This window comes from Passer domesticus, chromosome 4 (assembly GCF_036417665.1).
Source record: "Passer domesticus isolate bPasDom1 chromosome 4, bPasDom1.hap1, whole genome shotgun sequence".
Lineage (NCBI taxonomy): Eukaryota > Metazoa > Chordata > Aves > Passeriformes > Passeridae > Passer > Passer domesticus.
This window is the reverse complement of record NC_087477.1, coordinates 21,722,776-21,866,954: the sequence shown is the minus strand read 5'-3', so window position 1 is coordinate 21,866,954 and position 144,179 is coordinate 21,722,776. Positions and strand designations below refer to the sequence as shown.

The 144,179-nt window shown below is 35.4% G+C and overlaps 3 long non-coding RNA genes across 7 annotated transcripts; 1 reads left to right on the top strand and 2 right to left on the bottom strand.

Moving 5' to 3' along the window:
* Positions 1-15,682: 15,682 nt before the first annotated feature.
* Positions 15,683-39,421, bottom strand: LOC135298686 (uncharacterized). Of its 2 annotated transcripts, XR_010360734.1 has the most exons (5): positions 32,061-39,421; positions 29,929-30,018; positions 25,433-25,493; positions 18,070-18,189; positions 15,683-17,693 (listed from the first exon to the last, which is right to left on the bottom strand). It is a non-coding gene; the product is annotated as an uncharacterized LOC135298686 (long non-coding RNA). The 2 variants fall into 2 exon arrangements; XR_010360733.1 differs by having other exon boundaries at positions 15,683-18,189.
* LOC135298688 (uncharacterized) lies at positions 24,675-29,752 on the top strand. Its single transcript, XR_010360737.1, has 4 exons — positions 24,675-24,731; positions 27,267-27,369; positions 29,099-29,129; positions 29,546-29,752. It is a non-coding gene; the product is annotated as an uncharacterized LOC135298688 (long non-coding RNA).
* A 19,002-nt stretch (positions 39,422-58,423) lies between the features above and the next one.
* LOC135298685 (uncharacterized) lies at positions 58,424-125,896 on the bottom strand. Of its 4 annotated transcripts, none has more exons than XR_010360730.1 (6): positions 125,609-125,896; positions 105,948-106,001; positions 77,156-77,232; positions 60,680-60,740; positions 59,112-59,263; positions 58,424-58,541 (listed from the first exon to the last, which is right to left on the bottom strand). It is a non-coding gene; the product is annotated as an uncharacterized LOC135298685 (long non-coding RNA). The 4 variants fall into 4 exon arrangements; XR_010360732.1 differs by having other exon boundaries at positions 77,156-77,187; XR_010360729.1 differs by lacking the exon at positions 77,156-77,232.
* Positions 125,897-144,179: the final 18,283 nt, after the last annotated feature.

Below are 144,179 nucleotides of genomic sequence, written 5' to 3'. Positions count from 1 at the left end.
AAATTTTTCTCCATGCTGACTGTGATTAGTGCCCTCACTGGAAGTCATTCCCTCAGCTATAGCTCCTAAATGTGCACTAGCCAGCATCTGTGTGTGGAAATGTTGTGCTAATGTTGGCTGTCATGTTTCTACCTTTTGCACCTTTTCCAATACTCTCACCTTTTCTGATTACTTTCTGCTGTCTCCACAGCCTGTTTGGATTTTTTCTGGGCTACCTTTTACCCTGCTACTGCCTCTCAGACCTGCCTGTGCTCTGCTCACATATCACTTTATTGTCTCACTATTAGCATCATTTGGAAACTCCAATGCGGTCTAAAGTTATAGTCTTCACTGGCCAATCTATCAGGATGAGGGATAAAGATTGCTTGGCAAAAGCTGTGACCTTGATAATGATAAAGATGTTGTCTTATTCATCACAATAAATATAAAGCATTGTCCTCGTAGGACAATGCATGCTCTATGAAGAGTGCTCTTATTCTGTGTCTGCCATTTCTATGTGAGCAGGGCCTTTATTTAAGAATTAACTATGAATAAACACAAGAAGAATAAGACAGATTAATGCAATTTAAGACATGCAATTAAAATGCCACAGACAGGAAATTTATTTCTATTAAAATAATTTTAGAAAGCGTTTTTCTATACTAAAGAGATAATTTATGTTTTTATGGTTTGATTAATACACTGTGATGAAATTCTAAAGCTGCAGAGCATTAATTGTCATAGAACTAAGACTAAAGCCTAATATTTTAATTCTAATGGGTTTAGAGCATTTTAATGGTGTTCAGTTCTGCATATTTCTGTGTGTTTTAAGCAGCAAAAAAATTGATAATAAGGAAGATAAATTGTTTTAAATTTAATCTGATTTAGTGAATAGGGCACTGGACTGTGACTTAGAATATCTGGAGTCCAATTCTGGTACATTTTCACTATTCTCTAATATGACCTACACCAATTTATAATACTCATTTTTTTGAGTCTTTTCTGTAGTTTCAGTGGGCTCTACAGTTGCTGTCCTTTCAACCTCTTTATAAGATTTCAACCAGCTTGGGGTCCAGATCTTGGCATTCTTATAGAAATATGAGGGGAAAAAAAGTAAAAATGTGAACTTGTATATAAATACAATACTGATATCACTTCGTTATGTACTCACGATACTTCTCTTTTCATTAGCCCCAAATTTTATGTCCTTGTAATTTACACTATGCTGTTAAATATTTTGCAGACATCACATGAAAGACGGAAATATCCTGCAGATGAAATTTTAGTTTTTGAAAGTGCAATTTAAACTTTCTCTAAGATTCATAAACAAACAATGAAACACCGAACAATAAACATATTTCCTGGCAGTTGAATACGTACCACAACGTACTTTTTTTCATGACCAAAAATGGCAATTTCATGTTGTGCAAAACCAGTCACCCCAACATTCCTACTACTTTGTACTTTGAAATTAACCCAATGATCAATTAGTGTTTTTTTCCGGGATCTACCCACTAAAGATAGAGGTGCTTCATAGTAAGGAAACCAGAATTCATGTGTACGATGAAGGAATTGTGGGCTGAAATCTAATCACGAATGTTTTATTGGAGGATAGACTAGTTTGTAACATAATTTTATTCTGATTTCAAAAACTGAGTAACCAAGCTGATTATATCTTCTTTTGTGCTCAATGAAATATCACTTTATGATCCCTTGCTTTTGAGATGAAGTATTAAAAGGTTTCCAGTGCACTTAAAATACAGGAAAATTTAAGAGCAGGAATTTTTTGGTTTCTTTTTTCTGCAGTATATATGCAATGCAAAGTTATCAGCTTCCAGGTGGAATGATTGGAATTCATTCTCCTTTTGTGTGGTTTCAACCCAAATTTGTCAAGTGGAGCCTTTGTGGTGTTATGAAATAGTGTAATGGTGTTTTCTTTTTCCTTCATAAGTTTTATCTTCCTGCCTCAACCATCCCACCTGCAGCAAAATTATCAGGGGAAAAGATATACTTTTTTTCAATGTTATTTTTCCTCTTAGTAAAAGTGGGATGTGTTAGGATTTGCGGGTGGTTTTGCAGGTTTTTTTTAGAAAAGGAAAATAGCATTTTAAATAGGCTACATGTCCCTGAGATGCTTTTATTAGTAGTAGTTTACTCTAAATTTGTAAACAGGAGGCTGCAGCAGCACCCATTTGTCCTTTTCTTTTAATACATCAGGCTTTCCAAGCTTTGTTTTTACTGCTTAAAAGTGTGGAAGTATTTAATGTTCACTTAAAACTTGCTTCAGGCAGTGTCTGTGAGTTTATCTGTTCATGTAAAGAACAACAGAGTATTTCAAACAAGCAGTGTTGCTGTAGTGTTTGATACAGAAATGTTTCAGCTACGTGTATCTCTATCTATATATCTTCAGTTCCCCCTGGACTTTGCATCAGATAAGTAATTTTTGGGATAAATTTAGATGGAAAAATAATTTAAAAAAATTAAAAATTACAGTTTATGTTTTTGATCAAACCCAGTTATATTTGATCATTAAACGTTAAATTTACTCTGATTTTCCTTGAAATTATAAACAAATTGTGGTAAGATTTTCCCAACAGCTACTTGATGACATAAGTTTGTTCTTTGGCATTATTTGGAAATATTTTATAAGTTAATTACTCCGAAATATTTTTCCTTCTCTTATACCTCAAAATTTTACCAGAAAAAGAACATTCAGGTTAATGAAAAATATTTCAATTGGTTACCACTCTCTTCTTAACACAGATGTATTCAAATTATGAAAATGGTTTACTAAGAGGTTTTATCTGGAACTGCTATCAGTTTGATGAACAGAATACAGCTGCAGGCATAAACACTCAATTACTTGAGCAGCCTTTTCCAACATTATTTTCAATTTGAGCTAGAAACCCTGTCCCTGATAACTCATAACCCATCACCCAGTCTCTTTAGTTATACAGACCTAAGGGTAGAAATCAAATCTCTATTGAGAGGTTGAAGAAAATACAAAAATATTCTTTTTGACTAGTATGTAGTCCAGGAAAATTTTCTTACTCTGCTGGGACTTCATTGCTATGAACCTTTTGACCAAATTTATCAGGCTGATGGAGATTTGGTAAAGCTTTAGAGAGTACCATTAAATTCCATATCCATTGAAATTAAAATTACTTTCTCTTCTTGCACAGAAAGTGAATGCAAAGTTGATAATAAAAGTGCCTTCTATTAAAGAAGATTGCTTATGTCAAAAATGTGCACTTTAATCTGCCTGCCTTTGAGCTCATTAGGTTTTATCAAACTTGAATATATTGGGAGCTGAGGAAAAAATGAATTTTAAAATGAAGCCTAACACTGAGATAATGTGCAAAAAATGGTAACCAAGATGAATCTGTATAAAAGTTGTGTGTTCCAGAACCAAATAAAAAATGGCTTAAGGTTAGAAAATGATTTGAAGGAGAATGATTAAATGTTAAAGATGGTGAGATTTGAAATTAACTTCAGTGATTTCACATGATTGAAATCTGCTACCTCTGTTGTGCTTCCTCATAGGTAGAGGGACAGAACTGGAAGCAAAGTTATCCAATCAGGAATAACTTCTCAGTGTGGTTGGGTTCACTTGTTCTGGCTCATATCATGTACAAAGCCCCATCCAACCTGGCCTTGAACATTTCCAGGGATGAGGCAACTGCAACTTCTCTTGGCAACCTGTCCCAGTGCCTCACCAACCTCACAGGAAATAATTTATTCATAATATCTAATCTAAACCTACTGTCTTTGAACACATTCCTTCTTGTCCTGTCACTACAAGTCCCTATAAAAAGCTCCTTTCTCTCTGTCTTTCTTCGTTCCTGTTTCTCAGATAAAGGAAAGAAGTAATGGATATTTTCCTTGCTGTTCTAACATTTTTTGTGGGTTTTTTTTTGTTAAAAATGCCCTCGTTGACTATTGCTGCTAAATCCCACTTCCCCCCAAAAGAGGTTGTGAAGAAAAATTATATTGTTTAAACTTGTCTTTACCTAGGAACTAAACAATGACAGGAACAAATATAAACAACCAGAATTCTTTGCCCATTATGCCATGAAGAATATAAAGTTTCATCCATTAAAATTGAAATAATATATGATTATTGTCCCCTTCTCTCTCCAAGGCAGAAAGTATTGATATCTGTGTATGTACACACAATATACATTCTAAAACAAAACAAAAACCCTTTTTCCTTCTCCAGAGTCTTCTTATAAAATAAAAGAGTAAAACAAGGATGAATTCAGACTTATCATGAGGTTTATTTTCCTTCATCACTTGGAAAATACTTTTTGCATAGGTTGAGCAAATAGACACAAAATAAGAAGTAGGTTTTTTTATGAAACTTTTGATTGCTCAAGCAAAGACTGTGAACAGGAGACTTAAAGCCATCTTCTATTTGCTGGTGGAATTCTCTTATGTTTTAGAATACTGTGACTTGTGTTAAAAATCAATGCTTTGCATGTTCAGTATTGTAGAAGATGGGAAATTCCTCTTAATTTCAGAGCATCATTTGCTGAGTTTAGGTTTGTGTTGGATGCCACTGTTCTTGGAAACTGTTTTTCACATTGCACTCATATTCAGCTTATGGGTGGCTTAGTTTTTAGCCCAGATGTTTTAATAACATTTATTTAAATGAGCAATCATCTAAGTGTGCTTCAGGAGACTTTGTGAAACAGACTTTTAAAATTTCATTTAAAAAACCCATAAGATATGTAAAGTCCCATAATTCTGTCATCTACTCACGGTGGAGTATATACGTTAATTCACCTGTGAGAGCTGAAATGTAGCCATGACATGAAGTGGAAAATGTCTGTGGATTGGCAGAGTGGGAAGGAGGAAATCCATGGGATAGTAAGACTCTGAAGGGGTTTTTGACAGAGAGAGGCATGTGACAATTAATAAGCATACAGTTAATGTTTCAAAAAGGCTTGTATGTCATCTGTAAAATGCTTCATATTTCTCTGAGAAACCACTTCATTCTATGTTTTGTTTATTTATGGATATGGTAATTAATATTTATACACACCATGGGTAAAACAAACAATCTTTTTTGATTCTTCTGATATGGGATTTATTTCCCCCTAAAATAGAATTGAGGCAATAAAGAGAAAATCTTATATTTCTCACAGGTCTGCTAAATCCTCAGAATGCTGTAGATGTGTATGATCTGGATAAAAATAGCAAGTGTATATATAGTTTTTATCACTTAAGTCCTTTGAGCATCTCCCAGAGATAAGAAACATTTGTCACATTTTTGAAGGGTTTTTCATTGACAAAGGCTTCAATCATGCAGAAAGCTGTTTTCAGATTTCCATAAAACAAAGAGGATGCCATTTACATGATAAATTGCTTCTAGACAACAATCTTAGCTGACTACCCAAGTGCTACCCTGTGATGCTCTTATCACTGATTTGTCCTTCAGTTTTCAGCAGAATGAAAATGAAGGACTTGCAACTAATTGTGCCATGAAAACAGAGCTAATTTGTTCATACTGGAAAAGAAAAAAAAAAAAGAAACAAAAAGAAGATTCTAAGCCATTAGAGTGTAAATCGTATCATATACAATAACAAAGCATATATTAATGGCTGTACTATTCTACAAAGAGTATGAGTGATATTTTGTAGTAAAATTACTTCTTGAAAGGTCTAATGCATTTTTTAAAAGCATGAAGCCATGTATTTCTAAATGTCACTGAAAATTATGTGTTTTCCAACAAAAGCTATGGATCTCTGTTATTCTTTATCAGTGCTGATCAAGAGGAGGAAATAAATTTTATATATATAAATATATCCTGGACTCCTATTATTACCAAATTTTATTCCTATGAAGATATCTAGTTTCTGGGTTTTTTTTCTTTTTTTCTTTTTTTTTTTTTTTTGGTTGGTTGGTTTTTTGTTTGTTTTTTGTGGTGGGTTTTTTGTGTTTGTTTGTGTTTTGGTTTTTTTTAGTTTCAATCTATCAAAATGCAAAGAAGAAGGTAATGGATACTTTAACTATTGTCACACTGAACTACTAGTCTGCTCTGAGTACTCTGTTTTAGCTATTCCCACCCAGACTGACAGTTCAGAATATAACATTTCTTACCAAAGGACAAAACCTGACCTCAACAGAGAGTTCAAGAATTCTCTTCTTTAAGATGCCACTTTTTTTTTTTTTTTTCCCAAAACCCTTTTGAAATGAGATTAAAGGAGGTGTGACACCAATGTAGATACTTTCAGCTATTTTGGTCTCTGTGGAATATATTTCCTGTAAGCAAGTATCATCCCTAATGTTATCTGTACTTTTTGTTCTATCATTATCTGCTCTTACACTTTCATCTTCCACATTTTTATTTTTCAGGAGACCACTGATTATTGTTGTGATTATTATTTTTTAAAAAAGCAAGCCATTTCCTGCATTCCTAATTACCATCTTGTTTGTCTTTTGCAGTTTCTGTTATTGTAACGTTAGGACAATAGGTTTGAAGATGAGGAAATACTGCTTTTCAGTTTGAGGTGATCAGTATCATTTTGGTCTGTATAGTGTTGGTTTAAAATTAGATTCGTATTTGATTGCTGACCAAAAGATTTTGAAAGAGATTGATGTTGTAGACTTGTCTGAAAAAAAACCAAAACAAAACAAAAAAACAACCCAAAAATAAAACAAGGTAGAAAATAAATATAATGGAAATGGGAGAACTAAAATAACAAAGAAAAAATGTAATGTCATAACTTTGTGTTTCAAATAACTGGTTCCAAGTCATCTGCTTATATTCCAGTCTATCTCACTGTGCAGCTACTACAGCTTAACTGTCCTCAGGAATATAGACCTTGAAAAGTAGTACTTGTAAGAGAAGCAGGATAGAGCCATAATTGGTATTTTATCAGTTTTCTATATTGAAGATTATTTTGTGAATTTTTTTCTATCAAATTTGCAAACTCTAAGAGGAAAAACTCTTAAGAGCCTTTTTTTGGACTTTTAGATGAAACAAACACAAATTCAAAGAGAAATATATGAAGGTTAGAGATTCAGGATTGGTTATGTATTCATGTCAGCACTTCTGGAGAGATATGAACATGGACCTTGAATTGCATTCAATAGTAGCAAAACTGCCCTGTTCATTTGCTGAAATTATTCCATCACTGTATTGTTAGATTATGGGATTAGGAAAGGTGTATTCCCTGACTCTCTGACTGTTTAATTTTTTATTTTTTTTTCGGTAGGGGGGCGGTTTTTCTTGGTTTGGTTTGAGTTTTTTGAGGGGGAGAGGGGGACAAAGACATAGAAACAAGATCCTACTTCATTCTGTCTTACCATTATGAAAATTTCATAGGAGATGAAACATTTCAGAAGTCAGGAGAAATTCTCACTATATGACCATTAGGACAGCAGTTTGATTGTGTGCTTGACCAGGGCTGTGAGATGCATGAAGAGAGTTGAACATTTCCAGAATCTGGAATTTCTTTTTATTCTTTGGTGTGTTTTTTTTTTCCTTTCTCTTTTCCTTATAGGAGTTAGGGGACTGGAAAAAATTCTGCTCTGATGTTTCCAAATTTATGGACATGATTTTTGAATAGGCTCTTTTACTTAATTTTCTTTCTTATTTTGATTTGGTGACACCACACTACAAATGCTTTTATATTATTTAAAAGGTCATGATCCATTTTCTTTGTCTATCACTCCTTATGCTGTTGTCCTACATACTAACATGATGATGAGGTCCTCAGATTTGTTCTACATTAATAAGCACAAGGAACTAGAAAACGGAAATTCTTGATTATAGTTCTGCCCTATGTGTGTGAAAATTTCTGGCATGCTTTACTGAGATCTATTTGGAAATGGACACCTAGTATTGAAAGTAAGAATATGCTGCAGTATAGATGTAAAACAAGGAGGTTTAGGGGTTAAAACCCAAATTAAAAGAATTATGAGAAATCAGAGACTTCTAGGGAAATGGAACATTCATATTGTATGGATTTTTCATTTGCCAGTAATCTGCCTTGACTTCTCAGAATGTCCTCTGTAGAGCACTTCTGTGGAGTCTGAGGAGTTACTTTTCTCAAAATTGTACAGTAGTGATGAAAAATTGAAATACAGGGTCAACCCACTCTGCAAGGAAATTTGATTTGAGTCTGCTTCAAAGAGTATTGCCACTGTTCCCTTATATTTTGCTGGTTTATGGACATAAAATGAAGTTCACCTCTGGTTCTTTAATATTTTTTTGCTTTAGGACAGCAGAGTTTAGTATGCTATTGGTATTAAAAATTGGAAGGGAAAGACAACATAAAGCAAGCTAAATAGCAAAATTGTCTGGGATCATATAATTTACCTTTCTAAATAATATGTACATGATACAATCAGATGAGTAGGAATATTAGTAAATTAAATAATCTGGGGCATAGATAACAAAAAAGACATAATTTCTCCTCATAACAATGAGAAAAAGAAGTTCAGTTCTCATGTTATTCTCCATAATATTGTGGTGACAGCATTTCTCATGTAACTGCAGGATGTTGCTTTGCAAAATATCCATATATTTGTGCATATAAATTGCTGGATAGCAGCTGCTATATAGCAAAGAGAGAGAGGAAGTCTCCTTGACTATAAAAAGATATTTCCTTTCTATGCAAATAAAACATCAGCTGATATGCATCGTAGAAGTCAAATAGGATTATGATCTTAGTGCAAAGACAGTTTCCTTTCAGGTGAATTAAATCTGATGGTAAGGCACTCAATTATAGAAAAGAATTAATTGTATTGCAGCCTAGGATACACAGGATACCAAAAGGGAAAAAAACATTATGACAATGGAAGATGATAAGAAAGCTCCTTAACAGAAACTTTGAAAATATTTATTTTGTGGAAAAGAAATTAGATGACTAGAGGGGAAATGATTAAATACTGAAAGAATGAATGCAGCAGCCATAACTATCAAATGTTTCAGTCAATCCATTTTTCAGGTGGGATAAATTTCATTCTGTATGTTAGGCTAGAAAGTTTTCTTAGCAAGCTTATCCATGTATATTACATATTTTTTGAATTGTGTCATCTTAATTGCACATTTACTTGCTTTCTCTTTTGTTTCTACATTGTTCTTCCATACCAATACTCATATTGGAAAAGAATGCTTAACATTTTTTATTTACTTTGAAATTAGAGAAAAATTCCTCTCTTTAATTTTCACAATATGCGTAAAATTTACATTGGTTCTGGAAAATGTGGTGAGACAACACCTATTTCTGTTTCCTTGTAACATAGAATCAAGAGATGGCACTGTTTAGATTAAAACAAGCTAGTGAAAAAAATCAAAAATCTGAAACCTTAAGGGCAGTTTATTTCAGTTGCTGAGAATGTGGCCACCCAACCTCACTGCCAGTAGCGGCAGTTCCAGTAATGGAAGTAACATTTGCTCTAACCTATTTTCAAGTATTCCCCACTCCTACATCTCAGCAGCCTCTCAGTAAGGTTTTTAGAAACTAATTCTCTAGTCTTCAGTAAAATAAATCTTTTTCTTAAGTCTATATGTTTTTCAGAGCAGTATTTTTTCCTCAAATAGCCTAATTTGTCATTACTTTCCCTTCATTAACAACTACTCACTTTGCAATTGGAGCAGGTTTTCATCTCATGTACATGTAGCAAATGCTTCTGTCCTTCCATCCATTCCTTGTTTAATTGAGAAATTGTTGTAGCTGTTTTTTACTGATGTTGTGGTTTAACCACAACAGCAACTACGCCCCACACAGTCATTTGCTCCCTCATCCCTGGTGGAAGGGTAGGATAGAAAGGATAGGATAGGACAGGAACAGGACAAGATAGGATAGGAAGGATAAAATTAAGAAAATTTATGGGTTGAGATAAGGACAGCTTAATAACTGTAATAATATAATAATACATTTTAATGAAAAAGAAAATTTTAAAAAAGAGAGAGAAACAAAAGCAAAGCAAGTGATTTAAAGGCAATCACTACCACTGGTAGCAAACTGTTGCTGAAGCAATTTCCAAGCAAAAGTTGGCTAACTGTCCTAACACCCCTATCTTCTCTTCTGTTGCCAAGCATAATTTCACAGAGATTTTTCCATGGGCCTTTTTTTTCACTTTTGGTACCTCCATGCACCCACATATACACATCTGTATCTCTTTTACATGCAATGCTGTAAGATAGGTACAGCTTCACATACATGTTTGTAACATCCACAATTCCTTTAAAATGGACTGGATACTCTGTCCTTCTATGTGATTTGTTTTGCCTCTCTCATAAGCAGTGTGAAAGAAAACTTGTCAGTTTTCTCTGGCACATAAGCAGAACACACCTATCATTCAAGTACAATTTAAAATAAAAAACCTGAAAACTCATTCTTCTAAACTTTTCCAGTATTAGAAAAGTAGAAGCAGAAAAGAATTTGAAGCAAAGGAAATAAGGAAAGGACAAAAGACATAAGGCCTTGTCTGAGCTAAATTATGAGTTTCAGCTATGGTCTGGAGGTGATTTTCTTCACTTATTACCACTCTAACCAGCTGCACAGATGGCCTCTGAAATCTACATAAAGGAAAGAGTTCAAAGGTTATGAAATAATGAAAAGATGATGCCTACAGTCAAGTAAAATTATAGCTTCTCCTTACTGAGGGAAATGCATACAATCAGAAATACAGAAATTACAGGATGTTTAAATAACTGTTTTAAGTAACACTAAAGGGCAGAAAATTAGAGAAGATCACATGAAGGTTATAGAAAATTATGTCTATTAGCATCACTTGTGGCTACGGCACTAAGTAAACTGTTCTTATTAACAGTTTGTTCTAAAAGTCCTTCTTCTGTGAAATCAAATGCAATGTTTCCCTTCATCTCCTTACTCCTTGCATCCCATCTCTCCTCTGCAAATAGGGAATGCAGCTGGTCACACTTCAAATCTCCCTTTCTTTCTTCTACCTGGGTGATAGCGGTAGCCCTCTGGGATTTTTTGAAATGTGGCTGGTGAGAAAGATATTTTGCTGTTTACAATGACTAGCAATGCTTGCAAGCACACAGAGAGCTTAATTAGTTTTTCTTTATCTCTGTTTTGGTGTGTCCCAAAGTCTCTCAGTGCTGAAATTTATACTCTCTCTCACACACACTGAGGAGAGAAAAGCACATTGAGAACGAGCTCATTTTGAGCATCACCTTATGGTTTTAGCAGCTCTGTTGGCTCTGCTTGGAGCAGTGAGAAATGTTTGGCAGCTCTGTTGCACGATTTTCTATGTGCTCATCAGTTTGATCCAAATGGGTGAACAGCTGGGATCTCACCATCTTGAAGACAATTGCTGCTGGAGTTCATTTCTCTGGCAGACATTCTGCTGCAATCTTGCTGAAAGGTGCTTTGCTATTTCCCTTTCTCTCCCTTTTGCCTAATAAAAATAATATTGAAGTGTAACCAGAGGGTCTTTATTATCTCTGGTTAAATCATATTACAGTGAAGAGCATACTATTTTATTTCCAAAATTTCAGAGAAGGCATGGCAAATGAGTTTTTCTGGACATATTATAATGTGGCTTTTTTCTACTGAAAATATAAAGAAATCGTTTTTCTTATTTGAAAAAATACCCAAACCATATCAGTAAACTTCAGTGATTTTATGCAGAAGGCCTACATATGGTCCCATTGAGATAATACCTATTTGTAATAAGAAAGGATGACAGAAATCTTGATTTTCCCAAAAGGAAGAAAGTTAAGGTAATAGGGAAAAGATTCTTGAAGTATTCCTGGTTGGTTGTTTGTGCGTTTGTGGAAGTTTTGTGGTTTTTTTCCTTTGGTTGGTTGCTTGATTTTGTTTTTTAAGGTCATAAAGTGCTTTAAAGAAGTAAGGTTCCTCCCTGCTTCCCCACCAAAACACGAAGTGATAGTGTTGTTGATTAAAGGACATACATCTCCCTGCCACCAAGTAGATCCAAAGATTTAAATGAAATTTCATATTTCAGCTTTTTTTTTTCCATATGTTTGATTGCAGGCATCAAATTATTTTAATATTTTTAAACTTTTTTTCCCCCCAGGGAATGTATACTAAGACTTTCTCTTCTGTAACAGAACACTTAATGTATTAAAGTCACTGAAACTACATACCACTTAAGGAGGAGGAGCCTTAACTGTTTAGGTAGCCCAGTTCTTCACAGAAGTAAATTGTCTTTTTCTTAGTTTTCGTGGCACAGAAGACTGAGGTAAAGCAGGTAAAGTGAATCATCTGTGTTCATATAGTTAGAAAATACTTGACCCAATTTTACTTTTAGAAGTAATAGACAGATGTTAATTTTCTGGATGACTGCTGGTTATTCGCAGTCAGCTGATCTGATTAACCTTAATATTTCACATTATAACCTCTCTGTCTAGTTATCTCTAGAGGAAAAGGAACTCTTTGTCTACATCTAATGACAAATTAGAATAAGGAGCACAAAGGATTCTTGGTCTAATTTGCTTTGCTTGATGTAAGACTTAATTCCTGTTGTGACAAAACATCATTTTTACTGTGTGCCTCTTTGGACAAGAGTTATATGTTCTGAATATGTTCTGAATAAGGATTTAATTATGTCTGCAACCTCTGTTGTATTCCCCTGAGTAATGGAGGTAAAGAGCACAAAGTCTGTCATGCATCTTAAGCCTCCTCAGGGCTGTGGTGGAGCCACTGTGCTTTTCAAGACACAACTGCCCTTGATTTTGGAGAAGTTTGTGGCTTATGATTTTGCAATCAGCAGAAAACTGAGGACTTTCTTCCTCTCCTCCTACTAATTGTTATGTCTCTGACATTAACATAGATCCAAAATCACTCCATCTGAATGAAAGCAATATCTAAGGTGCCTTAGTAGTAGAAGAGAGAGGCCATGTGTCAAGGGTGAGCAGGGATAAGTCAATAAATTGGTAGTAGAGATCTACCTGGACATCTTGGGTGATGCATAAGAAGGGCAAATCAACATGGGAAAGAAATATCCCCGAAAAAATAATTTAATTGGAGACAAATGGTCACTTCACAAGCTGCTGCTGAAATAAGCTGTATGCATACTAATGATTTTGTGATTATTTTTCAAAGTTTTTGTTTTTTCCCTTTGTTTTCATGATAAACTTGTTAGTTCCATGAGAAAAATTGTTCAATTTGGAGCAAGGAATATTAAGTCTCTTCTTTCCCCAAAAACTTTGATCACTTTTGGGAGAAGTGACTAAATAGTTGAACCTAGTCTTTCTTTGCTGCAGGAAAAAAAGCTGGCAGAGGGATTGTGTGTGCATTCTCAGTCCATCTAGGAATAACCTTTTCAATTAATAATTTTCTTCTCACAGCCTCTTCTCTGTTAGTCCAATCCAGAATGTAATTCTCTGGAAATGATAGCTTTCCAAGAGAAACAAACAATAAATCTCTACAAGCTGCTTGGAGCAAATAATTATTCCTATACAGGAGAATGATAAGTATACAAAATTTCTACTTCCAGATGCTTCTATTTCTCTTATCTTTCCTTTAAATAAATAAAATAAAAATTTTGTTCTTCTTCTTATGTTATTTTTTTTTAAATGTAAAATATAGCTATATTTTTGGTGGTGAGAAAAGAGATGGTTTTTTGGTGATGTGGGGTTTTTTGGTTTTTTTTGATAAGTTGGATTTTTTTTTTTTAAGAAAAGCTCTAAAGCCTTAAATTAATAAGAGCTGATTAACAGTATTTCATGTTCCAAATGTTATTGTGGTCCTATTAGATACCTAGTGGAACTATGGGTGCCTTTAATTGCAAAATCGAAATATCCCAGTGATAAAAGGTACAATATTTTTTTTGGCTTTGAGCAGAAATCCTCTTCAGGTGTAGCTCTTTAGGTAGAACAGGTCACACTTTCCTATCAATGGAATGGATCATATGCCAAATTAACTTTTCTAACTTCTCCTAAAGAACATTACATAGAAATCTCCTGAACCCATTTTTGACAGCCCTATAAGACTGATAGTCATAAATGTAAACCACTTTGAATAAACTAAATAGAAATATTGCAAAAATTGACAAACCATATGGATGGTTATTTGAATGAAAATCTAGTCTTAGCAAGGCAATGTGACAGTATTTTTGGGCAAGTTCAAAAGACAAACTTAGAGAAGTTAGAGAAGTTTCTTTCCCTCTTTAGAGTAAGAAGCCTGCAAGCTCATTCTTTTTTTTTAGACATGTAACAACCCTCAAACAAATATATGTTTAAAATAATGTACCTGTTAGAAGTGGTGGGATTTGTCCTCTAGATATTTGACCTAAATGACCAGACATTGAAAAAACTGAAATGGGATGGAAAAAGCTTGATTTTGCTTGTTTTACAAGGGGACTTTCCTATCCAGTGAGGATAGGACCCAATCTCAGGTCTTCTACAACTTCCACCACAAATTCCTCTAAATTAATGCCCAATATTGTTTGTCCCCATATTACTTACTTTTCACTGGTTTCGGTAAGAACAATAATTCTGTCTTCATTTAGGATTGTTTAGAATTACTCCTTTTTTATCTACCCCTAGTACAAAACTAAATCCTAAAACCATTCTAAGAATTTAGGAAATGTTCTAAGAAATAACATAAGATGGATGAAAGTGAGAAAAAGGACAAGCTTGAATCCTTTCTTAGGAAAAGTCTGTGTTGAAATGCCATTGTAGTAGTGGCAGCTCCTGTGTTACAAGGTGACAAGATGCCATCCATGACTGTGAAGAAACATTTGGAGCTGCTTCAGATTTTACAGTTTGTCACATTTCTGGCAACCATAATGTTCTGCTGTCAAGTATTTCTAGGTTTTTTTTTGGTCTACGAGTAAAAATGTATACATGTAACTTTCAATTCTCTAACTTAAATAAAGCATGAGAGGTAAAAGAAGTCCTACTTCACCAATATATGATGAGTTTTTATTGTACAGCCTTTTATTTTAATGTAAAATGATGGGAGGTAGAGGGACTTTTCCAATGCAAGAGATTTGAAAATACATTTCATACAAGTGAATATATTTTTAATGAAAACTAGAAATATTGTTTGAAGGTTACAAGCAGGAAAAAAAACCCTGAAGATTAAACTGGCAGAGCTGTAATATTTGTGGTTGTATCTGCATATGAAATGTGATGAAATGATGTCCAGTCAAGAGAACTTGATGATGTCTGCAGGTTTGGATGAATAAATTGTGTCTATAGCATGATTATTCTGTTGTGAAATTATATTCAAAATTTGACTGTGTTCCATATGTTGTATTAAGTCAGCCAAATATTTGGCTTTAACTTCTATCCTGAGAAACCAGCCCAAAGTAGTTAGACAAGGAATTTTAGTTGAGCCAGGACCTTGGAAGAGACAGTGTGCTATAAGAAAAAACACTTGTTTTCAAATAGTTAAACCAAAATCAGGATTCAATTGAATCCTAATTTTCTGAATTTATTAATGGCTAGTAGTCAACTGGCAATTGGTGAACTATAAGTTCAGGATCCATAGCAGCAATAGAGAAAGTAAGAGTTGTAAAATATTAATAGTTTAATCATTTACTAATATTTTTACTCATCTGATTGTATCATGTACATATTGTTTAGAAAGGTAAATTATATGATCCCAGACAATTTTGCCATTTAGTTTGCCTTATTTTGTCTTTCCCTTCCAATTTTTAATACCAATAGCATACTATAAACTATAAACTATAAACTATAAACTCTGCTGTTCCCAAAACAAAAAAAAATATTAAAGAACAGGAGGTGAACTTCATTTTATGTCCATAAACCAGCAAAATATAAGGGAACAGTGGCAATACTCTTTGAAGCAGACTCAAATCAAATTTCCTTGCAGAGTGGGTTGACCCTGTATTTCAATTTTTCATCACTACTGTACAATTTTGAGAAAAATAACTCCTCAGACTCCACAGAAGTGGAGTGCTCTACAGCTCTACAGAGCACTACTGAGAATGTGCTCTACAGAGGACATTCTGAGAATCACCAACACAGATTACTGGCAAATGAAAATTGCCAAATATGCCATCCATAAAATATGAATGTTCTATTTCCTAGTTATTGTATTTATAATAATATTTCCAGTTTTTTTGATTTATGAAGCACTGCAGGTGTGGTATGGACATTGTGTGTTCTGTGCTTGGACACACACAAACATGATATCTTTGTGGAAGCCAATAGTTAAAAAACTTGACTGTTGCAATGTCAAGTCAGCTTGCTACAAAAGAGTTTGGAATCATTTGCTTCAACCTGCAGGAGACTAATTCCTTGAAAACAATTTACAGTACATCAACAGACTGCATATATGACATTTTTCAGAAATACAGGTGACAAGAAGTGGCAGCTGATCTCCACATGATTATAAGCTGTTCTCAAAGGTCTGAATGTTCAAGACTGTTCCTGCTGTGCAAATATCTTCTGTGAGACTCAGAGAATCAGAGTCTCTTTATAGCAAGGAAGTTGGGTATAATTTTGCCTGAGGTTGATTTGCCCAGCTCATTTGGAGTTGAGTTTTTCCCCATCCAGATGTACAAGTAAGGCAATGGATAACTACTGTAATAAAATTAATTACAGGTTGAGCTAATGCTTGTCCCAACTCATATATGCATAGTTTTCACTAAAGGCTTTATAACAAGATGTGTTTCTGTATTGTCATTGGGCTGACACTGAAGTTGTGGCTGTTCTTGGGGTAGTTGATTTCTATCTCAGATATCTGTTTGTCCATTTATTTCCCTTACTCTGCTTGCCATATATCCATTAAATTTGTGCCATTTCACTTAATTTACATGGTTTTTCCTGGTAACTTCCTACTATCAGGCTGGCTTCAATACCTGTTTCATTATTTCTAGCCGCTTTTTAGCCATTTACTTTATCCTATTTGAATCAGCTTAATTTAATCCAGTAGTGCTCCCTCTCACTCCTTGTTTCTGCCTCATTCAATGCTTTTACTAGCTGACAGTTTTTGTAAACTTACTTTAGCTAGAGAAGAAAACTTGGATTGTTCAGTCACATTAATTACTACTGGCTGCCATTAGTTTTCCATATATTCTAGATGACTTAATATGTTCTGGATGGTTTCTTAAAGAGCCAGGATATCCATTTTTTGATATAAGTTCTCTGACTTCCTAACAGCCAAACGTTATCACTATGTTGTAGAACAGCAGTGCTGGAGCAAAAATGAACAGCTTTGCTGAAGCAAAAATGCCATGCTGACTCTGATTTCCATGCTGGTATCTTTGAGATAAAGTGAATCCCATGAGATGATTCCAGGTACTGATGGACATTTGTAGGAATGAAGGGGAATGTGTGCAGCTAAACCTGCTGTAAAGAAATGTGAGAAGTTAATGGTGGAAAGGAAACATGCATAATTTTTAAGAGATCTTGCATTTCATGCCCTGTATCCCTCAGAAAACTGAAGAAATTGTGTAGGCTCAGTGTAGAGCAGCTGCTGTGCACAGTGCCTCAGCACTTCTGTGAATGCTTTGTGTAGAACCTGAAGCTCATAAAAACACAAGATATTTTCCTTATTTTCTAGCAGCAGCAACTTCTTCACCATCTTTAAAGATAATTCCTCTTTTGAGTTTTTATTGATCACTCATTTTCAAGAAAGTGATAACTTTCAGTCAACCTCTAGGGGTCAAAGAGTTCTCATTTCCTGTATTAAAGCATTTCTTCTCTTAAGCCTTTTTAATTAAGTCATTCTTACAGAGGGTCCTAGGAGTTAATCCCTTCTTGAAGACTAGGTAGCTTTGATTGTCCAGAATAGCTGAAAGAAATGATTGCTCAACAGTATTAAAAGATTCCTTATCAAATTCTGAAAGATAACTAATTAATCACAGAAATAAAACTAAGATCTCCAAGTTCAATCTGTTCTCTTAACTGACTTAGTGTTTTGAAGTGTGTCAAGTGGCCTTACTGTAATCATCTATAAAATCCTTTACTTTTATAAAGTAGAGGAGTATTGAACTCATCTCTGGTCAAAAGACATTAGATCCTGCAGAACCTTTGAAGGGAATATATATTAATCATGTATATTAATCTTTGTATTGAAAAATGAATGTGAAGAACCAATAGTTTCCATGCACATATAAACACATTTATGTGTAATGTACATTAATGTATAGATTACATTTATGCTCTACCTTTAGACTTGGAAAAACTGTTGTTTATTGTTAACTTATCTTTTTCCAAAGAAATGGGAGGCAGTCTGCTTGTATGACTTCACAGTTCTGATAAGATCATAAGCACCACTGACTCTGAAACTGGGAAAATGGATTAAATTGGAATATAGATTAAATGGCTGACTGCAATTTTATTTCAGCTGCATTTAAACCCTGTACCAGTCAAATAGGTCAAATAGAAGCCTGAATAAGCTTTTGCTGCGATCTAAGTTGTGTGTCACATAACACTTGCCTTGGAGCTTGGCAAATATCTTTCTTCATCTAGTCTGAGGAAACAATTTGACATTCTGCTTCAGAATTCAGCACTTACTGTCTTCTACATGTCTTTTTTTCTTCTTTTTTTTTCTATTTTTACATATCTTATCTTGTCTCAGAGGCAACTAAAGGCTTTCCAGTGTAGGTAAAACTAAATTTTTGTCACTCTGTGTATGAAGGGCTCAAATTTGTCTTTTACTTCTATAGTAGGAGGAGCAGAAGTTTGACTCAGTCATTCTTAATGCTGTCATTTTTTTTTCCTGTCCATCCAGCATCAGCACCAGTTTCTGGAAGGAGTTTGCACCATTATAACTGTGGAACAGGAAGTCATGTAAAAGTAATGTACACAGAATTATCTTGAAATGTGATATTGTTTTATGCATAATAGAAAATACATCCTCAATTTAAAGCATCATTCATTCTAATAAAAAAGAATTCAATAGTTAGGGAGTCGAATAAATCTGCAAATATTTTTTTCTGAAGATTGTTCTGCTAATTCTGAGTTAAATGAGTTAGCTGTGGAAGTAAAAGTTAAGTGTCATCTGAATCTGAAAAAAGTATGCTGATGCTTCTTTGATCACAACACTTGAAAATATACAGATGTGTTTTCAGGCCTGAAAATGTACTGCAATTGTAGCTGTCATAGGTCCACTCAAATGAAACCTGTACAGGTCAATTAATTTAATGTTTTTCTAGTATATGAGGAAAAGCAGTGCATAGATGCTTCCTGAAAATGAAGAATTTCAAATCTAGGTTTTGCATGAGTAATCAAGGATGTCTAGCTGTGACACATAAGGCAGGTTAAATAAAACAAAACAAAATTGTAAAGCATACTGCTCCAGCTATGCACATTGTTATTATAAAAGACTGTATTTTAAATGGAATTTAGTCTTATGTATAATACCTTTGTTGCCATATTCATTCATTTGAAGCCATATTTTGCTCCAATTAGGAAGGTAGAATCTATTCTGAAATGCAAATTGATGTGGCAAGGAATAGCTGTGAGTGGCTTCCAGCAATCACCCAGTCCATCCATCTGCCTCTGGAGAGAATCAGATGCAGACAAAATCTGCTTTATGTAACAGGTTGTTCATAACACCTGCTTGTGAAGAACTCTTCAACCATCTCCTAGATAACTTTTAGCATTTCGCATCCTTTTCTCCTCATGTTTTACTTGTATTTCCCGCCCTTCTATTTAAAAAGCATGTCTTCACCTGAACATGGAGACCTATATTTCCTAATCTCTATGTAAAAAAGAAAGGGTTTGGAGGAAAATAGAAGAATATATTACTTAATCAAATAAATAAAAGCAGGCACTAAACAGATGTGTAAAATGTATATATTATGAAACAGGAAAGCAAGTCCAAATAAATAAAAGGTGTTTCTTATTAAAAAGTTTGCACAGCTCTGTATGGGTTTACACAAATATATTAATTATCTACTATTTTACTTTATGATAGTGCAGAAATTATATGTAGTTATTGCAGTTGAGGTTTGAATCGCATTGTAATATTACCCTGAAGGTGTGTTTAGAAGTTTTGTTGTGTTTGGGTTTTGGGGATTTTTTTGTGGATTTTTGTTGGTTTTTCTTTTGGTTTGGTTTGGGTTTTTGGTTTTGTTTTTGTGGGGTGGGGTGTGTGGGGGTGTTGGTTTATTTTCCTTTTTCTTTTTTTTTTTTTTTTTTTGGTGTTTTGTTGAGGGGTTTTTGGTTAGTTGGTTGGTTGACTTTTGGGTTTTGTTTAGTGTTTTTGGTGTTGGTGGTGTTTTTTTAGTTTTTGGAGTTTTTTGGTGGGTTTGGTTGTTTAGGGGTGTAGGTCTTGGTTTCTATTTTTATCTTTTCTTTTTTTCCCCTTTAAATCTTGTGTGATAGTACTGTCATTTTGAAAAATCTATGGCACCTTTGAGTTTTAGGATGCACAAAAAGAACCCACAGATTTTTAACATGTGATTGGTGATTATCAACGAAAAGTTTAAGTCTTTATCCACAGTTGGGTCACACTGGAAACAAATAGCAATATATACTTTCCATTTTAACATATAGACAAAGATAGATAAAGTAGATATTTTATCTGTATGCAAATTACATTTTACTTTATGAATATAGTTCCTGTTATAACATATTATTATCTGAATTGTGCCATTAAGCATGCAGCGTTTTTCAACATCAATTTAAACAGAACTAAATGTGTCCTCTTGAATACAGTAATTGCATCCTAGCATCCCTTTTTATTTAAAATAATTCATTTTACAGACAATAATATAGTTTATCTTCTAATATAAATTCCTTGGGGCACAGATAATGCATTATTCTCTATTTGGAAGACAGGCACATCATGGGAACTACAAGAAATGAAGGATAGTAATTACATTCCTTAAGGGGAGAGAGAAAAGCTTAGTTTAAATTTTAGGGGAGATATAAATGAACATTCTGCATAGAATGAATTTCAAGCCAGATGAGCAAAACCTTTGTCTATATATTTAAAAAGAAAAGAAGCATTAAAAAGAATTAATGTTTCAGGCTGTTTTTGAAAAAAAAAATGCCTTGAAAATATGCTGAATGTTGGGTTTGAATGTATTTTCTGTCAGATAAAATGAATTGTTATTATTTCATACTATTCTGGAATTAAAAGTAGCTGATCTTTTGTCTTAAAAGAAAAATGCAGTAAAAACCTATTTTCTTCATCAGCTAACCATAAAAATCAGTCAAGGAAACAAAAAAAACCATCGTTCTAACATTTAGGGCCTAATGAATACATTTTCATAACCTTTCAGGAAGCCTTTCTAATGAGGACAAACAAAATTAAGCAGGTCTGTCTGTCCAAGCTGACTGTAAGCTGTATTGCACAGTGATTATCCTATGCCACTGAAGTCTGTCCTTGTTCATGGATGTATAATCAGTGTGTCAAACTCTGTGATAATTGGAAAATGCAGCACTGAACAAAGAATCAGAAAAATGAAAGGAAAAGTAATGCCTGTTTTATTTCTAACCTCCGCATGTTATAGGAATGCAAATGATACTCTCTGGAATGAATGAACTTTAAAATCAGAGGTTGTTGACCAAATTTTCTTTGTAAATTCATTAATATAAAACTACAAAGCAAATAATGGATTTTATTAATTTGTTGTCATTATTCTGGTGTCCTAGGAACTCCTTAGCATTCTTATAGGAGCAGTAAATTATTTCCTAAGAGTCCACATTCACGGTGCATTTTTCCATGCTTGGCATAAAGTCTTTTACCCAGATTTTTTCATTAACAATTGTTCTCTATGATTAAAATAAACCTAAAAATAAGGTTATTTGCATATTCTGAAAATTACTTCATTCTTAAATTATAGTTACACACTTTGTGTACCTATAAGGTACCTCATAATCAGCATGTCCATTAGCCACTGTGGATAACAGCTCCACCTTCCATGGCCTTTTTCAGCCTGAGGGCCCAGTGTGCTCTGTGTATTTCTGTTCACAGGGGATGCATTCATTACTCTGTGTGTAAGGAGAAATGGCTCCTTGGAAAGGAACTTGCCTTGGCTGTTTAAAGAAACAAGGTCGTAGATATCTGAGGAGTGCAAACCATTATTGAGTAGGGATGTGGCTGTGTACAGTTCCCCAGTGAGACAATGCAAGAGCTCTTTGGCTGCCTGGGTCATAAGAGCAAAGAAAAAGATCAGAATTATTGTTTGTCTTCAGATTAAAAGCATCTGCTTATTCTTGAAATGAAATGGAAGTCCATGTTCATGAACTAGATCAATGATGGGTGACCACTTCCTGGGTTCCAAAGCAGGGGATAATTTTTTGCATTGGTATTGAATTATTTGAATGAGTCAGACTATTAATGCAGACATTTGCAAGATAGAATTCCCTTTTTTATTTTTTTTTTTTTTAACCCTGCTATTTTGCAGTATTACAAAGAACATAAACACCACTTTAATTTTTTTATTGGACTTTTTAAACAGTCTGGTAATGTAAGTTGTAAATAGGTCTTCCTTTAAAAAAATATAACTTTTGTTTTCAGTAAAGATATTAATACTTTGTTATTTTCTATTTGTTTGTAGAGAACAAATGTTATTTAACTAATACATATAATAAAGGCAGAAAATTGGTCAGATGGGTAAAGTTGAGCCTAAATGTTATTGTCAAACAATCCCAACGTAAATGTTGGTTCTTACTTGTGAAAGAGAATTAAATAGTTAACATAAAATATAAATTCTTGCTTTCAATGCAAGTATTTTAGAGACCCTTTTGAATTTTAATGCAAGAGCTATTCTCTAATTCATTTAAATGTAATCACTATTCTTAAGGTTGTATTTTATGACAAGTTTGACAATCAGTCACTGTAGGAAAAGTTTTCAAACCATAAGGCCTTGAATATATTAAAAAACAAAGGTAGTTTTATTATCAGAGAAACTGATAATTCTGAGAGCAAGCCAAGGCATGTGAGGGAAAAAAAAAAGGTAGGAAAAAATTCTTTCAAGGCTTCAACCTTTAGAGATCAGTTCATCTGAAAGATTTCTGTCCTGCTTGTGTTTTAAAGGCTGCACACACAGGGATACACAGGCACACACAGAAATTCAGTGGTGCCCTCAGGGTGCCTCCGTTTGTATTACAGGGCAGCTCATTCCCAGCTCACCCAGGATAGAACTGCTCAGCTTCTCTTTGTGCTCTCAAAGCCACCTATAATAATACAAATAGAAGTACCCTCAGGGCACCACACACAATGTGTCTAGAAATGCCACAGATCCTTTGGGGTAAGGAGAAAATAGATTAAAAAAAAAAAAAGAATAACAGGAAAGGATTTGTTTTCCTCCATGGTAAATAAACACTAACTATTTGGTGATTTATGTTTCTGAAGTAGAGCTTGTCATTTTCTAAAAAGTTGAGGTTTTGTAGTATCTTTTAATTTCAAGAGGCAAATAATTGGTCACATCCTGAGGGATGTAGGTTGTTCCCTGGGAGATTTGCCTGTTCCTGAACACAGAGAACACTTTTAAAGCAATTTACATTTTCTTTAATAAGAAACCAGAAGCTTCAAAATAAAAGGCTAAGCAGAATCAAGAGTTGTGGCTGAAATTCTTCATGATGGAGACTCCGTTTACAAAATAAGATTGAATAATATTAATGTGCTTGGGGTTTTTCACAGAAAATAATATACTACTTTTTACAAAACTGAAAAAGGCACTTCAAAGCTTTGCATTTTATGAGTTATTCCTTATCTTGCCTAGCACATTAAAAAACACAAACCACTGAAAAACCCCAGGAAGCTTTATCCAGTCACACTACATCCTTTTATCTTAGGATATATTAACATTAATATCTTTGATATAATGTAATAAAGTTTTCATTATAATTAGACAGAATTGTATTGAAAACAATTTTACTCTTTTATTTTACAAAAAATTTGTAGAAGAGGGTGCTTTTGTCCTCATTTCTGGAACATTGAATATTTTCTTACGTTTCCTTCTGAAATGCAGGGGGCACGCTTTGTGCTTGTTAAGACTGCAAGAGAGTCTCAGCCACAGTTTGAATCAATGCCCTTTTGTGGACACTTACCTCATGGTTTGGATTTTTACTACCATTCTAAAAGGCTGATTATGAGCAAAGGTTATCAATGAGCTTGACAGCTATTTCCAGTGATCTGAAATAATTTAAGATGTCCTGCAAATGTTACTAAGTAGATTCTCTTGTTGCAGTGAAGGGTTTCATTTCCACCAAAACCAAGGGTACTCTTAGGCTTGCTCAAGAGTGTGGTTCTACAATTTTACCCTTTAGTTACTGAATATTTCATAAAGTAGTTTATCTTTCATGGTGTATTTTGCTTTTACATTTATACATTTCCACTTTACCACCAGCAGATTATATGTTTGACTTTTGTAGTTTCCTTAATGTATAAATTTTAATATATTTATTTACTAGGATATTTTTTCCATTTTACCTCAAGTACAGTTGTAATTCTGAAAAGTGTCTTTCTAGTTATAGTTTCCTAGCAGACCATGAAATCATAGATTCATTTAGGTTGTAAAGCACCACTAAGATCATTGATCCAGCCACTAGCCTAACACTGCCAGGTTCACCACTGAATGTCCCTAATGCCACAACTACTTGTGTGCCTGAAGTCTGGCATTTTTAGCTATGTTATTTTTTGGGTAGAGATAAATATCCCCCTCATTTCCTGAGCAAAGTATGGTGCAGACCTGGAGACTGATGAGACCTTTTCAGGTTTTTTATTTGGCATCGTAGCATAAAGCTGCTGGCCCTTGTGACACCATGGCCAGCCACATGGAACAGCAGGGTTGATGCTGGAGCCATGGAGGTCCCAAAATGTTATAAGACCAGCAGAATTACTGCTCCCACCTTCTCACTTCCTCTTGAGGTCAGAACAGTGGAGTCAGGCCAATGAAATGCCCAGTTTGCTGGGCCATGGGATACTACTGTGGGCTGTAATGTCAGCTTTTCCTATGGTGCTCATCAGGGCAGGTCACCATATACAATGCTGTCTGTCAGCTAGCCACAAGCCAGAAGAAAACTGGAACTGTAAGGAAAGAAAACTAATTCAATCTAATTTTGGAGAAGATTGGAAAGCTGACAGCAAGAGGAAAACAACTTGAAGAAAGACAAGTATTTGCTGTCAAGCGTTGTTATCTTTTAAAGGGCTGCTCCCAGGTTCTCACAGTTTCTTGACAACTACATAAAATTAGAAAGCCAAAATAAATTTTTGGCAAGGCAGGGATTTTGTTGTTGTTGTTGTTTGATATCACCTCTAGACTCGAGAAACAGTGTGATGTATGTTTTCTTGGTTCCAATCACTAACATGTCTGAAATTGGTAAGAAAAGCCAGAAGAAACTTCTTTTTCTCTAGCTTAAGCACGCTTTTCAAAGTATAAAATTTCTATTTGCTCTTAGTTTTGCTTCAGGCTGAGAAAGAAAGGAAACAGTGTTGTTAGAAAACTTGAACTCACTGCGCAGAAGAGGTACAGCACCCCTTGATTAAATTCTGCTAGAGTAATTAAGTCATTACTATATTGACTGAATGTTGTGATTTTTCCTTCAAACACTGATAAATCGAACTCTTACCTGCGAGCACAGAGCCAAATATGAAGATAGTTTTTGAATATTTCAGGGTTTTCCCTATGCTCTGTAAAAGATGCAAAAATGTGTTTTCAAACAGGTATTACCAGTTACCCTTTGCCAAAATGAATTTTCTTTCCTACTGTAACTGATTTTTTGGACTTGCCATGATTTCAAATGCATCAAGATGCAGGACTAGATTTCTTTTGCTGTCCCTTGTTTCCATTTTATTCCATATTCTGTTGCAAGGTCTTTATTTTCATTTTCATGCTATGTGAACCACTACACGCGTCATTTTTTGGATGACAAAAAATGGATAATGAAGTGCAAACACATTACTGACCTGGTCTGAATTGTATATATATGTGTGGTGATCATTAGATGATGAGCTTGAGGAGTGATAAGGGACTGAGGAAAAACAAAGTTTACTTCATATAAAATACACTTTGGTACCCCTCATAAGCCACACTGTCTGAAGTAAATGAACCTATTGTTGTGGGTCAAACAAATTTCTTGCGGCTGAAAGGCAAGTAATGAGCTGATGGTATGAAGTTAAAAGTAGTACAGTTATTAAAAAAAAAATTCTACAAGTATTGCCTCTGTGTGTTGAGGCACCTTTAATAAATGGGATTAACCTTTTTTTGATATTGTTCAGGAGTTTTGAATTTGATGTAACCTGTGAAACTTTTTAAATGTTAAAGCATGATTTGGCCTTCACTACAAATTACAAAATAATGATGACATTAGCTGGAACACAACACAGAAACTTAATCTGTCTGTGTTTCTTACAAGTGTTTACAGAAACTCAGTATCACTATGCTGTCATCCAAACTATTTCCAGTTTTGAATTTTGGTCCTTGGAGAAATGCTTATATGCACCTAGGTCAAGTCAACAGCTTTATGATTTACTCCCTTTCATGGCAGTAAAACTGTATTTATAAACTCCACAGTGCATCTGGCTTCTAACTTATCATTCTTCAGGTACATAAACACAGTGCTTTAACCTAGCAAAAATATTGTTTTGCCTCAGGGAAAAGTCTTGAACCCAGTCCCTGAAGAAATTCCTATGTTTTTGCCTCTGTGATTAAATAGTAAATAGAGAGACTTGGTTGCTTTGGAATTTCTCCAGTGTTTGTTTATTCACTCCTGGATTTTGTCTGAAATTAGAGGGTGGGGCTGATGGAGTGGAGTGGAAGTTGCTGTACAAACACTGAAAGATTTATCTACTGATACTAATGAGATCTAAGATTCTTATGCTTGGTAGGGATCTGTACCCTAGAAAGAAGAAAATACAATCCCAAAAATGCAGTCAGAAAATCTTTGATCTATGAAAAGAATTTTTTTTCCAGTTACTTTATAAATATATATATATATATATATACACACATATGTATAAATTACCATACATATAGCATTATTCCACTTATGGTAAGGGATAAATTATTATTCTTCTTAGCTGCTAAAGGTTTGGGTTTTTTTGTGAAACATAATTCATTTTGCAGACAATTTCAACCTCAAAAAAACAATATATACCTCACATTTCTGAAGGTGTTTCTTTTGTGGGAATAATCCTCCATGAGTCATTGACTCGGACAGTCACTGTGAGTTGTCATCCTCTTGGATGTTCAACATTAATTAATGCATGGTTGGGCTGGCTAATTAGGGTCTTTGTCTTCCACATTTTCCACAACACTAAGCTATGGCCAGAATCAGTTGGCTTGTTTTGATTTGGGGTTTTGGGGATTATTTGTTGTTTTGACTGATTTTTTACTTGTTTTGTTTTTTTTTTTTAATTTGTTTCCCTTTTTTATTTCTGTTCCAAATTTGCAAATATACATAGGTTGACTTTGCTAGGGATAGAAGATTGAGCTGTGTTAAGAGAGAGAAACTTTGCCACGTCAGCCTTGATTTCATTGGAGACAATGTTGATATGAATCCAGAATGTAAGTATATTTTACAGAAATAATGTTTTATATGAGTATATGCTGATTTCTTTTTGTTTCTTTCTTCCCAATTCAAGGCAAAGTTTCTGACAGAAAGGCAAACCTCTTGCTCTGAGTGTTAGATTATTTTAAGCGACCAACTTATGACGAATTTTAAAACTGGTTTACTAGCAGTACTTCCAAAGTTATTACAAAGGAATGACCCAAGGTGTCTGAGACTTTGAATTTCCTGTCTCTGCATCTTATAGGAATTATACTCCCTTTTTTTTCCTGCTCATTCATCACCAGCTAGACCTGCTTTACTTACAGTGCCTGTAATTTGGTCACATTGGAGGGCTAGAGAAACACAATGGACCAAAAACTGGAGTAAAATATTTCTGGTATAAATAGCTTGAAGATCTTTTACCCCTCTTCTCACTATTCCTGCTTGGCCTGACATTCTGAAGGCTTTCTATTTTTGTTGGATTTCACCAGGACAGAATATTTCTGCTGGAAAGCCTCTATTTTGTATACTTTTTCTCTTTTCTGAGGTTACAGGTTACAACAATTTTCAGTCCAAATCTCTGAAAGGAAAATCCACTATATGGCTTAAAATTGGAGGACTATCTACTACAGGAACCTAATGGAAAAGCACTCATTTTGCTGAAAAGGCCAAGGCTTTATGCTAGGCTTGTGCCAAATTTTCAGCTGTTCTTTTCTGTATGTTTGTCATATTGTCCTTCCAAGGTCTTCAAGCAATTAGTTTTTATTTGCATGCATCATTTCACTTCTTTGCTCCCAGGATACAGTCCTTGCTTTCTGACTGTCCTATGAATTTTTCCTTTCAACATTCCATTTGGGCTTTTCACTCATTTTGTTCAGGCTTCTATTTGAATTCCATATCCTCAGGGCTTTTTATTTTTTTTTTTACTTCCCTGTTTTCTCCCCCTCCTCCTCATTTCTAGATATTTAGTTACTGACAGGTTGTGCTGCTTATCTGAACAATGACACCAGTAACTTATGTGTCCTTCCCTCAATGAACGTTGCTTCTTTATATTGCCTTTTATATTTATTATTCATTGACTGTTTTGAGTCTGGTTTTTCATTCTCAAAAATTCTCTATAAAGGAAGAAGTAGCAAAAGACACTACCTGGTTACAAATACTGATTGTTTTTTAATTTTTTCAGGACTGATGGTGGCATTTTGTAATTAGACATTAAGTTCTTTAGAAATTGATATGACTGGGGAATCATGGTATATTCACAGGCAAATTTCAGGAAAGGATAATTGGAAAGCTCTAAATATAATAAAGGAGTTGTTTTTAAAAATGAGTCGGCTCCTTTCAATATCTATATTTTGTTAGCATTTATGTAGTCTTTCACATGAATGTATTTCATAGATTCAAACTATTTTCTACAAATAGTAATCTAAATCAAATTATGTCCTATGCATTTATTGTGTACTTTCAAGTATTTTAATTAATTTTTTTAAATAAAATGTGATATCTATTGTACTGTCTTTATATTTAAGCAAATATTTCTAAACTTAATAAAATTGTATTTATTTAATTGTATTATATTTTATAATAAGTATTTTACAAATAATACGGGAAATATTAGTGATTAGGTTAGTTTTCCCCTGTTTTGAAGTAATTCCCTATATGTAGTATAGAGAGTAGTTATTCCCTTTAGATGTTAATGCATAAAAATAATTGCAATATAAAATTTCTGGCTTGCATTTTTCCACTTAGGGGATTTGCTGTAGGATTTATTTGGCCTCAGGTGAGCAGCTCTCTTCTCTCTTTGGGGTTGTCCTGTCCTTATCATTGCATACATATGTTAATGTTTGCAGAATTAGAAGGGTTTTTTTAATTGCAAACTTTTAAATTCACTCCTGTCTTACTCAAATTAAAATTTCTGAGAACTGTCCTACAATAAGAAATGAAGGAAAAAAGATGATCAAGTATGTATAAAAACCTAAAGGTTTTTAAAATTGTTCCCAGTAGTGAATAAATTTACTGGTACTATATTAGTGACAATTAGTACAATCCATGACTATGTACTGTTGAGGAAGTAAGGGATTACAGAAAATACAAAATATAAAAAATGGTTTAGTTTTTTTTTTTTTTTTCCCCTCCATATATACTCTATTCTTTAAGCATTCAGTTATTTAATTTCAAGCTTTTATTTAACTTCAGAAGGTTCACGTCCTTTGACCTATAGAGTCCTCTCAACACCAGCTGGAACTAGGAAATGTATTTGCAGGACAAATAGGCATGAAAGGAACAAAGAACTGGATGCAAGGTGAGAACAGGACATTCTGGTGCTATACTTGGACTGCAGAATATCTTTTGAAATTAGAAACCTGATGTTCAAATACAGCAAATTTTTTAGTGGTGAAGCTTCCTGATACCTGAATTTATTTTTTTATTCCTTGGGAAACTAACTCATGACATTAAATGGTACTTGAAGTATTTTTGGGTTGAAGAAGAACGCAATATATTAATTAGAATATACTTTTCCAATTATTTCTTCCGAAGATCTTTTTAATGAGTATCAGGATCTAGACTATTGATCTTACCTTTGTGCTCTGCTGGATCTTCTTTTCCCATCAATATTATACACAAGTAATTACATTTTTCCTGTTGCTGTTGCTCATGAACTGTAGCACCTGGCAGGATAAAGGGATCAATGTCATTAAATTTACAATTGAGAAGATAAGAGTTATTGGTGTGAATTAAATGGTCATTACCTGCCTCAACTATGTTTGTGGCAAATTCCCTATTTTTCTCATTTAAACTTCTGCAATTATTGAAAACAGAAGCACTCAGATGTGAAGTCATGTACAAGTTAAAAGTGACATTGGAACACCTCAAATGCAGACTAATTAGTGTTAGAGATGGTATATGAAGGGGACAATACTTCCTTCCATTGTATTGATAACTATTAAATTGATATTCAATTTTGACTTTTGGCAACAGTCTGTTTAAAAAAACAAAACAAAACACACCTTATTTTGAAAATAAGAATTATTCTTTAATTTTACATTAGAATTGTTTTCTAAGAGAGATTATTAGTGAGGCTTTTGATAATTTCTCTTTATTTATTTTAAATTGTTTCTTTTCAGGCTATTTAAACATTTTTATGTGCCAAAATATGGTCAACTTCTGATTTTTCAATTTTGAAAGGTGCTGGTGATATTGTTATTTGTATTAAGTCTTTGAACTGCAGTGTGTTTACTGGCATTCTGTGTACTTACACTGCCTTACACTGTGTGTGCATCTGTTGGCTAAAATGGGCTTAAGTTGGGGTGCTGAGGCTGTGTCTGCCCACACAATAAAAACACTTTGGCTTTCCTTTACTTATACATTGACTGGTAAATTAATCTGCATCCACTTTTCAAGAAAGTTAGGAATAACCTCTCATATCTTTCGTAGCAAATTCACTAAAAAAACCCCCATTTTAGACTTATATTTGTCATGCTGACCACCACTTTTTATTATTTCCTTGTCTGCTAAGGTACCAGATAACATAAACAAAATGATCCTAGTGTCACAGTGCGACCACAGTTGTGTGGTCAGCAACTTCAGAAAATTCATCTTCATATGGATAAGAGCAAGCTTGCCTGTAACTTAAAAAATAAGTTAGAGTTAAATACAAAAAAAGTTTAAAAGAATGTACAAACCTGTTAAAATAACTAGACACAGTAGTATGAGTTAAAGCTTCGTCAGGATAATTCAGTTTGTCCTTTGATGGGTGTATTCATGGGTAGAGCTAAAAAGCTTATAGCTTTTATATTACGTTAAATTGCTAAATGCCCCCAGACATGCTAAGCCAGAAAACACTGAAGATTTGTAAATGCTGTGCATTTATCTCATCCAAGATCACAATTTTTGTCTTTTTTCTTCTCTCCTACATTTTCCTTGGGCAAAAAATTGTTTGAATTCTGACAGAAGTTAAAAATAAAATGGAGCATATTAACATGTTAATGTATATTACAGAAAGGCTTTTTTAGTAAAGTGCTGATAACAGATGTGTTTTTAGATACTAGTCTGCTGAATTGATGTACAGCAGCAGCCTTTGTGTTTGGCAGCTTGGGAACCATAGGAATTACAAATGGTATGTAGGTGTTTCTCTGCATATCCCTTAAAGCATCGGTTTAAATGGATTTATTGTCTCTTTAGTGTATTTGTAAAATGGCATATCTTATTGTAATATCTACATTTTTTATTATTACAGAAAAGAGAAAAATTAATACACTACATTAATTCCTCTGCAATTATTTCAGATGTCTGTTGTGCTTGACAAATATTTCTGTGTGAGAAATTTTAGCACATTAATTAGAAAGGATTTTAGGAGCTGTGCAAGGTTAGACACCACATACTCCTCCTTTTGTCAGTGAATCCTACATAGTTTCACCTCTGTGGTTTAATATCTCCCCCTGTCTCACACAGGAATCAAATAATGTAAACCACAGTTACCCATTTAGAATATTAAATACAATATCACATTATTTCAATCTGGCATTCCAAACATTTAGGATTCAGTGAAGGAGAAAAAATGTCTCTTAGCCAACATGTTTCAGTCCTGGTGTTCACCCACAGTAATCTTATGGGGCAGCTAATGAGAGACTACTTCAGATTTACTGGTTTTGTGGGTATGACACAAATTTTCTGATGGTCACTCCTGTGAATGTTTTGGTCCTTACTTAACCTGTATCCTTCCCTGGAGATGTCTTCCATCTGTATTTTGAGAGTTAGTGTCTTGTCATCTTTTAGCAAAAGCTCAGGGAACAAAGACTGAGATTCTGCTTGCTTGTCTTCCTCCTTTCTTCCCACCTTCTGCTGGGTGAATTTTTTTGATGTTACTGTTACATCTGCAAAGAACAACTTTCAGAAATACATTTGAATCTATTACATTTTTTTCTTAATCCATCAGGAAAAAAATGTGTGAAATAGACATATTTTTATAAATTCAGATTTGATCTTTCTATGTTTTCTTGCTTGTTGAAAGTTCTCTGAATTGTACTGTGTAGATTTGCGTTTCCCTGGGGTTATTTTGGGGCTTTGTTTGTTTTGTTTTTAAATAATACACCACAAGTCAAACAATTAAAAACAAACAAACAAAAAGCTTTTCCAGACTTAAATTAGGTAATGGTATTGGAACTAGGGCTTTTTAAAAAACATAGGAAAAAATATTTTATTTCTTCTTAATTAAAAAAAAAAAAAAAACCACTAAAAGGAACTGGTTGAATATTCTAATAATTTTAATGGCTAATAAGGAGGTGTTTTTCCTACCAAGAAAAATGAGAATATCTGGTGGAGAATTTGTTGAAACAGAAAAATATTTATTCTGAAAGAAAAATGTAAGAGTAGGTTGACAATCTCTCCTGCTCTGTACTGGTAAAGAAGAAACAAACAGACCTCTTATTCGGAAAAAAAGGAAATGGGCTGTTGAGTATTGACGGTAACCCCATGCTGCTCTCATAATTATAATGAACATAGTTTGACAAATTATCAAAAAAAGGAGGGTGTTGAAATACCCAGGTGGAAAGTTCTCAGGCCATTGCACATATTCCAGTACAGGCTAAGATCATAAGTCAAACTCCAGAATTAAGGTTCACTTCATGCAGACCAATGAACACTTACTATTGTTGTTTGACCATTAATTCATAATGTGATACTTACAGACATATCAAACCTGCTCTTTAACTACTTTGATTAAATTGTGATGGAAATAAATGATCCGAATAAAATGAGTAGATTTGAGGACTGCTGGATCATGCTGTGTGATGGGTTTTACATAATTCAATCCTTAATGTGTATCCAATATGCTTAAATCGTATTTCTAATTTTTCTTTAAATAGTTTGCATTACTAATTTGCTTCTAAGAGATTTCTGCCAATCAAGTTAAATACTTTCTGCAAACTGCTTACATTCTTGTCAAAGTGTACTTGTTATACTAAACACCCACATTCTGTTCTAGTTCCATTTTTGTTACTTTATTATTATTTTTTTAATCTTTCCTCCCACAGAGTGTTAGCAACTTCGTATTGATGGGCATCCAGGAAGCTGAATGCAATATTTATTTTTAAAGTATGTTCATTGAATCAGTGCAGATCTAGATGGTACCTAAAAAGGCAAATTCCAGGTTTTGAAAGCTGTGTGTGGGTGCACCAGCAGTTGTGCCAGTTTTGCAGCAAGGAATAGTTCACACCAAAACTAACAGCAGTGCTAAGTTCCTCTTGAATTACACTTCGCAAATATTCCCTTCCAATGTTTTGTTTTCCAGGTATCAAAAAGTGTCCAGTAAAGAGCTGAGTGTGAACAATTCATAAGCTCACAAGAGAATAAATGGTCTTTGGAAGTGTACTTGCATTGGAGATGTAGTGTGAGGAATATTCTTTTTTTCTTAACAGATACATATATATCCTTATTTGTATGTGTATTATGTTAGTGTATGGTAATTCATTATCCTGTGTAAACAGTATATTGGGATAATAAGAACATTGTGAATGCTTAAAAAACACTCTTTACATCTCATTCACGGAAACATTAAGGGATTTTAGCTTTGACAAGCAGCGTTTTCCCCTTGGGAACAACAGTTTTGAAAGACTCAGCTTGTTTGTCCACTACAGTAATTTAAGGCTAACATAATATATTAATTCAAAATAGCAGCAGTAAGTGAATTTATAATTTTCAGGCAGGCCTTCATTCTGTTCAGAGTTCACAATGTGTGTTTAGAATGCAAAATTTGCAAAGGAAGGCGGGATGTGTTTTTTTTGGCAAAGAGAAGAGAAGGTGTTAAACTGCTATTCATTTCTTATTTAAATTCTCTCAAATCAAGCAAAATTGCCTTTTGAAATTCATCACTTGACTTCCATTGAACTTTTAATAAAAGAACTTCTGTATTTGTTCACAATGCAGAATTCTTCTTTTTTCTTTCCTCACACTTTCTAAAAGGACCTTTATTTGTATTATATCACAATATTAAATACGTATTATCAGTCATGTTTACTGCAATTCCCCAACAGCAGCTTTCACCATGTAATTTCCTATTCATCTTTTCAGCTGATAAAGAAGCTTTTAGGGACTTAAATGTGTATTGTGGCAATTTTAGAAAATTTCAGGTGCCAACTTTTATTCCAAGACTCATCCTCAGTAACAGTTTCCCTGATTCTGCATATCTTAAATATCAGTGGTAGGAGTTAGTCTGTAATGTAAATTAGAACTTATTTTGTCGTCTGTATTTTAGACTTTGCTTCCAGTGACTTAAAGGGGAGTTGCATCACAGTAAATGGGAACAGAATTTTACCACAGAGGACCCAAATTCTCTCCTATCTGCTTGGATCATGTATATCGGAGACATCTTGTTCAGACAGAATTATTTGAATTATCTTTTCTCATTTGATCTTTGCCTTCTTATTTCAGATAGGTGTGGTGTTCCCTTTTTCTTCTGGTGAGATTTTGTTAGATTGTTTTCTTTATTTTATTTTGGGTTAGTGATTTTTTGTTTCTTTGGGTTTTTTTAACCCTAGCTCCTAGAGTCCTTGACTTTCATGGACCTTTATTCAAACAGGAGAAAAGCCTTTCCTTATATTTTTGACAATACTCACTTTAAAATAAAACTCAGATACATGAGGTTAAATTATTTAAATTTCTTTCTCTGTGAGCTTTATCAGGTAATTTGTCAGAGGTCTGCATCATTCCTTGTTTGAATTCTCTTCCTTTCAGTTGCATTTCTACCCACAACTGTTACCAGCCAGCTCTTATGCATGGATTTATACTGCAGATCTATATAATATAAAGCTAATGGTTTAATGGAAGTTATTTTAGCATGCACTAGTCATAAATAACCTGCACTTACTTTGCAGAATCCAGGAATTATTATGTTCTTTAGTGCTGGGTGTTCAGAAGGCACATTTAATAGGCGAGCCACCTAGGTCCATTGTATCAAATACAGAAAATAAATGAATGAACAGGGGGCAGTTAGGATTATGACCTGTTCACCAGAAAGACAGGAGTGCTAGAACTTCTGCTGAGTATGTACTCAGAAGGTCTGATGAAAAATCTGTTGGAATCTTGGTGACACAATCATTCCTGGTGTCCCCAGGAATATGCATCAGCCTCTTAAGTGTGATTTGCTTGTTTGTTTTGAGTGTCTTTGCAGATGTTGTTTCGTTGGGGGTTTTAGGGTGATATGTAGTTATTTTGTTAGTTTGTTTGCTGCTTGCACTCTTCAAGTGGTTTGTTGTTGGGTTGTTTTCGTTCTTGTGTCCAACTTTGTATAAGAAAATCATCATTTGAAGAGTTCTTGTTCTCTAGACCAACTATCAAAACACCTTCAGACAATTATATGTGAAACATAATAGAGAACTATTTCAAGAAATCAATTAGCTGCAGCTGGTTTGTTCTCCAGCAAGTCTTGGTTATGAAGCTTATTTTCTATCTTAATTTTCTATTTCTGTTTTCTATTTTCTATCTCATATTTGCCTTCTATGTTGCTTCCTGTCTTACTGTTTGGGAAATACCAGCCCCTGGGACAAACAAATTAAACTATTGATCTTACAGGAGAACATGTTCCTAGATTTTCAAAAGTGATAGTTTTTACTCCATTTGCTTAATCTATTCTTTAAGTCACAATGCCTAATCCTCACACCAAGAGAGCCAAGCCCTTACTCTGAAAAACAGCAAAGGCTATGAGAGATTTATTCATATGGGCTCCATAGCCATGCAAAATTTATGGCTTTGGAAGTCCTAGTAAGGGCTTGATACATTCAGTTGTCTTGGTATCCAGAACATCTTTGGAGAGCTATTTAGTGTGTTTTGTTTTCCTCAAAGTGAATAACAAGGTCATCACTCTGATGTGCTTTTGCTTTTGAGGAATATAATCATTGGTATGTGTGGTTTTAAATTGCAATGCATGTAACTTAGAGTGCAATTTAAATCAAATTCTGATACCTTACAGTAGTTATTTCCATAGCCTGCTGTCTAGCTTGTTTGTATCTTTGGATGTATTTAGGCAGCTGTAGACTTTCTCAAGCACAAATGTAACAAGAAGTTTACCAAGCCCAAGAAATTCACAGAAGGAAATTATTTTTGTTTGTAAACAATAAAATCCCACATATGCAACACTTTTAATCTAATTGCATGTGAAAGGGCATGGGCTTAGATCTTCAATTTGTGCCTGTTAGCTTCTAAAGTTTTCCATTTATTGGAAAAGTGGTTTTGAAACCTGAAGTGAATAACTTCAGTCAGGCTCTTTACTTTGTGTTCTCAGAGGAGTATATTGAAACTTCCACAGAAGGAATATGACTACTGGTTATTTAAATTTTGAATCTTCTTTTTGAGTCCCAGTCACAACAGTTTGACAAAATTTCTTAGCAAAACCTTGAATCATTTTTTGTACCTTTAGATATAGCAGAACCATTATTCAATTTGTTTAATAGAAAATGCTAGTAGTGACAATGTTATGTGTTCCACATGCTTTCCTGAAAAAAAAAGGTTTGAAGATATCTAAAATACTATAGAAACAGACAGGTTTAACAAAATAATTCAAGCTTTTCTATTAGAGCATTTTATAAAAAAATCTGGATTTTCAAGGTCCTGACTTTAGAGTTTCTAAAGCAACAGACAGGGATACTCTCTTAAACAGCAATCAACCACATTTTGCATTTAAAGACTTCAAGTAGAAACTTTGTGCACACATTTAATTGTTAATTATTGTTATTAATATTAATCCCTAACATAAAGAAATTATTAATTTAGCTTATTTGCTCAAGGGATGCATTTCTTTTTGAATAGGATAGAAGATATCAGCAAGTTAATATCTTCCCACTGTGGTAGAAAGTGAGTGAAAATTAATGAAGATAATAGGCTTTACTTAGATAATTTCATTATTGTCATAGCTTTACCTGCCCTGTTTTATTACTGCCTTTTTGTCTGTAGTGAAATTATTAACTTAGCTCTGCCAGAATTACTTTACAAAACAGTTAAAAGGGATCAAATTACACAAGTATTTTTGCACCTTGTTGCTTTCATTAATTGTTTATGCATGTTGAGGGTTTGTTGAGGTTTATTTGTTTGTTTGGATTTTTTTATGTGGCTCCCCTGATGCCGGCAGAAGTAGGGGAGAGATATTTTTGTTTTTAAGTGCAGGCTGAATGCCTACATTCCGATAGAAGTTTCTAGTTGTGGACTCTGCTAATTTCTCATTTTTCAATGGACCATGTGACTGTAGAGAGAACTGAAGATTCCAAAACAGGAATTGATTTTTTTTTCCTTTCTTAGATGGTTGACTCCTCAGGGACACACCTCTGAAGTATACCAAGTTTATCTTTATTCACTAGGACAGGGGAGTAAATACGGTGACAACATCTCCCTAAATATTTGTTCACAGGAATACTGAGGAACTCTACCAAAAATACTAGACAGTTTCAAATTATGACCTTAAGAGAATTCATAGTTTATAGTGTTACTTTTAAATACCTCAGATAACACTGCTTTCATAAAATGTTATCTTCAGACAAGATTAACCAAAAGGAGAAAAAAACCCCTGAATTGGTCCACCCATGAAAGCCACTCACTCACCCTCACCTACTACAGCTGGGCAAAGGAGAAAAAAATATATTGAAGGGTTCATGAGTTTAGATAACGACTGGGAGAAAACACTCCTAGGGCAAAACAGGCTCAACTTAGAGATACAAAGAGTTTATTACTAACAGCATCAGAGGAGGGTAATGAGAAGTAAAATAAGCCCTTAAAACCATGTTTTCTTCCCTCACCCACTCCTTCCTTCCCACCAATAGCACCGGGAGACAGGGTGTGGGGGGTTTTATCAGTTAATCACCCGAAGTTTTCTTCTGCTGCTCCAGGAGAGGAGTCCTTCCCCTGTCAGACCGGGGGTCCCTCCCACAGGCGACAGTTCTCCACAAACTTTTCCAGCATGATTCCAACGTCATGAGCAGCAATCCTCCCAAAATTGCTGAAACATGAGCCCCTCCTGTGGGCAGCCAGTCCTCCCAAAGCCGCTGTGATGTGGGTCTCTTCCCACCAGGTGCAGCGCTCCAAGGCCAGGCTGCTCCAGCCTGGAAGCAGGGCCCTCTCTCTCCACCAGGTCTCCCACTGGACCAGAGCCTCCTCCAGGCTCTCCCACCCTGCTGAGGGCACCTCCCCCACGGCTGCGGGTGGATCTCTGCATTCCCTGTGGATCCCCATGGGCTGCAGGGGCACGGCTGCTTCACCATGGGCTGACCCGGACTGCAGGGGAATCTCAGCTCCGGTGCCTGGAGCACCTCCTGCCCTTCCTCTCCACTGACCCTGGTGTCTCCGTGTTGTTTCCCTCTCATGTTCTCACCTCCTCCTCTTCTCTGACTAGGAGTAGAAACCTTGTGACTTTGTTTTGATTTTCTTCTTAAATATGTTAACACACCTGCATTACCAACCCCTCTAGTTGGCCCAGACTTGGCCAGCAGCACGTCCGTCTTTAGAGCCTCAAGGACTGGCTCTGCTAGAGGCTTCTTGCAACTTCTCACAGAAGCCACCTCTGAACACCCCCATCTTCCACTACCAAAAACCAGGCTGGGCGAAACCAACACAATTTTCCACAATTGAGTAGATAATGGGAACATTTAGACAAAAAAATTAAAAATGCATATGAAAAATGTTTTTATGGAAAATTCATTGTAGGAATTGAAAAAGCTCTTTGAGCAGAAAATTCTCTGCTAACTCTCTAGGGCAGGTTGTTAAACCTTTCTTGGTTTTGCTGTTGTATTAGTTCAATAAAAACCAGTAATGTCAACACATCTACCACATTTTTCTGTGTGACATAAAATGCTCCCTTAACACTTGAATCAAGTAGCATTGCTGCTGCTGGGATTAGCCAGGCCTGCCAGAAAGCCCATGTTTTTCTATTTAGCTTGCTAGACATATTTGGTTTTCCTTCAGCTCTTCTTTTTTGTGTGACATGCCAGTATTTCTTCGTTCCATCACATCCTTATGCTCGCTTTCAGTATTCATTTTTTTCTGGTGCCAGATTTTTTGCCAAATGTTTGGTTGCTTCTGTGGATGTGTTTGCAGCAGGCTCCCTCTGTGTCTGTGTTTCATATTTGAACAGCTCATCAGCAGGCATATCAATTCTCTTGCTGGGAATTTGTTTTCTTCCTCAAAGAGGTCTTTGCAGCTTGATGTTGACAGCTTTTGTCTTCCCCTGAGGCAATTTTATTTAGGGTCTCTGGGTAGTCTGTCATCTGCTTTTGTAGAAATAAAAAGGCAAACAACTATGCTAATTACTTCAAATATGGCTCGTGTATAAATTGCTACTAGTGGCCAAAACCTTGATTTGACCCCTTTTTTCTGGACATAGTCATTCAGACTGTGTATGCGTCCTTATACCTTGAAAGAATCTATGTTTCTTTCAAAAAAAATTTAAATGGTTAAAATTGTAATATATACTATCTTTTGAACACTTTATAAATCTCACAACATCTGTTGCTTTGAAATACTCCTTTAACTAGGCTGAATATGGAAATATTTCCGCTTATCCCTTTTCTTCTTCACCACCTACCAGATAAGTGACAAACACAGGCATGGGAGGGAGGGAGGGAGCGAGGGAGGATCCCGAGCACACTGAGAGCCCTGGCTCACTCTCTGTTCACAGATCAGTGGAGAAGGCTCCGTGACAGAGCGCGGGTGGGACCGGGGGAAGCGCGAGCAGTTTGACTTCCTGGCGACATTGGAGGAGGTGTGATGTGGCAGGTGGCAATGTAGCAGTCTTGCGGAGACCAGTCAGGAGTAATGGGCTGGAAAATCCAAGGTCACCGGTGCAGTATCATCCTGGTGCTTACTATTGGTGCCGCATAAAGCACGGGTTCAGATTATTTAAAGCACAATTGGAGCAGGGGAAGAAAAAGGTGGAGGGGAGGAGGTGATGCAGCACAGTGTTCTTTTTTGCAGAGACTCTGTTTTTTTTGGTGGCATTTATTTTATTTTTATTTTAAAGGCAGATGCTCATTTGGTCTTTCATTTGACAGCTGGGCACTCTTAGGCATGGCAACTGTCACCTTTTCCTGAAGTCCCGCAGGCTTTGGTGCTGGGTAATGTGGAATCCAGCCCAGCTTCTGTTAACTATTTAGAGCAGTTTTTAAATATTTTCCTCCCAACTTAAATTCAGAAGCAAATGCCCTTTTTTTTTCAAGTGAGACTGGAGAGGATAACCAAGTATTAGGAGCAAGAAGTACCCCCAGTGAGTTTGTGGACACCCAGCACTAGGTGGCCCTTCTTGAGCAGGGGATTTGGACCAGATGACATCCAGATGTCCCATCTAACCTCTATCATTCTATGAATTTCAAAATCCCAGAGGATTTAAGGAATTTTTTTTAGTGACTTAATATTTTTTTTTTTGTTTGAGCACAGTGAACTGCTTACTCTTAACTTGCTCCCACACTCTTGGGTAGGCTCAAATGTCACTGCAGCATGATATGTTAGTGTGTTTCTGGAGACTGATGTAGGATGTCAGACTAAAAAGAGAGAAGTGATCTTTGCTGCAGAGCAGTATTTTTCCTTTTTCAATTCAAGAGCTAATCATACAATATTTTCCAAATTTTACCTAACTATAATGGGAGATATTTGCAAGTTCTAGCAGTAGATTATCTAAACCATCATCCTATCTGTTCGAGTAACTCAGAATATAGTTTTGTTTGGGTGGGATTTTTTGGGCTTTCTTTTATTTATTTATTTTTTACAGCCTGATCAGTTTTATCGTCTTATAGGAAGACTTAAAAAGGAAAAGAAGGATCAGTTTTGCAGTAGAGCTGTCAAAATAATTGTTTCTAGTTTGCACATGTGTGGATTTTGAGGGCCAAGGAGTACCGGTTTCAGACTAAATCTGAGAAATCACACATCTCAATTCTCTGGCAAACAAGAACTTTCTTTTCCTTTAGATTTTTAGTTGAAACTGATGTTCTTGTCAGCATCCCAGATGATACCAGTAATGAAACTGCCAACATTGTCAACTCCATTGGGCTAGCTGCCTGTTTCTCTCAAGGACTCGAGATGCAGGACAGCCCTGCTAGCAGACTCCCTGGGGCTATTGCTCTGCAGCTTCAGGAGTCCCTGGTTCTGAGGGAGACTTAATTATGTCTGACTTAAAGTAAAAGGTGCAGTTGTCTCTGGCCCTTGGGGCAGGTACATCAGGAATTCAGGTAAAAGATTAAACAAAGCTGGTGATGCCCAGTTTGCTTAAAGCATTATGTTTAGGGATCAGCTTTTCTTTGAAGAAACTTCATACAAATATCCCTGACTAGTTCCACCTTTCAAACCAGATCAGACATCTCCGGTAGGGATTGTGCAGCACAAGATGTGTGATAGCTGTGTGTAGCAAAAGAGGAGAAAAGGTGCCAAGCCTATCAAACAGGTGCATTTTTACCTTTCAAATCATATCAATTCAGCGTGGTAGATATTTGAAGCACAGAGACCCTGTCTATATTTTGAAGCTTATGCAATTGAAACATATTTTTCCCATATTTGAGCGATCTTTTGGTCTTGACTTTCATCATCTTCTACTATGACTCAGGGAGGGCACCATGAGCTCACTACATCATTCGGCCTTTTATGTTTGCCTCAGAGGTTTTCGTTATTCTTACCTGAATCTATGCACTGAGAAGTTGGGACAAAGTTTTTTCCACAAGCCATCTCTTTGGATCAAAGGACACATTTTTTAAAACAACTTTATCCTCCCCCTTTATTATGCAGCCTACCAGCCTCACCACTTCCTCTTTTTGAGTGTAGTCCGTTCACATCTTTTGCCCCCCATATTCATCCTGTAGCCTTCATCATCTCTCTTATCTCATCTTTTAAGCATTCTCTTTCTTATAGCCTGTAAATTTCCAGAAACAAGTTACTACCAGCTACATTTTCCTGTTCTCCTATCTCCAATACCTGAAAACAGATGATTTTAAGAGACATTCTTTAAAGAAATTGAGAATAATAACTGCTCTGGAAGTTAGCACAGTTTTCTTGAGGAGATTCAATTGCTATTGAATTCTGAGACACAGCATGCAGTTCACCTGTGCTCTCTGTGAGTTGTCTTGACTGAATGTGCCATTCAACATAATCATGTATATTTAAGATTAAAAAGTAAGAATTTTATTTCTTTAGCAGAAAATTAGAGGAACTGAGACAGCTCATTTGGCATGACAGCATTCCATTGAGCCAAAAGGTAATTTTCAGAGACTGCATCTTTGGTAAGTATTCCTGCAGCAGTGGGGTAGTGATTTTAATGCACAGTGCTGCATTTTAATAGCCAATTGAGATGGCTATTAAGATATAGCATTGTACATTAACATCACCACTGCTCAGCCAGCGGCTGGTGGTTGCTTCTCAGCTGACAGCTCCCTGCATTCTGCTTCATAGCAGTGGTTTCTTTAGTAGCTCCTCTGATCTCCAGAAAGAGAAGTAAAAATCATTATCTAGTTAATATTTCACGCTGCGTTGGGCATACAGATCCCAGGGGGAGAAGCAGGAGAGTAGCGATGCTGAGCGCGGGGACTGCGAGGCAGAGGAGGAAAGAGCGAGAGAGGAAATCCCTCTGTGGAAGGATCATTCCTTGCTTTTCATCTCATAGACTCACTTTGGCTCGGGGAAAACATGGTTCATGAACCCTGAGACTTGGGATACAGTACTTAGAGGAGGACTGTGTAGCAGAAGTGGCTTCTGTAGCTAAGAGGTAGTAAAATACTGAAATTCATGAGACCCTGAGAAACTCCCAGGCAAAAAGGTATTGCTGAAAAACCACATACACTTAAAAACTTTTCAGAATCTTTTAAGATAATCATTCAACTTTTACTCTTTGCACTTTGCAACAATTACTATTTGTTTAGGCATTTCCTTGGGTATAGTTTTTTGTTCTGATATGAAAAAAGTTTTGCTTGCTGTCAGATTGCACCTAAACAACCTCCCTTGTAAAAATGCAGAAATTAAAGAAAAGTGTCTGTGACATTGCGGGCTTACATCTCTCTGACAGTAGTTGTGAGCTGGCTTTCAGAACTAGGAAAAAAAAAGAATCATTGCAATATCCTTCTCTGCCCTAACTCTCTGTTCACAGTATGTGTGGATTAAGTCTGCAGATAGTCTAGGATAAAGAAGGAGTCTGCTTCAAAATGTTGTATAACAGAGGGAAAGATGTATTCAGAAGCTCCCTTGAATGGCCTTACTGTATCCTTTGATCTCTGCATTTTCCTTGGGAATGAGCTACAGCAATTATCTATCTTAAGACTTAGTTTCTGAAAATTTGCTTGAAGCAGAGCTGTGGAGGCCACTGACTGAGATCAGTAGCTTTTCCTTTCAAATTCTGTTAAATAGAAATGTTTATGAGTGTATTTCCAGTTAGAAAACTTTTAAGAACATGATATGAAAACTTTCCAGGAAGTTGTGAGTTACTGCTTAAAAAGAAATTAGTATCTATGAATGCTCACAGCATTCTTTCCAAAAATACGTGGAACTTCAGGTTGGAGTTACAGCCTAAAACTTCAGCCTGTAAGTGTTGATAGTTTTGCTAAAGATTTGTGAAGACAAAATCAAGAGGCAATGTAGAAATAAGAATATCAATTTGATTTATGCAAAAATTTCAAATAGATTTAAGAGAAGGCACACAGAAAGGTACCTGTTTAACATTTAACCTGCTAAAGAATGTAGTAGTCTTTAATTTTCTGCGTGTCTATTCTTTGTAGTATAGTAGTAAATCCCATCACCTATGTTTAAGCCTTCTTAAAATTCTCTGGGTTATCAGAAGTCATGTGTAAGAATAAGGTCAAATTAGTTTGATAATTTTTTTTTCTTGTAAGGAATTGATTTATCAAGTACTGTCTTTTAAAATTATATTTCACAAATGCAATGATTAAAGTATTTTTTAATATGAAGGAATAATTCAGGCTGAAAAACATCTACTGTGTAAGCACCTTCTCTATGAAAATCAGATGTATTTACTTGTTCAGTATCCACAGGATTCCCAAAGAATTAGGGACTCGCAGTACTTGCAGGCCAAAGCCTAGCAGCGTACAGTGATCAAATGACTGGAGGAGAGAAAATAGTGGTAAATGGTAAAAATGTTGAATATTTTTAAAAAAATATCATCGGGTTGGCCTCAGGAATTTTTTCTTTCTTACCAAGCAAAATGTGATGAACCATTTACATTTGCTGTGTACTGTATTCTGTTCCTTGCTTGGAATATCCAGTTTGAATGTGTGTTTATTTTTCTATCACGCTGTGTTTAAAACTCTGAAGAAACAGAGCAGCAGTTCGTCATTTTCATGCTGTTATGCACCACTAGAGGCCATCATATACCTCCTTAAATATTAGATAGTTATGCAAATTATTCTAGAGATGATGTGAGTAGCTGATGAATGTAAGAGTTTATATAAAGAGCATGGGGAAACTTATTTGAGGGAAAGCTTTAACATAACTGATTATTGTGAACACCATGTGTTTTAAGGCTAATTCTAATTGATTCAGAGCACCTCTGTCCTCTGGTGTATTCCTAGGTAAACTTTGAATAGGTCATGGAGAGTATGTGGCAAGTGAACTCTGGAGATGGCAGCTGTTCTTTGCACATGATCTACGTCAGTAAATACAGTCAAGCTTAGAACATAAAGCTGTAATCTTTTAAATTGATTTTTGTATGCTTGGATTAGAAATGAAATTATTTTTTCGCCCTTTATCTTGCCATCTAGACAATGGGATATCGTTCTCAATCCCATACAGACTATACATTGAGTCATTAAGGAGCTAACATATAGTTACTACTTTAAGTAACTGCCTAATACATAAAATAGACTTTGTGTTACACAGTTGTACTCCTTTGAATTGTGGAAACAAATGACTGAAATTATAGAGGAATTACAGGTAGCATGATTTTAACTGTGAAAAAAATCAAATGAACATTAATCTTACACAATCAGGAGGTGCTACCAAGAGTAGAAACATAAGAGGGTGGTAAAAAGATGAATTGGTTTTACAGTGGGTTTGGCTGACTTTCTGCAAGGACTATGGTGTGACATGGACCTTATGCAGGAGAGTTTTTCTACTGCCTTGATTTTTAGTTTCACCCCTTCTAGCAAGCTAACCATTCAAGGAAATATTTTACTTTATTTTTGAAGACTTGCTGATTTTTTTTCAGTGTTACAGATTATTAATATGTGAAAACCTTGCATGTGTTTTAGGGAAGTAAATAATTAGAGGAGAAGTATTGATTTATCTGAATCAGGTTGGTGTGCAGTATTCTCTCATCTAAACATTGAAAGATATCAAGATAGATAACAAATGTCAAGTACTATGGTAGCACATCCAAACTACTTTTCTAAAAATACAAACAAGCAATCTGCATGTTCTACACTATATTCAAGTATTTTTGAAAATAAGAATAGTATATTATGTCATATGTACAAAAAAACCAACAAAATAAAAAAAGAGTATAGCAAAAGTTATGCTATATAGAGGCATTTGTAACAAGTAGTCCATGCTGATTTCGGGGGTAATTTTTTTTTGTTTTATTTTGTTGGTTTTTTTGGAGGAAGGGAAGGATAAGAATTTATTTCATAGCTCTTATCCATTTTATGAAAATGACCTTGTGCTTCAAAATTATAATGTAGGACTTCAGTAAATTATTGCAAAAATCTCAAGATATCCTGAGGTTATCAGCAAAAAAAAGTCATGCCCAAGAAAGTATTATGGAGTTTTCTTTTCCCCTACTAGATTTGGAAAAACATATGTAAATATGCAAATCAAGCTCAAGAGCATTGATTTCCCAATGAAAGAAATGCAACTTAATATGCTGTTAATCAGATGAAAGAAGAAAGGATAAGAGACCAACACAACATAATAATAACTCAGTATGCAGTAGCCCCTCAATAGATGAATAATATTGAGTGTTATTAATTCAATGTGTAAGTGCAAGTTTTAAGTGAGAGGGCTGTCACTTACAAATAAAGTATAATATCACTTCAAAAAAGACAGAAATTTCTCATTTTTTGTGTAATAAATAAGGTCATTTCAGAAACACATTTTTCCTCAGAAGAAATAAAATTCTATGCAATTGTCTTACTCTTTACCATATAATTTTTGAAACATGTAAGATTTTCTTGGTTTTAAACAGGTTATAGATATTAGCAAACTGAGGCACAATATTATTTGGTTTCTCTTTCAGATCTTTACTGTTATGAAAATAGGGATTTTCTGCTCATGCTTTGGAGTCCAGATCAACAGGGTTGCTGAGAAGGCAAGTCTGTAAAAAAGGTCTGTTTCTCTCTTTGGATAAGCAGCACCACAAGGACCAGTAAGTGGCCTTTAAAGAAATCTACTTGACTGGGTCTTGAAAAACTTATATTTCTTCATTACCTGCATTTCATGGGCACCTGTTTAGTGCATTCAGGCCACCCAGACCAAATGGAAAACAGAATGTGGTGTACACAACTGCCTTGATCACACTGTAAGGACCCTAATGCAAGGCCTGCTCTCAGGGGTTGTTTGGGCCAAAATGCTGAATGTCTTGTCTGTAGGGCTTCTGCACACAAACTGGCACATCACTGTGTCTTTCTACCATGTCAATTTATCAGTTTAATGTTTGCTAACTCCAAAAGGACTGAAACACGCTTCACTGTATGGTGTAAACATGTGATTTTGAGCGTGTTGCTTTCCATCTTTGTGACTCAATTTCCCACCTGGGAGATGGTGATAACAATGCTAATGTGTCTCATTATTGTCTTGCCTATTTAAACTGTAAGCTCTTCAGGGCAAGGGCTGTCTCATACCATATGTCTTCACAGAGACAGGCAGAATGAGGCACTGATTGCATTTGGGGTCTCCTGGTGCCACAATAATTAAAAGAGAGACAATAATATTAGAAAGGAAGAAAAGGGAGAAGGTAGGTCTGGTATCAAGAGGCTTTCAGATTTCCTGGTAGCAACGCAAGAGCAAGAGAAGAGTTTATCTCTGAGGAGAATCCTTGCTTTTTCAAATTTCTCAGCTCTAAATGTCATATTGGTTTTCAGAGAAGTACAGTAGGAAACCTCTGCAAACAGAGTAATCCAGAAGCTAATGGAAATCCAAACCAGAAGAGAAGGATCAGTAGTTTGAGTTACTGCAAGTAGATGGGTTGGAGAACAGATCAGCTTTTTGACAGGAGAGTATCTAGAAAATTAGAGTGTTTCCTCCTTCCTCATTAGAGAATGAGCAGATGTGTCTGGGCATGGATGAGATATTTGCAGTCATGAGAGGAGAAAGGCAAACTGAAGGATACTCATCCACATTCTGCTGGAGTACATCAGTTGCTGACAGAGTTATATTCTGTCCCAGGTAATGGGAAGAATCTTTCACCAGCCATTTTTTTTTCAGTAAGATAGAAGACTAATGAAAGTGGTTACTAGAGATGGCTGCTGAGATATTGCCAAGTATGCCAATCTGCTTTGAGATTGCTAAATCTGGGCTTTATTTGGAAATGTTTATAAGATTTGGGTCGAGTACCCTTTTTGCATGTCAGCTGAGGTCTGCTCTGCAGAATTAGATGTGCCTTCATTCAGGTCTCAATGAAATTCAACATATGCAGCAAATCCTATTTACTCTTCATCCTTCTTGTGTAAGTGTTCAGATTGTTTCATCATGGTCTGTTTTATCTCTGGTAGATGTTTCTGTAGCTGATTGGATGGATTCTGTACAGTAGGCAACAAACTGGGATTTGCTCTAAAGGCTTTTAGGAATTTCTGTCTACATCCTGGGTTTGAATTCTGGCACAAAAAAAGATCAAAGATATATCATTAATACTTAAACAGTCCATAAAGTTCACATTTTAAGCTCTTGTTTAATACCAAGATATGCCAACAATACCCCCACAATGTTTGAAGGAAGTTTTAGGACGGTAGTTATAAAGATATGCTGTGCTGAAATAGCACAGATTACAAAAGTTAAAGTTTCTCATCATTATGTTCCTTTTACTACTTGTAAATTCCATATGCACAGATCAGAAGCTTCCAGTTTGAAATGTAAAGTAGGCTGCTGGCTTTGAATTTAGTTTTTTCAAAATAGGTTTACGGGGTTAGTAGAGTAATGAGTAAATTCATATTTTTTCCCCTCCCCCCTATTTACACAGAATTAAGGAACTCTAATACAATGCAGACCTCAAGATATGGACAGGAAGACCCTTTACCAAAGGGAGATGCCTTATGCATCTGAGATGCAAATTGGAGCAGTCTGTGATATAGCAAGCTTTCCCAAAGTAAAATTTATTAAAGTATATTTGGGGATATGTCCCTTCCTTTTCTTTGTATATTGAAGCTTATAGGTTGGAGAAAGTATTTGTTCTTTCTCATCACCTTTATATGGTATTGATATTCACTTTATCTTAACATCTTCATCTGAGTTTGCATCCTTATCTTTTCACTGAAGTGAGAATTTTTATTACAGGCTATTAGAAATATCCAGAGCAAGGTTAAATAACTGAATGTACCTTTTTTTCCCCTCTGATTTAGATAGAAAATTATTGATTGTAGAAACCCTTATTGAAGAAATTATGCTTAACAGAGAGAGCTGTAGAAGTGTTTCTGTTGCCTACCAGGGGTGTGATTTCTTAAAGCAGTGAAGTTTCGTAATGGCTCTGGTCTTTCCTTCCCACTCCCAGTGATGCCTGGGCAGGCAGCATGTACTTCTGCATCCTGCAGTACTTTGCAGCATAGCTTTTAGCTTTAAGGGTGCTGGTATGTGGCTGGTTTCACACCCCTCTCTGCCCACAGTTTGTCTTTTTCTGGAAATGCTGCTTGTAGCTGGCTGCAGCAATGACTCCATGATTTGTGTTAACTTCTTTAACAAATACCTCCATGTCTCTGGGAATTTTTAACTGTCTCTATGACTTTTTCTTTCTTTTTCTTTCTTTTTTTTTTTTTTTTTTAAATAGTGTGGTCTTGCATTGGTAAGACTCAAATACTAGAGTTGCAAATTATAAGCGAGTTAGGTTTCTCCATAAAAGGTTCTGTTATAATGTTTGGTACTTACTCAAGAAGCAAAATATTTATTTCCCTACTATTTCTAAATGAGAGCTGCTTCTATTCAACAACCATTTGGCTCCAAACAAAACATCTACTGATTAGCAGTAGAAGCTCTCCTCAAGTCTTCCATGTTCGACCATTTCCTCCTTATTTTAAAGAAATTTTCTTCTTAGGGAAAATACTTATTTTAGTAGAATGCTGTAACTGAAAAATAAAAGAAAAACATATGTTGAGTGGGAAGGGAATGGATACAGTATAGATGAGTTGTGCCTTTTTTTGTCCCCACATTTACAAAAAAGGATGACAAGCCTTAGCAAGTGGAGTGGATGTAGGCTGGGAAGCAAATCTTTAGTCATATCCATGTTCTGTTCATTTATCTATATGTTTTGCTTTGAGTATTTAATCACTATTATTTGGCAATTTTATTAATACTTCTTTAATCAGTAATAATATTTAATTTTTTTAATGACTGTAAAAAGATAATTCTTTGTGTCAAGTTACATGGGACTGTAAGTGAAGGGTATATAGATCTGGCAAAGCACAGGAAGAGCATCCCTGGCTCCACTAGCCATGACTAAGACATTGCTGTGGATTTCCCTTTTCATGAAGGGCACTAACTGGTTTAGATCTGATTGGTTAACCTGCAGCTGCAGCATAAAATACCAGTTATTTGCTGAGTCCTTTCTTTTCTAATTTATCTCCTTCTCTAGATCATTATGGCTTGTTAATTTTCAAAATAGGTTCCAAGTAAAAAATATTGTCCAACTTGTTCACAGATTCTAAACTCATTAAGTTAATACTGTACTTTTATGGGAATTTCTATTAATTTTAAGAGAACTTATTATGCCCAAAGGTGAGTGTTTTCTGGGTCAGGGGCTGGCTAGTATAACGTAATTCTTAGGAAAAGGACCACATTTATTATGTTCTCTCTATTTAATAAAGCTTAGTTAATATTTATCTATGAAGTTTAGATTAGCAGGAGGATTCAAATTTCCCCAGCAATTGGGATTCAAAAGTTTTGTTGGCAAGCATCTGTGAAATTAATCTCAATTTTTAAAAAGCATCTATTATCATGTATATATATTTATCATAAAAAAGATCCTCTTGAAACCTGTAAGAGCTTAATGTCATAATTGCTTTTAATGTCTTGGCCAAATGTGGGTTTAACAAAACCCATTGGAAAATGTGATTATCTGCATTCTGAATTGCAGGGTGACCCCTCTTTGTGAATTTCAAATCACCTCATTATATTCAAGTCCTATACAGATATTACCACTGGGTAGGGTATTATGGATCTCCTATAATAACAATAATAATTAATAATAATTAATAAAGAAGATTGACTGGGTAGCTTGGCATGTAGCCAAGGCACTTCTGTTGGATTAACATTTGAGGGTTTTTTTAATTTTTATCATAATATATCTTCTTTGCTTAATTGCTATATTTTATTTTACCACATGATAATGGTAGGTAGACTTTGACAGCACATCCATCTTGTGTGAGAGAAGTTCCCGCTAAATCCATAGAATGAAAAAGTAGGGCATGAAGGACATAGGAAGGCATAAATATCTGGCTTTCTTTACTCCATTTGATCAAATTTCTTTCTCTAATGAATCCTTGATTATCCCAATAAGCTTTCACTGATTGACTGGGAAGCCAGGATATAAACCTACATGGGTCAAGACCAAGAATTTATGAAACTCAGTTTTTTGAAGCACAGTCATAGGTTTTGTTCTGCTCCTATCCAAACATTTATTCCAAAGCTGTGCTAGATTTTTACCAAAAAGTACTGTTTCTTATACACTTTTATTGGTTTTCATCCAGCACACCATTAGAATTTTAGAACAATTTTTAGGGATCAATATGCTAAGAGTGTCATTAAATACTTGGCAACCTGATAACTTGTTCATAACTGGAGCACGTCATAGTTGTCCCTTGTCCTCCTAGTCTGTATGAGCTTTCTGCTCTTGAAAACTCAGGTTTATCAGAGAGCCAGAGGGAGATTTGGTAATGCTGGTAATCTTCTTTGCTCTAAAACAAAAATTCATTCATGATATAGGAAGGATAAATGCCTATGACTGGGTGCTCATGTTCTTTCAGTTGTACACAGACAGCGGTGACCTTCAGGGAAAATTACTGGGTTTTGTGTGTTATAGTTAGCAGCTAAATGCCACACTAACTAATTAATTTTTAAAAGAATCATCAGGAAGAGCAAGTGACTGTTAGGGTGGGGAGCTGCAATAAGCAAGGGTAACATTAATGTGTTTAACTATGAAAATTACCAAAGCAATTTACCCAGAAACTGTAGCCATTATCAGAATTCTTAACACTCCGATTTCTCATTCTCTTTTGTAAGCATTAATCATATTTTATTTTTAACCAGAAACCTCAAAGCGGTATTAAATTAAGTGAAACTTTAATAATGAAATTGCATGCAGTACTATTCAGAAGTTATGCAGAGAAGCTTTAATATACTCCATTAGGCAGAGAAAAATGTTGAAAGGACATGGTTAATGTTCATCTGTATTCAGTTTCTCTTTTTATTACAAGAATTTTGCTATTGACTTCAATGGGCGGAAAACCAGCCTCTGCTGCGGTGGTGTGATCGTGTGGGTTAGTCTTCTAAATCACTGGAAAAGCATTACAAAATAAAGCCACATTGAAGGATGGTGCCTCATATCACACAGGAAAGAAGATATTTATTAAAAAGGGCAGATGGATGGTAGTAGGGGCTGGAATGGGGCCAGCATTTGTGTGGTGGGTCTCAGCAGAGAGAGCAGACAATGGGGATGGGCACTCAAAATCTTGTGTTAGCTCTGCAAGCCCCAAAGAGGGTGTAGTGAGGGCACTGCTCCCCCTAAATAACAGGTAAAAATAAAGGTGGTGGAGAGGCTGGGTTTTGTCTCTCTTAAGCATTCTGCACAAAGTTCCATGGAAAGGGAATCAGAATGAATCAGGGTAAAAAATAAAGAAACACAGAATGAGTTTCCTTACTTTTCTGAGGATTCATTAAAGCTTTGGGCTTGGTAAAGTCTTGCTGTTATCGGAAGCACAGAGATAAGTGGGGAAAGTGAGAAGCTCCAAGAAGAACTGTGTCTGGGGAAAAACCGTATGCTCACCTGTATTTACCTGACTTGTTTGTTTATGTGTTTATCTTGTTATTGCTGAATCTCTCCTAGAGAATCTTTCTAACAGAAAGGGTACAGAAAGAAAGCACAGGGAAATGTTACACACAGGCCACCCTTCCAGTAGGGCGGCCTTGGAAGTCTGCCTTTTGGGCTGAGACAGTGATAGAGCTGCTCTTCAAGGTAAATAAAGATGCTGTCTCCTGTCCTCTGATTTCTCATTGCAAAGCAGAGATAAGACAGGGCAAAGACAACTTTTAAAGAGCATGAAAGGAAATAAATTGGCAAGATTTTGAAAGATTACATTTTGCAAGAGAAAGAAGGCTCTTCACTACTGCTGTGTGAAAATCTAGGGAAGAAATTAGCAGGGTTTGCAACCACAGAACACTGGAAGGACTGGGAGAACATTTCCCAGCATTACTGCTGCACAGCAAGAAGTGCATGCCTTAATGGGGGACAGATGACACTTTCTCACTGTTACTGTCAGAACTCCTTGCTCTCCTACTTTTTAATATAAGAAGAGTTCAGCTGAGACCAGTGAAACCTCAGAAGTTAACAGGGAAAATGTGATCTAAGCAAATAATCTGGGCAAGGCTAACCTACAGTTGTACTGGCAAGACAGTAAAACAGGAAAATCTGAGTGTGTGCAAGGGGTTCTTCAAACTTCAAAGATTTGATTAAAGCCATTAAAAATATGTGTGTTTCCCTCTCTCTCTGTCTCAAAAAAAATCTGTAGAAATAGCAAAAATTTTGCAAGGCAGATCAGTCCTCATCACATAGATGAATAAAATTGGTGTTCTGTGTTCAGAATGGCACAACTCTAATCACTTTCTTTCTCTGTTATATTTCTGGTTTCCTCAGCAGCTGGTTTCTCCTCCTTTCACTCTCAGTGTGATATAAGGAAAAAAATTGAGGTGTTTAGTGACAACTAAAGAATTAACAAAGCCCCTAAGAAGTAGAATTCACAAGTCAGCCTGAAATGAACAGGAAAATCTGAGTTTCTCAGTAACATATAAGTCTGTTTTCCTCCAAATTAATTGGAATCAGTGTGAAGTAAAAGCAACTGCCTTGGAACATGTAGGCAAGAAGGCTTAATTTTATATTAAATATTGGTACTGTCAATGACCCAAGCAGTGATCAAAAGAGGATGTTGGAACTGGCAAGAAGACCAAAAAGGGCTAGAACAACATTTATGTGGGAAATGAGGTAAATACATAACAGAAAGTAGGCTATAACACAGTGATGCAAGGGCAAAATAAAAAAAAAAAATTGTTGATATTCCTGTTAGACAAATTGGTAATGTCACTATAGTAGTTACAGTACCATACTTTATATTGTTATTGGACTTACTAATAACTCCCTACAACATCTCTCACTAAGTTATGTTTTTAAATGGTACTTTAGGCAGTATGTGTATAAATTCTGTACCCCCTGAGAACCATTTCTTTTATTAAGTTAAAATGAAACATCATATTCTCATAACAAAAACAGGTTGACTTAAAGCATTCCTTTTTGTTCAAATGAGATAAATTGCTTAAATAACACCCTTGAACTATTACACTGCAAAGGTTTTCTTTGAAACTATACAGTGGAAGAAAAAGCACCATCTTTCCATCTCTCTCTAAAGTTTTAAATACTTATTTTCACATTCAAAGACTTTAAGATTCCTTGTTGGCTAACCTTGTCATATTTCAAATATGTAATTTATAGAAAAACTTTTTTTTCTGATGGTTTATGGCTGTGAGTTTCCAGATGCAGCTGTGATTTAACACATCAGCTGTTACACAGATGTCTCATGAAAGGTAAGTGTCATTGCTCGGGTTGAAGGTTAAATGTCTTTGAAGTCCCAAACAGCAGTGGTAGTGGTCAAATAATACATGCCCTGTGAGACCTGATTCTTTTTTCTATATAGCTTGATAAAAATTTGGACTATTATACAAATAGTGCTGCAATATGAAAGTATCAAGAAGTCATCTTAGAAAAAGTTCTACATTTCTATTCTGAAGTCTCCACATTTATGATAGCCTGCAGCTGGTCTCCCTTAATATGGCATTGACAGATATGACTACTTTATTTGGGACCAGAATTTCTTAGAAATATTTCAAGAGTACAATTAAACTATATAATGTAAACTGAGTCATTTACTCAGGTAAATACCAGGTATTCCACAGGACATGGGAGGAGGCTATTAAAGTAAATGAACCTTTGGAGTTGAATAAATCTAGAGGGCAGTATTTGGCATGAAAATTTAAGTAGATTTAACACTGGTGGAAATTGAATTCCTACAACAAAATTATTAATGTGCAGATTTTGCTGAAATCATTGCCCATGTTGAAGAAATTTTTCACTGAGACTGTTCCATTGAATTGGACTTTTTGTTTTGGCTTTATATGGCGGGTTGAGTTTTTTCTCTCCTGAAAATTGATGAGAAAAAGCATTTTTTCTTTTGCCAGGTTGTAAAATATGAGGACAGCTAGGCATCTGTTAAAATTGTCATTGCTCCAGAGAATTCTTTGGAGCTGCAATGGTGTCTGGGTTTGTCACATTGCTCCTTTCTACCAGTAGTTAGGGGTTTCTGTAATGATCAATTAGTGTGCATGCAATATGTGTGATTTGGCATGTGCCCCATATGGAATTATGCCTGACTTATCCTGTAGATTGCCCTAGAGTTGTCTTCTGAACTCTGAAGCTCATTTTTTGGCAGTCAGAATTGTAGGTTTCTGATGTTACAAATAAATGTAAAGTTCTAAGCACCAGCACTGCACTTTTCTGTGTTTGGGTGGGATTTTTTTTTTGTTTGTTTGTTTTTTTGTTTTTTCTGTTTTTTTTTTTGTTGTCGTGGTTTTTGGGGTTTTTTTTTTGTGTGTGTGTGTTTTGGTTTTTTTCTTTCTTTTTTTTTTTTTAACAGTGAGTTTAAAGAGTAACTCCTTTTAATTGTCCATCTGGAAAACATAGATTTGCATCACTGAGAATAAATTTTTTTCTAACAACAGGCTCAATTTTGTATATGATCAAAAAGCAAAGGCAGTTAAAATGATGTTCAATAAGATGAAAGTCTTGAAATACCTAGAAAAAATAATAGGAGAAATTCCTTCAGTCACTTGTGTAAGGGAGGGAAGCATATTCACAGAGGTACACACAGAGGTTGCAGTTACAAGGTTATCTCTATTGGTCACCTCTAGTGTATTAAGAGCTTTTTAATTACATTAGTTTCAATTACATTAATTTTGTTACATGTCTGTATTTCTCTACTGAAATTTACAGTAGGACTTTGTATCACTGACATAAATTTCTTATTTTTTTTATTTATTCACATTCTTCTTTGACTCTCTTGTGTTTTTTTTTTCAAGAGCAAATGTGATATTTTTACTTTTGATGATTTTTACATTAATAATTTGAAATATACAAAAAATATCATAAGGACTTTAAAATCTTTCTTGCTTCCTTTAGAAAGAAAAACACACTTATATGCATACTTGCTTACTGTTTAAACATCACTATGTTTGAGAACAATTAGGAATACTATGGAAGGTCGAAGTTTTGGGAGCAAATTAAAGTTACCCTTTAATTATTGTCCTTTTAAGGTTAGTACTTTCTACTGGCACTCCATTAAAAGTCTCATTTCTGTGCCTGGTTTCCCAGAGTAGGGACCACACTGAGATGTTTGAAGAAGCTGCCATGCCCTGATCTTTGTCATGCTACACCTGCTACCACTTGCAACTGTGTTTATCTTAAAAATGTTTTCTGGTATTTAATGTGTCCTTGCAAATATACATACATGGATTCAAGATAAGGGCACTGTAATAGTGGTTTTCACCATACCCCAACAAATCAAGCTAGAACTGTGTTCTTGGCACGTGTGCCTTTTCTCTGCCTTAGTTTTGGCACCTGAGATTTTCACGCGTCTTTCAAAAAATTTCATGGTTTTTTTTGTTGTCTTTGTGCTCATAAATCTCTATATGAACGTGTCTGTAGTCAGAACAGTCATCTTAAGTGATTTACTGAACAGGAAAGCTTTACAGCTGCATAACTTTGCAGTTTTTCTTTGAATATCTTTCAGAGTCACTGCAGGATAAGTTTGTCCCACTATGGATTTTCCATCAGCAAACTCTACCCTCAAAGAGATGTTGCTCTGGCATAGGAGGACTGTGAGCTCAGTTGCCATCTGCTCTCCTCCTGTCCAAGCAGCTTCATCTCTGGCACTTCTTCCATCAGAAGTTTGTGCAGTCTTAGACAGAAAACATCCAGAAACTATGTTCTTTATCCAGAAGTCCTTCCTTGAGTTATCCCCTGGAGAAGATGATAAGTCATTCTTCTGTATCACAGGAGGCAAAAACTCTGTGAAAAGCTTGGAACACACTGTGGATGGGACATAATGTGTGTTACCAGGATGAAGAAGATTTAGGGAAAGTATGAAAAACTTGCTTTGAGGTTCCAAAGGCTACCGTGTATAATACGAGCTCCCCACACTGGTTGAGGAAACATTTGCTCCTTCAGAACCTCTACATGTTGTTAAATGAACTGTGCATTTTGTGAGTGGTGAGGAATTTTTCCAAGTGATTCGAGGTCATCTGGTCATTGCAGTGGGAGGACAGGGGAACATTTCACAGTCCTGCTGGAAGTCATTCCTGCGTCAAGGATAAAGTGAGCTTCTGCAAAAGAGAGTGAGTTGCCCAACAGGAGACTGATCTCACTCGGGGTAAGGAGGAAGTTTGAAACCAAAAGATGGGAGTAAAAGGATCTTCAGTTATTTGGTTCAATTATTATGTTTGTGTGTTTGATGTGAAGCTTTAGCTTATTGCAATTTTTTAATCTCTGTAAACCAACTGTTAAATCCTGCATAACTATACTAAATGCAATACTTAGATTTTTTTCCTTTATTTTTTACCATGTTAAAAAAAAAAATCAGTCTTTCATTACCATTGGCTCTGCTGAAAATATGTGACAAAAAAGTACAAAAAATATATACAAAAAAATACCCCAAGGAAGCAATCCTCAAAATAAGTTAATGGCAAACTAGTGCCCAGAAAACTATTAAACCAATCTTAAAATGCAGTTATCTAAGAAAGGTCTTGAATGACTTCTACATTTAAAAATGGAACAGTGCAATACTTAGGTGTCCCATGTGCTACATTTGGTTTTAGGTACACAGGAATTTTGACAGAGCCTACTAAAGGCATGAAAATATAAATGGCTTTTTAAGTATACTTAAAAAAAATGTGATAAAACTGGAAAGGTTCTGTCAAAATGAAAAAAAGAGGGAAATAAATAAGAGAATTATTCTACTCCTCTAACTTGTAAAAAGAAGCTAAATTGTAGTTAATAAGTTCCATTTGCCTCACAAACAGACATTCATTTTTTTTCAGATTTTAGTTCCTTAGTTTACAAGAAGAAGTGCTTTATATATATGTATCGCTGACAGCAGTAAGAAATTTGGGGGTATTTTTATGCTGTTGAGATGCAATCTGACTGGATTTTGAGGTCCTCCTTTTCTTATTTTCTTATGATTGAAATGTAGTGTAGAAATAATTTAAGGGTTACCACCTATCCAGATATGCTAATGAACACTTTAATAGTAAATCAGTGAAGAAGCACTTGAAAAAAAAAATGAAACTACAAGAGAGGCGTAAGGGTATAAAGAGAAATAATATTTTGAAAAAAATAACCTGGAATTCAATATGATTATATGTAGAAAATCTCTTAGAAACTGCAGCATTTGAGAGTCAGTTTCCTGGATGTTGGGAGAAACAGCTCTACAGTTCTATCCAGCTGTAGGGCTGATTTAGCAGAGACTACAAAATTCACTTTACTTATCCACAGTTCCATGTCCCTGCCAGCTTTCTCAAGGAAAATATAGAGTCTGAGAATTGACATTAAAGTAGGTTTTACCTTTAGGAAGTACCAGATCTAGACATAAGAGAACTTTCATCTAATGATGGATAGCTCCCCCTCTCATTAGCTCACAGCATTACCTTTTAAGCTCTGACAGACTTTTACCAGCCCCTGCGACCAGTGGCTCAGACTGGTTCTTAATTCTTCCTTCTGAAAAAAACCCAAAAAAACCCAAAAAAACCCAAAAGTCAAAAAACCAGAAAAATATTAAAAAAATCCCACAGGTTTATTATATATCACATCTCTAGATGGTGAAATGGCTACAAGTAATACAGCTAGATCTGAACTGTGTTCAAACCAGAAGACTGGGTTCTAATTCAGATTTTGAAAAAGACTGCCTTAAAAAGAAGCCATTTCCCCAAAACTAAATGCTTCAAAAATAGTAATTTGCCTTCCAAAGCAGTATAGCACATATGAGGTCATTAATGACTTCACCCCACCATCTCCTAGACCTTAACAAATCCAGTGCAAAACAAAGACTCCTTTTATTTTTTTCCCCAATTCAAACCTAGTGAAGAGTAGCACTAGGAGGCAGAATGATTGGCTTTACAACATATTTCCTCCTTAGAAACACAGAAATCAGGAAGGGCTCTGGGACTACTGAATTCACAGGTATCCATTATCAGAAAATACCTCTCATAACCTATTTCTAATCCATCATATAAGTAAAATGAAGATATTTCTTTTTTCTCATACCAGTGATCATACTGAATGCCACACCTCTGATAGAGCATAGCACTCCCTCCAGTGAAGACTTCTGCTGTCACATCTCTGGTGGGCTACAAATTTGTGCCTTCAGATCCCCAGGACGGTCAGAGAGATGGAGCACCTCTTGCATAAGGAAAAGCTGAGAAAAACTGGGTTTATTCAGGCTGGAAAAGAGAAGGATTTGGGGTGACCTAACTGTGGCCTTCCAGTACCTGAAGAAAGCTACAAGGAAGATGGAAGGGAATTTTCACAAGGGCATGTAGAGACAGGACAAGGGGGAATGACTTTGAACGAAAACATAGCAGGTGTAGATCAGATACTAGGAAGAAATTCTTTACTGTTGAAAGTTGTGAGGCCATGGCACAGGTTGTCCAGAGAAGCTGTGGATGCTTCACTCCTGGAAGTGTTCAAGGCCAGGTTAGATGGAGCTTTGAGCAACCTGGTCTGTAATGGTGTCCCTGCCCATGGCAGAGGGTTTCGTATTAGAGGATCTTTAAGGCCCCTTTTGACCCAAACCATTCTGTTATTCTGTGATATTTTTTAGGTCTGGAAATTCTGTTGTACATCCTTAAGAAATCCCTTCCAAACTACCACAACGACAGTAAGAAAAGAAACCAAGGCCCCAAACCTTTCTAACAGTGGTATGCTTTTTATGAACACAAGTAGGATAATTCTTTGAGAAATATTTAAATCAAAAAAGTGGGACAGTTTGTGGAGAAAATATAGTGCTTCATACATTAATATTTTAATATTTGTAGTTCCAGGCCAAAGGAAATAGAACAGAGAGCACATCGATGGTTTTGGTGATTAAAACCCATAAAGCCAGCAGACTTATTCCCAAGGTTAAAATTCAGGTCCAGATTTATGTGCTCTCAAGTTTACAGGTACTCGACTGAATAAAGGGCGCTTATTTCAACCTGGAAGTTGAAAATGGAAAAGGCTTGATGACCTTGAACTGACCAGGAAAAGCTTCCATTGAAATCTAAGTAAAAAAAATTATTGATTTTCTTTTTTATAATTCTGATATAATCTACTGTAAAAAAAAAAAACACCCAAAACATTTATAAATCCTGTTTTTTCACTTTTCATAATGCAAGAATTGAAAATACAATGAGAACAACTGATGCAGTGCTCAAACAATGTTTCATTTTCTAAGTGGATAAAGCACTGAGAGCATTACCTCTTTATTTTCCTACATGTCACACAAAAATTAATCATATTTTTATAAGATAGTCTGTATTTTCTTTTGTTTCAATGTTCCAAATTCAAATGTAGACTCAAATACAGAGTAGCATTATTCCAAAGCTAGCATGAAAGGAAAGTGATTGTTAAATATCTTCTCTGTTTCCAAAAGCTTGCAAGATATAGATTTTCTCTTTAGGACACCACAGTTTTAGAAAGCAGGAAGAAGCTGGAAAACAGCCATACACATGACATAATTCCCTCAAAGACTGGAGTGTGTCCAGATAGGAACATCAAGAGGCTTTTAGTGTTGTTAAATTAGAATTAGTTTCCCTTCTGGGAGGGGGCTAATTTGCAATCAGAAAAGAAAAACAAGCTGCAGTAGACATTATACTTACCAGGTATGGCATAGTTGATTACTGAATTTTTCCTTTTCCAACCCTTCTCCAGATATCACAGCTATGAAATAAAAATAAACAAACCCTTAATTAAACAAGTCCATTAAAATGCACTTTTTTCATTTATTTCTTGTCCTAGAAGTTAACTTAGACAATATAATAAAATTGCAATAATTATAATAAGCTTTCTTCAATTATATTCAGTTAATTATTTCATATTTTAGAATCAAGGAGAAGGATGTTTCAAGAAAGACTTTTAGTGGAATCAAAAGATAGTATGTATTTTCATTGCAAAGTACGAAGGTTGAAAGGTTTCCTTCCATACCTGAAGGGTGGGATGGCATCCAGAGGGACCTAGACAAGCTCAGAAGGTGGTCCATGGAAATTTCATGGGGTTTAAATCTCATGAAGACCAGGTGCTGGTGTTGTACCTGGGTCATGGCAACCCCTGATATCAATCCAGGCTTGGGGATGAGCAGCCCTGCCCAGGAGGACTTGGAGGTGCTGCTGGAGGAGAGGCTGGACATGCCCTGGCCATGGCACTCACAGCCCAGACAGCCAAACATGCCCTGGGATGCTCCAGCGCCCCATGGGCAGCAGGGGAGGGAGCGGATTCTGTCCCTCTGGTGAGAGCCCAGCTGCAGTGCGGCATCCAGCTCTGGGCTCCCAGCACAGGAAGGACATGGAACTGTTGAAGTGAGTCCAGAGGAGGTCACAGGGATGATTAGAGGGAGAAAGCACCTCCGCTATGAGGAAATGCCGAGAGAATTGTACAGCCTGGAAAAGGGAAGGCTTTGGGGTGACCTATTTGTGGCCTTCCAGAACCCTGAGGGAAGCTACAAGAAACATGGAGTGGGACTATTTGCAAGTGTATGTAGTGACAGGTCAAGAGGAAATGGCTTCAGACTGAAAGAGCCTAGATTTAGATTAAATATTAGGAAAAAATTTATTTCTTGTGAGGATGGTGAAGCACAGGACCAGGTTTTCCCATAGAAGGTGGGAAACTTCCATCCCTGGAAGTTTTCCAGCCAGGTTGGATGGAGCTTTGAGCAATCTGGTCTAGTGGACTGTGTCCCTGCCCACGGCAGGGGGTTGAATCAGTGTGGTCTTTGAGGTGCATTCCAACCCACACCACTCTATGAAAATTATGTGATTCATTGAAAATGCTGGCAAATTAGCCATGAGAGTCTCAGTTTTTGTGCCTGTTAGCTAAAGCCTAACCAGAGTGCCAAAGTTAAGATACACTGGTGTGAAGATTTGGATCTGGAGGTCCTTTGTGTCCTTTCTGCCTGAAGCTTGCTGAGCAGATACACTCATATGGTGAGTACCTAAAAGTGCATGTTGAACCATGCAAAGGCTGTCAATGGAGCAAACCAGATAGCTGCAATCAAAGGGTTTCCAGGACCTTATGGTCTGTATCAAATTCTTCTCCCGTCCCCAAATCTCTAATGTCTTTCAAAAGTGTAAGAATGAAACACAAAAATAAGACTCTTAATTATATTGATTTCTCTTGTTTTTATTCTAATAAATTACTTAACTGAAGATGAAGGTGAATATGTTGAGCATGTTTTGTACAGCTTTGTATGGTTTCAGTTACCATCCACTGTCACCTTAATTCCTTGATATAATTCACTTAAGGTGCAAAACCAGATGTTGACCTGTCCAACATGTGACCACATACTGCCCCAAAATTCAATCTGACTCTGGTTTCTCACGTCACCATCTTCAACGTTACTAACACAGAGTATGGATATTTAACGATGTGTGTTTGTTTTAAAAACTCTTCTTTAAATTTATGCTTTTATCCACTCATGCAAATCTGACTGCTGCCAGCATAATTTTATGGGTAAAAACAAAAGTTTAAATAGGAGATGACGTGATTTTGTAATGTGGATTACCTGTGGATGCAGGGCAATATAGCATTCTTTATTTGACAGGTGTGAATGATGAGTAAAATGATATCTAGCCAGTAAAGAGCAGAAAGTCTGATACTTTATAAAATTTACTTCTGTTACTATTGACTTGATTACTTGTGCTATTTAGATTCAGGAATTGAGTAACTTACTACCCAGTGAAAGAACCAGATGCTTAGACAGGTAGGATAGTTTCATGTTTTGATTGTAAAATATGGCAGCACTGTCATATCTGTGTTTTAAAGGCTGTCTGAAGGTGAGAGGAGAAATAAGAAAACCCAAAATTAAAAATCAATGGGGAAAAAAAAAAGTATATCCTTGCTCTCACCAGCATCTAATAAGGAACTCAATTTTACTTTCTTCATTTACAAACAGTCAGAATGTCATATGTGTAAAAACAAGCCAAAGAGCCCCAGCCCTCAATCTCTACATAAAATTAGTCTGTGTTGAGATAAAAAAGAGAGGGTTTCTACATCAAAAAGCCACTGCCCATCCTATCTGATGCATTACAAAAATAAGTTCCCTAATTATAAAGTGTAAAGTTAAGTTTTCAAAGATTCTTTCTTTTTTTTCCTTTCAGTCAAAACTAAAAGGATGGGAAGATGACCTGGCAGCCTTCAAGAAGGGCTTCTAAGTAGAACAAGACTTGCATTTGTGTAAATAGGATCTGTCCTTCAAAATTCACTTTTCAAAACCAGGTAGATATTGAAATGAGCAGGTTGACAATATGCAGTCTATCAAGAAGTGTGTGATATTTTGCTGTAGTGGTAATGGCTGGGAAATCTGTCTCTATTACTGAACTTATCCTCAGGAAAGCCAAAATTATCTGAGACAGGATACATAATGTTTAATGCTAGAAATTAACTCCATTCATTTGGAAAATACCTATCAGCTCTGTATTTTGTTGCATACTGTAATTACAAAGTTAATTTTGCAAATCTCATAAGCTGAGCACTTTGAAGATTCATTTGAATTCTTTAAATGCTGGGCCTAATAATGTTGCAGATATTTTGAATAACTTTATTAAACTGAAGAAAATTATTCTACAGACCTTAGAGACAGGAAAAAAAACCCATTTCAAAACTATTTCTACTTTTCTGTCACTAAAAATAATAGATCTAGGCATAAAAATAATAAAATTTAGAAGGAAATGAATTCTATCTAAAATTGATAATACATTAATGGATCTTATAATTCCTGTTGTCTACCTCTTCTTTTATGTAATAAAAAATATTATAAAATCTATGTTGTTTTCCTTCTAAACCCTCAACAGAACTGAGAAATGTTACTGAAAGATCTTGGAAGCAAGAAAGGTGATTTACCTTCCGTCCTTGGATAGGAAAGGATGCACAACCATAAGTCATGCAGCCAGAGATTAGGATGTCAGGTTTAGCATTGGCCACCTGGGTTCTGATACCAAAGCCATAGAAAGGAGTGCAATAACTGAAAATGGGTGACACTATCTTTGGACAAAACTTGCATCTATGCACAAGAAGATGAAAAGCTGTTTTCTATAGCTGCTGTTCAGAAAGTCTTCTGGATTTAGGACATATATGTGGGCACAGACATATTCAGTTTAAGAAATAAATAAACCTGAACATAATTTTTATGTCTATGCTAAAAATATCTTTTTTAATTGACAGAGATTCTCAAGTACTGGTTGAGAAATCAATATTTTTGTTAGTATCACCCATAATATTAATATATGAGCAGAATTTAAAATGAACTTTTAAAAGTTGTCTATTTTAAGTGACATGAAATTATTCCTAAATTGAAATAACTATTTGAATCTAGTATGTCTGCATGCATTTTCACTGGAATGCCACAACTAAGAGCTGTAACATTTTCTGATTTATTATGTCTTGTGGTATATAAGATGGAATTTTAGATCTTTGGAGAAGCTTAGTATCTCAAGTGTATTAATATCAGAAGCCAAATTTATGAGGATACTTGAAAAGCCATACAAAGGGTGTTAGAGAGGAGCTTTGAAGGCTTCCTCCAGCCTTACTCATGCAAGAGTGGCCCAAAAAAACTGGCTATTGAAGCGCCACAAAGCTGAACAGGAATCAAAGCTGAGGATTTAATCTTCAGATAAAATTATCTGAATTTTATCTGAAGATCACAGATATTCCATGAACACATAATTAAGAAAATGCTGATTTCTTGTTGGTTTTCACTAACCATCAGAAAACTTGACAAGGATGATATGAATGTGAAGGAGGAGCTGTTGAAAGCAGCACTTGCAAAGAGATTGAGTTCTTAACTCAAGAGCAAGAGCCCAGCACAGCTGGTAACTGGGTTTTGCATTACTCATACAGATCAGAAAGCCCAAGGCTATAGGTCCACTTTTTTTTTTCTGTTTCAGTGGCTCTTTCTTTATGAAACTGGATCCCATTAAGAGGCATGAGAGCCAGAAAATGGCTGTGCAGTGTCTGTATAGGCTGGGAGAATAATACCTGAATTAAATGAGAAACCCAGACAAATGTTATGACTTCTGGGAAGGAAGGAATCTTTTTCAGAGGGAGTTTTAGGAAAAATTTTTATTTTTCCTTCTAATAAATGGTGACACCAAATTTCACAGTGTTTGCTGTTGCCATTTGAGCAGCATGATTTTTTTGTTTTTTAACCCTTTTAAAACAGGTTCTGATCTTTCAGCACATTGGACCATTATGGCAGTTCAGCCTACATCATGAGTTATGCTTTACATCCTAATACTCCTCTGTTCATCCCTTTCCTAGAGGAGAGTTCACAGCCTGTGGGATTTATATGCTATGTAGGAATTAAGAATGAAAGAAACACAAGTAGTTTGAGATTGTTTGATGGTACCAATCTTCATGTGGTTATAGATCAAGGAGGCCTAGCCATCCTTAAATAATGATTTCTGAGGTCGTAATTTCTTCTGTAACTTTATATATATCTATACATATACAAATATATATGGTACATAAAATTTCAAGTCCTTTATGGTTTGTGCAGACTTCTCTCAGAGATGGGACATGCAGAGGTTTTCATGTTCTGTCTGCTGTGGTCATGTAGATGTGAAGGAAATATGGCATGAGCAAAAAAACACAGCCGCTTGCAGCCAAGCTTGAGAGAATCTCTAAACCTTAGAGGCGCACTTAGAGCGGCAGAGATAAATCAAACAGAGCAATGTGGGAATTGTTATCCACTTATAACCTGATGATTTTGTCTTGATGCTGGGGAAAGGACACTGCTAAATTTTTTGGCTAAAGGTATATAGATGCACAGCTATAGAAGAACTGTGTGTTAAAGACACAGGGTTTTACTAAACAGGTATTTTAAAAGATACTACAAATATTCTTACTTATGCAATACTCTTACTTATGTATGCTTATAGAGCAGCTTTTTACCACTTCCTCTCAATTTTTTGTTCTTCTACTTTTTTTTCCTCCAAATCCTGTCTTCTTGCCTTTCTTTCCTGAATGGGGCTGAAGTTCTGGACAAATTTTGAAGTACACCTTTTTTTCCTGAATTTTAAATTTGGTTGACAAAGGGATAAAAATCTCCTTAAAATAAGAAAAAAAAATCTCCTTTGCTAGATCAATTCTAATTTAAAGGTACCAAATCATGTTGCACTTCAAACTTCAAAGGAAGTTAATTTTTAAATATGTTCAGCTCAGCAATCACCTCTCTCTAAGAATTCAATTACAGATATTGTCAGGCCAAAACATTCTTTCCTGACAAAACCTTGTTTTAGTGTAAACCTAATTTTCATTCTCACAATGAAGGGAGGCAGCACTGTATGTTGTCCCAAATGGAGATGAATGTGTGACAAGCTGGGAAATAAGTGGAAATAAAATCAATTTTTCCCTATTAGTGTCAAATTAAGAGTAAAGTAAGCTGTAGGATTTGCAGTAGCAGAAGTGACAAATGAAACAATTGTCCTGAACAAACAAACAAGACCTATTTTAATTCTGTTAGGTAAAGGGACCTTTGTTGGTGTTGATCTTAAAATTCAAAATTCCAAACTAGCAACCAAAGATCTGAAGCTAAAAATATAAAAATAGTGAAAATTAAAGGAAACTTATTTTAACAGAATTTCAACTGTTAATACAGACCTATATAAATGTCACTAATATTTGCATTTGAGGCTTTCACTAAAAATATTGCTCTCTTTTTTGCTTTTATTTGAGCTCTCTTTTCACAAATGCAAGGTATTTACATGAAAAAAAATAGCATAGAAATCTGATTTCTCTCTCATTCTTTCTCCTTTCACTTTCCCCAAGTTATTTTCCCTTCTTGTGTGTCTCTTAATTCTCTCTATGTGCCTTGAGGGCTTTAAACATATTTTTTAACCTCCCTTTCCAATTTTCTCTGGGTCTTTTCCTGTCTGTGGTGCCTGATGCTCTCCCTCCCTACATTAATTTCTCTTAGTTGACTGCTTTCTGCACTGTGGCTCTTGATTCTGGCTGATGCCTTTGGTCTTTCACTGAACAATAACAAAAGTTAATTTCCTGGCTTTACTGAATACTTACACAATTTAATGTAGAATATATTCACAATGTATTCTTTCAAAACTGTAGAAAAGGTTGGACCAGTGGTACTACAGTTTTAATCTACTTCTCTCCCTCCCATTACACATAAAACAGAAAAAAAGCAACACATGCAATGCAAAATGTTAAAAGATAGGGAAATTTTTAAAATGCTGTTGATGACTGGAGAAACTTTTTCACTATAAATGTCGTTGTTGCGTAATTAACATAAACTGACATAGGCAACATTTTGTAATTAGATTCTTTATTAATAAATTCTAATTGTAAAAACACATGGATTTAATTGACATTTAACATGTTAGCTATTGCAAGCTTGATATCAATTAACACACTTATCAAATGTCAATTACCAGTTTTTCAGTTTTAATTGCTGTGAAATTGACTTGCCATGGGCTACCTTTTTAAATGTTAATGTATTAACAGCGTTCACAGATTTGATGTAATAAATACAACATCTAATGTAGACTTATTGCTTATGCAATTTGACTACAGTATATGAAAAGTTAAGTGTATTTTCTTCATACTTATTAAACAACAGTAAGAAGCCTTTTACTCATTAATTTACCATACAGTTAAATTTATGCCACTTAGAAATAATTATCCCACAATATTCAGCATAGTTAGCCAGATAGGCAGGTCACCATTTAAAACCAGTATTAGATTAGAACTGTTATTAAAACTATTTTTGAACAGTCTATTGTGCTGTCAGATTGCTTTTTAATAGAGAATTCTCCATACACCTCCTGTATTTCCTTGTGTTACCTGTATAAATTAAGACTGGGTTATACTCTGTGTTCTTTTGAAAAAAGAGAAAAAAGAAGCCTGGTAGTCCAGCTAGCGATGATGATCCTGTCAAGTGAGCTGAATAAATGTGTCCCTTCCCTTACTTATGGCCCTGCTGATGGCACTGGGCCATAGTGCTGATATAAGATTTTGGCTGCCAGGAGCAGTTTTTGGCTTGACAGCTTTGTCATTGGCATCGTCTTAAAGGATGAAATTTCCATGGTGTATAGAATCATTGTACTAAGCTCATCCATAGCATTTCATTTTAATCTGTAGAACTGACATGCTTTATGAAGCTAGGCACTATCCTCATTTTAATGGAGAGGAAAGTGAGATGCAGCAAGGTCAAGTGGTTTGCCTAAAGTCCTGAAACTTGGCAGTAGCAGAAGCAGGGAAAATAAGTTCTGGTTCCAGATACATTTTTTGGAGCAGCAAGCGGATCAGGCTTTCCCAAAGGCAGTGTATAGTGGTGATGGATGAAAGGAGCGTTAATCACAGGCCTCCTGGAAAGGAGGGCTGCTTATTTAGCAGAATAGAATGAATATTTAAAAAGGCCTTTCAGAGTATTGTAGAATAAATGCATATATCTGTAAGTTATTATGGCTTAAGGGCTAGCTATTAAGTGAAAGGATCAATGCATCAAATAGTCAATGCAGAACTTTTTGGGACTAGAGCTATGTGAATCATGATCTCCTAGTCTGCTAAGGAGGCACACAAAGTCAGGGATCAAACTTTGCATCAGACTAAGCTGGAGGATTGGAGATCTCTTTCTCCCTTCTCCCCCCAAAATGAGAATGACCTGCACTGCTGGAAAAGTTATGTTTAATTATTAATGCGAGCTAACTCCCTCCTCAGCCAGCTCCAGCAGGAGCTGGAGCCTCAGCATGCCCTGAAAACCATGATCAAAATGTGATGTTTTGACCAGGGGTCAGGTGGAGCATTTAGAGCAGCACTTAGCCAGAAGAAGTTGCTTCAGGGCTCTCTCCTAAGCACGCGTTTGCTGAAGGGTTCTGGTTCCTTCATAGATTGTAGCTCTATTCAGATCAAATGAGACAAAAATCCAATTTTAAGCACCATATATGAGTTGGTGGCCCTGCTGGATCCAATAAAGATGCTTCTCTGTAAGAGTCAGAAAGTAATCCTGTTCAAGCATATTCTTTAATTACCAAGAACTAAGAATATGCAAAAAATGAACAAATATTAACGTCATCATTTCCTCCTACGTGGGTATGTTTCCTGCAGGGCCAGGAAATTTTTTCTGCTTCTTTATGTGAGGCTGGAGTTGCTGGGGTGAGTCTGCAATAACTGATGATATCTCCTTGTAGACTTCCAGAATATTACCCTTGCTGACAGGAGGATCCCACCAGTGCATTTCCCATTAAAAACCAGAGCTGGTCTGCTAAACTGCTGATAGATCATCTCTCTTGCAGTGCTTCCCAGCGAGAGCCAGTCCCCACCCTCCCCACTAAAGAAAGCATCTGTTGCCATATGAGGCTTCAAATACAAAAAGGAAGGGAACTGGAAATATCAGAAGTGACATTTATGATGCCTTCCTAAAGATCAACAACTCCTCCCTCTACTGATAAAATAATATCTTAAATGATCCCCCTGTTGTCTCACCCATTGCTTTTACATGTGCTCCACCGTGACTTCATGTGAGAATTATGACAGAGGAATGCAATGAATTAATGAAAGAATTGATTCTAAATTAATGTATTGTCTCCTTGCACTCTTAGGAGTCTCTGGGCGCTAATAGAGTTTCATTATATCTATTAGTTTACTATAGCAGTTTGATTGCTATTACTTTATTAAATATATTTCAGGGGAAAAAAGTATTCCCCAACAGTGTCAAGTCAAAGAATAATACTAAACCCCAGCTCTATAGTGCTCTTGTGCCTCTGATTATTAAGAATCATGTTTCATCTGAACTTTTTTAGTGGAGTTATGGAAGTGAAAATGTTGAACTGCCATCGACAATGAGTACATTTAATTAGAATGTCCCTCTTTCCCTGTTCTTTCCAAAAATGTCTCTAAGACTACTATCATTTAAGATTTTATTTCAAGATAATGTAATAGAAAAAGTTGAAGGCACTGCAATAGACTTTCTGGCTGGAAAAAGGATTGCTTATGTGGCAAGAATTCATGACAAATGCACATGGTGTAAGATGATATTTGGCATTTCAGTGGTTTATATGGTATTTTTGTCTTTATTAAATATTTTCATTAGGAAAGAAGAAAGCAATACTGTCTTTACATGAAATATACCATAGTCCTGAATATTCATACTGCATGCATGCCAGGTAATATGAAAGGAAACATGTCCATATATATCGATATATATCATCTACATATGTATGTATATATATTGGGATCTCTCTCTCTCTTTATATATATGTATCTACACATATATTATGATGCAGGATTTTAAAAACAATTGCAACTATCAAATTACAGGCTTGGAAGCTTTGTGATAAGTTCTCAGAGCTTATAGGGCAAACCACTTATAATGTGAACTTTTGATTGACTCCCTGGCATTCTCTCATCTAATCCATCTCTCCTGAGACTTAATTTCACGCTCCAAACACTGAGCAACTTCAGACAGCTGCCATTTAAAAATAAATGAACATAAATAAGCCATCAAAAACAAAGTCCTTCCCCTCTCCAGACCACCACACATAAGCTCACCCTGATGAGAAATGGCTGCTTTTTCCTTCATAGAGAGAATTTCTTCCCTAATATAAGCAAAATCCAAGCATATAATATCTTCTGCTCATCTCATGCCTGTGGTCTGTCACTTAAAATGGTGCATAAGCTTCTCTGTTGCATATTGAATCTGGTGGGGCTGCAGATTAGTGAGATTCACTCCTAGGAAAGAAAGGTAATGACACAGGGAGCATGAGTGATCTCTGTTATCTCTCAGATTACTTACATCTTCAGAAGGTCTCAATTCTCTGTTCAACTTATCAATATTCTGATCTTCAACTGCAGCTTCTTTTTATCTATCCTCTTGTCCTCATTTTTTCTAGAACATGTTAACATGTACAGATTGTGAACCATGAAATGTTGTGCTACAGAGGAGTCCAGGGTTTCTGGTAAGAAAAACAGCCCTTGCCCATTAAGTCATCTGAGCTTTCTTTCCATAAGTCTGACACCAGTGTAAAGCTGGTTTATACTCCTTGGGGAGGGTCAGTGAGTTTCACTGTGAACATGGAGAATTGCTGGGCCAAGGACAGCCATGCAAATCACAGTTGCAACGACCTTTTGGAATTTCTGGCAGAGTAGGTGACTTGGTGACTTGGATGGAAAGAGTGTCATTGCCAGTTTTACTGAATTCCCTGTAAAATCTGAAATATGTGATGGTTAACAAATTGTTACTCTGCCAGCATGTCTTATGGCAGGACTGAGTATTCACCTGTTTCAGAATTTTAGAAGTTTGACTTTTACAAATGTTCTGCAATAGAAATGTTTCTATCAGCACCAATTAAAGAGAATAAATATCTTTGATTTTTGTCTCTGGAATAAAATTGGAATGTCATAAAACATCATTGTCTCCCCTGAACTTGATTTACATTAGACACCTGAAAGCCTGTTGGCTATACAGGCATGGGGTGCCTCACATCTTTGAAATTTCTGTGATCAAGTTTATGGGCACAAAACAGTTCTACTGTACTTGTGCTGAAAAATGACTTAAATTATATATGGTTCACATGCTATATGAAATCTGCTTTTATTCAGGAAAAATCAACTTCTAATTCTAAAATGCAGAAATTCAGCAGAAATTTCTTCTCCATTCTTTTCTCAATTAAATAGGTCATTATTTTAAAGGATGTTTGGAAACTGCCATCTTCCTTTTTTCACCTGTCTTACACAATGAGGCTTATATAAACTATCCTTTCATGTTCATCAAAGAAACAGATTTTTCTTTGCCTGTTGTCAGTATATGTAGTTAGGCTGGCTTGTAGGAGATGTGATCCTTAAATTCCTAGCCTTAGCACTAAACCAGATGAAGTAATTTTATCCATTCCTTCTTTGCATTTTTATAGACCAAATAAAAAGTACATTTTTTTTTTTTTTGCTGAAGATATCATCATAGATATAAAAAATTTATCACTAGACTCAGTAACATAGTCCAAAGTGCTGGGACTAGAGAAAGCAATAATATACAAGTAACCCTTCTTTACTTTTACTATTTATTAATAGTAAATTATTTGTAATGATTGTTGCTTAAGTACTCATGTTAATTTTATTGGATATAGAGCTTCAAGAATGGCAGAATATTAAAGTGAAAGAAAACAGAAGTTTGTACTTTATTTGCAAGTATAATCTTGGGCATGTTGGGGCATCAGGTTATGGAAATAATAATAAAAACTATACATCTCAAATATTTTTTCAATTGAGGGTCTAAATTTATAATTAAGAAATAAATTTTTTAGAAAATCTGATGATATATACAAAGTTTTTCAACTGACTTTTTAAAAGATGTTTACCTAATCAGGTGCTGAGCAAGAAATAAAATAATTAGAGCTGAGCTCTAATGAAAGATGTCTTAATTGTTGAAAATACAGATGTTGTAGAGAGTTCTGGCTCCTGGTATTTCATAAGGAATTTTTTGTTAATGGTTGAAATAATTTTTCTAAGAGGCTAATGTGTAATGCCACTAAGTGTTATTATTTCTCTTAATGATCAATCTTTGAATAATATTTTCTGGATTACTTTTCTATTATTTATATTACTGCCAGTGAGCAAATTACCAGAAAATGAGGAATCCTTTGTTCCATGATCTGACCTATAGAAATATTAGAAAGGTTTAGACATTGTCTATGTGTCATTTTCAGTAAAACAAGGTGATTTGGGGGAATCACCAGAAAAGGAGCGTATATTTTCATAAGCACAGTTGTAGCTAACACAGCTGTGTGTTAAAGCACCAAAATTCTCTGAAAATAGAAATGACTGCTCTTATTCACCTCATGGTAAGCGTGAAAGTCAGGGTGAGGTGTTATTATGTGCTTGCTGCTGCCCACAGGCAGACCAAGCAGAGGCTTGTCTTTGCTGTGAGACTAGGAACATTCTATTTCAGTGCTAGAAAACTCTGTGTGTAAATATTTATGAGTAATGAAATCCAGAGATTTCAGCATGTGCTGTAATATTTAAATTATAATAGAAAGATGCTTTTAAAAGCTTTTTGTGTACAAAGAATTGTTTAAACTTTTCATATACACAAGTAAGAAAATAGACACATTAGCCATTTGCATCTAAACTGTAAATATTTGTTATGATTATTTATAGTTATTTCATGTCTGTATTTACATAATATATTTTTTTCTTCAACTTTTTAATCACTTTCTGCCTCTTCTTCCACCCTTCTTTTCATACTACATGCATTCACATGTGGATAAAGGAAGTAGAAACATGAAGGAAAATATAAATAACACAAGAGAAAAACTTAATCTAAAAGATGGATGACAAAAATCCGTACAGTTTTTCTAAATCTGTTTCTTCATTTTCCTGACTTCTGGCTTATTCTCATGTAGCAGTCAAAAATGCATTGTGATAGACAAGCAGAGTGCACAGAGGCCATTACCATGTCTCACTTGAAAGGTTTGTAATTATAGGGCACTGGTTTGCAGCTGAAGGGGGTCTGCTTGACGAGGAATAAAAGGATGCTTCTGACCATGTTTATCAGATAGAGTAATACCTTGATATTTCACTTTTTCTGTATCTTACCTGCTACAAAACACTGCACATATCTTGGTGGTGAGCTGGCAGAAAGTTTCTGACTAAATGAAATATCCCTTTTAGGCATAACACTGTAAATTGCAACAATTTAGTTTCATACACCTGCTCATGATCTGTTCTTCCTTTAAAACATGTGGTCTGTAACAGATTGCATCCTTTGAACAGTCACATGTAGATTTAAGTAATTTCTCTGCCTGAATCAGATGCAGGAGAAAAAAAAGGCAGAGGGACACTCATGTATATGCTCCTAACTACATGTTCTAACTCGTTCTAGAACAAAATAAATAGTCCTTATAGGTACTAGTACTGTTGGCTGTGGATAAAAATTTGACTGAATTATGGTGATGGATGGTCCTCTTTGAATCTCAGAAATGTTGCTATTTCATTTTCTTCAAATCAAGTCTATTTCATGGAACCTTCTAGTTTCAATGTCTCTTTCTAGTTTCAATAAACCTACTTTTTTCCCCCAAGCATCAACTTTATTATATGTGCTCCCACATTTTTAGGACAGTATCTGACAGTCAGAATTTTAGAACAAGGATGAGGGCAATATTTTGAATTTAAATATCCTTCCCTTTGAAAGAGGACAGAAGACATTTCACTTAATGATTAACTATTATTTCTAAGAAAATATGAAATTTTGAGATTTTAGTTGTAGAAGTTTTATATGTACACAAGTGTGGACAAAAAGAGGAAGATATATTCCTAAAGCAGTTTCTTATGTTTCTTTTTATAATGAGAAAACAGGTTCATAAGTTTTCGTTTTTATTCCAGAAGTAATAGCTATAATTTGTAGCACTATTTTCTCTTCTTAACTACTACACTGGAAAACTGAACATGTCCTTTTGACCCACATTATGTTACTGGTGGAAATGCCTATTGATTACTATAATCAAATTTAAGACTTTCCACCAACATTTGGCTATTTTTACCCTTGGAGTTGATTGAGGATTTCTTTAGCTGTTCTGTGTGTTTATTTTTTTCTTCTGTTTTCAATATTTTACAGTCTCCAGAGAGAAGCAATAGCTACCATCACAAGAGTGAGTACATCCTCTTGTCTGGGGAAGAGGTGGAAAGAAGGTAAAGAAACATAGAAATAGGATAGGCAAGCAGATATAAATAAGGCAAATATTTCCCTGGTGCCATTGCCACCAAATCATTAACAGCATGTATTGCAGTGTTAAAAAGACAGTTTTACTTGATCTATTGAGGCTTTTGTATAGGGAGATGTAAGAGATGGAAATACCAGCATCTGGTCACCAATGTGAGGTGGTGTGAGTGGACTTTTTGTAATGAATAGGATTTGCCAGTAAGCCTCCAGTGTTTCCCCTCTGAATGAAAACAAGATTTACCCTTGATTAAAATCTGAAAATTATTTTTGGAAAAGCCATTCAGAGTTTTGTTTCTTTGGAAAAGCCATTCAGAATTTTGTTCCTGCTCTAAGGATCTAAAATTGAGAAATATGGTTCAACAAAGTTTTAACTTACATGACAACAGATTGATAGTCCTTTATGAATTATCAAATAGATCTGATGATAGCTCAGTTATGTCTTATTGTTGTTTTTATACTGTCTAATTATTCTCAGCTCTATGAGTTGGCAGCAAAACTTACTGGGGTATAAGGGAGAGGACTCTACAATAATGTCCCAATATCTTGTTAATGACCACTGTAGCATCACACATTATGCTCATCACTGTGGTGACCTTTTTTATATATTAAAATTGCCTTTGCAGTTGCTATCTTGTCTCAGAATTCAAATGCTTTCTCCTCTCCTGTGGACAGCCAGTTTTGTGTGATTTAGAATAAGACTGTGTGATTTATGTGAAAGAAAAGGTTTAGAATTTTTTTTTGTCTTCCTTATTTTAATGCTTTAAAGTACACACCAGGAAAATTTCAGAATTAACATTGATCGGTGTAAAGAAGAGGAAATAAAAGAGACTTAGTGCTTCAGAGAAAACTTGTTCCTTCTATTATGTGTTAGTACAAAGTTGTATTAGTGTCACAGCTTGGTGGAGGAAAAGGAGGCACACACAACAGCTTAAACACTGTCGTATACTCTGGAGTCAGGCTACATTTGTGCTAACAAGTCCAGGATCCCCTCCCAGGTATTGAAACTAATGTGGCATGGAGCTCCTGAGCTGCCAAACCCAAATGACTTCCTGCAGACTGACAGTGGGTGTGCAGCCTGTATTGTTGAGGCCCTGAAACAGGGCCAGGAGGTGTCTGGGAGAATTCTGGTTGACAGGAGCCAATTCTACACCAGGGGCCTTCTCACAGTTCCAGTGGGACTTGTTTTCCAGTGCTCAGCTATAGTCTGTGTCCTAGGAATGGTCACTGGCTAGGATGGCATAATCTTCATGCAGTAGCCATGACACATCTGCTCAGGGTAGGATCCTGAAACTATTTCTGTATAAAATCTTGTGATTGTGCCAGTCAAACTCATGCATCAATCCTATGCCATCCGTTTAGTCCTTATTTAACAACAGACTTTTAGTCACACTAGACAGATATCAACCACTTATTTTCATGCTTGTTCTTCTTAGATTTACTCTTTTTTGCACCTCCTTTTGAGGGTGATATCATGAAATACATTATGGTACCAATAAATAAAGTCTAAAAGATCATGAGTATGAAGGAAAAAGAGTCCATTTGAAGTTAAATTTAGCAGATCATTGACTGGTCTGATTACTTCCTTCCATTTAAGTTCATCTTCCCATCATTCCATAAATATTCCATTTCCATTTCCTACTCTGTTCTCCCCTATTCTCCCAGATATACTCTGATCCTCACCCACTGCAAATTTGTCTTACGAATTTCTAACACTTTGGCTTCTAATCTTCTTCTATAGACATAATGATTCCATTTCAGTTCTTGTCCTCTGTTCTCTTTCTTAATACTTCTTTTGACTTGATGCTGTTAATTAAAAGTCAAATTTTCTATTTCTTCCAGAAGAAAATTAATTATTTCCTTTCAAAACTGACTTATGCCTTTAAGAAGAGATTGCTTTTTGAGGTTGTATTTATTAATGTCTCTAAACAGAATTGTCTTATTCAGCTATTTTTCTTTATAGGGAAAGTGTTCAGGATTTTCATACTATTTCAACATAAACAAATCTGATCCAATACCACTGTTATTTAAAAAAAAAATATTAGATATATTATGGAAAAAACATCCCATCTCTTGCCCAGCAACTGCCAAGTTTTTCTTGCTGTTTAACAGAAGTCAGGAAGCATCATGTTGACATCAGTAACATTCTTTGTTCCCCCTGTCAGTCTCAGACTTAATTTTTTTAGTATTCTTCTGCCAGTGTCAAAGCTGGCAGCCACAGCAGAGTGGTTTGATAACCCTGGAAGTCAGGGTTTAGGGGAGCACTACTCTGGAGTGCCTTCACTTTTCATACTGCTTCTTTCAAGATATGAGAGAATTTGTTCATTTAAGATTTTCTTGTACTGCAAGCTTGTCTCAATCCTTCAGCAGCAAGTGAAATCCCCTCTAGAAGTTGTAATGTGTAATGAGCAATTATGCTTACCTGTCTTTATTAGGCTGTTTCTCCTTTTCCTGCTGCGATGAAAACAGGGAGAGATCTGCCAAATCAGTACTGTAAATCTCAAAGGTAATTAAAACTTAGATTTTGTAAACAATTTTTACAACTCAAAAAATAACACAGCAAAGTTTTCTTCAGTGTTCTGTATTGAATACTCTTGCCCAGAAAATCTTGATAGACAAAATGCTATTTAACATTTTCCAGCAACATTTAGATGGCAATTGAAAGTGCATCCATATTATCTGGCAGAAAGTGTTAGTACTTTGAATACGTATCACTTGTTGTTTTCTTCTTTTGTCATAAATGTTCATTTTTAACTCTGAAGGAGTCACAGATGCCTCACTGGTAGCTATGAAATATCCTAACAGTCACCAAAGGAAAAAAGGTTTATATTTACTAGGAATGTGGGCCTGAAAACAACCCAATGAGAAGGTGGTAAATAAATAACAGACATTGCTGGAGAAATGAAATGGGGACTGCAATAACCGTGTAATTGTCCCTCCTGGCTTTTATATCAAATTACAGTGAAATAAGGGAATATTATTGGAATCCAACAAGCCAGTCTAGTAAGTTTTATTTTGTTTTTGATGTCCATGTTCTAGTACAAATAAAAAGACATCTCTGCCACAAGAAACACCAAGCTCCTATAATTTTTTATAGCAAAGTGTGTGCAAAATATTTAATAAGGTTAGATGATGGCTATGTAAAGGATGCAGCTGTCCATGTTTCTGCTTTCTTCAATATATTATGTATATTTATATGTTTTGTTTTCTCATATCAATTGTTTTCTTCCATTTTAGGTTTCATTAGAGTTCAACACATTTTCTCAAGTCAAGGTTATTGCTATATACAGAGAGAGTCAATCCTAATTATACCGAAAACTGTGCTACATCCCTCAAATGAAACCATTTCCATTCAGGATTAGCCTCTGCAAGTGAAGCTTTTTCTTCATAAAATGAGGTTATGACCCTGATTAAATTTTTACACATTCCTGGGATAAAAGCAAATATGTGACCTTGATTTGATTTTGTTGTTGTTGTTTTGGGTTTTTTTAAGAGTTTGGGCAATATTTATTAACAAAAGGAACTTTTTTTTGTAGCAAGGGAAACTCATTCTCTGTGGAAAATGTACACTTTTCTGCCAGGTTTACCAATAAATACCACAAACTGTTTTGGGCTACGGAGAAAGCAAAGCAGTAAAAGAGCCAATATTTAGTGATCTAGTGCCATGTAAATATCCTGTGTCCCTGTGGAAACAAATTTTGTCGTACAGACCTTTTTGGACACATACAAGAAGATGCTACTTCAAAATATTTTGTCATTCCACTGAAGGAACCAGGGATAAGTGAAACAACCTGATCTGTGCACTTGCAAAGGCAACGTACCCTATGCAAAATGTATACTGCTTATTTATCCTGGGTATAAACAATTTCATCACTTAAACAACCAGAGCCCTCTGCAGAGAAGAGAAACAGAGGTAATGGAGAGCTGTTCACATAAATATGCCAACACTGCTTTTACTTAGAATCAATTTATTTCTGTTAAACAATTTGGCAAATACTCCTCTTATATATATATGTATATGTATATGTATATATGTATATATGTATACATATATAAACCTACACACACACACAAAAGAACACCAAGCAAGCCACAGAAGAAAATATTTCTATTCAAATATTTGGGAGTTCAGTTGGCATCCAATTAAAATGTCCACTTCTGAGAAATGCACAGAAAAGTGTGACTTCCCCTAAAAATCCATTTCTTTACAAACTCTTTGGATTGACTAAGAAAAAAACTTTTTCTTCAGGAGGTCTGTGCACTGCACTCAAATTTTTTTAAGTGTATGGTAACAGTCATTCACTGCATCTCTGGAAGTAGAACAGTCTAAGGAGGACAAGAGAATCCCTTAAGGTGAAGCTTACTAAACTAAAAATATTCAGTATATTCTTCTCACAGAAAATCATCTTGCCCCCTCCTGATTTCAAGATAGGTTTTAGTCTCTTACCTAATGTTAATTTTAATCACAGTTTCCTAGAGCACATTAAAAATCCCTGTAGATCATCAGCTTTACAGAGAACATTGACAATAGAAAATATTTGGTGTTGTTTGCACACAAGAACAAAGGTTTCTTACAATTTTGCCAGTTAAATTTTACCAAGTTCAAATTTCTACAATGTCTTCATTGCTCTTCTTTATTTCTCCTCACTATTTGTAGATACTCTTCTCAAGAACATTGCCAGTTGGCGTTGGATAATTGGGATTATGACAATTTTGCAACAGCTCTGTATCTCATAAAGAAAAGTTCTCCCCTTTTGGTGGCCTGTAAGCACTACCTGAACCGGTCACCTGATGTTGTAGCTGCTTTTTCAGTGGTCACAAATCCTTTATTAGATAGTCATTCATATACACCTTATAAAACTAAGTAACAAATAAAATCCCATAAATGGAAAAAAGACACAACCTTGGTTTTGTTTCTCTTTTAAAAAACACTAATATTTATAAAGAACTTTACATTTAATTAGTTTTCATTTTTATATGATATTGTGAAAATAAAAAAATAAAATTCTTGTATTTCAATTTAGCATTTAGTTTTCACCTCTAGTAAAGTGCTTTTTTAAATCAAGAAAAGATCTGGTAAATTTATTTCTCAGCTCCATTATGAACTTATGATTTTTGTTTAATTATTTTCTGTTTTTACATAATTTGTCCTTCTGTGCTTGATTTTCTTATCTGAAAGACAAAATCATAGGAAAAAAAAAAAGGACCTTCACTTCTGCAGTATGCCTAGGTAGGAAGCTGAAATTCTGCTCAGAGGTTTGCATTGAGAGCCAGAGCCTGGAATACTATAAGAAAAGGCATTGTCTAGGGAACATATGGTTTTATTAATGTTAATACTGAAAAAAAAATTAGAAAGGGTCTTGTTTGTTTGCTTGTGTGTTTTTGCTTCCAAGTGTTATTGTATCAGAAGAGAAAATACTGCTGTACTGTGGTCACTTGGGAACCTTTGGTTTCTTTCAACTCCAGTCTTCTGGAGTGGCTTCAAAACATAAAAGTTTAGACATCTCTCTGAGTTGTGAATAAATACAGAAACATCTGATAGGCTTTGGCTATTCTCCATTTTATTGGGGATAAAAGCTTCATATGGTCAACCCAGGATATTGGTAAATGCAGTAGCCATGATTGTATCAATGCTTATAGTAGCGGGTTGCATTACAATGGAAGAAGACAAGCACTGGTTTTCATTTCTTTAGGGATTGTGGCAAAAAAAAGAATATAACAATTTAAAAATATATTTACACAGATCATAGGATTTCTGAGTGTTTTAAAAAATTAAATCCACACACTTTAATATTTTCTGATTTTATATTGCTTATGGCATCTGAAGAAACTGCAATGGGAGTTGTCATGACACCTTATTGTGTTATTCCAAACAGATTTTGACAGTCTTAATAACACTTCTAATACAGCTTAGCAGGTTTTCTGGTTTTGACAAAACATGCAACATGTTCTATTCCTGGCTTGATTTGACTCCTATTTATTAGGACAGTCCAATTCTTATTTAACACAAAATTAATTTCCAGCCCATGATTTTCTCATTTCCAGATATTCAAAAATATATTTCTTTTATGTGTGGTACATTTTGAGAAAGTCAGATTTCAATTTCAGCTTCATTCATCCTTATAATGAGTAGGACTGTATAGAGAGAAGTTCTTCCCATCCCTTCTAGTTACAGTGCAGAGAAACCAGAAAAGAGGACCAAAAGAATTTGTTCAAACTGAAGAAAATCTGTAGGCACTGTAAGAAGGCAACTGTCATTATCCATCCTTATTACATCCAATGTCTGGAAATGTGAGTGAAGAACTTTAAATTCCTCAATGAAATACATGATATCTACTCATCTTTGTGACAGAAATAAATATTCCAAGGAAGATGTGCTATGCATTTTCAGAACTGTGGCTGTAAAGATTTCTTTAAAGGTAAGAGATTCTTTCAAATGCTAATATGTAAATTCTTTGGAGAGTCAGGATTAAATAACAGGGTGATGTATTTCAAACTCCTACTGAAAAGTTTAGTGGAAAATGCCAGAGATGATTTAGACAGAAGTTTCTGAAACCACGGAGTTGTCTGACAACTCTTTTAACAGGCAGATGCATCTGAATCAAAATCAATTGTCAAGAATATCAATGAGTTTTCTGTGTCACACCTTTTTGTTTAGTTGTTGGGTTTTTCTATTTAAACACATAGAAGGAGTTATTTCTCTCTGTAGAAGTCTGTGAGATGGGAGAATGGTGCAGGTGAGAATTGGGATGATGAAAAAATAATATGCAAACAGTATGATGGGGCATTTTTCATGCACATAGATGAAATCTAGCAGTTAAAATCTTTATATATAGGATTGTCTCAATAGTAGAAAATAACACAGACAAACAAATGATTGCTTGCTTGCTTGCTTGGGATTTTCTATCGGAAGACAGAACAAAAAAAAAAGAAAAAGTGAGAAGTATTTTTTTCCCAGTCAAGTCTTTGGGTTTTTTTGGGGTGTTTTTTGGTACAGATCCTACTCCAATGATCAGAAGATACTGATAACTTTTCAGTCCCATACCTTATCTTTGAATTTTTAGGAGGAAAACAAAATATTCCTCTCATTCCTTTGTCTTTTAGAAGCACATAGCAGGGGAAATAAGTGTATTAATAACAGCAATTTTATTTTGATTTTCACTATATTTTCAAAATGTTTTATAGCATGAGGATACATGAGGCTTTGTGGCTGAGGTCCAGTGAGATTATCCAGCATCACACAGGGTCAATGCCAAGGCAAGGGCTGCAGTTTTGGCTCTTATTTAGTTGTTTGACTGTTTTCAGCTATGCCTTTCATGTCCCACAATTCCTACAGTAGGTTTCTCTTGTCCTTTACTAAGTTCCTTTGTTTAATTGCTTGTTTACTTCAATTTTTATATGCCACCTGTGCTTTTTCAGGTGTGATGAGCCAGGTGCTTCACCCTTTCAATATAATGCCATGGTAGTTGGGAAAATTTTAAAAGAAAAAAAATGCAGTACTAGGAAGGCATGGGAGTTTCCAGCTTATCAGAATAAACATAATTTATCAGGAAATGAGAGAGATGTATAAGACCTTGTTTAGTGCTATCAGTATAAACAGGATGTTCAAGGAAACAAGAATGTATTTACATGTTATTCTCTGAGTCCAAAAAAAAAAAAAAATCTCCGCAAAGCACCTGCAGAATTTCAGCAAAGCTGCTGATAAGTATTTATGCTAAATCTGCAAGGAATGAGCCTTAATCTTGGTACTCTGTGGGAAATAAATAGAAAAGTAGCCAGGTTCTGTATCCTGATCTGGATGAGCTCCAGATCTTGGGGCTTTGTTTGTGCAAAAGTTCCCCAAACAGCTGCTGGCATTTCATTTCTCGCAGGTAATGACTCACCTGCTCACAAGCACCATTTCTCAGCCCTGAGCTTTGGGTACCCCTCACAGTCTGTATCATTGCTCTGAGAACTTATTCAAACCTTTTTGCATAAATTCCTTCCATTTTTAAAGGCCACTGGTAAGACTATCAACAGTTTGTAGCAGAGAAAGAAGAGAAAGGGATATAGCAGTGTGATGACCTATGAAGATAATTCAGAACAGTTCATTAGAACTTGAGCCTAATTGTTTAAAGCCATATCTATGTAAAATCTCTGATATTCTATGTAAAATGCATTTCAAGCATGTTTTGTTCTGCTTTTTATGATGAGAATCAATTTTGTTAATTTTTTTTTTCAACAGACATCTAAGTGGGTTGAAATATTGACCACTAATTTACCTGCCCTTCTAGGGGTTCAAGAGCAAAATGGGAAATTTTTATTTTCCTGGAATATTTCTTTGGGCCTGCACATACTTTACTTACATATATATATATATGTGTGTATATATATATATGCGTATATATATATATAATTTCCCAAAACTTATTATGTACCCTATAATATTTTTTCCTTTATTTCTTTTTTTTTCACTAATTCTATAAGTATATGATGCAGCTGTTTCAAATAGTAAAAGCACTTTGTGATCACAAAGTGGTTATCTATCAAAAGATAGACTCATTTATTTCAATAGATAAATGTGTATCTCTAGACCAATTTTTTTAATACTCTTTTATTTGTTTATGTCATTTTCATAGAGTAAGAAGGAGCTCTCCTCTCTGATTAAACTCTTGGCATCAAATACATTTAAATACAGATTGTTTTCCCCATCCTGTTTTAATGAACCATGTTTCAGCTTTCCCAAAGGAGCTGCAAAATGCCCTATAACTAGCTTTGATTATCTGCTTGTTGAAATGCATGTCTATTTTTTGAGTAATATTTATACACTTTTATTTTATTTAGATATGGTTTAGGACTGTTTTCTGTGACCCATGTCACCAACCTAAAAGTAGAAAAGTAGCTACCAAAGAACTCTCCAGCAAAAGGTTTTGATGCCCTAATGTCCAATCACAAGTGTCTTATGTAAGTAGTTAAAAAATTAGAAAAAAGTAAAAAAAGTCCGCAATTCTTCCAGAGCACTGTAACAGAGCACTTGACTATTTAGCACACTATCTCCAGCCTGGGTGAAATTAAAGATGACTCCAATTATTTCTAGGGGGAAAGTCAAAATGTCAAGTTATTTTTTGAAGGCTCTTTTTCTTTTGTTGCATTCTGTACTCCTATTCCTGTGAGCTAAGCAGATAGACTCTATCTAATAATGCCTGGAAGTATGAAAAGAGCAGAGCACAAACTATTCTAAAATTGGGTGATTTGGAGAGCAGCTCGCCGTGCTGTATTTAGTGGGGATGTTGCAGCTCCTGCCTGCAAGCATGTGGCTCCAGTAAGGGCTGATTCACAGCAAAAAGAGGAAATCAGCCTTTATTTCAGCCTGAAAACTTCTGATATCAGAGCACTGCTCTAGGTCTCCTACTCACTGTGTGAAATGCTGTGTCCCAGGACCCCCCAGCCCACAGACTTGGTCCTCTGGCTTTGCCAGGGTGGATGATTCCAGCCCTAAATCCCACCATAGTGAGAGGTCTGAAAAAAGTTGATTTGAATGACGTTTCTGTGAAACTTGAAAGCCAGTCACAAATTTCTGATCCAAATTCTGCTTTTGGCTTATACCTAACAAAGAAAAGATTTCACCTTCCTAGGTCTCACTTTAAGTAACACACACATCTATATATACTTATGTATATATAGATATATGTGTAAGAGGAAGATAGGATTGGAATTATGTAAGTTATGGTTTTAATGGCTCCCTAAGGAATTTGATGTGGTCTTTTTCTGATTTTAAATAAGTATTTTCAGGTCAGCTTAAAATAAAATAAATCAGGTATGTCATATGTCTTAAAATATTGGCATGACATTAAATATCCAGAATTCTTCCTTTTATAACTCTCAGTGGATCCTGGAGTTTTTGTTCAAAAGAATTAGTGGAAATTACATAATATTAAGGATATGTATTGTAGAGTTTCTACATATTTTTAGAACTTTTGAGAAGTTTGACATCCTTTATCAGTAATAGGGATGTTTTCATGCATTTGATTTATCATGGAGTTTATGTGGTTTCAGTTTACAAGTTTCACAAAAGAAATGCAGATTTTAGTTATGTGTACTTCCTTGTAACGTGGATATGAACTTCCCATTATGGTTACATTGCAAACCTCCTTTCATGATGCATAATCATATACCAAAGTTAAAAACTCCTTATCAAAAATATCCTGTTATTCCCCTCTTTAATGGAATTTTTTCATCCTTTTCTTGGTAATCTGGCATGAAGAGGGAACAGATTTATCAGAGCAGCTCCTCTGCTAAATTAAGTTCTTGGACATTTAATGCTGTGTGAACTAACATAATTTGACTTCTCAACAAACTTTTGTCTCCTTAAAGTCATATTTCACTTGCAGAGTCTGATACCAGTGCAAAACTGTTTCCTGTTTGCTGACCCTTCTCAGTGTTGGGATGTTTGCCTTCTCAGTGTTGGGATGTTTGCCCTGTTCCATGTTACTCACTTTATTCTAATAAATCTGGGAAAAGCAACTGATAGCGCCCCTTTGAATCTAATCTCCTACTAAGGCAACACAACTAAGTGTTTCACTCAATTTCAGCTGCAATTATTGGCAACACCACATTTTCAGTGATGTCCTCCTGAGTGGGGCCACTGAGATACAAGAAACCCCTATAAAAGCAGGGTTACACACAGGGTTCTGCTTTGTGCATTGTGTGTTGAAATTAGCCTTACTTTTTCTCCTGCTATATGTAAAAATAGCCAGTATATTTCTAGGAAAATTGCAAACACGACAGTCCTTCTATCCTGAAAGACTTTATACCACGCAGCAACCTACAGCAAGCTAATTGTTCAGAAATACAGTTTTGAAAAACAGGACTAAATTTAAGCCTATACCTCCTTGGCTATTAAGGCAAAGACAAGATGAGAGCTAAAGGTTACTGATTTTCCTGAAAGGTGGTGGGCAGCAGAGTTAAAAAGCTTCTCTAAATGTGCTGTGTGGGAACTTGATTTTTGAAATAAAATTTATAGGAGCTCTACAAGCTGTTTTCCCCTCGGGAATCCGTAGAGCATTTCATTAGAAATGAAAGGTTATAGGCAAGGCAGTGTTTGCACCATTGACCTTTCACTAGATGGCTTTCTAAAGCACTGTTGAATGTCTCTAAAGGATGCAAATGTATTTTCTTCAAAACACGGCAACTCTGAGCCTTACATGAAAGCAGTCTAATTTAGAGAATTACAGGATTGTTGAGTTCAATCCACTGTATTGAAGAGTTCTGTAAAAAGAAGTTTACCTTTTCTAATTCTGACATGGCTTTTTCATCCCTCGCTTTGCCCTTTACATCAATAGTGTTCCTCTTTCTTACTTTAACTTCTCAGTGTGGGTTAAAGGAACTGAAGCTGAGAAAGCAAGAGAAGTTTTCATCAAACATCTGCTTTTGGTATTGATTGCTGGTTTGAGTTATAGATGATGCTTTAGTGGGTGCAAGAATCCAGCTGGTCCCCCTGTTCAGGGGGCAAAGAGAATTAAAAATAAAAGGTTTCTGCAGAGTTTCTATCTGTCCATGTATTGACACCTCAGGATTTGTTAATGCTTTCAGAGAACACCACCTTGCTTTTTTAGGTAAGCACTGAAAATGTTTAATGAGCAACAGCATCATTTCCTTCTCAGGGAAGGAAATAATTTCCACTCAGGAGCTGAGAGAATTTGGAGAGGATTTTATGTTTTCCCATGGATATTAACACTTAGAGGTACTGGAAGGGAATGTGAAATACAGTTATAAAAGTTCTGATCTTTCCTGTATCTCTTGTCTGCAATTGTACCATTTCAAGAAAACAGAGGTTAAATATTTACTGTGTGATAAAAAAAATAAAAACAAACTGTGTATGTTTGCAGCTCAGAGGAAACAAGTATCTCAAGCTCCCAGATAAATGTGTTCATCATAGAATCGCAGCATCAACTGGGTTGGAAAAGACCATTGAGATCATCGAGTCCAACCCAGTTACTGAAAGGATGGGCCTCCCCTGAGATCAAAGTTTCAACTTTATTCACAAAAAGGTAGGAGTTTCTGTGTGAACTTGAGTGTCAACACGATGTTTATATGATGCTTTAGGGAGTCTTAAACATTAGATCAAATGAAACACAAACTACCAATTACAATATTTTTTCTGTAGTAATTGTAAATCTTAGTTCATTCGGCTTTATGTACTTGTACAGACTTTTTAAAAGAATTAATTACTTTAGAACCACAGATTTACTCTATGTACAAGCTCAGCTTATCTCCAAAATGGGTATAATTATATACTGGACTTTGGCAATAGTGCCTTCTTGATTTTGCAGCAGAAGTACTGACATGACATTTGGAACCACAACTGTCTCTTTTATGAAGTAAGCCTTTCAAAAAAAAAAAAAGTCAGAAAATCAATATTTATTTTTATTTTATAATTGAAGACTATTGAATGTATAAAAAATGTCTATACTGATTTACATTTATCTTCAACAATGCTTTTTATAAAATGATATGCTCTATTAATTAAAATAAAACAATATGAACTTACTAGACTAAACCAATCTAATTGGCAGAACTCTGATTAAATTGAACATAGGGAGTCCAATGCTGTACTACTTAGCCTTAGGTAAATGTTTTTTGAAAATACTTGGCCTTTGGAAAATTAGTTAAAGAAAGAATTCTGGTCTGCGTCCCATTAAACTTGCCATCCGGCCTTAAGCATGTGACTTATTTATTTAAAAATGTCTCTGAAATAAGATTTTTCTTTTCTCATCTTGTACTCACCTTGCTCCTTCTCATTATGGCTTTCTTCTAAGAACAGGAAAAACAGCCAAAAGCGGATATTTTCTTTAGACTTTCTCAGGGAACATCTTTAGTTGGAATTTCTTGAATCTCTGTTTTACTATTAAATTTATAATTTTGAAGTCATTGGATGTCTTAGAATGATAGCAGATATTGTTCAAGTATGATACCTAAATTGCCAGGTGTTTATTCACTGATTAAAAATTGATTTTCCAAGGTTCTGGAAGACTTTCTCCATTTAAAGATAAGATAGAAGTAAAGATACAGAAACTGGTAACACATGGCAAGCTCTTTCAAAACCTCTAAGCTTTGTGTTTGTTCATGATCTGTATGCTAGGCTCAGTGACTACTGTATTGGCTCAATTTATTTAATTTAGTAAATTACGTAGCTGTTCAACATGATTTAGTTTACTATCGATATGCTCTTTGGATGGTATGTTTCATTCAATCTGTGATGTATTTGATGTAGCAGGTGCAGTGATTTTGATTCAATATATTAAGTATCTGATTAGATAAATTATGTATCTGATTTGGAATATGGCTTATTTAATAGCCTGTGCATTTTTTTCAGTGTAAGCTGCAGTAAATTCTCAATTTATTTAATCTGGTATATGATATATCTACAATATATGTATATGTAGTTAATGTTTTTATGGGAGTCTGTAATTCATCTGCAATATTTCTGAATTTTGAATAAATTGCATCTCATATATATCCTCAGAGGCTAGAAGGGGACTTTAAATCATAACGTGAAGAATACTGAGCAAGCTCATTTGTGGTGAATACCACTGGATGCAATCACACTTTATAATGTTGCCATTTGTGAAGCATTTTGAATTCCAAATGGCCTTCACAGTGCCACAGCACTGTACCTCAGATTGTATGTTCCAAAATTATTGCCTAGATAAAACCAATCTTTTAGAGACGCTTAACAGCAATACTGTAACCCTCTTGGAAATCACATTTGCAGCACTTCTTTTGTAACCCTAAGAAATTATAGTGAAGACAATAAACACAATACAACTCAGAAGATCCAGACCAAAGTCTAGGCATGGTGCTTGCTGTGCATCCTTAATTATGTTAACTGAATTCTGGAATTGTATCATGTGTCAGTATCTTAATGTGGTTTATAAGCTAAGCCCTAAATGAATGTTTGACCTCTTCAGTGTGTAGGAAGCTAAAAAAAAGAACTCTAGTATTGACATCTATTTTTCAGGCGTTAGTACCAAAAAAAAAAAAAAAAAAAAAGATAGATAGATAGATAGATAGATAGATAGATAGATAGATAGGTCAAAACAAAACAAGTAATCCAAAAGTCCTGTTTAAGGCATTGCACTTGGGAAGAAATATTTGTTTCCAAGAAAAGTCTTTGTCTGTCAGACTTGTTAATCTGTTAATGATAAAACATATCTGGGAGAGATATTAAACAGAAGAGCCAGCTATAAAAATAATGGATAATTTAATTAATAATTTAACCCTTAAGTTATAGAATAAGAAAAGAAAAAATATCATCTTAACCCTTAAGTTATAGAATAAGAAAAGAAAAAATATCATCTGCGACCTAATTAGACAGTAAGGCAAAACCACAACATTTTGTGCTGAAGTTGGATCATCTTGTGGATTCCATCCTATATCAGGGCAATTTCTGGAGTTCTTTTCTTAAATGCAAGATTGTGTTTAAACAGCCAAACAATTGTAACATTTTCATAAAGAAGAAATTTACATATTCTCAATCAGATTTAAAGGTGGAAAATTATATAAATGGTAACATTTTTTCAGTTAAATTTTTAAAAATCTTAAGGGAAATGGGTAAAATCATTGCAGTGACTCAAAACTAGAATTCCATATTTCCTGTTACACTTCAGGAATATTTTACCACCTCTTACTGTGTAGAAGGCAAAAAACTGAAAACTATCTTCAATTTCACAATTTTTTTTGTCTGTTGGGAGCAAATATTTAATCAGTTACAGATTTGATCTTTTTCTCCTCTTAAAAAATCCATTCCTCTCTGTCACTTGCTGTGAATCACACTACGTCTACTTGATGTAACTTATGAAAGCAGTAAACGTAATTCTACCTTTTAAAGTGTAAAAATCCCTACCTACTCTTCCAGTCCGTTGATAGGATACTGAAGTGGTTTTAGTGTGTCAAGTACATAAATTTATCTCTATCTACATTTCATGCCAATATAGAAAAACAGCTAGCAGATAACTAATTCTACTTCACATCTAATAGGTGCATTCTAAACAGAACAGTGACAGATGAGTACTACTTTCTATTTTACTCTGCAGGCCTAAAATAGTGGTAAATTGCTTAAATGTTTGCAATGAAAAAAATGTGTGAAATTATTTAGATTTTGACTGATTTGTAATGAAGAGATTTAATGATTTCTAGTGCTTTAAAACAAAAAAGCTAGGTGTGGAGGAAGACAGGAGGGAAACCAAAATATAATTCTTTGAAATTATTGGCGAAAAAGTCCTGGAACTCCCTTCATCCAGACTAACTTGACTGCTGCAAAAAAAAGATTCATTTTACTTTTGTCACCAAAACTGATAAAATTTCACTTCACTAGAACTACAGTTTAAGAGAGTCCTGGCCCATATTTGTGTGGATGTGCCGACCCCATCTCAGAATTGGGTGGAACAGTCAGATGCAGATATTGATTCATTATTGATTGATTGATTGATATTCCGTGATTCATGTCTGCTGCCTCGCACGTCACCGTCACTGATTTAACGCTGCCCCAGTTGACAGTGCACTGTTCCTACAAATGCCTTTCACAGCTGAAAAACAGCTGCTGAGGACTCACTTACAATGAAAAGTTTAAATTATCCCCCTTCTCCTCCGGGTATTTCAGTAGAGTGGAATGTGAAAGACACAGAAGCTGTACCTTTAACCACGAGTACTTTAGGTAATCCCAATTTTGTGAATCAGCCTCCAGGGAGCCGTGACTGCTGATGCAATTTAACTCAGTGCTAAGGCTAATCTAAAGATAGGTGTGCTGCAAAACCTGCCAGCATGGCTCTGTCAGAGATCTGATGAGTTATCTCTGACCAATGCAGAGCTACTGGCAGAAGTTAAATTTAGATGTAGTTAAAGAAGACAACAGAAAAACCCAGACTGACTTTCTCTGGTAAGAATTTATATGCCCCAGGAGTACTAGAATAACTATTTATAAAATAATAATTCTGCTGATGGATATTAGATGTAAAAGAAGGGTGGCAGTTCTCTTGTCTGGTGATTGACATCCAAAAATTGCTGTCAAATTCTGAGATACTTGTTCAAGATTCTCTTAGAGTCAACAGGGAGAAATAGGCACCATCAGGTAATAATTCTAGATATTTGGGATTATTAACTAACTGTAAAACCTTTAGCCTTACATGAGCAGAAATTCATTTTAGTAATGTTTTGCTAAAAGAGCATTTCAGAATAGAAGTATTGATAATAAATTACAAGTGTATGTAAGGTGTAGTTTCAATTAGTTCAAAGCACAGCTGACATTTTTATTGTCATGCATCATCCAAAATAATTCCAATCATCCTCCATTTTGTAGTTTGAGGATTTTACTATGAAGTTTGGAACAAGCCTTATTTTGTATTTCATTTGAGTAGTTACTGTCATGGGTACAGTGCTATAAATTTTCTCAAGTTCAAAGAAATACATCAGCAAATACCTCAAGAAACAAGTCAGTTTATTATAGTATGAGTTTACACAAGATTCTGGAAGAGATTTTACTGTGGTTGTTTCTGTGTTTTTGCAAATAATTAATTTGGTTTTAATTCTTATTTGCACTGTAAAAGTGCTCTGCCTTCACTGTTCATTCCTGGAAACTTGAGCAGGATGCGACCTCTTGGCTGTCAGACACTGAATGCACACAGATAACTTCTTGTTACTGTTTGTACCATAATCAGGTGATGCTTCCTTATCTGATTCAAAATTAATATAATGTAAAATTAATGTTAAATTAAATATAGATTTCATATAAAGCTTATATAAAGATATCAAGTGTAATTTGGATTTATTTTCTTTTAAATATTACTTTGTGATTTTTCATAAGATATGATTTGAACAACTACAAGTTTTGATAAATTAACAGATATAGCTGAAATTCAATTTAAATGAATTTGCTCAGCTAAAGTTTACTTGAGGTTGTTTCTGCTCAATCTCTTGGTATCCAACATGAAGCCTATTTGAACTCTTAAAAATCCCAATCTCAAAAATCTGTTGGTTCACTTATAGTTTTCAACAGCTGCCCTGAAAGTTCACACAAAAACCCATACTACAAGAAATCAAACATTACCTCTTGGAGACTTAGAAAAGTCTAAAGTGGATTCTACAGACCTATTCAAATAAATGGTAAATTAGTAACTTTCAAAGAATTAGCAGAGCATACTTAAAATTATAATCAGCTTAATTCAAAATTCTGTCAGCTAGTTTTATTTTAAGAGCCTGGTGAATTAGGCAAGCATATTTTGTTAGTATTTTTTTCAAATTTATGTGGTGCTATATTTCAACAATAGTGCAGATACAGATTTTAGTTATTACCTGCCACCAGTAATGACAGTGTTTAATGTTTATCCTCTCCAGGCTGTGATGCCTTCTGACTTTGTAGAGCCATGGGTATAATGTCATTGAAAATCCAAGTACTTACACAGATGACTGCAATTATTGTTAAAGGGAACTGGAGATTTATACGTGCCACTGCCATTATCACTAATGGAAATTTCACATGTAAATTGCCATGCATGGAAATAATATGCTTCTTAGTAGGCTTTATCTAAAAGTCATCTGTGCAAGCAGTCAATTTAAATCATTAATTCAGTCCTCTTACACCATGGCAAATATTTCTTTTAAAAAATCAGGTTACTGATTTTAATGTTAAGAATTGTCTTTATGCTATTTAAAATATTGAAAATTAAAGGCTAGTGTATGCATGACTGTGGCATCAGCTTTCACTGATTTCTTGACATCATTGTAAAACGCAGCCTTAAACACAACACTGAGAATTCACTTCTTCCACAACTTCCTTGGTGTACCTGCTCCCAGTTTCCTGTGAGTGATGGGCATCAAGAATGGCTGAGCTTCAAGAGATAATTGCTAGCTCATTAGCATCAGAATTATTCCTTGAAGGGGTACACAGGGCATCACTGAAAGCCACTTATGAGGAAAAAGCCAACCCCATTGATTTGAGGGTATGAGAGTAAAGATCTTACCTAGGGATGTTATTCTTTCCTCTGGAAATAATGCAGGCAATGGAAGGTAAAGAAGTCAGATTATAATAAGCAATGCTTTCTATTGTCTGGGAAAAATGTAAATGTCCTTGCAACTGTGAAGGGCACACAATCCCATGACAAGAGGGATAATAGTTGGCCCACACAACTCTCATCATATAGAAACGCAAGTCTGCTGATTTAGGCTACTCTTTGTCACAGTTGCTTTGACAAGATAAAAAAGAGATGTTAATGCAGAGTTCAAAAAGTCATGTGAGATACACATAATGGGGTTTGCATGGCAATGTAAAAGGAGAGTGAAATATTTGTAGAGACCAAGTCCAGGACTGCCAAACTGCAGTGCAGGAACAACTGAACTAATCAAAAACCAAATCAGCCACTTGAATCGGTGAACTTATGGCTGAACTGACCAAAATTATCAAATGTAGTACAGATAGACATAGCTATTGAGAAGAAAGAGCTAGGACAATGAAACTGGAAGCCAGGAGTCTGAAAGGTCTAAAAATGAAGGTTTCAGTATTAATGGAGAGTCCTGGTTTACAGTCCTTCTCCCAGAACCTTCCCTTCCTTCTCCCCAGAACCTTCCTGCAGTATTTTCTGCAATGATGGCAGTTAATTTTTTGCACATTTGCACATTACTTATCCAATTCTGTTATTTCCGCATTTGACTCTCAGGAGCTCTTCTCGTTTGTGATTTTCTCTTGCATTTCACTGTGGTACAGCTTTTGAAAGTATGGAATAACTTCTTTCAGGTGTATTTAAACAGTCTTAGGATTCTGCATATGAAAACAGTACAACCATATATAGTTACTTATACAGTCTTCCTTCATCTTTAAGCGCTGACACTTAGATGAGCAGTACTGACAGAGATGAGCATATTAAAATTCTTGCTCTGACCAGGATTCTTATGTGACATTTGACTGTTTTAGTGCCTCGTTTCTCTTTTGTTCTTGCAGTGGTGAGGTCTGTGATTTGTAATTTTTTATTGTTGTTTTATTGGGGATTTCATGGACTGCAGTTTTCTTTGATTGCATTTTATAGCACCACACATCACTTTAAAATGTAAACCATTATGAGAGTCTAAACTAAATGCTCATTTAATTTCCCAGGCTAAAATGAAGCAATATAAGACTAAGAATCATGCATTAAAGAACACATTTTCAGTGTATCAGTGTATAATGTAAACATCACAATGTATTTTCATTTCCTGAAGTGCTACAGGTAAAATTTAATAGAGAAAGTAGGTTGTATTTAATTCATTAAGCACATTTATGAAGCCATTATCTTTTATCTACAGTGGATGTAAGTAGCTCAATTCAGTTTTTTTAAAGTTTAAATAATTCCATAGATAGGAATAGTTAGAAGTTTCAGACATACCCATACCCTTTTCCTTTCTGCCTTTCAGGAGTTTGTGCCTTTGGATGTTCAGAAAATGTTTAAAATTCTGACACTGCTGTATCCGGATTAGGTGATACAATTAATTGTTTTGTACTTGCTCCAGGTCATGCTGAGATCGTAGTAAAATAAAATGCTCTGGTCAAGTTATTCTGTTTCTTTAATGATATAAAAATTATCTTTATATGATTTTGACAAAATTATTACGAAACAAAAATTTCCTTTTCGTATTATATTTTACATAACTTAAATTGGCATAGAATTTTTAATGTATCTCACTCATAAAGTAGATAAAGCTTAGAAAATTATTCTTAGAAAAGTTCTTTTGGAATCAAAAATGCTATTTCTTTTGTCCTAATCAGTTTTCTGTTTAGCCAAGCATATGTAGAAATTACAGATTTATTTCAGCCTAATGAAATAATTTAATTAGGCAAATAGTATCTTCATGTATGGTTATCAATTTATATTTTCAATTTTTAATTTATTCCAAGTGTTTCATATGCAGTCTTCTGGGAGGCTGTGTGATGAAGCTTCATAAGTTTTGGAGACAATGATATTATACTAAGTTACTGCTTAAGAGGTATGAAGATACATAGTTTATAAATCTAGCCTTTCTTTTAGCCTCCTGTGTCAAAGGTGCAGCGAAAGAACATAAACATCATGAGATGATGATGATGAAAGCAAGACATAAAAAATAATAAAATGCCATGAATTGCATTCCTAAATCTCTCCTACTGTCAAAGTCTAAGAGATTAGGTAGAAAAACACTGTTATTTACTCAATTTCCTTCTCAGGAAAAAGATCTATATCATATGTTTTGAGTTTGTTTTACACTGTTTTGAATCTTCCTTCATGCCCATTTTATCAAAGGTTATGATGAAAATGAAATGTTTGTGTTTTGTTCTTATTTCCCCTGGGATAGAAAAATATATCTTTGTATGTCCTGTGCATTTCCACAGTAACATTAAATTATTTTCACAGCAAACCTTTTCTTTCAAGCGTAGAAAGGAACAGATGACTGAACACAACAAAAACCTTTCAGTAAGGGAAGCCATTTGGAATTCTGAGGACCCAAAGTGTTTCTTGCCCAATGGACTTAGCTTTTATTGAGGACAGTCATAAATAACTTTAAAATATTCCAGTGTGATAGGATGGAGCTGCAGATTAGGTCATCGTGGAATTATAGTTCCCTTGCTTAATGATTTTACAAAATTGCCTGGCAATCCAACAAAGAGAAGGAGCACAACGTGGTGAATGCAGGCTAATTAAACCAATAATTGCTTCTTCTTGTGTTCCCAGATAATTTGCCCCTGATAATTTTAAATGAAGTTCTGAAGCTGACTTCTTGAATGAAATGCTGTTCTAGTTAAAGCTCTGCTAAGTCTCCGTGTGCACAGAAATTGCCCTACTTCTCGAGGTCCCTGGCACTGCTCAGGCAAGGATTGCCACAGAAAACAGAGAGTACAGGAATAGCTGTCCTGTATGTCTGGTAGCGGGGCCCTGAATTCCTGTGTTTTCCCTCCTTGCAGTATTGTGACTAGATCATCTGATTTCCCTGAGCAATTCTGAAATTAGAGGCTGCAAATTAAGTCTTTGATGTTTTTTAAGACTTAGGAAAAGATGCAAACTTCTGTGTATCTCAGGAATGGTAGTGTAAATCTAGAGTAACTCCGTCGAGAGGTAGGAGGACTTTTTTTAGTTATATCTGTGTCAAATGCAAGTGTAGGACTGTTGACTGGCAGCTATGTTTAGAACTTGGGAAATAGTTCATAAAGTCCCCAAGACTTTCAAGGTGATCTTCAATGAGTTATAAGGAATAATTTTGAAAGTTTTACTATTAAACTTAGAGGACAATTCTTTAACAGTTAATCAGGTAAAAGGACTTCTGCAGATGAATTGTAAGTATGAGCTCTGCTATGATATATTTGTTCATTTTGCTATCTCACATCCATGTTGTTAAACAATACATATTTTAGGTCACTTATAGTCTTACAGAACATCCTTTCTAACATGATTTACATTTTTACAGAATCATAGAATTTGAGAATCTACCTATTTATTCAAAGTTATTTGATACTAAACAATCTTGGGTAAATATGTTTCTTTCCTCCATTGGTGCTTAAGGATTTTTGCTAAAATATTGAACTAATGTAGTTTTGGTTTTTTTAAAATTATCCATTCATTATCTGGGTGGAAAGACATAAAAAACCAAACAGCTTTTTAAAACAATTGTTCAACTATTATCATATGGACTGTCAAAGTTAGACAAAGAATCTTACTGTGAATTGATTATGTTGCAGTGTGAGAGGATTGTGTGATGTATTAGATTAAGCTGAGAAGTGCAATGCATGTTTTTGGATGTATGATTGCATTTTAAGCATTACCAAAAACTACTTTGTCAGGGAACTAAACCAACAAAATAAAAATTCACTCATAATTATTTTCTAGCCCTGAGAACCTATTTGAAACCATGGCTTCTGGAATTATGAATAGAGAATTATTCATCATTACTGGCATCTACCATATCACAGAATGCACATATGATGTGTGCATTGCAATCTGCTGTAATAGCCTAAAAAAAAAATCAGGGTCTGTTAGATCTCATGAGCTGAAATTCCCATTGGTATTCACAAAATAGCAGAAGTCAAATCTGGCTGCAGATCATGCCAATAGTCACTTTTCCATTAATTCTTACAGTAAATGTTCATGACGGAAATCTATAACCACCCAGTTCACAAGCTCACTCCCAGAATTTTTAGTCTTGTAAATTGATAAGTATACACTCAGGAATTGTGAAACCGCATCTTTTTGTTGGCTTTGTAGATAGAGATAGGTTCAATATATCTTAGTTGGCAGCAACTGGGCAATGAAAAGCAATATTGGAAGTGAGGGCTTTATTTTTGTTTGCTCTGTGTCTTGTTAAGCTTTACTGATATAAAACCATCTGTTTAAAAAGCTGTAAAAAACAGACTGCCAACACATAAAAGCTAAACACAACAAAATAGTTTTAATATCCACTGGCTGATAACTCAGTGCAGTGTTAAAATTGCTGAAGATGGAGGCAGGGATGGAGAGGAAGACAGTTTTATGCTGAGATAAATCTTGGTTTCCAAATAAAGGACTTCACTATGTTTGATGGTGATTTTTTTTGGTGAATATTTATTTGCATGAATATTATAGTCTTATATTAAATTTTCTGGAAATAGTGTAAATACTACAAACAAATATGGACTTTGGCTTTGTTGGACTATACAGGACCAAATGTAATGCAAACAAAAAACAAACTGATAATAGAAGCATTGTAAGGAGGTACATGTAAGAACAATAATATCAACCATACTAGGACAATGAAAATCTCAAGGTTTATAGGGTGAATCACAATTTGACAGACTATTATCACCACCTCAGAATTAAGCTGAAAAAAAATCTGTCATCAGGTTCTCAATAAAAAGGTTTTTCAATGTATTTATGCCCAATACATTTTGAAGTAATATTGACAAAATTAATAAGGTCCTCTGAAGTTATATGCATGACTTTTTCTGAATACTTTATTTAAATCTCATTGCAAATTGAAAAATTATTGGTACTGGCTGTTAAATTGTTTCATATTACATAGAATTGATTAAAAAAACCCAATAAATAGACAAGAAAGTGTTGCATTATTATTTAAGATCTTAATGCAAATCCATTTTAGTCATGAAACAATTACATAAAGCTGATATACAAAAATTTAAATTTCTCCTATGAATACATTAAATATAGTAAAGAAACTCTTTCCACATGAGAAGATGGTTTACTAATTCTACTGAGTTGTTCATAATGATCACTGTCACAAAATAATCCAGAAGCATTGAAGTTTCTAAAATTAACAAAGTACAAATTTAATTAATCTCTCTTCACTTAGAGCTCACAACATGTAACAAGTAACGTTTTTGAGACTAGGGTGAAATATACATTTGGATTTTTCCTAAATATGATGATATATTATTTTGCATAAATATTATCTGTTAGGAAATATGATGTCTATAATTAAAATACCAAGAATACTTGTGTACAAAGCTGTATGAGAAAATATAGACACCTTTTATCAATAAACTAATAATTGATCAATAATGATGGACTGTTAAACAGGTCTTTCTATGATCTCCCCAAACAGTTCCATTGCTGTTATTTAAAAGAGGACGACATACCAACTAAGAAAGGAAACAAGAAAAACAGTAAAATAAAAGAAGGGAAATCATGGTACAAATAATTGTCAGAAATTGCAGAAAAATAATTTTCAAAATAGAGCTTGTGAGATGGGAAATTTCAATTTTGATAGATACTGGTGATTAAAAGATTTTCAAATTAAGCAAAGGCACCCAATAAAGGACACATGCAGAAAGAATTTAACAGCAAAAATAATGTATAAGTGCTGGTAGGAAATAAAAATATACCTGAGCACAGCTTTGAGATATAATTATTAGAGTATTGCAACTACTGGTGGCAATACATCATGAACAACAGAGATTTTCAGATTAAAAGAGTACATGAATGATTCAGTCTGTAAAATATGTTTTGTACTAAAAAGATCAATCTATTTCATTTTTTTTCTGAGAGAAAATGAAGTGACTTGACAGCCTATAACTACCTTTTTCAGACTTCTGAGAGTAGCTTTCCTATAATTCAAATAGAAAAGACAGAATGAGACCTGGAGTCTGACTAAAATATAGTGACAAAAGTCGAGGCAATTAAGCATTAAGCATTTGGATATTTATTTATAGGTAACAGGATTTAGAGATTTGTATGATTCTTTATGGGCACAGACCTTAATCTTGTTTTTAATTTTGACTTGAAACTGTATTGATTTTAATTACATTAGTTTAAAATATTTCATATGAGATTTAATAACATTAAAATAAGGCTGAGTGAAGTTTTATTCATTTCATTTACTTAGATTCTCTTCTTTAAAAAAATATACACTTAAAATCAGTGAATATGCACACACTTGCTTTCCAGGCAGGCTTTAATATTTACTTGTATTCATTTTTAACAGCTAAGTAGCAGATGGTAAGACTTAAAGCACCAATCCCCTGGGGATTTAAAGTAGGCAAAGATATGAGAAGAAATCAAAGGGAAAAGAGTAAAACAGATGTTGTGAAGCTGCTGCTGATGGTGAGACATGGGAGGATAAGCAGATGCCTTCCAACTTCACCAATCAGTTCTGCAAAGGTGTTGACCACTTTGTGGCGTTTGTTTCTCTGAACATGGATGAAATATTTCTCTAGGCTTTGAATGTAAATTGAAAGGAAAGTTGCTCACTGGCCCATTTTCATTCTTTCTTGAAACTACATTAGAAAGACTCCCACCTATAGCTCCAAATATATTTTATATCTACAAACAAACCTTCTTCCAGGCTTCTTTGGAAATTGTTTCTTCTCAAAACTGCCAGTAATTTTTTTGACTTTTAAGAGTATTTTTAACCAGACCATGACTGATAATTAGCACATAACAAATAGTTATGACTGTTTAAGAGTACTAGATGAGGATATTTGATAGGCAGCACAGATTATTGTGTTGGCTCCTATGAATTCATACTTAGAATAAGAATGCATGGTTAACTTTGGGCAGTTGCTTGTTTATATCAGTGACATGTTCAGTAGTGTTTAAGCCAAATCTTGAATTTATTTGAAGAATTTATTATGCTAAATTAAACCAAAACATCAGTGGACTTTCCAGTGAGGACACATCCATTTTGTATTCTGAATGAATTCTGATCAACTTACACTTTTCTTGCAACATCCATTCATAACTATTTTTCCTAACTTCAATCTGTTCTATGCAGCTCATAGATAAGTGAATTCTCCTTAATAATGTATTTTTGCTAGGAAAGCTTTAGGTCAGAGCTGAACATGGCCCATTGAGTTATATCCTTTCTGGACTCTTTAAATGTCAAATTTAAGACACATTCCAAACCTATGTCATTCAGTCATACACTTCGCATACAGAACAAAACTATTATATACATTTTTTATAACTTCTCTGAACTGCCATTGAACATAAATTCTGGATTCTGGCCTTTCCTGCTCCTTGCTTCTGCAGTTAAAGCAACTTCTGCAGCAGCATTTGCGTTTTTTGAATCCATCAGCTTCAAGGATCTAGTGTCACTTCACTTCACTTTGAACTCAACAAAGAGACATTAAAGCTAAAAAATAGTTACTTTGAGGAACATTACCACCCTGCTATAATTAGTAATTTACAATTAGCTCTACCAATGTCACAAAACAAAAGGATCATCAGAGACACTCTTAGGAAGCTCCAGTTTTTTTGGGGAGGAGAAATTATCTTTGAAATTTACCAGCTGGATGATTGTTCAGACTTCTTTGCCCTACACGACTTCAGTCTAAAATTGTTCTGGTGGTCATTATCAAGTCAATAAGAAATCCATAGATTCAGCTTTTCTTTAAAGTTTTTGAACTTTGAGGTAGCACCAAAAGTATTGTCTACTAAAATGCATCTTAATATGAAGAAAAAACAACTGCAAAAAAACCCTCAAAACCCAGCAAAAATGGTAAATCAACCAAACAAAAAAAATGCAGAATATACAAATATTCACCATGTACTGTGACAATAAACTGCCATAGTTCAATAAATGGAAATAATCATATCTTTTGTAGATTGTTTTTTATGGATATGTGTATGTTTCTATGAAGATGGGGCATTGAATACCTGAACATAGATTCAGAAAAATCTAAAATGGAATTGTAGTATTTGTCCTCTAACAGTGCAAGAAAAACAGCAAAACAGTGGTTGCCATTAGTCTAGACCTTCTAGTTGATTTTTCTCTTACTTAATTTTTCATCTTCTAAATTGAAAACTTTATGTAGCATGGGTTTGCTTAGGTCTGACATATATTACCCTGGAGGTGTCTCTTTCATTTGATTGATGGAGAGACTCTTGCAGTAGCAAAATTTTTCTATCAGTTGTTTCATTAAGCCTGGAAACAATTACACAAATATTTTCTTTTCTGATGATTTCTGGAAAGCATTTTTCCATTCTTATCTACTTGATTACAGTGTTAGTGAGCACAATAACTCTGCTTTTGACATAGAAATTGTCTGACACCACATACATTTTTTTCCCTTCACAGGAAATTTTCAAAATCTGTCATGCCTCCTCCTTCAATATTATCAGTCTTTTTAATGTGTTTGTTGTTAACATCAAATTTTTACTTGCTAAAAAGTAAAGTCCAAGCACAGGAACTTATACATCATGTTACAAGAATTCTGTTCTGTTGCCTCAGGGTATAGAAAGGATTACCCAGAAGAACTGTGGTCTCTCCATCCTTGAAGATTTTGATGTCTTGGATGGTCAAAGCCAACCAAGGCTGACCTGAACTGCTGTTGATCAGAGCACAGGTTTATATTTCCAACCCCTGTTTCTGTATTCAGCAAATTATATAAATTTAGCATTGTAATTTCTATCAGGGATCTTAATAAGGTTATATCTTTTAGAACTAGAAACAGTTATTGATTATTAGAATATGAAAGCTTTTTAAATTTTATATTCACAAGTCCAAATTTAAATACTATTTTTCTGTGAAATTTTACTGCTATAGAAACTGGTCTTCTAACATTCTGACAGCTAAATTTTTTTGCCATTTCTATAAGAGTAAAATCTTGTGCCAAAAACATTATGTTCTCTGCAGAAAGACAAGGATATACTTAGCTTAGTATTTATTATACAACCAAAAAAAAGCTAAGTAGAAAATAGGTCCAGGGTGGTTCTTTCATTATTTTCAGTTTTTACAGCTTGTGCAACTGCTGCTTATGTAGACAGTTATTTTTTAAAACTTTGTGTGTCATGTTTGGGGAAAATATTATTGAAAGTTATAAGAAGGGATTACATCTTCCCTTACCCAAACTCCTCCAGGAAAAAGCTTCTGAGTATTTATGTATCCCCACTCCCTCCACGTCCCTTTTTTTTTTTTTTTCCCCCTGGTATCAGTATGAAAACGAATGTGCCATCATTAGATTTTTTTTTTTGAGACCAAAGTGCTGATTCTGTTTTGACTTTATGGACATGAAAAGATGGGCAACTCAACATCTAATAATACACATTCATGCTCAGCAAAATTTTACAAGCATATATTTTTGAAAGTTATTCAAATTGTTTTCCACCTTTCTGATCCATTTTCCTCCCCAAATGGCCAATTATAACTTAGTTTTTTATTAATATTGAGCAGTATATGCATCCTTTAGAACTCATCTTGTTCTGGTTTGGAGTGGCTGACGCTGTAAATCTGACACTTGCTCATAGTTGCTGTGTCAACTCTGTTAAACTAATTTCATGAATGGATCTAATCAGTGGAACATACTGCAAAAAGGGAAAATTCCTGTTGATTTATAGTTAGCAGGAAAAGAACATTATCCACACAGAAAATAAGAAAAATAACCCAGATGAAAGAGACCCATGAGGGATAGCAATTTTTTGATGTCTTCTGCTGCAATTTTGTATATGACCACAGAGAAAATAAAAAAACAGTGATTATTTTCACTCATGCTTCTTGTGAAAGACATCAGGACTATTTGGCTGAGGTTCTGTGATGAAGTTAAATATTTATTTCTAAATCAAAAAGGAAAGGTGGGAAAAGCCATGTAAAATGAATCCTAAAACAGGTTCACTTGTCATACATGCTATTCCTATGTAGCCTTATGGACAGCAAAGTTCTGGCAACTTGAGTTGAGATTTCTGAGAATAGAATTATGAGACAAAACTGAGCCTTTAATGGAGACCATACTTAATTTTCCTTTTGTCTGAATAGATTTTATTTTGACAGTATCATTCAATCCAGTAGCTTGTTTTTTCCCCATAGCTGAGGACAAGGATAGAAGTATACTTGATTACTCCCACTTCTTAACTTCCTAGCTTAGATGTGAACTTTTGTTGACTTTAGTTCACTCTTCTCTCCTTTTGTGGGCAAAAATAGAGATGCTTTCACTGTGAGGCCAAGAGCATTTCTCTAGAGGCCCCCAACATCACACTCCTTTCTTATTTCCTGCTTGATCCCTTCACAGGGGAGGACTCCCCTGAAAAATACCTTTCCCTTCCTAAAAATTGTACTTTTGAAATGTGTCAATTTTAACACAGTAATAATAATTTCATGGCTTTTCGGATGGTGAATACTGACAAATGCTCATGAATTGCATATAGCACATCTTATGAAAAACTTTATTGCAGAAACTTCTCTAGGCTATTCTTCACACCTGAAACTGAGCTACATAACTATTTCTCATCTCTAAAATTGATATGGTTTTTCATATATCTAATATGTGAATCTATTAATATTCTGTGATGATGTTGTTCCTTATTTAGATATATTTCAATCAGCTGAAGTGGGACATTGGGGCATGGTATTGATGCTGTGGGTCTGATCAGGACCACTGGTAGGATGTGTGTGCATCTTTTCAGTTTCTGCTAGGAGTATTCAAGTCTACTACATCAAATTTTGGTGAGCCACCAATCTCTGAATTTGCTAACACCTAATACAAGAGCAAAGGGAAAGCTCTTTTCAGGAGTCAGAACGACCCAATGACAGACAGTGAAACACTGCCTACACTTCAAGAAATGACCAGCTGGTTTAGTTCTGTCATTCCTTTTCTATTACTTTCAATAGAGCTATGAAAGTTGGAATGGTTTCTTTAAGATCTACTTTAGGAAATAAGTTAATAACTATAAAGAAAATGTTATGATTGGCACACTTTTCAAGCTGTATTATTTTGCATTTTTCATTGCTCCTTGTACTCTGCAAAAGTCCTAAACTTCTATACCATCTATTTTATTTTTTTTTTTTTGGTATTCAATTTTACATAGTTAAATGAGTAGTATTGTGTAAACACAATACAGAGTCTTCCATCAATTTTTAAAAGTTATTGATGTCCTAAAGGTTTGTTTTTATCCCCACCTAGTTAGGAAATACAATAATAAATATAAACTGAATTTATTGGCAAATAGATGAATTTTATATAAGGTGGCGAAACGCAAATCTGATTATTTGTGTAATTATAGAACTAATTCTTATGTAATAACTTGCTTCTGTTTTATTAAAGGAATCAGTTTAAGATTACTCACTAAATCAGTCATCATTCAGTCCCACTTTTTAATAAAATGCAGTGCCCTATTTTTCCAGTCCTACTTTGAATGGTCATATTGTTGTAAATTGCAAAGGAAAATTTCATATATATGTTATATATGCCACAAAGTATGGAGACCTTTCTTGCTTTTACTAAAAAATAATAAGTTGTAGGTTTTATAGGCAAGAACTCAGTTTATGAGATTTATAGTTCCTACAGGAAAAAAAAGACATTTGCTGGTTTATATTATCCATGATGGTTGCCTATACAAAGGTTAAAAAAATATCTCTTCCCTTTTATTTAGTCTGTAAAAGTCCAAGCTAAGACTTAATCTATTTAGTTGATAAATACATAACTGCAATGCCAGTCACAAGTTCTAAGACAAAATTATTAGACAAGATTGTTAGCTTCTTTTTTTCCCCTTCCTGAGTTCCTCTCATTCCATAGTGACATTAGCAAAAATAAGAAACTCCCATTTCTGGGGTTTTTCAGTGCTTACTTTTCTTCTGCACTGGAATATAAGTGGAAAACTTAAGAGGGAGGAAAATTTTACAAATTAAAAAAGAAAAAAAAAAAAAAAGAGAAAAGGTCCAATCTCTCACAATTCAGTACACTGATGGCACTTCCTTTTGAAGGAAGCTGGGAAATTAATTTATGGTACTGTATGGATATGGTATTAGAAAAGCAAAGATGGTCTAAGGTTCTAAAAAAGCTCTTTATTATGTCAGAGACAATCACAACAAATACTATGGCTGGTAGATGATACAAAAAAACAAAGGAAGAGGGAAATGCAGGAGGAGTCTGCTATCTCATAGGACTCTCTTTGCACCTTGTATGGAGGAATGTGACCTAGTGATCAGAGATGGACTTTGGAGATTAAATGGGAAAACTGACTGAAAACAGGGAAGTAGTTTTTTATGGGATCTAAGGGTTCCTAATACAGAGATAGAAAAATTAAATAGTATTTTGTGAATGTTAATAAAAAAATTGAGGAAAATATCACCTCACTTCTCATTTTTATTCAAAAGTGCATATAATTCTTCAAAAAAATGTTTGAATAAAATAGGAGCTATTTATGCCAGTACACATGAGCAAGAATTTAAAGTATGTCAGATCCATCATCCTTTCAGACCTTAAAATAGACATAATGATGTTGACTAATTGGAGGAAATCCGAAGGAGAACAAAACCGATCAGAGCTCCAGTTAACATGACTTACAGAAATCAGTTGATTCAGAATTATTTTCTATAAAGAAAATGTTGGAAAGAGGGGTAGTAGAGGAGTAGAGGAGTTTTAATAATCTACTTAGAAGTAGATGATATCAGTTATTAAAGGATAATTACCTTCAGAGTAACTGTTCACAGCAGGGGAGTAGCACCATTCTGGTACCAACCATGAATCAGGGAAAAACTTTCAGGTGGAAGGTTAGACTTTAAAAAAAATAAAACCCAAAACCAAACCCATAATGTGATTTATAAAGAAAAGCTGAAAAAAACCTCTCCCACGTCACCAGTGGTATGGGCAGTAAAACTTAGAGAGTTTGGTGGAGCCTTGACTTTAAGGAAGATGTTATTTTGAATGACATAGACATAGGAGATTCTCCCTTTGGACAGAAGATGCAAGGTATACTGCAGTCCTCTACAGTTCTGATAAAGGGAAAAAGCAGAAAAAAGCATGGGCTATTCACACTTACCAAGAAGAGGGTTGTGTGTCTGAGTTTTTCCAACCTAGTTGGTCCTGTATGATTCTGTAAGAAAAAAAAAAAAATCACTGAATTATTCCAAGGTAATAGTATTAAAAAAAATATAGTTTTCTCAAAATCCTTTGTTTTGTCTGACCTTTCTACTCATAACCTTATAATGCCAATAACACCCTTATCTTCTAAAGAGAAAAAGACTAAGAAGGTGAAAAGTGAAGCTGTGGTTTTAAGGGAGAAGAAGTTCAGCTAGTTATCCTTTTCATTAAATTTTTTCTTACTTCATCCTTTACAATGACAATAAAACAATTTTTTATTCTGTTATACCAAGTAGAGTTTTCCAAATTTAATGATCCTATTAACTCTCAGACGAAATCCACAATGTATTTCTCATTATTAGTTTGCCAAAGTAAATGGAAATAGTACTTTAAAATTTAATGCAGGGTATGTTTAATGATCTACACCATTCTTATATACTGGTTAATCCTGAAATAGTAGCATGTATAACATATAAAATATTCAGAAGGTAAGCCACTAGCATTAACAACAAAAACAAAAATTCAATAAATCAAAATCTTTGATTTAATAACTACCATCTTTGTTTAATTACACTTGGGTTGGGTTCACTAGGCTGGGAATGCAATTATATGTCTTGGTACAGCATTAGTAGGTCAGAATAAAACACATCTTCTTTTTGTATCATTTTCTCAAATAAAAAATATTATTAATTTCTTAAATTTCCCTTAAATAATAACTATACTTAATTTCTAAAATAATGAGAAAATATTTGACCATTGTCTGTTGTAGTTGGCTTACCCTGGAAAAGAACCTTCATTTACATGTGACTGCTGTCACTGAAAGAAGAATCAAAAGGACACAGTCACATATTTTCTTCACAGGGATTCCTGAACATGGTCTTGATTGTTTGATGGATTTAGTAATATTTGTCATCTTTTACATACTGCAGAGCACTTTATCACTTTATTCTTTATATAGTATTTCCACTGAATCATAGAAAAACATAAATGAAAAACAATTGTCTCTGCACACTTAGCAGATGAAGCCCTAGAGAGAATCCAAGATTCATGTGTTGAGAACAGGCTTTGCTGGAAAACAAGCACATCAATAATGGCTTTTACTGAGCACTGATAGACCTCAGATGCTCCCAACAGATGTTCCAGGTAGGAATATGTCATCCATAGGAATATTAGTCATTTTTTTTCATGACTGGGCAGTGAGAAGAAAATCATTTTTCTATGACCCATAACACAGAATTACTCTGTTGATACTGGAGTACCAAAGTAGCAAAGTGATGACAACCTGTTTACTTATTCTTTAAGGGCTTCATTTAATCTTCTTTTTCAGGGGGAAAAAAGCTATCTGATCGAATTGCATATATTATTGATTATTTGCTGAATTTAGGAGTCTCATAATGCAGATTTGAAGGTTTTAAAGTCATCGTAACACTTATACAGTAGAGATTTGCTGATGACTTGGTACAGCCAAAGATTACTTAGGTTGATTATTGGTGATACTCATGTACCAGTGTTTTTACTGGACTGTCAATGTGAGGTGATACGTGCATACTTAAAATACATGTAAATTAAGCTTGCTCTAATTGAATTTTATATACTTTAAATAAAATCAGATTAAAGTAACTGTAAAAACAGAAACTTGATATGTCTTAGATTTGCTTGAAACACCTACAGTTGCCTTAAAATGGTTGTGGATTCTTTTCTAGAGAGGGAGAATTTATTTAATGCACAATATTTTAATGACACTTTGATATTAGTAAACTATAAAACGATGGCTATGAAGGCAAAAGACAAATTACCTTCTGTGAGTTTGCATGTTAAAAGCCAATTTAAGGAAGCATCAAGAAATTGATGTATTGTCTTCTGTGCTGAAAATTTTGCAATTATTTAAGTGAAAATGAATTTTTTGGCGTCCCTACATTTGGGATGGGGTAGCTGTTTTGATTTCTAGCCAAATGTGTTGAGTTGTAATTATGCTCTGTCTCAGTATAGAAAATGTGCTTTGCATATCCTGTATTTACTGTGACATCCAAGTAAGGAAAGGAACTGTGTCATATTTCTCTTTGAAAAAACTTCATGGCATGTAGCAGTTTGTTTTGTGGGGGGGAGCACCCCAGGGAGTCCCCAGAGGGCCCCCTAGACTGTGAGTTCACTGGCAGCAGCAGGCAGGCAAGGAGACTCCTCACGGCTTCTTGGGGTGCTGATTAGATGGGGGTTTATTGGGGGTCCCATCCCCGGGAACAGCATGGTTACTGAGGGAAAAGGGAAAAGGGGGAGGGAGGGGAAGAGGGAGAGCCTAGGGGAGAGAAGGGCCAAGAGAGGAGGGGAAGGGCCAAGAGAGGAAACTGATCTCCCTCGCATGGCTTCAGCGGGAAAATCAAAGTGGGCACGGAATCAGACTTGGGCCAGTGGGATTACAGATACAGGATGGTTCAGGGCAGGACCACAGGCTTAGAATATACCATGCATTTTGGAAGGGAGAGACAGAGCATACCATTTAACTAAAATACAACACTTCAATGGGAAATATGACGGTTCTCCCACAAATGAAAAGATAGTCTCCTAGCTGCAACTGTGTAAGGCAAATTGATGTAAAAGTGACTGGTATATATTGGTAATGCATATTTTCACATATAAATCTCTTTCTATGTCATTGCAATGTGACCTAAAATATAGTATTTTGGATGTTTCCTGATGGCACCAATCTCTAGTGCCTACAAGTCTGTAAATCCTAAAGAGCAATGTTAATATTGTGAGTGGATAATGTAGAGGAGGGGAAACAACTCAGAATCATAAAAATCAGAAAAATTGGCAGAAAATATATATATGTGTGTGTGTATATTATTGTTATTATTAGTTGTGGACCATGAACAATTTTTAAATGTTTAGAATTTTTTAATCTAGAAATTTAATAAAATTTGGGCTATGATTATAGCTTTATTATCATTAAAATTACCTTCAACATTTAGATACCTACCTTCATAATTTTGATATGGCTTGAGATAGACTTAATAAAAATAATACTACCAATAAATACTAGCAGTAACTACCAATATAAAATTGGTAGTTTCTGATTCTAGAAATGGACAAAATAGACAAGTAACTCCTAGCATTAATATCAGTGTTTTGCTAATACATTATTTCCCTTGTATCTTCTCCACATCTTCATTTGGGGAAAAGTATGGTCATTGGTCCAGCAAGGTGTTTCAACCCAAAAATATTTATTGTAAGATCTTCTCATACAATCAATTGAAGCTTGTTGACCATGAAAAGAAGGACTCCAGCATTCCAATGTAAGTGGACATTTTACCTTTCTAAGCTATTGTAATTTTACACATATTCCATCCTCCTCACAGAATCACTGCATCTTGTCAGAAAGCTCTGGTCTATCAGTATGCAGCAGGACAAAAAAAGGAAAGATGAATACAGCTCAGAAATATTTGATTAAATTATCTTCAGTAGAAAATACTGTCTTGTTAAGTTCCCACAGGAAAACTTTTTTTCAATTAGTTTTGATTAAATTCTGTGATGAGGGTTTTTCAAGTTAGGATGGAATAGTTTGTGGAAACCAAAAAAGAAATTTAATTCAGAACAAATCAAAGCCTTTGGGTTAAATACCTGTCTAAGCCTCCAGAAATCCAATTTCATGTATCTAAAGTAAACTGGCAAAAAAAAAAAAAAATCTAACAGGATGAACAGGTGCATTAATATCTGAGCTGTTGTTTATCCTGATGTCTCAAGACTTCAGTGCAGAAAAGAAATATAGTCAACCTTTTTGCATTGACAAAGAGGCAAAACACAAAATATAATATTGTTTTAGAAAATATTTAGAAATCTTTATATATGAGAAATTGTAGCTGTTATCACACAAAACTTGTTTACCACTAAAGGTTTTGTTTGTGCCTGGTAAATTGTATTTTATATGTGGTAAAAAATAAAAATCTATTTGCAGATTAAAGAGAACACAGAATCAGTCTTTCTATAAGCGGGTTTTTTAATATTACTTCACAATTGTAATTTATATTGTCTCCAAACTGTTTTAAGATACATTTTTCACAAATATAATATGATGATGATAATAAAATGATACAGTGATCTAATTATGCCAAACTCATTATAGCAAATGTAATAAAATTTTTTATAAACAATACTACGCATATCTTGCATATTTATGCATAATTTGTCAACAGAGTTTGAGCAGAGTCATAAAGATGCCATGACATAAAGATGCATGGTAATGCAGGAGAAAAAAAATACTCAGAATCTAAGATCATTACTTTGGCACAAGGTTATTTTTTTAGGAGGTCAACCATACCAATTCAGTTGCCTCTTTTATTCGGGACGACACTTTATTGACAGAAAAATTTTCAGATTCAGGAATTAAGGATTTTTTTTCCATTTGTTTTGTTTAGTTTCTACAATATATTTTTGGATCTGTGGTCCTTTGATGTGAAGGTCATTCAGTTTATATTTTAGATCTAAAAGAAAGTAAATCCTTAAGGTAGGACTTTCCATACTTAATATTAGTTTTGTGCATGTTATTTATACTTCAGCTGTGCATATATTATCCCAGATACTGGCCTAAAACAAAACAGAGTTCTTTGCCTTCTTCTTAAAAATATGCATCTTAGTGATGTGTTTGTACATATTGTCAGGACTTTTGAAGTCATTAGAACATGCCACCTGCATAAAGATGTGTTTAGTTCCACAGTTAGAGCCTTAGCCTGTAAACATTTACATCATCCAATCTGTAGTCATAAAAAAAAAAGTTATATTTACAAAAAATGAGTGGTGAAAGCTAAAATTCATCTGGAGAATAAATTAATAAATTTTATAATAAGGCCAGTAAAAGCTGAAAATAAGTTTCTGGGAGGTCAACTGAAGCAGGTGTATCTGGCAGTGAGAAACACACTTCCTGCTTTGGAAATCATTACCTGTACGGCAAAAGCTCTTGGAGGATTCACGAGGACTTCACGCTTCATATTTTCATTAATATATCAACAGTGTCTAAAGATCTCTATTGCCATAAAACTATTAAACTAGAGAGAGAAAAATGAAATGACTGGATAGTTTTTCTGTGCATTGATTTTTTTCCTACATCGATGTGTATTACTGTGAAAACATTTAAAGTTTTTTCCCATGGTTAACCTTGTAGAAAAGTATAAGAAACCCTTAACATCCATTTCCACAAAAAAGACCATTTGACCTCGAAATCTGTACACACATTCACAAATTTTGATTTGTGTGTTCAGCTGAGAACACAGCAAAGGCCTGGGAAAATGAAAGGTTAATCCCTCATCTGAAGTGCACTAGTGTTTCCTCATGCCTGCAGGTGGGAGATGAATATGCTAATGGGGCAAGCCTGAATCTGCAGTGATTTGCAGGTGAAAATGTAACTTGTGATAATTAAAGGCTAATTACTTTTAGCTAGCAAGTGGGAACCAGGTGCTCTAAAGCAAAAGAGGAAGATTTTATTTTGTGCTATTAAGACTTTTGGAGAGAGAAAATAATAAAGGACTATGATTGTATTTCCTTTCTCTTGCTTGAATTTTGTTGTATTTTTTTTTCCTTTTAGTAAAATAGAGGGCAGAAATGAAGTGGTTCTGTGTAATATGCATTTTCATAGGTTTTGGGGGGTTATTTTTATTTATTTTTATTATTGTTTTTCATAAGAGATGGCCAGAGTTAGGCAGGGATTCTGGAAATATTTTTGCTGTTTAGATGTTAGTAGTATTACCATCACAGGCAATCTTGTTTCAAAGCCTGTTTTAAAAACAGCTCCTTTTGAGATGCTCACTAAAAAAATCTCTCTAAAAAGTTTCTCTCAAGTATTGCTTTCAAAGGCACCCCCAAGAGTGAGCACTCAGGCAGATTAGAGTCCTAGAGTTTCCCAGCAATTTCCATCTTGCCTTTATGGTAGGATGTGTTAACTTTCCTAGTTAGTCTTCCCTTTGAAGGTCCATGGATCCAAGGAAGTTCAGGCATTTACACTCCACGTCCTTTTCTAGTTTTCAAGACATCCTGGTTACTATCATGAGGAGCCTCATGAAGATATTTCTGTGTTAGATGAGGTGCCATATCATTTTCCAGGGAAGTAAACAACTCAGCATTATGAAGGGGTAAATCTAATTCTTTTGCTGACTGCTTGGCATATCTTCTCTTTTGCCACTCGTACACTGTATGTTTTACAGAGCTTTACAATTTAAAAAATAATCAATCTTCTGTTTAATCAGTCTTGCTTAAACTGAGATCCCTGGTGCGAGGACACGAGGCTTGACTCCATTTTCATCAGAAGGCTGATTTATTATGTTATATATTATACTAAAATACTACATTACAACTATACTAAAAAGAACAGAGAGAAGAGATCAGAAGGCTACAAAGACAAGAATAGAATAGCAATCAATAACAAAAACCTGTAATTGCTCACAGCCTTGACACAGGTGGCTGTGATTGGTCACTAATTGAAAACAACCTACATGAACCAATGGAAGATGCACCCGTGGCATTCCACAGCAGCAGATAGCTATTGTTTACATTTCTTTCCTGAGGCCCTCAGCTCCTCAGGACAGGAAAAATCCTAGCAGAGACTTTTTCCCTAAATTATCATGGCAACAATCAGTTATATGTAGTTATTTACTGGTTGAGTCTACATATCATGATAATTCATCACTTTGAATAGTGGGTGATGAATCTATAAAATCATTTCCTTAATGAACATGGTTTTTTTGTAACAAACTGGGGTTGCATCACTTGGACAACTACAGGTGGAATCTACAATAAGAACGTAGGCTTTCCCTTCACTCAGTAGATCTGTACTTAGGCTCCATGATATTTATAGTACTTACATGTTTTCTTGGGCAGGTTTTAGAGGTACTAAAACCTTAAAGTGCTAATCAGGTAAGTAACTGATTTATTTTTAATACATACACTTTTTATTTGTGGCTTTCTTTGGCTATGTTATCCTTTTTACCTGGATTGTAGACATGTTCTGCTTACGTCAAATCTAACACACACAGAGGAGAGTGGTACTAGTATTAGTATTTAATTTTTAAGAAATAATTCAGACATTAATATATTCTTGTGGGCTAGGAATTGTGAGAATTTCCCCAGGTTAGAAAAATCAGCTTTGAACTGAAATGAGCAGAGAGACATCTTGATCTCATTTTCCATGTTGGCATATAAAAATCTATCAGCAGCTGATTTGTATTTAAAAAACAATCATCATCAAATAAGTAATTTCTTTTAACTCTTCAGGTTAGTATTTCTTTTGAAAGACCTTTGTGTATCTGATTGAGCGGAACTGCAGACTGTCCAGTTACCAGCTGGAGGTCTGGGGGGGGAAAACCTCCTTCAGAGGTCAATTCAATCTCCAGCAAGTTTGTTGTCTTGTAATAATGGGGAGACCTTTAGGGGCAATTGTCTAGGACAATCTTGGTCAGCAAAAGTGTGTGTGGGCAGGCCGGTAGGCCAGCTAGTCTTCTTGGTTTTGCTTTTAAAATGTCAAGAGAATTGATGTGTCCTTTTGAACCTTTTTGTTCTACTGCATCAGCATCTTTGTGCACAAAAAAAATGTTTCACTAGTGCTTTTTTTTTTTTTAATTTGAACTAGATATAATTCTGATTTCCTTTAGGAAGTGACTGTATGTTCTTACAGGTGTACTTCAAGATGAAGGGAATTATAAGAAGTCTTTCCTTTTTACAGATGAGTATGTAAACTGAGAAATAGAATTCAATATTGTATAATTACATTGATCACTAATTCTGATGTGGTTTTGTTCCTGTAAGTCTCTCCTGAAGCATTTTGCAGAAAGAAGAATAAAAATATTATTGGTTAAAAAGAGGCAGCATAGATAGTAACAAGGTAGTTTATACACATTTATTTATTAAAGCATTGAAATAGTTAGGTCAAATGCTCTCACAGGCTGCAAGAGGGACATCAGTCATCTTCTTCATATCGTAGATACCTTACACCGTTTCTTAGTTTGAAAAGACAGGTGTCTGCTAAGGAAGGCAGGAGCCTCTCTTGAAATGGAAAATGTAAACTCTCTCCCTCTGCATTATTATAATTTTGAAATTAAGGGGCTCTTAGGCAAAGATATGGGAGGAATAACAGTTCTTTATTAGGAAATATAAAAATGCAGCAGTACAAAACAACACTGACAGAGTCAGAATACAACCTGACACCCTGTGGGTCAGGGTGTTGTAGCAGTCCCATTAAATGGTGGCTGCAGCCCTCCTGCAGTGACAGATGTGGTTCTGTTAAAGCAGTGATCCTGTAAGAGGGTGGAGTTTTCCTCTGAAGGTCCAGTGGTGGTATAGATGGGTCTGATCTTCCTCTGGGAATCCAGTGGGAGAAGGCTTCCTGTGGTGTTCCAAAGCTCCAATTGTCTCCAGGTAGGAATGTTTGGCTCCTCCCCCTGGGTGTAGCATCTCCCAATGGGATGATGTAATTTTATCAGCCATGCAGTGACACTCAATGGCCCATTAACAGAAGATATTTCCCAGAGGGAGAATTGGTTGTGGAAGAGATAAAGCAAACTGCCCCACCTGGTTTGAACAGGTAGTCCCAATTAACAGAAGATAACTGCCCCACCTCTAACAGATGACAATAGAATACACACCCCCAGCCACATCTTTGCTACTTAAGACACACTATAAAGAGCAATTGCTGCAATTAGTACAGCAAATTATGAAGAAAAGCATTTTGTGGAAAAATAGTGCCATTTTTCAGCAGCTCAGGAACAGACATGTAGGTTCTGTCTTGTTCTAAAAATATGTTTTATTAGTTTGTTCCATCACCCTCTTTTGGACTCCTTATCTCTGAAAACACCCATGAGAAGAAAAAGAATAGGTGTTTATTTCTTACTAGCATCCTGTTTAGTAAATAATGAGTCAAATGGCTATTCATCCACAATTTCTCAAAGCTGCATTATATAACAAAACATGGCTTGTTACTGAATTCCCCAAAGCAAGAACTCTCCCACAACTCCTGAATTTGTGCTTGGTGCCTTTGCATCCACTGGACTAGGATAGACAAGGATGTCTACAAATTATTTTAGATTTGTTTATTTTCTCTAGAGCCTTTAAAGCTGTGTGGATTTTCATCCTGTTGTTTTGCTCTATCATAGTCTTACTGGGATTTCTGTTTCAGGACGATACCTTCTTGGCTTAGATAATCTTTGGCATTTAATTATATTTTAGCTCTTTTCATTCTGTAGTACCTCCCTCCTTCCCACCTCTCATTTCCTTGGGGATTACTCATCTTTGATACATGCATGAAGAACAGGCAATGAGGAAAACTGAAAGAGTTGGAAATAATTTTAAGAAATATTTTTTTGTTCTGTAGTACAGTAAACAAAATTCAAATATATTAGTATAGTGTTATGAAAATATAATTAATAGCAATATAGAAACATAAATAAATAGCTGTTTTCATTTTATCAGCAAATATTCAGAAAATCTTATGGACAGAAAGCTTTCCTCTTCCTCTGATATGTATGGATGTCCTTGAATTTCACTGATACTGAAAAACTAGTTTATCACACCTCAGTAAGTTCCTTATGCCATTGTTTTCCAACAGTGATAACTTAATTTTCTCAGTGAAGTGATGGAAAATGCAACATTTCACAAAACAAATTGTAGCAGAGAAATATAAAGCAATAATGAGGGTCTTTGCCTTCTTTATAAAAATGTGGGGTTTTTATTATTGCTATTAAAAAAAAACCACTTAAATTTGAAGAGGGTTCTTTTGGTTTTGTTTGATATTTTTTATCATCAGGTAAGGATGGAAAGTGAGAAATAAGCTTCGACAGTTTAGCAGGTGTCTCACAGAGCTCAGTTGGACTGATTAAAACAGCAAGATGGGGCTAGAGAAAGGGAAGAACTGTTCTGTAATAATATGATTGTGTTATTCCTTGATTAAAGTTTGGTAAAACTTTTGAAATAATCCCATTAGATGGCATTCCTGCAGCCTGTGTCATGTGTGTGAAGCATGTCTGCAAAGAAGCAGATGTGAGGGGTTTGTCAGACTGAGGGGAAGATGCATCTAAATCCTCTAGCTAGACAGAGATGCAACTTTGATAGCTGGTGTGAGCTGCGCATTTACCATCTCTTGCCCAGAACTTTTTATGAGGAAATTATGTAGGTGAATGCAGGAGAAAGACAGAGAGAGACCTTGCTCATAAGGAAGCAAGGGAGGAAGAAAGGAGGGAAGGGCAGGAGGGAGGGGGAAAAAAACCTCAGCCTTTTTCAGTGGTGGATCTGTTTTAGAGCTGGCTGACACTGGCTCTGCTCAACACAGGTCCCTTCTTTCAGAGGTCACCCTTACAGTCGTCCCCCCTACAACAAAACCTTGTCAGGTAAATTGGATACCATAGATAATAAGCTTAAAAAAACAAACAAACAAAAAACAACATCAAAACAATACAAACCCAAACAAACAGCCTATTTGAAAGAGTAATTTTTTGTGTTTATGAGGTGTATCAAATAGATGCTAACTTGACAGGGATGAGCTTTGCACCATGCAATGGTATTTTATGGCTGACTCGGCTGCTGTGCTGCAATGGGATACTCATTTACATGGCTGATCAGGTACCTTGAGGAAAAGCTGTCCATTCCATGCAGTATGAACAGATCAGGGTGACTTTATTAATAAGAACACAAAATAATGACAAATAAAAAGTGTCATGCTTGTGTATCCATACAGTGAGTGGAAAATTTAGTGTGTGTAAAAGACTGTTTGGACAGGGGGGGACTGCTTCAGATTGGCTCAGAAATCCTTGAATGCTCTTTCCTTAAGAAAGCTTTCTCAGAATAATAAAATTTGTATAGATAAAATTATTTGATTTAGAACACAGAAGTAAAAAAATTAGTCTGAATTTGTGTTGCAATTAATTTGGAAAACTTTAGCCACAACCAAAGGAACTTTTCTGTATGTCTGTGGGTATGAAACAGTGGTGAGTGGTTTTTAATACAAATTTTAGTAATGCTTTTTTCTTTTTGTTTTTCAATAATGTAATGCAGTGATTTCTGAATTGTTTTCTATTTGTCCATGACCACCTATCTGTGGGAGAACATTTTCCTCCTTCCGTGACACGGCAGCAGCATAAATTAGAGGCTCAAACCTAAGCAGAGCTCAACCGCTGCACTATAAACCCACAAAGCTGTGCACAAGCTGATGGGTGAGAGGTAGAACATAATGTTCCTTGAACAAGGAAAGATTTAAGAATGTCAAGTTTCTGAGGTCTCCAGAGCTCCTTACGTAAGCAGGGTACTTAAATAGCTCCCTAACTCTCTGCAGCCTCTTTGCCCTCTGGGCAGTACCTGAAGGTGTGTGCGCAAACTTGTGTTGCAGATGTGGCCCCATGAACCTGCTGCCTTTGGGCACATTTTCTTCAATGGGGTATTACAAGGTCAGGTGTGTTTGGAAAAAAAAAAAACAAACCAGAAAACCTGTTGTGTGTGTTCACAAGGCTCAAGGCCCAGTGAATTCTGACATTGATCTCTTTTGTGTTTACCCTCTCTGCTGCTTTAGATACTGACACTCACAGGCTCCCCACTGGGTGTGGGGTCTTTGTTGCAGAGAGGTCAGAACTCACCAGTAATGGCAGATGGTGCCTTTTCCACATTCCCACACAGGTTATCCCTGTACCCCAAGGCTCCATCCCTTGTGTATGTTGCCAAAGGCGTTTGTGTGGATATTCTGCTGTCAATAACCAGTTTCACCTCCAAAGGCAAAATGTGCTACTTAAAAAAAAAATAAAAAAAAATTAAAAAAGCACCTGGAAACAAGTCTAATTCGAAAAAAAAATAAAGATCTGAAACAAAGACAACCACAAATAAGCAACCCTCCCAATATGTTTGCAGAATTTAGGCAATAGAACAGGGGGAGTGAAAAGTGTTTTCATTGGTGTAGCCACACACTTCTAAAATTTTTCCCATTTGAAGGCACAGTCTGTAGCAAAAGAGTAAAAACATTTTTGATTTCTTTGAGCTGTACCAGTTAACGCTTATAAAGTTGTGAACATTAGAAAGTGGTGTCAACCTTTTTTATGCATAAAATTTATTGCTAATTGATTAAAGTTTACTTCTAAGACATGAGAAACCACTGTCATTTATTTCAGTAACTTCTTGAGAGAAAGGGAAAATTTTTGATATTTGACATCAGAATTATGTTCTAATTATGAGTCTATTAATTCTGGCAGTTAAAGCCAATCCATGTTTACAATTGCAGATACAACAAAGCATATCCTTTTAATCTGATAGCTCTTTCTGTGACTGTAAATACCATCACTTACATCTTTAAAATTTTTAGAGCACTTCAGCACATTGTTATTGTTTAATAAATGCTTCAAGTCATTAAGTGGCTGACATAAAGCGTTTTGGCATTTGACATTTTGGTTTGGGTTGTGTTTGTTTTTTGTTTTTGTTTTGTTTTTTTTTTTTTGTTTTTTTTTTTTTTTTTATTTGTTTTAAATAGCAGTATAATCCATAGGTTCATTAGAAGTTGCTGTTAACACAAGTAAATGGTTACAACATGAAAGCCTAACTGGGTTGCCTTTGACTGCAGCTCCAATGATTAATGACTTCACGATTGCTATAGTGAGATGTGAAAAGTGTACTGGGCCCAAAACCAGTGCATCATGCAAGTGGAAATCACTACTATGTGTCTGTCTTCCTGGGCTGGCTTTGCCTCAGTGACTTTGTTCCTTGCCAGTAGGCATCAGAGCTTCCAAAGAGACATATAATGTAACTTATTTAGTGCTGATTATGTTTAATACAGCAGAATATATTATCTGAGAGCTTTTAATATGACTTTAGGCAAGTCTGTTTCTTTAGAGAAACAGTGTAAAACATTAAGCAGAGATAAGATGCAGTTTAGCATGGAATACCACTGCAATTAATTTATTTCCACAGCTCTAGTGTGAACCTGGGTACACTGAGTCAAATCATTATAAACTAACACTTAATTTGGGCTAATTGCAGTGTCTTGGACATCACCCCTCATTCCCTAAATGGCTGCCATTCTTGAAATACCATTGCCAGTACATTTCACTTAAACCCTTTGCTTTCAGTAGATGCTTTCTGCAGGATGGCTGGTATTCCACAAGCTATGTTGCTTGTATTGTGTTTGCTTTTGCAGGAGTTCTGTCTTTGCAACCTTCTGACAGGGCTTATAATAGTCTTCCTAAATATGGTTCTTCAATTATTTGCAAAGTTTTACCAATTATACATTTTTCATTGGGAAGAGAATGTGGAGTTAGAATTAGGATAAAGCTTTCTTTGGTTAAAAAACAAACAAACAAACAAAAACCCACATCAAAATCCAAAATGTATCAGTATGACTCCCTCATCTGATAATCATTAAAACTGGTGGGAATTCATGGTCTTCAATAAATACATTCAGGCTTTGAAGGTAATTCTGTTTATGAATATTTCCCCACAATAATTTCTGCTTTTCTGGTAGAAAAACAATCTCTTGAGCTTAAATAACACTTTTAAAAAAAATTTAATACCTTTAATATGCGAATTCTCTGACAGTGTTTAAAAAGATATGCCAATATTTTTCTCTCTTGTCCATTGATTAGCAGAGCTTACTTTTCTGCATGAAATCTTTGGAAAAGTCTACTAATTGTCTAGTGCATGATGTAAGTCTGGTTTTCTTCTGGACTTATATTAATATCCTTGGAGAGGAGACTGTTGTGTTAGTGGAAGCCTAATGCTGATATTCTCACAAACTGTTTTCTGTCAAGGTTTGGGATTTTCAGACACATCTTTATATTTGTTTAAAATATTGGTTACCTTCAGATGCAGAAAGTATCTGATGTGGCCTTTTGAAGACACAGGGTGCTCACAAAGGAGACAAATTATCCAAGGAATTTCATTATTTCTATTCATATTGCTCTCTCATCTGACAGCAACTTTACCAAGCTGCTTTTCGTCTTGATGAAGCTTGTGACTAACAAAGTGGGATGCAGAAGCTCAGGCTCTCTAGAGGTGCTGTCTGACCACTGCCTGGTTTTCCTCTGTCGCACCACATAAAACACTGGCAGTACTCAGGCACCTGCAAAACTTTCAGAAAGGAGCAACATTAGAGCTTCCTTAAGATAGGAAAAGTGCATCTGGTGATTAGCAATTATCAGGTGTCAGGCAGTCTTGTAGTGACAAGCACCAAGTGTGTCAACACTCACTGTCTGTGAGCAATTTTATCAGAGCTGGTTTAAGTGTTGTTGCACAGATTGAAGTCTGAGTGTCACAAACATCAGCTAAAGCCTTTTAGTGAACATGTGAAAGGGGCTTATTTATACTAGGTGAAAGTTTTAAGAATGACTTTAAAGATGTATCTTAGGTAGCCCATAAGATCCAGGAGAAATTCAGGCAGGGGGAAAGGGTGTCTCAGTGAAATAAAGGGTTGTATCACCTTTGGAGAAAGGGACAGGCAACTCAGGAAGTGTTTAAGGAAATTGTTAGGTCATGCAGAAAGAAAATTAAAGAGGTGAAAGCTCAGAACTTAATCTGTCCACTTCTGTAATGGATAATTTGTCTCCTTTGTGAGATTTGTGGGTCTTCAAAAGGCCACAACATTCTTCCCCTGTATTTAGCAGTGGTGAGGCCACACCTCAAGTGCTGTGTCCAGTTCTGGCTCCTCAGTTCAGGAAGGAATTTGAGGTGCTGGAGCATGTCCAGAGGAGGGCAGCAAGGCTGGTGAAAAGTATGGAACACAAATCCTGTAAGGAACAGCTGAGGGAGCTGTGGGTGTTTAGCCTTGAGAAAAGGAAGCTCAGAAGAGTCCTTATCACTCTCCACAAATCCCTGAAAGGAGGCTGTAGCCAGGGGGGGGGTCAGTCTCTTCTCCCAGGCAACCACTGACGGGACAAGAGGACACAGTCTTAAACTGCACCAAGGGAGGTTTAGACTGGACACAAGAAAAAGGGTGATTGGGCATTGGAATGGGCTGCCCAGGGAGGTGGTAAAGGCACCTGGAGGTGTTTAAAAACAAGACTGGATGTGGCACTCAGTGCCATGGTTTGGTTGACAAGGTGGTGTTAAGTCACAGGTTAAGTCTGATAATTGCAAAGGTCTTTTCCAACCGAGCTGACTCTGCGATTCTGCAACTGGGCTAATTGTGCATGTTAAGTTAATATTATATTCATAGAAACAGTGTTTTTTTTCCCCTCTTAATTCTAATGAATTTATGAAGAAGTAGAGTTCTATACACAGACCTCAGAGACGATGCTTTTATTACATAAAAACAGAGTTAATTACTGCAGTCTGTATTGAGACAATTATTATCAGTGCTGTGTGAATGTTTAAGGAAACCTGATCTATGAATTGGTTACACAAGCTGGACTTCTAGATGTACAAGTGGGTACCTGGGAATCTTTTTTTTCAGAATTAATTTAAAGATAATTAGGTTGTTTGGATATGCTGTTTGTTTGGGAAGAATTAGGGTGGTGTTTAGGGTTTGTTTGCTTTAGAGTAAAAGCAAACAACTCATTGAAGGCAAGTTCTAATGTCTGAGGTTTACACTATTGCTTTTTGTTACTACTGTGTTATTCTGCAATTCCAGTGTAACCATTAAGCCCCCAAATCTGACTGGCACCAGAAGCTCTGTCACAGTTGGAGTGAATGGCAGGGAATCTAATTCCAGGAAACTTGCCTGGATAAGAATCTTGGGGATAAAATACTGAGACACAAAGTAGTTGTTCACCTGCAGAGGGAAGCCAGCTATTACATACAGTAATCAGAGTTGCAGCTGCTCTTGCAGTTTGTCAGCTTGAACTGGTAGAGAATATGTCTAATTTTCGTTCTGGTGGGTCTGAGGAGTATCAGTCTGGCATTAGATATGAGCTCATTATAATCTAAATAAATCACAATACTAATCATAGTTTTGTATTCTATTACTTAGAAAATTTATTTTGCATGTTGTATTCTTCTATTGGCTCTAAAAATCAAGAAAAAGTTTAAATACAATAGCTCCAGAATTTCTGTCTAAATATTCTAGTTTTCATCAGGATAATTATTTCATTCTCCTTTAGATTCTTTCTGTTCCTTTGGTTCTGTCTTCCTTGAGACAGCTTTCATGCTGCTGATTCATTTGTGTGATTGCTGACTGACCTCACAAAGTGCTTTTTCTTTAGCTCACTAATTTTGTCAGTTCCAGTAAGAATATCTGAATAGTTTATATATGAATTAACTTTAGTTCTTGGTGTCTAGGGACATTCATTACAGTTTTCAGTATCCATGAACAGTCATAAAAGCGTTTAACATTAATGCAAATTTAAATTCAGTTGACTAGGTAATAAATCACTCTGTTTCAGTTTCATCTCATTTTATCTTTTAGATCTCTGTTGCATTCCTTATTCAGCAGACATACATTTTATTTCCTGTTACCATTCCTGCTTGATTCAGTTGTAGCAAACCTCTTTTTTTTCATATCAATAACATTTGTTTTCATATTAATAACCTCTGATCTGGTGATCAAAATGCTTGATCTGAGACGCATCTTTATTGTTATTGTCATTGATATATGTAGGAGATCCTTTTAAAGATTTTTTTTTTTCTGGTTGCATTTTATGAATCTTTAAAAGAGATTGGTTTGCTTCTGTGAAGTCCTAATCTTTTGCATTTGGGAGCACTCCTTTGAAAACAGATGTGCCAGTTCTTGAGGGACACAAGCTAGGGGATGGCCCTTTTTCCCAGGCAACTAGCCCGGGAGAGAACAAGAGAATAGCTGTGCCAGGAGAGGTTTAGGCTGCACATCAGGAAGAATTTCTTCACTGAAACAGTGCTTAATCATTGGAACAGGCTGTCTATTCCATGTTCCTGGAATAGGGACATGGTGGGGTCACCCCCTCCCTGGAAGGGTTCAAGAAAAAAGTGGATGTGCAGTTCATGCACTGTGTGGCACTTGGTTGACATGGAGGTGTTTGGTCAAAGTTTGATGATCTTGGAGGTCTTTTCCAAAATAATATTTCCCATCTCTCTGGGAAACCATTTTGTTCACTGTACAGAAACAGGATGAGGAAGACAATTTTCAGTTTGCTCCTTTCCATCTCCCATGGCCACTGAAGGTGGGAAGTGTTTATACGGGATCGAGAATGAACCCTTCCCTGAAGGCAATCTGTTAGGAAAATCCAGGCCAATGCAATACTGGTGATGGCAGTGAGGTCCCATGTGCACATCAGACACTGCATTTAAGAAATTGCTTTTTTGGATAACCACTGGCCCCTGCTCCAAGTGATGCCCTTCATGCAGCACTGTGGCTTTGGCTTTCAAAGAGGCTTCCAGAAGGTTCTCTAAACTGGTCTGCTGTGACTGGGTTCAGGGTTTCCCTTTTCACTTTATACACGTGATGAGCTCCTCACAGCAGGATCTCTTCTAAACATTTCTACTTCAGTGGCTGCACTTTAATCTGATTTATTTTTGATGGGCACTATTTCAGTACACATGTTAATTAAGTGACTTTGAGCTTGTAATAAACCATGCCTGGATAGTACTTATTTACAGAAGAAATACTGTTTACCCCATCCTATTCTAGACCACCTCTAGGCTGCTGTAGAACACAGTGGAGATCCCTAACAAGCTCCTCTGCAGCTGGTCATTTGAGTCAAGTAAATAATATTTCTAGCAGCTTCCATACAGAAGTGTTTCATTATGTTGTCAGGCATGAAAATTGTATTGTCACTACATACAAATGTTTTTGGAAGAATTGACAGCTTTTTGATTTATGTGTCTAAGATTCTAGCTGATGCTGATGATGATATGTGACACCTGAGAGGAGAAGAGCTTTTGTGCAGTGAGAACTTAGGAAGAAATAATACTCTTTGTTGCTTCTCACAATCCAAATTAGGCTTTGTATTGGGCAATGTGAGACACATCTTATGACACCATAGAAAGAAAGCCCTTTTACAGAACCATCCAAATATGACACATCCTATTTAAGAGGAATATTCGAGCTGTACTTAAAGGAAAGTTTTAGCTTCTTTGAACATGTACATGCTTGTGTTGAAAAGACTGATATGTAGAGAGTGATTTTAGGATCCAAATTCTTTCCAGAAAAAATTCTATATTGAGAAAGAAAGAAATAGAAACAAACCTCTTGAGTTATTGTAATGTGTTCTGTGACATTTCCAGGGCTGACTAAAAGAACAAAGGCAAATAATAATAAAAACTAAAGAGAAAACTATTTATGTAAAGGTCTGAGGGGTTTTAAAGTATGGATTTGGATATAAACTGCCTATTTGAAGTTATTAATCTCTTTAATCAACGGTCTTCTGATGTTCTAGATGCTTCTCTTGCAGGGCCATTTGTTTTGTAACTAAAACCTTTCACATTCATCAGTGCTCTCCTTCATAAATTTGCTTTATGGGATTATTAAAATAAACCAGCAACTTTTCAGTCTTTTATGTACTTTTCTTTCATTTCAAATTATGCAAACTATAAGGGAAAGGAAGTCAGAAATATGTTTTTCTGGTTGAAAGGAAAGACAAATCTCAAACCAGCTTTAGGTTACAGCTTTAGGTTTTTTCTCTGGTGCAGATGTAGACCTTTAAAAATGTAATATGAAATGCTGAAACATCTTTCTGGGATTTGTTTATGAAAACTTTTTAATCACAGAACATATTATATCAGTTCTACTGACAAAAAAACCCCCATATAATCTTGTGAGATATAAATTCTTTGTTAGATAAAATAACTTGGACTGTCGGGAAAAAAAAAAGTACAATAAACCAAACCAACCACATTCAATAAGAAGACTTCTGGCTGTACTTTCCTTTAAAACTTACAACTACTTTATGCTAAAAAGTCTGTGAAACAGAAAGACTTTGAATGGCTTCTGAAATTAAACTTTTTCCTTTCTTAACGTAGGATGCATGCAAGTAAACAGTAGATGTTAAAATTGTCAGATGTTTAAGACATCAAAGTTTTCTTCCAGTAACATGTAGGGGAGATTTAAATAATATCTCATTTTAAAATCAGCAGGGAATACCTGGGAAACATACTGCAGAATGAAATTGGAAGCTGGCCCAGTACAATCTAGTCAGTATATTATTATATGCCAAGAACAGAGGAGTGAGATTGATATCTGGTCAATGCCTAAATCCAGAGAGTTCTGTTTGATTTTCAAACTTTTTTCCTTTTTTTAAAATTAAATATCAGTTTTGAAGTATATATATATGCACGTCTCTTGACTGGAGAATTAAGATTCCAACACCAAGAGTGCCCGTTTCTCCCTAGGACATTACTAGCTCCCATTCCCAACTTGTCTTGTAGGTACAATATTAAAAAATGACAATATTAAAACAGACAATATTTAAAAAAAATCACTAAAGACATCGAGTCTTGTTTGAAAAATTCAAGTGGGAGAGTATTTATCTTGTCTCTTGGTATGGTATTCTTTTTTGTCCATAAAGGTAACTACTTAAGCTATTTGCAGTGAATTAATAATAAAAATAATAAGTTTGCAGTGAATCAGTGTACAGCTTATCAGAAGAACACAGTCCTCTGCTGCTTGTATTTTCTTTGTTGTCCCTTACATGTATTTTTTCATAAGCTGTATTTAAAGAGAGGACTAGAAAGGCAGGAACAAACATACATTTATTTCTTCTTAGAACTTACCATTTGATCTTTTATTTTCTTTTGGTGGTGTATAGAGCCAGTTAAGAGTCTTGTCGTTCAGAAGTTCCTCCCATTGATCTTTGGGAAGAGTGCTGGTTTGACCCTTCAGTTCCCTGCCAGACTTTGGCATCATGCTGATTGCTTCTGTGCTGTGAAATGAATTTGTCACAGCGGTATTTATAAAGAATCTTTTCTTGAAAATAAAAAGACATCTTCACCCCACGTCCCCTACCCAAAAAGGGGAGCTAAAGGGAAAAAAGAACCAAAAACTAGACTGAAAGAGACACTGCCAAACTCTGTGGGAAGGAGAGAAGTAGGAAATAAAGTGGGAAGAAAATTTGTTAAATCCGGTGCTTACATAACAGCAACAACTTCCCTACGTGACAATGTAGGGCAAGATGAAAAGCTCCTGGAAATGCATACAATTTTTCAAAATTACAAACAACGTAAACCAAAACCTGATGTTTTCCTAAAAATGCAGTTTTACAATGTCTGTCTTATGGGGATATATGTATGGTAATAAATTAATGCTGCATTTTTAAGAAGTCACATTGCAATCACAGAGGAATTTCTGTTTAAATGCCTAGTTTCTAGCTTTCATGTGAGAATATTTATAACCCATTTCCTTTACACTGCCACTCTTCTTAGAAGCACATGGATAATTATATTTGTAAATAAGCATTATATAATTAAAATATAAATCAGCATTAAAATTTTTAAAATTAGTTTTCCTTTGAATGCTTTCATTTCTGCTCTATTATAAATGATGGATTAATTCTCATTCACCGCTTCTGAATGCCTTTGAGAAAATTTCAGTGCTTAAAATCCTAAGTTCCTGCAGGAATGTATTTTTTATCACTATTTAATTATGGGTACAGTATGAATTATCATATAGTAAAACTTTATTTTCATAACATAAAGTGCATTCTTTAGCTTATACTCTTTTTTTTGCCTGATACGTTAGAAAAGATCAATAATAAAAAGAGACTAAAGCATACTCTAAGATTCTGAAGTTCTTGCCTCTTCCTAATGAAAAGTTCCAAGTCAGTCAAGCTAACTGTAATCTAGCAAAACCTGGATTTAATCTTCAAAGACTCTATGCTCATAGGATATTTTGTGTCAATTTTTTTTCTTCACCAAGTTATTGTATCAAAAATTGGCCGGGCAGAGTGCCACAGGTGAGCAAATTTATCTCATAAATAAAAAAAAAAAAAAAAAAGCGAAGTTGCATCCAGAAGAGCAAAGGGAGTATTGAGTAGGTCTTGGGTTAACTGAGTAATATTCTTTGAGCTGCAGTCAAACAAGAGTGGAAAGGAGCGAGCCAGTGTGGTTCTACAGTGCACACACACATTCCTATAGGCCTGTGCATACTTTGTGTGTGCTACTGACAGTTCCATTATTTTGATTTAAGCAAACATTCCCATCAAGGACTTGAGCCTTGCCCATCAAAGCCACGACTCAAATGTTTGTACATCCATGTGCAGCATGCATGCAGTCAGTTTTCTGAAGTTCCCCTGCACCAAAATACTTTTAATGTGGCATCCTACACAAGACGTGGTTTAGGTTTGTTTCCTTTAGGAGTCTATTTTGGTCCTCCTGAGAGAGATGTTACCAGAGATGACCTTCCCTACAGAATGGACTGATCTTTATTGCCACTACACAGATTTTCAGAGCAGGAGGAAATTCAATATAATAAATATTGACTTAATATCAAGATGCCTTTGAGATTTCTTGTTCAGATAGTTCAGTCTATCTTACTCAGGATGAGCTTTCAAAGGTGATGCACTCAAAAGTACACAGCACATTTCAACTTTTCAGCTACTTCAGCACTTGATAAATTATTTTTACACTATGGAAGACATTTTACTTTCTAATTATTCCATCTCCCAAACAATCCAAAGTGATAAATGCCATATGCTACTGATGAGCTCTTCAGGCCTGAGAAGAGAAAGTTCCTGGGAGGCCTTATAGCACCTTTCAGTACCTAAAGGTGCTACAAGAGATCTGAAGAAGGACTTTTTACAAGGACATGTGGCAACAGGACAAAGGGCAATGGTTTCAAACTGAAAGAGGGTGGGTTAAATTACACGTTAGGAAGAAATTCTTCCCTGTGAGGGTGATGCAGCACTCTGCCCCACTCCCTCCACTGTAGTGCAGAGAATTGGAAAAGTAAAAGGTAGAAAACTCTTGGGTTGAGGTAAAGAGAGTAAAGCAGAAGCTGCACACTCAAGCAAATCAAAACAAGGCATTTATTAACCACTTCCCACATTAAGGCAGGTGTCCAGCCATTCCCAGGAAAGCAGGGCTCCAACGTGTGTAACAGTGACCTGGGAAAAAGAAACACCTTTGCTGCAAATACCCCCCCCGCCTCCACTTCCTTCTTCCAGCAGTTTTACCTGCTCCGATTGGAATATCCCTTACACCAGCTGGGGTGTGCCATGCTGGCTCTATCCCTACTCAACCACTCACTGGTGAGGCACTAACTAAAATATTCCAGTAATTGCAGTGCTGTTTCCAACATGAATCCAAATCATGGGGCCATCCTATTTAGTATGAAGAAAATTAATCCTACACCAGGCAAAACCAACATAGGCAGAAACAGGAACATCCCCCAGGAAGGAAACCAACACAAAGAGCACCCTGTATTCTCCCCCTGCCAGGCAGAATGCAATAACTTAACAAAAGGGAGTGGACAGAGGCAAGCACATGTTTGGGGTGCCAGGTGAACCCACTCTCTGCCCACCTTCCCTTCCCAGGTCCTTCTGTACAACAGATGTGAGGCTCTGGATGCCAAACATAAGTTAATTGGTGGTGTGGAAGATGATCCATCTACACCAGATGTGTTCCCAAGGTCAGAAAGGCCAATGCCCCACATCACAACCTCCTCCACAAGGAACAGAAGGTTGATATGCCAGACAGACCCTTAGGGGAGGAGACCTGCTGGAGCAATGGAACCTGGGCCTGTTGGTCACCAACACAACTGAGCTAATCGGGAACATCAAGCTTCCAGGAAATTTAGCCTGCAGTGATTATGAGCTGGTGGAATGCGGGAATGATAAGAATCAGAACCGTGAATTCTATGAGAGCAAAATTCCATCAGTTCAAGGAGATAGTCAACAGGATGACACCAGACAAAATGATGTGGTTGATATGCCAGAGGGATGGAATACCATGCAGTAGGACCTGGGAAAGCCTGAGAAGTGTGTCCATGTGAATCTCATGAGGTTTATTTAACAATGCCAAGTGCAAGGTGCTGCATCTGGGATGGGGCAAACCCCTGATGTCAATCCAATCTGGGGGATGAACACATGGAGAGCAGCGCTGCCCAGAAGGACTTGGGGGTGCTGGTGGAGGAGAGGCTGAACATGCCCTGGCCATGAGCACTCACAGTTCAGAGTGCCAAACGTGTCCTGGGCTGCATCCAGAGCCCCGTGAGCAGCAGGGGAAGGAGAGAGGGCATTCTGTCCCTCTCCTCTGGTGAGAGCCTAGCTGCAGTGCTGCATCCAGCTCTGGGGTTCCAGCAGAGGAAGGACATGGACCTGCTAGAGTGGCTCCAATGTAAAGCCACAAAAATTATTAGAGGCATGAAACATCTTTCTTGTGAGAAAAGACAGAGATTTGGTGTTGTTGAGCCTCTAGAGGAAAAGTCTCTGGGAGGACCTCTGTATGGCCTCTAAATACTAAAGGGGGATTATAAGAAAGACAAGGACGAGTGGACAGACTTTAAGTAGAGATGTGGAAATAGGACAAGAAGTAATGTTTTTAAACTGACAGAGCATAGATTTAGACTGTGTTTAAATATTTTACAGTGAGAGTAGTAAAACTACTACTGTCTCAGGTTGCCTTTGAAGTGTTTAAGGTTGAGACGCTGAGCTTTAAGTTGAAGATCTCCATGGGATTTTCAAGGATGACCAGATAAGACACTGAGCAGCACATATTGGTGGGCAAGCAACCAGCTGGAGTAGAAACTTCCAGAGGTCCCTTCCCACCTCAATTTTTCCATCATCCTTTGAAGAGTCTGTTCAGCTCTGTCATGAACAGTTTTTCAGGTTGGTTAAAATAGGAAAAGAGCAATAAAAAACTACAAAACCTATTTCAAGATTGAAAAACTTTCTTTTTTTAAGGGATTTTATGTGGTTTATTTGTAAATAGGAAATTTAAATAGTAATTTGATCAGAGTATGTACTCACTATATGGGAGAGGAAACTTTAATAATGTGTTCTTCAGTCCAGCAGACAGAAATATGAGTGGAGTCTGGAAACAGTTCATAGGTGCATTGAAATCAGATATTAGATGTTCCTAAAAGCAAAATAAAATTAAAATGAGGTCATTTAACTGGAAAGCCAGCTAAGTGATTTGGTTGATTGGCCATCACTGGTAATTTTAAAATCAGGTTTAGATGCTATTTCTAAATGAGGTAGTCTGATTCAAATGGAGCCAAACCAGAAAAATCATATGACCTGTTTTATGCAAAAAGATGAATTAGATGAGTATGCTGAGTACCTCCTGTCCTCTAATTTATGAAAGTAAAAAATAATTTAGTCCAAACTGATAGGGATGTCAACCAACACAGCAGTTTTTTTTGCCTTGGAATAATTTAGAAAATCAGATAATTTCCTTCCTCAAAGAAGCAAGGTTATTCAAGCAAGTGAGATGTCCAGCTATGGAGCTTTCATGCTAAAATGCATAGTGTTGCATTACATCCATGGCAGTTGGATGGATGACACCAGAACACATGGAACCAGAATCTAGCTGTAAATATGTCAGAAAAAAGGAGGGGGGAAAAAAAGCTTTCTCTTGATCAACAGATAGACTGTGAACTAAACAAATCAAGTAACAGCAAAGAGCATTTAATTCCTTTCCTTCCTCAATTTGGGCTACATTTTTTTTCTTGTGCTTAAACTCAAATCAGTAGTAAAATGGTGCTTTCAAAACTTTAATGTCTTCTCAAAAAAAAAAAAAAAAAAAGCTATCCAATTTATCTGGAACTTCCAGAGTATATAGAATTTTTCAGTAAGTTGCAGACATTGTTTTGAAGCACAGTTTATGCCAATGCTGAGAAGTATTTTGACCAGTAATCTGAACCACTAAAATTAAACTTGACTAAAGAGAGCCCAGATGGATCAATTTAGCAACCCAGAAACACTGAAAGAGGCTGCTTCAGAATTTGTGTAATATTTTTATATGTGTATCTCCATCATCTGATATGCCTCAGGATAGGCATCAGTTGTGCAAAGCTCTGATGCACAGACAGTCAGGTCCTGGTCAATAGGTGATAGTAACCGGTAAACAGGATATATGGATTTTGAAACCTCAAGAAAATAATTGGTTCTAAGAATTTAAGAGACACTCAAATGCTTTCTTCCAAATATAGATGAGTTAAAAAATATGAAAAAAATAAAGTATGCCAAGTGTCTGTGTCTATGAGACATAGACATTATGCTCTCTTTAGAGACATTATGCTGTCTTTAGAGTCTTTTTGTCTGCATTTTATAGATGCCATGCTCATGAAAGTACCACCTACAGCTCACAAAAAGATTTCGTCCTACAAACTTGAAAGAATGAAAGAAGTAGCTGTGGGTGAGGAGGAAGCAAGCAGAGGGTGGTGCCTGTGATGCCTTCCTGCATTAACACCAACATCCACAGCTTTTAGTGGGTGTTCAGTGTAATCCTACTTCTTGCCATGACTGCTACGGCTCTGGAACCATCGGAGCTTTGGGTAATTGAACAAATGTTAAACAAACAGGAAAGGGGGCACTGGGTTAATTATTTATCCTACATTCCTCTGTAAAAGGAAACAAACATAAACAACTTTTATTCCTCTAAATGAGGCTGCTACTTGTGCATAAGCTGATATAACCTCTGCCATTGATAGGGCTGAGTGGGCTATAGTATCACATGGAAATGAAAAGCCGCAAGAATGAAGAAATTGTACGAAATTCATTATCCTTAATATAGCAGAACAGCAGCACTTAACTTCACAATCTTATTTTCTGATGGGAAGATAAACATTTAATCTCATTTTAACTCAGTGTTTTGTTTTAGGTTTGGGGTTTTTTTCCATCTAGTTAGAAAAAATGAGTTCACATGCTCTTTCCCCCAAAGGAAAAAAATTATAGGATGTTTTATTCAGCATGGGTATACTGCTATGGTTGCCTTTCAGACCATGTGCTATGGTTTTCCATCTTTACATGAAGTTAGGGTAAAATTATTCTAGGCTTACCTATTATGATTTGTATTGTAATATGTATAATAATACATTTAAAAGGTTTTTTATAATATTTTAGGAATTTATCCTCTACTTCAATTGCTCTGAAAGTTGGAGCTTCCATGGGAAATGTAGGTAGATTTTGATTTCAGTATTTTGATTAAATGAGCTGGAAGCTCCTGATAAGCCAAGTAACAAAATCCCCTGTTGCAGGTTTATTTTTTAATTTATTTTTCCATGATGACTGAAAGTATGAGCACATAGCCACACCTTGAAAGCAGGGCAGGACACTGAGGCCTGCCTGATGAGAGCCAGCAGGAGACTGGAAGCAGCAGCTGATTTAGCACGGCCAAAAATCTTAGCCTGCCCCAGATGGTCTTATATACAGAGGGTTTCCAAATTCCCACCTGATGCCTACTACCTTCAGGGAGAATCAACACTGACACCAGCTTTCTGAAAAAAAGGATAAATAATCTCAGTAGGCATGAGCATAGCCTAAAAACTTATGTGCAGACAGAGTAGCCAAGGAATTTCGTTGCCTGCTGGTTTTCACACAGTGTGGGTGACTCCAAGGGATGTGCAGCAGCTGTTAAACCTCATCCCTCTCTATCACCCCACCAGCCAGTATCAAATTGCATCCAAAAACTGACAGGAATTCTGGAAGGGAAAAGGGATTACAAGTGCACCTCCGAGGCTGAGGTTTTCAATATGGGGAAAAAATCTAAGAACAGGGTAAACCCCAGAGGACAGTGAGTTTTAACAAAGTAATTGGTGTGTTTACCTGTGGAGACATTTGGAAGGTCTAAAGGAGGATTATGATGCAAGGAGCAAGGGAGAAGTTGTTTGGATTGCGAGGAAGGAGGAGGGCTGAGTAGTAGGGAAGAGAAGAGTGAGAAGAAGCTGCTGAAAAGTACAAGCAGTGGAAGAAGTTAGAGGTAGATTTCATACATCTGAGTCCCATCTTTTCTAATTTTTGCCCTGGAATATGTGTAGTCATTTCCTGTGGCCTGTCTAAGCCTCCCTTGTGGACCTTTGGCATAATGGCATTTTTCAAGTGGAGAATCTTTTCCCAGGCCCCAGTGTGGAGTTACTGATCAAACTTGTCTGGGGGACAAGGACTGGGAGACAAGAAGGAAAGCAGAATGCTTTGAGTCATGTAAGAAAATATGAAAAAAACATTTTTAGCCTTTTGTTTTCTCTAGCCATTGCTTGGCTGTAGCATCTGACAGATCTTTCTACAGCTTTTATTCAACCCTAACTTGCTAGTTTTAGTTTACAATTTCTGGATTTCTTGAATAAAAACTGTTAGCTACAGAAAATCTGCATCAGAACAGATTTCACTTCTTCAGAGATGGAGGTGTCTGTCCCTTTTTTTCAAAACAAACTTTTGTGTTAGAGAGCTTGAAATGTAGCTGAAAGCTTATTCGGTGTTCCTGTATGTAGTACAGTGCTAGGGAACACAAAAGGCTTAAAACTACTCCTTCTATGACTGACTGTTAGTGACCCCAACTGAAATGAAATAATCAATAAATATACGTACTAATTTGGAAGTTTAATGCATTCTTGGGCTCAATTTTCAACATGTGGTACATTAGAGGAGAAAAGCCTAAAGCTGTACATAATATGACCTGTTGGTGATGACAACAATAAAATGAAAATCTTCAGTGGGTTTATTATGTACTTTGGAGGTTAATAATTAGTACTCATTCTGTAAAGTAGGTGAGAAAGATTTTTCTCTTTTTTTTTCTTCACTGCTAGTTTATAGGATCCTTTCTCTACACCATTTATTGGGTCTTTTCTCTACATCCACTCTGAAAACACTTAGGCACATAATGCCTGGCATTTTCCATATTGTCATTTATATGTAGGCATATAAAATGGAGTACCATAGCATGGCTAATTTATATCCACAAGTAAATAGGGGTCCCAGAGTTGCATTTGTGAGCTTACAATCTGTTTTCTTTTCAAAATAAGGTTTACTTTTATGAAATACACTTTTAATTGTGCCCCCAAGCATTCATAGCTTGTTGCTCTGTTCTGGAAACTCCAAGAACAAAACCACAAATCCTTTCTATTGACAAAGCTTGTGAAGTTATGTTAGAATGAAGCCCTACTGAGACCTAATATTTTCAGGCTCATTTTGGAACCACAGATTATTTGCAGATAAGTAGTTCATACTGTGATTTTCTAAGGTTCTGAAAATAGACGAGTGCTTAACTTTGAAATTTATATAAGTGGAATGTACAGAAGCAGGGTTTTTTTCTGGCTGAGAATATGGCAGATGCTATTAATAATTGCACTTGGTCCTTTTTATTGTTGCAGTTACATTGTTTATGAAACAGGAATGCCCAAGTAATGCCCTTAACTTCTTTGAGATCTTATCCTCTAATGAAATGTACTTATCCAAAAACATTTTCTAATGACTAATTTTTTTTTCTTATCTAATTCTTTTGTAGTTGCTGCAATGATTTCTTGCTCATACTGTTTCAGTAATACTGTGTAGAAGACAAAAGTGACTAAATCCTTGACAAGTTAAGGGTCACATTTGTATTAGAGAGGAAGAAAACAGGCATCAGTAGATGAATCTCCTCTTTTCCCAGTACTATTGATCAGTAGCAGAAAAAATTACTCTTTAGAAAAAATTAGCTTGGGAAAAATATCTCAAGTTTTCTAATGTGCTTTTCTTTCTTTCTTTCTTTCTTTCTTTCTTTCTTTCTTTCTTTCTTTCTTTCTTTCTTTCTTTCTTTCTTTCTTTCTTTCTTTCTTTCTTTCTTTCTTTCTTTCTTTCTTTTTTCTTTTTCTATTTTCTTTTTTTTCAAACACTGAGTTTTACTAAGTCAAATACTTGGAAACTGACCTTTTCAGAGGTCTTGTCATACTGTGAAGCTATTAGGTACCCACCAGTTTTATTGCTAGTTTTCTTATAAGAATTACCTAGTTTTCTCAAAGTAATTTTTTGTGGGCGAGGAAAGACAAGGAAAAGGTTTTTGCCTCTGTGTTACATGCCACTCGATTTATCATCTGCAACCAAGATTTCTCAGTTGACAGCTTTTTTTGGCAGGCTTACTAGCACTTACCATGCATTACCCATAAGGACTATAGCCCCACCTATTAACAAAATCTGTGCAATTTTTGTATTCCTGGTTTTATATTTGTTATATTTCTTTATATCTGGGCAGAAACATTTTATGTATGAGCTAATCTAAATATGTTATGACATTTCAGAAAGTAAGTCCATCAGTAATTCAAATTTCATAATGAGGAGAAAAATAAGAAGGCAATGAGTAACTTTTGGTAAAAAAATATTTCTTGCTCTGTAATGTTATCCATCCTCTACAATGATTGAAACAGGATTCATAGTAAATTTAGAACTGCACTTAGTTGATTGATGCAAACCTGATTTGCAAAAGAAAGAGCATACAGTGAGACAATAACATCAGCCTTAAATTAGCCTTTTCTATCTCTTAAGTGCTTTAAGCCTTAATGTTCTATAATATAGATTATCTATTTCTCATACATGTAAAATGTCTAGAATTATACCTCCTTTTTGTCATTTGTTATTCCTATTCATATATTTATGGAAGAGTTTGGGTTTGAAAAGATTTCTTAAGATCCTTGGGTCCAACCGTTAACCTAAGGCTGCCATGTTCACCGCTAAGCCATGTCCCCAGGTGCTACATCCACACATTATTTGAATACTTCAAGGGATGGTGATTTCACTGCTTCCCTGGGCAGCCTGCTCCAATGCCTGATCACCCTTTCAGTGAAGAAATATTCCTTAATATCCAGTCTAAATCTTCTTAGAACAACTTGAGTCTGTTTTCTCTTGTGCTGTCACTGGCTGCCTGGGAGAAGAGGCCAACTCCCACCTCACTCTAGCCTCTTTTCATCTAGATGCAACTCTGATCTAATTTTACCTTGACTTGTACAGTCTTGTTTAAGTTGCATACATTTAAGTTTGGGTAGGTGGCACCTGTTGTCCTATAATACTTTTTGGGCTGGTTCTTGATAGAACAGAGCTCTAATTGCTGTATTTCCTTGGACTAGTTAACCAGGAATGATCCTTTAAGTATGATTTCAATAATAATGCATTTGTCCTGGGATAACTGGCTGAAGCTCTTTGCCTAACCAATTCCAAAATGGTGATGGGTCTTTAATGAATTCTCTCCTGGAGGCCTAAATAGTTATGGTTTATATGGTTTAAACTATAGTTAAGTGCTTTGACAATTGAAAATTGTTTTTAAGAATCAGTGGAAGGCTCTGCTACTGACTGTAAGAGCAATGTCTGAATGCACAAGGAATAAACTAACCTGTCTTGTCTTCTGTTCAGTATTAAATTGGATAGGAGTTTTCTGGTGTATTTTGGACCACATGGAGAGGTACTATGTTCCTGTGTACATATATGTATAAATATATACGTGTGTGTCACTACATAAATATATACATTTTTTTTAAAAATTGTCTTCCAGGATGACATGTAGTATGTCCTGTCCATTAATATTCCAAATTTAGGGATAAGAAATGTATCAAAAATATACTGTTATGTATCTGCTTAAATTGCCCTTGTGGCTTATGGAAAACTGATAATAGTTGGGAAGCCTGTTCCATAAAATCTCACTGAATTTTGAAAGAAGGTTCTGCAAATTTCCATGTGAAATGAGTCTATGTGAACTAACAGAAAAATCAAAGAGCAAGTATGTGTTTATGAAGGAGAATGTTCAAAGAAACTACTTTTGAAAGCAAACAGCAAAGTGGACATTCTCCAGTAGTGGGTAACACTTATCAAAAGGCTTATGCAACAACAGAAAAGGATCAGTTAAGGTAAAAACTGCTTCCTAAGGAAGAGGTGTCACTCTGGTCATGAACTGCCTGGCAAGGCATTAAATATCTTTCAGTGTCACTTAACTATTGCTTTTGTTTGAGTGAAGGATGACTGCAACGGTCATCTTGATTCTAAAATACAATCCCTTCAATTGTTTATATTATTTTGCAAAGACTATGTTTTCCAGAAGGATAAATATGAGTATCTGTTCACTCAGTATGGTAGCTAGTTAAATGTATGTGGCCACTTGTTTAAGAGAAGCACTGCAAACTGGCAGTGGGAAAGGGCACATTTGGAGAACTCCTGTGTAGATGTCGGAGACTGGAAATTCAAATCTAAAATACAGCACCCATAGAAGACAAAGGCATTTAAGCAAAAAACTGCATTAACATCTTATTGGGCTGAATATAAATGTTTCTCTTCTTCCTGACCAAAGCTGGTAACCTGCCATGCAGTGAAGCTATTGTTGCAATGGTAGCAAGAAGAATAGTGGAACACGTTGATAAATTTCATAAGGGGTATTGGATTCATTTCTGTTGATTCTCTGAGTAGGCAATGTAATATGAGTAAAATTTTCTTTTTTAAATAAGCACTGTTTAGTAAAAAGCCTGCAACAGTATTTCCTGAAACATTTATTTCTTTCAGTTGTTAACCTAGTAAGATAATGCAACAATTTAAATGCAATATTTTGAGAACAAAATACATCCAGAACAAGAAACTGTAAGTTGAGATTCATCCTAGTATGGTTTAAAATAGCTGAATTATAAACCACTCAAAAAAACCAAACTGATGATGGCAGTGGACACAGAATTTTAAACATGATGGTGTTGCCAGGTTGATACACAATTGTGACAGAAAATGTACTCAAGCTTTCATTCAAGAGAATATTATTTTCCTGAAATCTGCAAGACATTTTGTGATACCCACAGAAGTATCAGTCACAAAAGCCTTGAACAGTACTAAAATTAAAGCTGTTGTCCTTGGCAAGCAAGGGGCTGGGTTTGGCAATCGTGTGTCCACAGACCCACCTGCAGCACCTCAATTCAGTAGCACTCACGGCTTTTGCAAGGAGCTTGCTTAAGCAGAAGCATGATCAAACTCCTCCAAAATATGTGTCTTTTTCATAGGTCAAATTTTAGCTCTTGTTTTGGATTTGCAAAGTTACAAGTGTGATTTTACCCTCTAAATAACCACAGGAGGTTTCTACCATTGATTCAAGTGGTCTTCAGATAAGACTCTGCGTGCATCAACACATTCCATGCAGCATGTAAAATTCATTTTAACTTAAAGTTTATGCATAATTTACACTGAGAAACACCCTGGTAGCTGGCGTGTTATTTATTTTTATCTTCTGTTCCACTCACCCTCATCTGTGGTCTGTGCCTCTGTTTTTCACTTTTTTTTCCCCCAGAAATTTTCTTTCTTCTCTCATGTGTAATTGTCTTGTTTCTTTGTTGTTGTTGCTGCTGGTTTTAACACCCATCTTAACCCACTTAGCCACCACCCTTCACTTTTCTCTTAAATGACTGTTCTCTTTACTACCAAACAATTTTTTCTATATTTTCTAATAAACGATTCTTCCCTCCTTCCCTCTCATGCCTAACTTGTCATGACATGTCTCCTTTATCTTTCAATCCCATATATCATGTTGCACCAGTTTTCCATGCATTTGAAGCTCTAGAGCCCCATCATATTCTTACAGAAATCTTATTATTTGCCTCTCCTCAGTATCTCTATTCAGGTTTCTTTCACATTTCCAAATTTATCTTAATTTTGAATTCAATAGTTTTGGATAAAATAAAAAATTGCTATACCTGTAAAAAGCTCAATGTCTGTAAGTCTAACATATCAAAAATATTAATTTAGTGCCTTCTAAATTCTGACTCACTAATTCTTCCCCCTCCTTTTGAACACATTTGCCTCTATTTTCCTTTACTTCAGTATACTGTTTAAGTCTTTGTTTAAAGACAATTTCCTTTGGAATGTTAATCCCTAATGTCGAAGTTTAAATGGTAGAAAGGTGATTTTATCAGAATATATATTATCTAATATTTAATTCCCTACTTGAATTCATGCCAATGTTATAAAGAACTTAGTAAGGATCAGTAACCTACTCTAAAAAATCTCCAATAGTTCGAGATCTTTCATTCAAACACAAAGGCTGTATATAGAATGAAAGCTCTGAAGAACCATTCAGAAGAAAATATTTAGTTATTTAAAGCATGAATTTAAAAAAAAAAAATCTTGATTTAACACTCAGTGTAATTTCTCAGGAAATATCCACCTTCAGGGACATGATGAGACCAAGGTTGTGAGTCCTGTAGCCTTGAAGAATGAAGCCTTATGTTATACAATTCGGATGTCGGAAAGCACAGTCTACAATGAAAAAAAAATTAAATAGCTAGTTGAACTCATCATAGCAGGAAGGAATGCCAGTCTGAGACAAATAACACAGATGTCTATATATAGGTTTGTCTAGAAGGATATTAAAAAAAATTACGCAGTACTTTTTATTGTTTACATCCCAGATAAACATCCACAGCTATATAATACGAAAAAGATGAGAGTTGGTAGTAATCACAGAAAATGCTTTGCCAATTACCAAACTATGTTTTCTTAAACGGAATTAGATATGTGTTATTACAAAGAATACCCAGAAATGCCCAGTGATAATGCAGAGCTCTAGAATGTCAGCACTTTCAAAACAATTCAGTTAGCATATTTAAGCAGACTTGATTAGGGACTGAGGCCCACTTCCTCAAAGGTGATTAAGTACATAACTCCCACTGAAATCAATTTACTTATATATGAATTTAAAATGGCTACAGAGATGTATTTTGATATTAAATTAATTTTAAATATTTGCTCACCACAGTGGCAAGTATAGCAAGGTTAAACTCTGTTACCATAAAAATTTAAAGGTTTTCTTAAATATCTTATGTCAGCATTAAAAAAAGAAAACCCAAACCTACTTAAGGATGCCTGTCATTTTTATGATATCAAATTTATACCACATTTATGATATTTTATTAAATGATCTTGCAAATTTAACTTCTATGGTATCCAGATATTAACACAGCAATAATTATAGTCACTTGGCAATTTCCAACCTTGTCATTATTTTCTCAAGCAGCAGTCCTAGTTGGAACTCTGGAATAATTTAGCTCAAAAATAATAAAATCAGTACAAAAACTTTAATACACAATTATTTTTGCAATTGTTCCTGACTTCTTAAATCATTCTGTTAACCTGATGTTGCCCAAGTAGAATTGTTAAAAAGGACTTTCAATATTTAGTGACGAATTTGAACAGAAATAGCCTCTTTTGTATCCTTGGGTTGCAGATTTCCTTTACTCTCTGCTATGACAATTAACACCATATATATTGAACAGGTGCTGTGAAAGAAAAAATGGAAAGTGAAGAGACTGTATGAGAACTGCAGCACACAGACAATGAATTTTGCTGGTGTTCTCTTTTATTATTTCAGTCACAGAACCAGCATCTAGATTTATTGTTCAGTGCCTCATCCTGCTTTAAACATTTTGTACAAAGGAAGTCAGAGGGAGACCTCCCTCCGCTTGCAAGAGTTAAATATTTATGTCTACTTACTTTTCCGTCTTTTAGGCCAGTGTTTATTCATGCAAGGATATTTTCTGTGATACCAGGGCTGTTTACTTCAGTTAAATTCTTTGGTGAAGGATTCTCTGAAATTTTGTGGAATGGTCTATCAATGATGTGATGCCAAGTGCAGCAGTAAAGCATTGCAGGGGTTCATGGGAGAATGGAACCCGGAAGAATGAAATGGCTGAGGAAATTAACATCTCTATGAGAATTAGATAAAGCAACTGGGAAAACTAAAGGTAACTTCAAGTGCAAAAAAACGAGCTTTGAGGCCAGCATAATCTCTAAGGAGCAGTGTCAAGACAAAAGATGTATGTAACATCACAGCTTTACAGGTTTTTATCTGAGAACCTTTGAAGTAACTGTTTTTAACTTGCTCTATCAATGGAGCACCTAAAACTGAATATAATTATAATGAACATGTGAAAACAGTTTTACCATTTTTATATTGGTTGGAGGGTTTTTTTTGTTTGTTTGTTTGTTTGTTTGTTTGTCTTGTGGTTTTTTGTGTGTGGTTGTTTTTTTTTTATTGCCTGAAACTCTCAGCTTTTTGCTCTGCCTTGTCTGTGCTATAAGTACTTGAGGCTGGTGATTTTTATTTGGAAAACAGCAGTGATCATTCAAAAAGATTAAAAATAAACCCCTAATAACCAACCCAACCAAACTAATAAGGAGATTCAGAAAAAAAATCCTGAAAGCAACTCCCTAATTCTTCTTTTGTAATAGTTAACATGTTTAATAAACTGAAACAAAATTACAGGAAAAAGATATTTGAATCAGGACCACATAATGTAGTGGATGATTAGTATCTTGCAACTTCTTGATAGCTGTTATAAAATATTCAAAACTTTGATTACATATAAAAGAGCTTAAAGGCTGCATAGTCTTTTTTTGAAGTTTAATAGTCTGTAGTAAAAGATCTTCCATTTTTGGAAGACCTTTCCATTTTTGGTTTTTGTTTGGGAATGGATACCAATGGAGAAACTGGACCCTGCCTGCCTGCAGGAGGAACAAGGACCTGCTGATGGTGAGAACTTACCCTCCAAACCATAGCAGTGGGCATTTCACATATATTTAATAGCAGAGTGCTGTCTTACAGGGGTGCAGATCCTACACACACTTTCCAGAGCACAAACTTAATTTCTTAGCTTTGCCATCTCCACTACATCCCCAAACACTGGACGGGGAGACTGAGGGGAGTGGAGGTGAGAAATAAATATTAAAATCGTGTAGCTTAGTATTAAGCAAGGCTTAATGAGGACTTGGAATTATACTGCTGGAAACAGTTTCAAAGAGAGTGATTCAGCTCCTCAAATCCGGACATTCAAAAGCTTAATCGTCAAGCTTAAGCTAATCACCTTATGTTTCTGTTACCTGGCTCATTGATTAATTTGGGTGAATATCTCCTGGCTTTCCAAATGAATTCAAGAACTGAGAAACAATGTAGGAATGGGAATCACTGATAAGTGTGATAGAAAAGACTGTTTTAAGCTTTATTTCTCTTTGAAGCCATTTTCCAGTAGCCTGTATGGCAGAGTGCCCCACTTTGCTATTATCCTGAGGATCTTTGTACTAGATATCATACATGCAAACTGCATTATCTCCATAGCTGTGCTAATCTGTAGCCAGTCTCTCAGATTTGATTCATTCTTCTTTTTGGTGATGTAGGAAGAAAAGCTGATTTAATACAGAGGAAAATTGAAAATAAATTAAATTTTTAAAAATATATGCCACTTCTCCTCGTCTCAAGTACAACATAGATATAAAAGTATGTGAAATGACATTTCATTGCTATCCATTCTTAAGGTCTATTCCACCTTGTCAAGCCAAGGTAAAAGGTTTTTTTCATATTATGAAGAAAAAGTTGAGAGGCTTTTTTGTTTCCTATTTGTTAATATCTGTGTTCATTTTGACCTCCAAGACATGGACGTTCAGCCACAGTATCTGGAATTTAAAATGAAGAATACCAAAGAAAATACTGCTTGTGAGAGTTAGTAATTTACTCAGCATAAGGATGACTGCTAGTAGTAGAGCCAACCTTGTTTCAGAAGCACATATAAAAATTCCATCTTATTTCTTATGATTGGAAATAAATTTTTCTTTCAACAAAGCAGTTGTTAGTCTCTACAGAAAGCTTTATTTTTCTTGTATGTATTAGAAATGAAAGGATTATGATGCTTGCTTGCTATTTTTGCTGAAATTTTGATTAGTAATTAAATCACAACATAGAATAATTGTCTTTCATACTCCTAGATCTTGAATTTTAAAGAGTATGATGGAGATAAGTAGTTAATTTAATTTTTTCAACTGATTGCTATGATTGTGACTTAAGCTGCAAAATAGCATCAGTTTTGTGGTTATTGGGGAATGAGCAAAAATATTATGAAACACTGAGTAGTTATATGAAATTGTGCAGGTGGATCTCCTTCACACATACTTTAAATCCATTTTGAAACAAGATGTGTAGATATAATACATGGGGAAATCCTCTAAGTAAATCTCAAATGTAACTTTATAATCTTGCCATTTTCTGCTGTTTTTTCATTAATTTCCTACTCCTCTCATTGCTTTTGCCATGGCTTAGACATTGTTACTGCTACATTTGAATCTGAGGGGACAGCATCTCAATTTTAGGGTAAAAGGGAGATGAACTGTTTTAAAATTTTACAGAAATATAAAGAAAATATTTCTAATTTCTATGTCTCAACTAAAAATTAAAAACATGTACCTTGATCAAAAACGTAGTCATTATTATTAATTACAGGGAGATTTAGTCATAGAACATGACTAAAATCAAATGTACTGAGCAGTAATGGAAAATTCTGATTCCAAGAGGCTATAAAAGTTGGAAAAACTTTCCTAAAATTTTCTTTCTATTGGTTTCTCCTTTCATTCATTTTCTCAATCTAGATGTATGCATGCTTCATTCTGCCTGTTTTCCAAAATATAAGCATGTTTCTAAAGGAGCATAAGTAGCTAATGTCAACAGATTTCTGTGATGCTTCAGACTCTTTTCTTACTTAAGGCACATATTTATGAGCTTTGCCAAATTTAAATGTTGATTTTTTGTATAAGATTATGGTCTCTAAATTTGTTACGGAAGATAAGATAGGTTATATCACTCACATGTAATTACAAGTGCACAGTAAAATGGGGAAATTCTTTGATCAATAAGGCTCTTTATCATTATACAGCCTCTTATGGACACATGCTCATTAGGAAAGCCATGAATTCAAGTCTTTTATGAGAGCTTCATTGATACAAAGTACATATTTCAAGAACTAGTATCTCCAATTAGCATCCTGATGCAGTCCAGCAGTGTTGGAAATTACTTTCAATCATAAGATTTCCTCTGAACTTCCAGAAAAGCAGAGCTGGAGCAGAGTATACTGCTGCCTTCTGAACTTCAGACTAGTTTAGGGATCCTCTTTGCATATTATGCAATGAAAGTCTTTGACTCTAGCATGGATAATGGCAGGAAGCTTGAAAATCAATTTAATACAGAATACTTTAAATACAGAGCAAAGAAATTATTTTTATTTCTTATCTAAAGCACCTGGAACACACAGTGTTTAACTGTAATTTAAGGGATATGCAAATCTTGTTAAAGATGCCAAAATGGAAATATATTGCCTATTCCCACTTTTGTAGAGTCACTGTTAGCTGCCTGCGTTGCTCAGCTTATTGCCTGTAGCCAAAACACTGCAGGTTTCATATTTGTGTTGGGGTTGGCTCTTGGGCTGTTTGCAAGCTGAACAGGTCAAGCTATTTGGTTTATGAATTGTGCTTACTCTCATGGTGCTACAGTAAAATGTAAAAATGCCAAAAAATCCCTTTTAAACACGTCTGAACTTTGCCAGCAGAAACCCAGAAGAAACCAGGGGAAAGTAGAAGCCAGTTGCCCTGTGGATACAACAGCA